This window comes from Erinaceus europaeus, chromosome 7 (assembly GCF_950295315.1).
Source record: "Erinaceus europaeus chromosome 7, mEriEur2.1, whole genome shotgun sequence".
Taxonomy (NCBI): domain Eukaryota; kingdom Metazoa; phylum Chordata; class Mammalia; order Eulipotyphla; family Erinaceidae; genus Erinaceus; species Erinaceus europaeus.
The window spans coordinates 120,951,383-121,095,561 of record NC_080168.1 but is presented as its reverse complement, the minus strand read 5'-3'; the positions used below and the strand labels follow the sequence as shown (position 1 = coordinate 121,095,561).

At 41.5% G+C, this 144,179-nt stretch overlaps 1 protein-coding gene across 2 annotated transcripts; it reads left to right on the top strand.

Annotated features, from left to right (window-relative positions):
* Positions 1 to 29,018: 29,018 nt before the first annotated feature.
* KITLG (KIT ligand) lies at positions 29,019 to 134,044 on the top strand. 2 transcript variants are annotated; one of them, XM_016185219.2, is made up of 10 exons: positions 29,051 to 29,379; positions 76,942 to 77,055; positions 94,262 to 94,324; positions 107,424 to 107,594; positions 110,022 to 110,181; positions 110,871 to 110,954; positions 119,903 to 120,012; positions 120,922 to 120,989; positions 121,966 to 122,042; positions 129,479 to 134,044. In XM_016185219.2, the coding sequence occupies exons 1-9, from the start codon at positions 29,365 to 29,367 to the stop codon at positions 122,003 to 122,005; spliced, it is 825 nt and encodes a 274-aa protein (XP_016040705.2). In that variant the 5' UTR covers positions 29,051 to 29,364; the 3' UTR covers positions 122,006 to 122,042; positions 129,479 to 134,044. The 2 variants fall into 2 exon arrangements, with proteins under 2 accessions (XP_060051489.1, XP_016040705.2); XM_060195506.1 differs by lacking the exon at positions 110,871 to 110,954 and having other exon boundaries at positions 29,019 to 29,379.
* The last annotated feature ends 10,135 nt before the right edge of the window (positions 134,045 to 144,179 follow it).

The following is a 144,179-nucleotide window of genomic DNA, read 5'->3' as shown; positions in this document are numbered from 1 at the left end:
CAAATTCTAGCCTCTTCACATGCAGGGGGGAAGCTTTTCGAGTCCTGATGCAGGGCTGCTGGTGTGTCTCTGTCTCTCTCCCTCTCTACCTTCCCTCTCAATCTCTGGCTGTCTCAATGCAAATAGATAAAGTTATAAAAAAAAATTCTAGCCTCAATCTAGAGTTGGATCAGAAATTCTACTATTTAGTGCACAATAATTTGTGTCTTAACTTATCTTCCAGGGATTCTGAAATTTGGAAAATCCTAGGGGTTGTTTTTAACCAAGACAGTCTTAATGAAATAAAGCACCAACTCAAATACCTTAAAAAAAAAAAAGACATTTCTCTGACAATCAGCGGACCTGGAGCAGTTTTTCATATTTTTGTTAGCCTTTTGAATCTCCTCTGAGGTGAATGTTTTGTTCATATCCTCTACCCATTTTTGGATGGGGTCATTTGCTTTTTTTGGTGCTAAGTTTGCTGAGCTCTTTGTATATTTTGGTGATTAGTCTCTTGTCTGATGTATGGCATGTGAAGATCTTCTCCCATTCTGTGAGGGGTCTCTTTGTTTGTTTGATAGTTTCTTTGGCCGTGCAGAAGCTTTTCAATTTGATGTAGTCCCATTAGTATGTCTTGAACTTTTTAAAACACAGACTGAGTCTTTTTAATATATAGTCTGTGTCTTTGATATGCGGACTCTCTCAAAAGCCTAGACCAAGTAGATCTGAAGCACCCAGTGGCACAGCTATATACAAGATACTGGGTACTATACAGCAAACCCTAACAAAAGGACTTTTCAAAGTTAACCCAATTACCAAATAATGTGATGATAAAAATAACTATCCATTGTCTTCTTGAATCCTAAGACAGCAGGAACCTCACATTTCCACTATAGAGCCTATATTCCCCCAGTCCTGGAACCTTAGGGTAGGGCCCACTTTCCCACATGCCTCTCCCAATCCATATCAAATAATATTGCATCTGCCGATCGCAACCTAATCACACCTCAGCATGCTTCAACTCAGACTGTGTCCAGAGACTTCAGGTGTGGAATGACAACCCTTCAGCTTCATTACTCAGGTGAGACCTTTCCTTTCATAGTATTCTCTAATTCCATCCCAGGTGGTTCACTTTCTAACAAAGTCCCAAAACCTAGATATAGACCAGGTTCCCTGAGATAGAGCATATGTTCACACGTATCCATAACCTAGTGCAAAATATATACCTGAAAGCAGAAGTACACTAGAGTTTGCAGTGAGTGCCCCACCCCCAACACTTCTCTCCACTATTCCAACCTTTGGGTCCATGATTGCTCAACAATTTGTTTGGCTTTGTATGTTAACTCTCTTTTCAGCCACCAGGTCCCAGATGCCAGCACGATGCTGACTAGACTTCCCTGGACTGACAACCCCACCAATATGTCCTGGAGCTCAACTTCCCCAGAGCCCCACCCTACTAGGGAAAGAGAGAGGCAGGCTGGGAGTATGGATCGACCTGTCAACTCCCATGTTCAGTGGGGAAGCAATTACAGAAGCCAGACCTTCCACCTTCTGTAACCCACAAGGACCCTGGGTCCATACTCCCAGAGGAATAAAGAATGGGAAAGCTATCAGGGGACGGGATGGGATATGGAGATTGGGTGGTGGGAATTGTGTGGAGTTGTACCCCTTCATTAATATGGTTTTGCTAATGTCTCCTTTCTTAAATAAATAAAAAAAAGAAATTGTACCCCTCTTATCCTATTGTCTTGTCAATACTTCCTTTTTATTAATAAAAATAAAAAATAAGTTAAAAAAAACCCTCTGATCTTACAACTTACACTTTAGTAGAAAGGCAAAATACAGATAAATTTATAACCAGACATAGTGGATGCCAGTCAAAGGGAAGAAGATAACATCAAAGGTGAAATAAATAGTTTTGGGAACACAGCTAAAAGTTTGAAGGACATAATAACTATGAATGAAAATGTCAAAAAAAAAAAGGATTAAAGTGGCATAATTTTAATGTGTCCTCTGAAGACAGCTTCTTTTTTTTAACTTTTATTTATTTATTTTCCCTTTTGTTGCCTTTGAGATTTTTTATTATTATTGTTGTTGTAGTTATTGTTGTTGTTTTTATTTGTTGTCGTTGTTAGATAGGACAGAGAGAAATGGAGAGAGATGGGGAAGACAGAGAGGGGGAGAAAAAGATAGACACCTGCAGACCTGCTTCACTCTGCAGGTGGGGAGCAGGGGGCTCGAACCAGGATCCTTAAGCCAGTCCTTCTGCTATGTGCCACATGTGCTTAACCTGCTGTGCTACTGCCTGACTCCCTAAAGACATGTTCTTAAAAAATCCAAGGGACTGAGGGTATCAAACCTACCATCCCAACCCTTTCTCAGGATAAACATATAGACTAGGGCTAAATGGTATATGATTGTGTGGTAAACAAACAAACAAACAAACAAAGGCATATAGTTCACTACCATGCGCTGTGTATTCAGAAGAAACAGGACAGGAAGGCTGTCAACCTGGGAATATAGCCATAACTTCATGCTTTTCTTGGGAAACTCTCTGGACATTGTAAGAAAAAGAAAACTTGAAAGTCTAGGGATGGGGCAGTGTGGAGAACTCCGAAGAGGTTCAGGAAGGTTACAGTACAGGCTTGGACTTGGACCCTCAATCAGGTTGAGGTTGGCTTGATAGCACAAAACAAACAAACAAACAAACAAAAACACTACAGTATCTCAGAGTTACAAGTTATGCCGTGAGAAATAATACTGACAGTGGGCTTGGGGAAGAGTTTCTTTTAAATTAATAGTTTAATTGTTTTGGCTTATCTCTTCTTCATTGGGGGAGGGACACACAGGATCCAACCGCAATCTATTTACAATTTTATGATTTCTTAACTGTTTTTTACATAACTAATTATACATGTGCCATTTAAAAAAAAATTGTGCCAACAATGTTCATGATGTAAGATTGATGTGGAACTTTCAAAGACAAGACTTGCAGAATGACTTGCATAATATTTGCTTACACAACTAGTAGAAAATCATCTGAAAGGGCATATTTGAAAACTATTCCCATGAAATACTTTTAGTATATCTATTCTCCAACAAAAGTTGGTTTCCCTCAAATACCATATGTCATTGTTTTACTGATATTCTGGAAGGCTTCTCTGGGATTCATTTGCCATGTAAGGAATTGACAGAAATTATTCACAAGAGTACAGTTACTAAAGCCTTACCCAAAGGCCAGGTTGGCACCTTTAGGGAAGTAATTTTTCAAAGATTTAGTAGTAATGAAACCTACAATCATCATGTCATTTTTTAATCCTTATTATTATGGCTGTAAATGACCCCTGGGAATTAAAAACATTGACTCTGGAAATAAAATCATCAAAACTAATAGATCTACACACCAAAATCTCCAGTCCCAGAATACACTCTGAAGAATCTTCTGATTCCATGCTCATGGTGCCAGCACTACCAGTCCACCGATCCCAGACACCATTTTCTCCTTTTATTTTTTCCCCTTTCTATTTTATTGGATAGGATAGAAAGAAATTGAGAAAGGAGGAGGAGGAGGAGACAGAGAGGAAGAGAGAAAGGCAAACCTACTTCACCACTCGCACCACAGGCAGGAGAGGGCTTGAACCCAGGTCCTTGCACATGATAATGTGTGCACTTAACCAAGTGTGTCAGTGGTTGGCCCCATAATTTGTTTATCTCAATGAGGTCAAATTAGGATTATATAACAACAAATAAAATTCATTTTATTTGAAATTCAATTTAGGTGGAATTCAAAAAGTCCAAAGGCTGCTGGTGGTTAATTTCTTTCAGTCATTAACAACCTGCTCCTGTTATTGATGATAATAAAGAATTAATTAGGGTGAGGGTAGATAACATAGTGGTTATACAAACAGACTCTCATGCCCATAATAACTATTATCTGCAGCAAGGGAATTCTGTCCTGTGCCCTAGGCACCTGGTGAGAAGTTAGCACAATACGACTGATGTTCCCTTTATTCACCCGGTTCAGGAGCTCTCCGATAGACCTATCCAATCATTCATAAGGTGCTTAGATACATTTCCTAAGAGATGCACCCAAACCCATCAACACAGATTTATCTTTTTTGTTGTTGCCTCCAGGGTTATCTTTGGAGCTCAGTGCCAGTACTATGTATCCACTACTCCTGGCAGCCCAAATTGAGAGAGGACAGAGAGAGACAGATAGACACCTGCAGACCTGCTTCACCACTTGTGCCATCTAACCCAGTGCACCGCCACCTGGCCCCCAGAATTAGTTTTCTTCTAAGCACCTTTTAGTTATACTTAGAAAATGCAGTTTCGGGGGCCAGGCGGTAGCGCAGCGGGTTAAGCCCACATGGCGCCAAGCACAAGGGCTGGCTCAAGGATCCTGGTTTGAGCCTCTGGCTCCCCACCTGCAAGGGGGTCACCTCACAGGTGGTGAAGCAGGTCTGCAGGTGTCTATCTTTCTCTCCCACTCTCTGTCTTCCCCTCCTCTCTCCATTTCTCTCTGTCCTATCTAACAACAGTGGCAACAATCACATTAATAATAACAACAACGATAAACAACAAGGGCAACAAAAGGGAAAAAATTGCCTCCAGGAGCAGTGGATTCGAAGTGTAGGCACCAAGCCCCAGTGATAACACTGGAGGCAAAAAAGAAAAGAAAGAAAGAAAGAAAGAAAGAAAGAAAGAAAGAAAGAAAGAAAGAAAGCGAGGGAGGGAGGGAGGAAGGAGGAAGGAAGGAAGGAAGGGAAGGAAGGGAAGGAAGGAAGGAAGGAAGGAAGGAAGGAAGGAAGGAAGGAAGGAAGGAAGGAAGGAAAGAAGGACAGTTTCTACTTTGTGTAATACAGATACTAGCTATTTTGCGAGTTCAGTTGGTCCTGTAAGTTTCCATTTTTGTTGAAAGACAATTCATGGACATACTCTTTCTCTATGATTGCAGAGAAATAAAACAATCTTACATGAGTTTCTGTTCAAATGTCTAAAAAAGTCATGAGATAGCACAGCCCATTGTTACTGTAGTTGTCAGTGAAATATATGATTCAGAAAATGTAGTTTTTTTCTATTAATGTCATCACATCTGTTTGTCCTCATGGTGAGTTTAAAAGATAGAAGTGCCTCTCTATCACAACTAACTGATATATTCTATGCTATTGAAAAGATTTCTTACTCTCATTTTTTTTTTTTACAATTTTCTATTCTATCATCTCTTGGAATGTCACTTCCAAGAGAAGCACTCACTATTATTAATATATAGTAAGGAGTTTAGATTCTGAAACTTCTTGTACCCAACTCAATGTTTAAGTATATTAATCTTTTGGCTTTGGGAGTATTATTTAATCTAATCTGAATCCTGATTTAATCATTTATGATATGATATTAATAGTAAATACCACAGAGGACTGTTGAGGTGAATGAATTAATATGAAGTTTTATGCTCATATGTGGCATAATACACCACAAATATACCCTGAAAAATAATATCAAAATGTGTGGAAACAAATGTTCCCAGCTTGTGAATAGATCATAAACATGTTCTCCATTTAAAGTCAACTGCAATATGCATATAATGGAATACTTGTTAGCAATGTGAAGAAACACATTATTTTGTATATGAAACAACTCAAATAATTTTCCCCCTCTTTTCATTCAATAGGAGAGAGAGAAATTGAGAGAGGAAGGGAGATAGGGAGAGAGAAAGAGAGACACCTGCAGACTTGCTTCACTGCTGTGAAGCTTCCCCCATGCAGGTGAGGTGTAAGGCTCAAACTCAGGACCTTGCGTGTATCCTTCCGCATTATACTCTGTGGACTTAAAACCCAGTGAGCCACCGCCCAGCCTCCACCCCGCAACCCAGCCCCCCTTCAAATGAAACTTAACAACACTATGTTAGCAAAACTCTATACAAAGAATGTATAGGATATGAAACTATTTATATGAAATTGTAGATATGTAGAGAAGAAAAGTGATTTTAAAAACTGACATAAATAGCATTATCAAAGTCCAATGACTAATAAATAATAGAATCGAACAGAGCTCCAGTGGCCCGATTGGTTAGCGCACAGGACTTAGAAAGACTCGAACAAACTCTTAAGTCTGGACCCAAGATTTAAGGGAGGACATTGGCTGCAAACGAACACGGGGAACTCTTAGGAACAAAGAAAAGATTATTTTGTCATAACTGTGGGTAAGGGTTAAAATACTTTACACCCTTTCAAAACTATATGTGTGTGAGGAGGATGAGGCTAAACAATAAAAGAAAATACACACTCCTTTAGTCAGTAATTGTTTCTTTAAAAAAAAATGGCATGCTTGAATTAGGATCCCAAATGTGCATGTACATAGATACACCCATAAATATTAGTAATTACATATGGATTAAATTTATCCTGTATTAATTTGCACAATAAAAAAATACTTCCAAATTTGGTTAACCATAAGAGCATACCAGGATCTTGTTATAAAACAAAACAAAAATCTTTCTCATTTTTAAATCTCCTGAACACTTCTTCACACCTATTGAATCTCCTGAAATATGGCCTTTAGAAGATTATAACAAACATCTTCAATAATTTTATTGTCGGGCGGGCTGGGGAAAGTGTGTAATAGTTAGGAATAATACTATCATGCCTGGGAGTCAGGTGGTAGCGCAGTGGGTTAAGCGCAGGTGGCACAAAGCACAAGGAGCAGCCTAACGATCCAGGTTCGAGCCCCCGGCTCCCCACCTGCAGGGGGGTCGCTTCACAGGCAGTGAAGCAGGTCTGCAGGTGTCTGTCTTTCTGTCCCCTTCTCTGTCTTCCCCTCCTCTCTCCATTTCTCTCTGTCCTATCCAACAGCGACGACATCAATAACTACAACAATAAAAAAACAAGGGCAACAAAAGGGAATACATTAATAAATAAAAAAAGATTAAAAAAAAAGAGAGACTCTCTGAGGTCCCAGGTTCAGTGACCCAGCAGCTCAGCCAGAGCTGAGCAGGGTTCTGGTCTCTTTCTCTCCTCCAATTCTTCCCACTTTCTGTATATCTCTCATTAAAAAATTTTTTTTAAATAATTGTATTATCCAATGATCAAAAAAAAAAAACTTGGTAAAAAAAAACATAACAAAACAAACCCTTACGTTTAAAAGATAAACTTTTTTTAAAAAATGAAAGTATTATAATAGAAAATTAGGCAGCAGCTATTTTTTGGCACAGTGAAAATTCAAGAAAATGCATGAAATTCTAAATCTAGATGAAGCTTCAGCTCTTGCAGTGAGAGATCACTAGAATGCATTAAATTGTATCCTCTTAAAATTCAAGCATTGGAGTCCTCCACTGCTCCACGCCCCCCTACCACCCATAACTAGAATGTAACTGCATTTGAAGAGAAAGCTTTTAAGGAGATAATGAAGTTAAAATGAGGCAATAAAATAAGTCCTAATCCAATCTGACTGTTGTTCTTAAAATAATACGGGATTTAGATACACAAGATAACCAGTGTGCATATGCACACCAAGACAACCCTGTAATAACACAGCACGTTGGAAGCAATCTGCAAGGCAAGGAAAGAGCCTCTGAAAAAAACTTAGCTTAGGGAGTTGGGTGGTAGTGCAGCGGGTTAAGCATAGGTGGCACAAAGCACAAGGACCTGCTTAAGGATCCTGGTTCAAGCCCCCAGCTCCCCACCTGCAGGGGAGTTGCTTCACAAGTGGTGAAGCAGGTCTACGGGTGTCTATCTTTCTCTCCCCCTCTCTGTCTTCCTCTCCTCTCTCCATTTCTCTCTGTCCTATCCAACAACAATAACTACAACAATAAAACAGCAAGGGCAACAAAAAGGAATAAATAAATAATAAAATAAATAAATAATAAAATATGTAAAAAAAAAACTTAGCTTACTAACAAGGTCTAGCCTGGTTAAGAAAACAAATTCCTGTTCTTGAAGTCACTAGTGCTTATGACAGACAAGCTAAGGGCATAATTATCCAGGCTATCATATAAGTATTAGATAACTAATATTTTTCTAAGTATCTTATAAAGAATTGTCTAGAGCCAATGTGTTTCCAGAGGCGGGGCTACAGAGCAGCAGCACCTGTTTTTCTCTCCTCTCCTCTCCTTTGTCAACTAGGAATACCAAAGGAGACCTTCTGGGACCACAACAAGACAGGACTAGAACGACTTCAGGAACCCACCAAATCACTGGTGAGTGCAAACACTTGTGGCTCGTGGACAGAGAGGAGCCTAGGGAGAGATTAGGTGGCTGGTAACAGTCCTGCAGTTTACCAGTCAAGACACCACCTTCAGTCTGTTTCACCAACAAAGGGACTGCTGAAGGGAGGAGAGGACTCCCCTGAGACTCACCAAATTCAACTGTGAGTCTCCATTGCTACTGCCCTCAGAATCTGGAGCAGTGGCAGGGAGGGACAGTAGGGGACAGAGATCTAACCAGGAAACTCAGGAGCAGACCTATACCTCAGTGGCATTGGCATGGTGGTGAGGCTATGAAAGTCTCTTTGTGTCTTTCTCTCTCTTTGTCTCTCTCTTTCTCTCTGTCTTTCTCTCTCTCTGTCTGTCTGTCTTTCTCTTTCTCTCTCTCTCTACCACTCTCTCTCTCCCTGACTCGCTTTCTCCCTCCCTCCTTCCTTCCCTTCCTCTCCTTATCCCTCATCGATTTCTTACTGTCCTATCTAATAAAAAGGATGAAAATATGATCTCCTGAGAGTTGTGGAACCATGCAGGCACAGAACCCTACTAATAAAACTGGTGGTAATAATATTAAGGAAGCTGGGTAGTGGCACACCCAGTTAAGCACTAATAATAATATAAAAATTAAATAATTTACTTTCCCAAAACTTTAGTCTTTCTTAAATGTCTTCATAGTATCTGAGTTTCCATACTAAATGTATGTCCTTTATGTATATGCTGGCCTTATATACTCCGGATCATTTTACTAAATATAGCTCTTAAGCCAGGGATGCAGCTCTCTGGTAGAGTGTGTTTCAAGTTTGTGGGAAGAACTGGGGTTCTAAATAAAGAGCAGGGGATGAGTGGTGGTGCAGCTGACAGAGTGGCCTGTTACAATATGCAAGGACCCAAGTTCAAGCCCCCCACTTCCTTCTGGCAGGGGAAAAGCTTCACAAGTGGTAAAGCGGTGCTGCAAGTGTCATTTTTACTCTCTCCTTTTCTATTTCCCTCTCTCTTTCAGTTTGTCTCTGCCTCTATCAAATAAAATAATAAAGTGCTAAGAAAAAGAAAATACAAAACAAAATCTAATCTTAGGTCAGAGCTTCTGAGGCTGAAGGTAAAAGTCATGAAAGGGTTGTTACACTTCTTTATGATTATGAACTCAGTGCCCTTTCTGCACTAAGATAAAGCTAAGAACACATTATCATTATTTAAGCATAAATTGGTAGGAAGTACAAACACCTTTGTTAAGAAAGAAATAGCTGTCAAGTACAGGAGACCACTGGTGGCATACCCAGTTAAGCACACATAGTACTAAGCTCAAGCACCCACTCAAGGTTCCAGGTTCAAGCCCTCTGGCTCCCCACATGCTGGGGGCAAGAGGAATTCTTCACAACCTGCAGGGGGGCTGCTTCACAATCGGTGAACAGGTCTTCAGGTGTCTATCTTTCTCTCTCCCTCTCTATCTCCCCAAACCCTCTCTTTGTCCTAACCAATAAAATAGAAAGAAAAAAAATGAAAAAATGGCAAGTATGAGTAGTGGAAGATTTAAAGGGAAAAATACCATAGCACTTAAGCTTCTTCCAGCATAGCTGGCCAATGCTGAAACTTGGATTTTTTTTAATTTTTATTTATAAAATGGAAATATTGACAAGACCATAGCATAAGAGGGACACAATTCCCACCACCAGAACTCTGTATCTCATCCCCTCCCCTGATAGCTTTTCTATTTTTTAACCCTCTGGGAGTATGGACCCAGGGTCATTATGGTGTGCAGAAGGTGGAAGGTCTGGCTTCTGTAATATTTCCCTGCTGGACATGGGCATTGACAGGTCGATCCGTACTCCCAGCCTGTCTCTCTTTCCCTAGTGGGGTGGGCTCTGGGAAAGCAGGATTCCAAGACACACTGGTGGGGTCTTCTGCCCAGGGAAGTCAGGCTTGAGTATCATGTTAGCATCTAGAACCAGTGGATGAAAAATTTAAGATAGAAAGCAAAATAAATTGTTGACTAATCATGAACCTAAAGGCTGGAATTTTGCAGATGAAGATTTGTGGTCTCCATTTAGAAAAAGCTAGTAGGTCTATTTTAGGTATATTGTAGTATGCAGATGACCTAAGTTATTGTCTGTGGAGATGGTGTCATAGTTGGAAAAAGGACTAGAAAGCTAGATCAGAGAAGAGAACAGCTCCTAGGGCAGCGGAGAAAGCATAATGTTTATGCAAACAGACTCTCATGCCTGAGGCTTCTAAGCCCCAGGTTCAATCCCCAGCACCACCATAAGCCAGAGCTGAGCAGTGCTTTGGTTAAAAAAAAAAAAAATAGAAGAAAAAGAAAAAAAAAGAGTAGCTCCCAAATATGAGAAATGTATGTAAATGTTGCTAACTGTAAACCCCATTGATTTGATCTGGGCCACCTCATCACTTGGGGCCCTAGTCAGGGAATCTTGATATTGCTGATGGAGATGACCAGTAACAGTAGAGAGAAGGATCTGTTAGAGGTCTACTAGGCCCATCATGTCTGTGTGGGAATCCCAGGACTCCCTGACTAGGGCCCCAGGTGAAGGGGTGGGCCTGAGAGTCTTTTTGCAAAGTCATTATGCTATTTCCCTTGCTGTCACAGCATCTTCTATATGGCAATTAAATATGGGTTATGTGTATGGCAATACAGATACTCTGCATCATGAATCCACTGCTCCAGGAAGCTATTTTCTTCCCTTTTGTTGCCCTCATTTTTATTATTGTTGTGGTGATTGTTATTGTTGTCATTGATGATGTTGTTGTTGGATAGGACAGAGAGAAATGGAAAGAGGAAGGAAGACAGAGAGGGGGAGAGAAAGATACCTGCAGACCTGCTTCACAGCCCGTGAAGCAACTCCCCTGTAGGTGGGGAGCTGGGGGCTTGAACCGGGATCCTTTCGCCAGTCCTTAGGCTTCGCACCATGTGCGCTAAACCCGCAGCGCTACCGCCCAGCCCCCAGTTGCAAAATATTTTTAAAGAGCAGTAGAGGGTTTCCATGATAGTTCACCTGGAGAGTGGGGCTATTTTGTCATGCAAACAATCCAGGTTCTGGCAGGGGTACATAGCATAATGGTTATTCAAAGAGACTCACATTCCTGAGGCTCTAAAGCCCCAGGTTCAATCCCATACATCACCATAAGCCAGAGCTGAGCAGTGCTCTGGTTAAAAACAACAACAACAACAACAAAAAAAAAGAACTCTGCATCTCTGTAGGTCTGAGCTCACATTCTGTGGTCATGGAAGTCTAAAAAAGCTATGACAAAGGAGGAAGATTCCGTGCTATGACATCGCTCTCTTGCCATCACTCATTACTTCTATCTAAACTAAAAAACAAAACAAACGAACCAAAAAAAAAAAAAAAAAAAGAAAAAGAAAACAGCATGGAGTGGTGAAACCCTGCAATCCTGAGAGCACGCCTCCACTAAATAAAGGGGGGGAAAAGGTGTAATAAAAGCAAGGACAAAATAGCTAACATCTAAGTATTTGGGGCCGTCAAGGAAGCTCGTCAGGGTGTGTTGGCTTTGCCATGGGCACCACCCTGGTTTGAGTTTTGCCCCCACCACACCAAAGGACACTATGACATTCTCTTATCTTTCTCTCTGTCTCTTTATCTCTGTTTCTGTCTTCCTATCTGAAAAAAGTCAGCCAGGAGCTGTGAAATCCTAGTCACAACACAAATACATACAAACAAGTTTTTAAATATTTAACTAAGGGGGTAATCTGGACATGCTAGAGTTATAAAACTTGCATGCCTGAACTCCTAGAGGTTCCAGGTTCAATCCCTGGTACCACCCACCCATAAGCCAGAGCTGCGCTCTGCACCCTTTACTCTCTTTCTCTCTCAATAGATAAATAAGGGGGCTGAGTGGTAACACAGCAGGTTAAGCTCACATGGCACAAAGTGCAAGGACCGTCTTAAGAATCCTGGTTCAAGCCCCGGGCTCTCTACCTGCAGGGGAGTCGCTTCACAGGTGGTGAAGCAGGTCTGCAGGTGTCTGTCTTTCTCTCCCCTGCTCTGTTTTCCCCTCCTCTCTCCATTTCTCTCTGTCCTATCCAACAACAATGACATCAATGCAGGTGTCTATCATTCTCTCATCCTCTCTGTCTTCCCCTCCACTCTCCATTTCTCTCTGTCCTATCCAACACAATAACAGCTATAAAAATAACAGTAGCAACCACAACAATGACAACAAAATGGGAAAAATAGCCTCCAGGAGCAGTGGATTCCTAGTGCTGGCACTGAGCCCCAGTGATAACCCTAGAGGCAAAAATAAATAAATAAATAAATAAATAAATAAAATACATTTAAAATATATTTAGCAGCAGGTAAGATGGTATAGTGGTTATGCAAAAGACTTTAATGTCTGAAACTCTAAAGTCCCAGGTTCATTTCCCTGCACCACCATCAGCCAGGGCTGAGCAGAGCTCTAGTAAGCAAGAAAACATGTTTAGCTACCAAAATCAATCATAGGCACCGGCTGTCGGCACACTTAGTTGAGCACATGTTAACACTGTGCAATGACCTGGGGTTCAAGCCCACCCTCCCCATCTGCAGGGGGAAAGCTTTGCAAGTGTGAAGCAGTGCTACAGGTATCTCTGTGTCTCTCTCCCTCTCTAATCACCCCTTCCCTTTCTATTTCTGACTGTCTCTATGCAATCAATAAATAAAGGTAATAAAAACTTTTAAATCACAGCCTAAGTCAGTTATAGTTTTATTCCTGAAAGACCAATGCCATTAGAAAATATATAGCTAGATGAAATTGGGTTGAACTAGTCAGTAACAACAAGTACATTTATATTTCAAAGGCAATTTATTTTGTTAATATTCCAATTTCCTTCAGTGGTCAGTATGTCTTCCTGTACTACATAGGGCTGATGAATTTATTTCGTGACTTTAGAAATTTCTATCTTATTTTAAAAAAAAAAAACAACTGTCAAAACAATAAATAAAGTCAAAGCATTTTTGCCAACTTTCAGCAATCAAAAGTCTGAAATCAGTTCACAGCTCAAAACTGATAGTGGCACGAGTCCTCTCAGTTTAGCAGAAGGGTGTTCTCCCTGTTCCTTTCTAAATGCCACAGAGATTTCATTATCACTCCACATTCATAAAACTGAAACAATGAACCAAGGATACCGACACATCGTGAGCTCACAAAAGGAAAGCCTACTTGCTTGTTTCTCGCTCTTACAGTTTGTCCTAAGAAAGGAATTTCTCATTTTTTTTCTACCTATTTTGACAGAACAGAAAGAAATTGAAAGGGGAGAGGGGAAATAATAGTTAAGAAGACAGACACCTGTAGGCCTGCTTCACCACTTGAGGAGCATCTCACCCTACAGGTGGGGACCCTAGGCTTGGGTCTTTGCACAGGGAGATATATGTGCTTAACTAGGTGAGCCACCTCCCTACGCCCCCAGATGATTTTTCTTCTTAAGTATGCCAGAGCCATGAGACAAAATATGGTACAAAGAGGAGAGAGCGCAGTAGCGGTGAATTCAGGCATCCTGATTCCAACCCCAGGTCTGTTAGTCACATCATCTCTGGTCAATCTTGTTATATTTCTCTGGATTCCCATCTTCTTGCCTAGAAGATACATGGGGTAATGTATATGTGTCCTTCTCCAGTGTGGTTATACATTGAAAACTGGGAAAAGCAAGTATATGCGACATTTCTCTCTTGTATGTTGTCCGCTACAGAATATACCTTTCTCTCCAAAGGCAGGTATGCAACAAACCATTACCACCAATTGGTCTCGTGTAATTTTCATCATGTATTTAAATACTCTAATATTTGCTGCAGACCTGTTGAATATATTTATAGCCTGGTTACTGTGAACTAGGGAACTGAAATGCATTGCTAATCTTTAAAATACCACTGCTTGGTAGTATTTATTATTCTGATGTCACTGAATGAAAGTCAACAATGGCATCAGACCTTTATTTCTGTCTACATAGACAGAAAAAAAATAGAGTCAGGAAACATTCTGCTCCCAATATATAGATGGTAAGAGCATTTGGGTTGCCAAATATCAGTAGGTTAGTGACAGGGGACCAGACGGTGGCATAGCGGGCTGAATACACAAGTCACAATGCATGGGGGCCCAGGTCTAGGCCCCAACTTCCCACCTACATGGGGAGAGCAGATCTGCAGTTGTGTCTCTCTTTCTCTCTCTCTCTCCCTCTCCCCCTCTCAATTTCTTTCTGCCATATCTAAAGAGAGAGGGGGGTAGGGAAGAAGGGAGGGAGGGCAAAAGAGAGAGTAGGTGATATAAACAGGTCTCGGTACTGCTAGTATATGGAAAATGAGAACTCCATTTCAGCCTCTCAGGAATCAGGTTCAGAGAGGTTGAATAATCTGTCCTGAATCTCCGAGGTAGAGAGTGGTAGAGTAGGATTTAAACCCAGCTCTGTTGACTGCAAAGGAATGTTCTTTTCACTTCCACAAAGTATAATAGGAGTTGTGATAGATCAACAAAATGTACCTCCTTCCTTTCAACAAGCAGTTTAAAATATATCCTTTTGTGCTTTACGACTTCCTTGTTCACTTTCTCCTCCTTACTATGCGAGCAAAAACCCCTTTCTGCTCTTGCACTGGATTTAATTGCTCTCAAAAATTCAAGCCTGTTCTATCTTCCTCCCATGGGGGTGGGAGGGATTTATGTAGCGTTACACCTTTTCCTTTGTCAGCTCACTTATATTGCTAGGAGTTCAAGGCTTAGCTTCCTTTAACAATGTTCCATCTTTGATGCCTTCGATTTAGGAGAACAGCTTCAGCATAAGGATGAATTGGCAAAACCTCTATTGAAGTTCAAATAGGAAAACTTTGTACCATGGCAAATAATCAAGATTTCAGCCAACCCGCTTTGTTCACAATGTCCTAGGGTGTAGATGTTCTTGGTGAGCCTTCTCCCTAGGAAGCCTTCCTTCTTCAAATACTTTCTTTAGCTTCACTCTCTGTGCTTTAATACCTTGACTACTTTATTTCTGCTCAGTGCAAACTTTTCAGTGTCTCTTTTTCTAGTTAGCACCATTGGAAACTAGATAAAAGGCAGCTTCTCACTTTGCACTGATAGTTGATCAAGATAAACCAACAAACACAAAGGTTACAGAGATGATATTGTACAAGTATCCTAAGGTTGGGTAACCCCAAACACAGTACCAGGGTTTGGGGGGGGGGGATTAGCACAGATAATCTTTAGCTTCCAATGTTTGCCCTGAAAAGACTTGGTGCTAGCCTCACTATTTTTCTTTGCTTTACATAAAAGAATCTTATTCTGCTTTCAGAGCCCCCCCCTTTTTTTGTCCTGAAATCAGCCATTTGAATCAGAGTCCTTACGGACATTTTTCATGCTGTGAGTCCTGCTTTGAAAGGTGTCTAATTATCCTGTATTCCTGCTTTGTTACCCAGCATGTCCTCAAACATGACACGTTATTTTCTACGTTTTGACCACATAAGAAAACTGCACCATAAATACCACACTATCCGAAGTTGGAAATTCATTTTTAGCCCATAAATACATAACAACAAAGAATCACTAAGGGATGTAATAAAACTTCATGGGTAGAATGGGCTTTCAAAGTCACCTAGGTATAGGTGTATTTAAGATGGGCCACTTTGTAACTCCAAGGCTCCAACCATAGAGTAATCAGTCTTCACTATCCTCTAGGTAACTTGGATTATCTTATTTCTTTTGTCTAAATAAAGGCAACAATTAGCACCAAATTGAACATTACAAAAAAAGTTAGTTATGTTAGTATTGTGTCTGTTCCAGGACTCAAGTGTCAAAGGCCATTTCTACTGCTCCGACTTTCAAGTCCCCTGAATTTTTATATGATATTCATGCCTGTGTCCCTGAAGCAGCTTCAGTCAGTCCGCATACCCTGAAGAACTTTGATTTTACTATGAAATCTTACTTTCACTATGATGATTCTGTCTACTAAGCCACCATTCAAGCTGTTGGCTAGTAAGTCACCATTTGTAATAACTCTGATAAGTTATTTTGTCATATTGTATACTGTCGATATGTATTTATAATATATTTCCAACATCCACCTAAAACAATATTGGAATAATATAGGTATGGATAATGTTAACAGAAGCACTTACAATATTACAGTCTAAAATCTGAATCTGTTAGTTAGAAAACTGTCTACTCAACCATGGACTAAGTTCTTGGATGCTTATAGTACCTGGGATGTATCCCCATCAAAGAAGCCACACAAAATATCATACTGATATCTGGTGGTGGGAATTGTGTGGACTTGTGCCCCTCTTATCCTATGCTTTTGTCAATGTTTCCTTTTTATAAATAAAAAAATTAAAAAATACATATCATACTGAATATTTTAAATCAGATGAAAACTATCAGAGCAATCGTCAATCTGATTTAAGTTTGCATTTTTAAAACATGTGAGAGAAAAATGCACATTTGAAAACTCTACTTAGACAATGATCGCCTTATTTATCATCTACTTTCTCACCTTAAATGTAATTCTCAGAATATGAAACTCTAAGTTCTGGGACTTGCCATGAGATCCTCCAAAGCTTGGAATAAACAGGTTTAAAGAGAAACAGAACACACAAAAAAAGGGGGGCTGCTGGTGGTTGGTTTTGTGGCCAACGATGAGAGTGTCTATAACTCTCTAGCAAGAGCTTCTGTTTCAATCTCTAAATTCCAAAAGCCCTCTAGGTTTCTGAAAAAAATATGTTGAGATTTTTGTCAAAATCCCTATAACCTCTAAAGATGGGGTCACTGCAAAAAGTCAGTTTCTAGCTGAGGGAAAACACAGACAATGAGGTACATTGTTAACAAATGTCTTTTATCCAAATTTGATAAGTGGTCTAGTGACGCTAAAGAGAGACATGAAAAATCTGCTACTTGTCGAAAAGTTGCACATCCACTTCTTCTTCTTCTTCTTCTTCTTCTTCTTCTTCTTCTTCTTCTTCTTCTTCTTCTTCTTCTTCTTCTTCTTCTTCTTCTTCTAGCGTTTGCCTGCACATCCACTAAACAACAACAACAAAAATGTATCCACATTGCTTATTTCAAACTGGAGCCCACACCAGTAACTTCAAATCCACTCTTCACCATCCTGTAGCCGCAAAAGACAAAAATGAAAAAAGTACCAAATACATGACTGCTTTTCTGCATTCCCTGCTCGTAACTTTTTTTTTAATGTTTAATTTATTTGAAAGAGTGGGAGAGAGAGTCAGAGCTTCACTCTGGCCCAGATGATGCTGGGGATCAATCTCAGGACCTCCTCAGAACCTCCTGCCTGAGAGTCCAGTGCTTTATTCACTGCACCACCTCCCTGCTTCTATAATTTTTATAGAAAGAGATAAATAAGGCTATTGCGTTGGATTTTTGTGATAGAGTTTTTCAAAGTAGTTCATTGGTTTATATCTCTACAGTCTTTATTAACTTTGCTATCCAACATTCATACAGAACAAAGTTGCCAACTGGGAAATAAGTCACACTCCAGAAACTTCTCATGTAAGTGATTCATTAACAAACACATACATTTAAAGGGAAAATATAAAAAAGAACATTGCCATAGCTAAGACCACAAATCTCTTTTAAAGTCAGATGGCTGAAGAGGGTAAGATCACTGCCAACAAAGAAGCTAAATTAATTTATCTAAAAAACAGAAAAGTTCAGAGACATGTATGAATTATCCCCAGGAAAATTATGCAAAAAGGGATGATTTTTTAAATGTCATTGAGAAGAGGAATCATATTAAAATACATAGAGATTCTAACATTTCACAATATCTGAATATACATATATATACGCTCCACAGTCTACTATTCTAGTAACATATAATAAAGGTAAGCATAGTATATTCCCAGAATTGCATACCCTTTAGAAAAGTATACCTTCTTTTCTGTCTACAAAAACCCTGAGTAATTTTGAAATCATTTTCTTATTAAAGATAAGTCACTTTTTACTATAAACACGACTAAATATTTACTGTTCTATCTTTATTCCTTTGAAATAGTGCTTCTAAACTAAGCTGGAAAGTATTTCATAACTCATTTCTGGTTATGTATTTTCTAACCTTCATTCCAGTTACCATCATCACCATCACCATCACCACCACCACCCCATACACACACACACACACTTTAACTTTTTTATCGACAAACTGTATAAACTACATTTTATCCAAATTCCCTTACAGTTTTAAAACCTGCATGTCCATGAAAAAAAACAAACTCCATTTCTGTAAGTTCTAAGGATTAAAAAAAGACAGACAAAGGTGTTAATATAAATTAAAATAGGGAGTCAGGTGGTAGCACAGTGGGTTAAGCACACATGGTGCAAAGTGCAAGGACCAGCATAAGGCTCCCGGTTCAAGCCCCCGGCTCCCAACCTGCAGGGGAGTCACTTCACAGGCAGTGAAGCAGGTCTGCAAGTCTCTCTTTCTCTCCCCCTCTCTGTCTTCCCCTCCTCTCTCCATTTCTCTCTGTCCTATCCAACAAGGAACAACATCAACAACAACAATAATAACCACAACAAGGCTACAACAAGGGTGACAAAAGGGGAAAAAATGGCCTCCAGGAACAGTGGATTCATGGTGCAGGCACTGAGCCCCAGCAATAACCCTGGAAGCAAAAACTAATCAATTAATGAAAAATAATTAGACTTCTTTTACTGAAGATAAAATCTGAGAGCTTTAGAAACTGTTCACCAGGTAGGGAGTGTGCCTGGCCATATCTGTGGCCCAGGTTTAAGTGTAAACTTGGCACTACACAGGAGTACCACAGTACCAGAATAAATTCCTGGGCCATGGTCTCTCTCGCTCTCTGTCTGTCTCTTTCTCTTTCTCTCTCTCTCTCTCAGATGTATCTTTTTGTCTTTCTACCTGACTGAGTCAGTATCAGAACTATGAAATCATATATGCATGGGACTCCAGCTCTAGGGGAGAAACTGACACACACAAAAAACACTTGTTAATTAAACCCTTCATGGAAAAAAATATGAAATAAGTGAACTTTAATTAAGCCCTATAGAGATAATCTCTCCCTCTCTCTCTCTCTCTCTCTCTCCTTTTCTCTCTCTCTCTCTCTGGAATGTCCTTCTCAAATGTCTAAAAGGCTCATGTCAGCCTTTTACTCAGCTCACTGTGAACCACACCTCCTCTCTCCTTCACTGAGGGTTCATGTAATACAAATTAATTTTCCCACTAATTGTAAATCTAATTAAGTTTTGTAAAGACCGAGCAACCAGCTTGCTTCAAAGAGGAAGTGTTATTTGAACCAGGATTTGAGTGATGAAAAGGAGATTTCAGGCAGAAAATAGAGGAAAAGCTACTCCCTGCTAAAGGGACAATGTGAGTACAGGAACAAAGGTGGCAAAGAGAAAATGTTGAGAAGGCCAATATGGCGAGTTGGAAGGGAGTGGGTAAGGTAACAAATGAACCCAGGGGAATGATCAACATTGTGGCCCAATCATGAGGCATTCTGAAGTTTTTACTCTAGATACTGACAGCATTCATTTGTAGGCAGTGAGATTTTGCAGGTACTGTTATACTATTGGCAGCGGAAGGTTACACATACTACGTTCAGATGGACTGCATCAGAAAAAGAAAAACAAATCTGCTCAAGTAGTTGAGATTCAAGAGATTCTGAAGTAGGGTGGTGATTGTAGAAATTAGTAATATAGTTTTTCTTTTCTTTCTTTTTTTTTTTTTTTTGCCTTCAGGGTTATTGCTGGGCTCGGTGCCTACACCATGAATCCACTGCTCCTGGAAGCCATTTTTTCCCCCTTTTGTTGCCCTTGTTGTTGTAGCCTTGTTGTGGTTATTATTGTTGTTGCTGATGTCGTTTGTTGTTGGATAGGACAGAGAGAAATGGAAAGAGGAGGGGAAGACAGAGAGGGAGAGAGAAAGATAGATACCTGCAGACCTGCTTCACCGCCTGTGAAGCAACTCCCCTGTAGGTAGGGAGTTGGGGGCTCAAACCAGGATCCTTGTGCAGGTCCTTACGCTTTGTGCCACATGCGCTTAACCTGCTGTGCTACCACCAGGCCCCCAGTAATATAGTTTTAAGGAAAATGATAGTCACCTCTATCTAATTATGTTATAATTATATTCATGGAAAACCAACTTTTGTCAATAAAATGTCATTTGGTGTGTAATTATTTTTTAATTTTTATAATCAATATTTATAGATAGACTATCAATAATGGCTAATATTTACACCATAATCAAAGAAACACTGATTAAAAATTAATTAGCTCGATAATGTCCCCGAGGACTGGAAAAATCCAAATGCTTCAAAGGATGCCGCCTGAGTCTTGTATTTTCCTCATTTTTAAGACTGATAAAAACCACACACCTACTGGATAAGGAATCTTCCCACTTGTGTAACTTGACAGCAGTTTAGGAAAAAGGTTAATCTTTACAATTAACTTTAGCAGATAAGTCCCATAGTAGATTCTGATAAGCCCAACTCAAGTGATGTGCCCACATTGTAACCAGCTAGGTTATACCCGGTTCCCAAACCCACTTCTATAGTGGAGGTGAGAGACAGAGAGACAGAGAGATAGAGAGAGAGAGAAGAGAGGAGAGAAGAGAGAGAAAATACCCAGAGCCATCTACATGGATGTTTCTCCTGAAGAGGCATGAAAAGCAGTGTGAATTCTCCAAAAGAAAGTGTGGTTCTGAGAAGATGCTAAGTAGAAATAAAATCATAATCAAATCCATATGATTAGATCATGCTTTTCTTTTTTTTTTTTTTTTCACTTACCCGCTGAATGATCTCGGTGTCCTCAAATAGAACATTGAGCTCCCCTAATGGTCATTATGAGGAATTAGTGACATAGTATAAGTTAGGGAGGGACCTAATTTAGTTCCTGTCTCATGATTGGTATCAGTAACCTGATTAGACCCGCTTTTAGGAGGTATGTTCACTGTACTTGACATTGGAAATAATGTAATGAGTTGGACAGTCATGGTCGGTAACTAATCAAATAACCAGAGACCAACTAATGTAAAAAAACAAACAAACAAAAAAAAACTACAGTCACTTCCAAAGTGATGCAACAATGAAGGAATCCAAAATTTGGAGTTTTTCACAAGAGAGAAGTTGAGCAAGTCAGAAATTAGGAAAAGGCTACATGAAGAAATGAATTCAGGAAATGCCTGCATTGAGATCTAAAGAATGAGAAGATATTAAGGAGGCAAAGAGAAGGTTCAGTAAAGTGACCTCAGCAGAGGTAGAATCCTGTGTGGGAAAGTTCTGGAGTAGGAGGGAATTGTAAGAAGGACAGCCCTTGTTCTGGAACTCAGAGCTGATCTGGGGAAGACAGAACCAAAAGCCTTTACCAAGATATTAATATTTCTTTATTCCAAGAACACTGGCAAACCATCAGAGAGATTTCAACAGAGTAAGTTACATGGTTAGTATATCCTTTTTTTTTTTTTTTTTTTTTTGGTGTTCAGAGTCTGTACCACTCCATCTTCCCCAAAAGTCATTTTTCTTTCCTTCCTTCCTTCCTTCCTTCCTTCCTTCCTTCCTTCCTTCCTTCCTTCCTTTTTTTTTTTCTTATTTATAAAAAGGAAACACTGACAAAACCCTAGGATAAGAGGGGTACAACTCCACACAATTCCCACCACCAGAACTCCATATCCCATCCCATCCCCTCCCCTCCCCTGATAGCTTTTCTATTTTTTAACCCTCTGGGAGTATGGACCCAGGGTCACTGTGGGATGTAGAAGGTGGAAGGTCTGGCTTCTGTAATTGCTTCACTGCTGAACATGGGCGTTGACAGGTCGATCCATACTCCCAGCCTGCCTCTCTTTCCCTACTGGGTGGGGTTCTGGGGAATCGGAGCTCTAGGACACATTGGTGGGGTTGTCTGTTCAGGGAGTCTGGACAGACTTTCTCTTCTTTTGTTGCCGCCAGGGTTATCTCTTGGGCTCAGTGCAGTGATCACTATGAATCCATTGCTCCTGAGGGCCAAATATTTGTTGGTTGTATTTTATTGGATAGGATAGAGAATAATTGAGAGAGGAGGGTAAGACAGAGAGGGAGAGAGAAAGACAAACACCTGCAGACCTGCTCCACCGCTTGCCAAGTGACCCCCCCCTGCAGGTGGGGAGCTGGAGACTCGAAATGGGATCCTTAGCAGGTCCTCATGCTTTGTTCTCTGTGCGCTTATCCTTATCACAGCCCCTTTTTCTCTTTTTTTCTTTTGGATAAAAGATGAAAGATGAGGGATGGTGGGGTGGGCGGCAGGGAGGAGAGACATGAGCAGCACTGCTGTAGCACCCTTACAATTTTCTCTGCCGGTGGGTGCTGGGGTGCTGCGTCCTTGAGCCTGGGTGTTCAGGACATGGGGACTGGGTGCACCACTCCTTGGACTGGCCAGATTAGTGATTTCTCCTTTTTTTAGGTTGTATTTTTTTTTCCTGTCTCTTGATTCTTAGCCTTCCCTTTATCTACCTTCCCTAGTAGCGAAAACAGACGATGCCTCTCTGGTTTGGTTGGCTGAAATAAATATATTTTTTAATTTTTAATTTTATTTTCTGTTTATAGTGCCACTTTCTTACAAGATTTGGTGAGCATATTTTTAAAGATTATTTATTTATTTATTTATTTATTGAGAGGCCAAAGTCCCACTCTGGTCATATGCAATGCCAGGAATCAAACCTGAGGCCCTGGATTTACAAAGCATATGCATTCTGGCTGCTGAGCTATGTCCCCAGCCACCTCTTTTTAAGAAGGGGACTGGAAGCAGCATGTGTGTCTGAGAGAGAGCAAGGACAAAGTGTTAGATGGACAAAGGGTGTTTCATATGTGCAAAACTTCCAAGATTCACTCACTAACTGAAGCCTCTCTCTTAAAACAAAAACAAAAACAAAAAACAAAAAACACTTCATTTATCAGACATGATGGTTTGTAGGACAATTGTTGGCAAACGCTAGAAGAAGAAGGACAATTGTTGACACATAGCTACAATTTCTTTTCGTCCCATGATAGGTGCCTGCATACCTAAACCTATTTCTTAACACTAAGAACAACAGTTAAAGCCCAAAGCAAAAATGAATAAATGAAATAACTCCCAACAATTAAGTTAATCAAAAACAGCAGGATGGATCAACTAGTGTTTGAATCATACAAGTATAAACTATGAAGACTAAATGCTCAATGGGAAGGCTTTCTTCTGCAGCCTGGAATGGTGATCTGCTTTTTTTTTTTTTTTGGCTCCAGGGTTATTTGCTGGGGCTTGGTGCCTGTACTAGGAATTCATTGCTCCTAGAGGCCATTTTTTTTTCCCCATTTTTGTTGCCCTTGTTGTTATTGTTGCCATTGATGTTGTTGTTGTTGGATAGGACAGAGAGAAATCAAGAGAGGAGGGGAAGACAGAAAGGGGAAGAGAAAGAGACACACCTGCAGACCTGCCTCACCGCTTATGAAGTGACTCCCCTGCAGGTGGGGAGCCAGGGGGCTCGAACCAGGATCCTTACTGGGGTCCTTGCGCTCTGTGCCAGGTGAGCTTAACCCACTGTGCTACTACTCAGCCCCCTACTTTATTTATTTATTTTTAATTGCCACCAGGGTTATATCTGGGATTTGGAGCCTGGACAATAAACACAGCACCAATCCAGGCAGATGTACATTTTTGGGAAATAGAAATAGAGAGAAACTGAGAGGAAAGGGGATGTCAGAGAGGAAGAGAGAAAGAAAGACCTGCAACAGTGCTTCACCACTCCTGAAACTTCCCTCTCTGCAGGTGGGGACTGGGGGCTTGAACCTTGAGTCCTTGCACATGGTAATGTCTGGTGCACTACCTGGCAGTTCCACTATTTCTACAAGGAAAAGAGCTCCCCATCTCCTAGTCACATCACCCCATCTTGTTTCCCTAATTTTCTTCTGCTAAGGGACTAGAAGCTAGCCTGTGTCTTAACTGAAAGACCTATGAGAGAGAGAGAGAGACAGAGAGACAGAGAGACAGAGAGAGATATCTTTCTGATCCCTGCTGAGCTTGTTGACAGTCTTTGTTTTGTCCACTGGCTCTTGGTAAATCCTTCAAAATCTTTTGTTATATTCTCTTGATTTGTTTTCAGGTAGCATTATTATATAGCAGAACAAGGGTACTGGTGCAGGTAGAAAAAAAACACAAGTTTCCTTTAGGACTGAGAAAGTCAGTGGTGATGTTAACTTCACTAGAGGAGTCATTCTGTTGGAGGGAGGTGGAGGAGGAGACAGGGAAAGGAGGGGGAGGAGAAAGGAAGGGAGAGGTGAGAATGCCCTGATGGAGATGGACATATTTAGCACTGCCATGAATTATAGAAAGATGACACGAAGATGTGAAGAGAGATTGGGCTGAATTTCTGCCAATCCCCAGGTTTCTGTTACATCTTTTATATCTGCCCCAACTTATTAGGCTATTTCTTCCTATTGAATTCAAAAATTAGTGTGACTATAAAATTGAGGTTTTTCCAATCTTTAAGAATTTTACTGACTTCACATTTTTCCCCTACATACACCCTTTTAGTATTACTCACTATTGCTTTTTAAAAAAAATTATCTTTATTTATTGGATAGAAACAGCTAGAAATCAAGAGGGAAGGGACTGATGGAGAGGGAGAGAGAGAGAGATACCTGCAACACTGTTTCACCACTTGCAAAGCTTTCCCCCAAAGGTGGGAACTGGAGGCTCAAACCTGGGTCCTTGAGCACTGTAACATGTGTGCTCAACCAGGTGTGCCACCACCCAGCCCCGAAGTATTGCTTTAATGTTATGCAGTGAACTGACTTTAAACTGACCCTTTCAAACATCTAAGAAATAACTTGGTTATCTATTTGATATGATATAAGGACATATACATACAAATTATATGAACATGCACATATACATATATATATAGTAAGCATACTGTTACATTATATATATTATTATATACTTTAAATATACATTTATTTATTTATTTCACTTTTACCAGAGTACTGCTTAGCTCTGGCTTATAGAGATGCGGGGGAGATTGAACCTGAGACTTTGGAGCCTCAGGCATTTTATTTTATGTTTGTTACATCAAAAAAAAAAAACCTTAGTCTGTAAACCACCTAAAATCATGTCAGAATCTTTATACTAATGCATGCCACCTTAGTGTCTACTCACTTAATTTGTGGGCAGGTCACTAAGCCTGTTGTTCATGTAATAAAACCAACCTTCCCTAAACTCATTTCCCTTTGTGTTAGGTCACAATGATACATTTTATGACTGTGGCTCCTTTATAACTAATAGATAGGCAGGGGCTGGGCAGTGGTGCACCTGGCTGAATGTACACATTACAGTCAGTGCAGGAGGACTCAAGTTCAAGCCTCTGGTCCTCACCTTTGGGGGGGAAGTTTCATGAGTGGTGGAAGTAGGTCTTCTCTCTCCCTCTCCCTCTCTCTCTCTCTCTTTCTCCCTTTCATTTCAATTTCTTTCTGTCTCTATCCAAAATAAATAAGTATTTTAAAATAAACAATAAATAATTGTTTATTGGTGACTGCTTAAAAATCTCACAAAGCCAAAATATAAATATTATCCAATTAAACTTGTTCTAACTTATGCTTTTTATAACCTACAAAGGTGTGAATATGCTATGCTCTTGGAATTTTGAAATTTGATTTGGGGTTTAGAATATGCAGTATAGGGGTCTGGATGGTGGTGCACCTGGTTGAGTGCACATGTTGCAATCTCAAGGACCTAGTTCGAGCCCCAGGTGCATACGGACTGGGATTCAAAGCCTTGGTCCCCACCTTTAGGGGAGAAACTGCACATGTGGTGAAGCAGGGCTGCATCTCTGGCTCTGCTCTCTCCCTCTCCCTTTCCCCTCTCCCTCTCCTCCTCTCCTTCTCCTTCCCTCTCATTTTCTCCCTGTTCTATCAAGTTAAAAACTAATGAAAACAAAATAATAAAAGAAAAATATGCAGTATAATACTCCACCATGATACTTGGCAAGGAAAAGTGTCACAAATTCCAGTCAGGGAAGGGATTAGGAAGATAAATAATTGACAATCTACAGTGCATTGTGTTGATTATTTTCAATTCTTTTATGGCCCATCATGACACAGTCTAATCATGAATCAGGAAATGCATGTACCACTAAGTGCTGATCATGATACCATTGGGTTGATCAAGAAGGAATACAGATTTTTCAGGACTGTCTTTTTGGCTTCTGTTTCCAGACTTCTTGTTTTTTTTTTTTTTTTTTCCACTTTCTGCTGAAAGTGATGCTCAGCACACTTTTGACTCAAAGCAAAAGCAATTATATAATAATTTGAATATTTTCTGTGGTCCTTGTTTTCAAATATTTATTTTGGTAACTATGGAGGAGTCTTCTAGCTGGAATATCTGAAGCAACCTGGAACCAAACATAAGGACATAGAAAATCTGCAACTCCATTCCATGTTCTGAGAGAACTTTTTAAAAAAATTATTATTATTTCTTTTTACTGTGATAGGACAGAGATATGTAGGGTGAGACAGGGAGGCAGAAGGAGAAATATCTGCAGCCTGGCTCCCCCAGTTGTGAAATTTCCCCTTGTCCCTCAAGTGAGAGTCTGAACACAGTAACATGTGGTTTACTGGTTGTGCCACTGGACGATGCCCCCCCAGTCACCCCCCCCCCCGCCCCGGAACTTCTTTGTAAGTGTGTTCTTAGGTGGGAAATTTCTCTTGCAAGCTGTTATCATATGAAATCTGTGAATACGTTATTTACATGACAAAGGGGAAGTAAGATTGTAGGTGGAATTAATATGTTAGCAAGTCATCTGACTGGTATGGAGAAGAGATGCTTCCTATGTTATCCAGATGGGCCCAATATAATCACATGGTTGTTAATTGTGGAGGAGAGAGACTGAAAGGAAGGTCAGCAGTTTGATATGAGGACTCTGCTCAGCTTTACTGAGTTTGCAAATGATGGAGAATCAAATTATGTAGGTAGTTCCAGAAGCTGGAAGAAAAGAAAATCAAGGCAACCCCCCCCCCAACTTCTAATAAGGAATGCAGTCATGCTAGCATTACAAGTTATTTAGGATTTCTGACCTACCAACTGTAAAATGACATATTTTCATTGTTTTAAGCCATTCTCTTTGCATTCATTTTGCATTTGTAAGAACAACCATGGAAAACTACCATCCGGATTAAACATCTTACCTACTCTTGCTCTTTTATGATTATCAGCATGACATTTTAATTTCTAATTTTTTTCAAAAGCATATTAAATTAAGGCAAATCTGAGTTTCTACTTTCTTGCAAAAATATTTAGTTTCAAAAATTGCTTATCATTTTCTGAAAGATTGTTGATGTCAATACCTAACTAACATTTTCTTTGCAAAAAAAAACAAACAGCTAAGGGTCTTTAGTTAAAGAGTCTTGGAACAATCAGTAAAGTATTTAAGTATTTTGGGAGTCTGGCAGTAGCAGGTTAAGCGCACGTGGCTTAAAGCACAAGGACCAGCATAAGGATCCTGGTTTGAGCCCCCCGACCCCCCCAATTGCAGGGGAATCACTTCACAGGTGGTGAAGCAGGTCTGCAGGTGTCTATCTTTCTCTCCCCCTCTCTGTCTTCCCCTCCTCTCTCCATTTCTCTCTGTCCTATCTAACAACAACGACATCAACAACAATAATAACTACAACAACAATAAAAACAAGGGCAACAAAAAGGAAATAAATAAATAAATAAATATTTTAAAAGATTTTAAAAATATTTAAGTATTTTTTAAAGGATGTATAGCTAGAGATATGGACTACAAGTCTGTCATTCACTGTCTATCTGTGTCTAGGGGAAATGGAGCTCTCCAATCTTGCTTCATCATCTATAAATTGAGATTGAAAGGACAGGACCAATAGAGTAGTTTTGTGCAAAAGCTTTAATAAGAAATATCTGTGTAAAGCCCTTAGTATGGAGCCTGACATATTATTGAGTGCTTCACATAATAGTGTTAGCTGTTACCGTTGTTGCATTTTCTTTCCAGTTTCAAAACCTAACAAAAACTACAGCTTTAAATCCCTCGCTGTCCTGTGGGAGACCTGTATGCTTCCTAACCACATGCTTGCTCTTTCAATTTTAATTTCTGAAGAAATCGGTGGCAAACCATTCTGAAAACAGCTTCTCCCTTAGGAAGACTTAACCCTGAGTCAACAATTCTTTTAATTATAAAATATTCATTCACTAGAGCAATTGTTAGAGAGAGAGAGAATAAGGAGAAAAGGTTTAACTATAGATCCTAATTAAGCCTTTAAAAAAAAGTCCACTAAGGCGGGGGGCCCTATGACTTTATTGCTAGACACCCAGGGAACTTCTGCCCAGCATTGCCACTGCTTAAAAAAGGGATTATACCCATGTTATCTTACAATCTTGTTAATCATTACTAAATCACTAATAATAAAAAGAAAGAGAAAGGAAGGAAGGAAGGAAGGAAGGAAGGAAGGAAGAAAGAAAGAAAGAAAGAAAGAAAGAAAGAAAGAAAGAAAGAAAGAAAGAAAGAAAGAAGAGAGAGAGAGAGAGAGAGAAAGAAAGAGAGAGAGAGAAAGGGAGCTCCGCCAGCGGCCAGGTATTTGGCGTGTCCCCAGGCGATGCCGGGTGAGCCCCAGCGGAGCGCAGAGGCCGGGCTAGGATCGCTGCGCCCCACGCGGAGCACCAGCCGCCGCCGCAGGTTGATAGAAGCTTCGCCCTTGGCGCCCTCACGCCCGGTGTGGTCTCCACCCCCGGTGCGCACCGGGGATCTGCAAGCCAGGAGTCGCGCTTGGCCAGATCAAAGCAACTTCCTCAGGTTTTCTTGGGTGCTTTGGCCACCTGGCACAACCTCCTCTCCACCACCACCGCCACCCTCCTCGCTGGCTCCCCAGCCCCTTCTTTCTGTCCCCCCCACCCCCTCCACCCCCGGGGCTCCGGAAGGGAAGGAGGCGTGTCCGGAGCCGGCGGGAGGGAGGGAGGTTGCGCTATAAAAGTGCTGGCTGCTCGCCGGCCCGGGCTTCTCTCGCCGCCGCCGCCGCCGCCTCTCTCGCTCGCGCGGGGACCGGGACCGGGTTGCACCGCGGGACGCACCGGCCGTGCGGAGGGCGCAGCGCTCGCTCGGGCTACCCAATGCGGGGACTATCTGCAGCCGCCGCCGGTGCAATATGCTGGAGCTCCAGAACAGCTGAACGGAGTCGCCACACTGCTGCCTGGGCTGGATCACAGCGCTGCTTTTCCTTATGAAGAAGACACAAGTGAGTAGGAGGGCGCGCCCCCCCGGAGCTTCGCTTGCAGGCTTATCCAGAGATCGGCGCTCCCAGGAGCCAGGGCGGTGAGGCGGGGGGTGGGGACAGCCAACGCGTCCCGGCCCCGGGGGAAGCCGGGTGGTGCGGGGCTGTGCGGGCCCAAGTAGCCGCGAAGGGCGCGGGGGAGGCGGGCGTGGCGTGCAGCCCCCGCCTGGGTGAGCTGCTGGGCAGAGGAGGGGGAGGAACCAGAGGGAGCCAGCCGGTGTCAAGTTGGAAGTCGCAGCTCGAAGTTTGCAGTTGTCAGTTCCTGGAACCCTGGTTCTCTGGCTTTTGGCTTAGCGGTGAGTCTAAGTTGGAAAAGCGAGCATGGAAAAGCGTGGCTTAGGATGAGAGACATTTTCCACGTAGATTCTGGGCGAGTGTAAAACGGCTGTCTTCGCTCCACGCTTCTCTTGCACCCAGATTTTTTTTTTTTTTGCCTGGCCTTCAGGTGGGCACGGGTGCGGCGGGAGCCCCGCCAACCCCGAGCTCCTCGGCGGCGGCTGCGGGGCGTAGAACCTGCCCGGCCATCCTGGGAAACTTGGCTCCCAGAGGCGAGGCGTTGGCCCGGTTTGCTTTTAGAGGAGCTTCCCCCAGCGAGTTCTAGAGGGGTGATTTCTTCTACCTCGCGCCTGCCTTCTTCCATTACTGAAAAGTTTTTTTTTTCTTTTTCTTATGGGCCCCTCTAATAATAGTTATTGAGATAACTCCAGTGCCGCTAAATGGTGCATCACACATAACCGCTGAGCGCAAAGAAGCACTGCCAGGGGGGCGCAATTAGTCGGTCGTTTTTTTTCCCTCCCTTTTAAAGCAAATATCTGCCTAGGTGCTTAGAAAGAACTGACGCATTATCTTTTATCTACTATTCTTTTCACCACTAGCGATGTGTGCTTCTCCTCACTTCTCTCAGGCCGTGTGTGTTGTGTGTGTGTGTGTGTGTGTGTGTGTGTGTGTCTGCTGGCATTGTGTAAGTCTACCCTTTCACTCCCCTCACCAGAGGCTCCATCAGACATGGCAGTTCCTGTGTCCGAGGGGTAGAATTGGGGATGGGGAAGCGGGGAACACTACAAAAATCTCAGTTTAGAATGAAGGCGCTTATGTGCTGAACACGTTTGACTAAACTGCCCAGCTTTGATCCGGTAGGCCATCTAAATATCTCCATCGGTCAGTAGGTAGGTCCGGTGAAGGGGTGAAGGAAGTAGGAAGACTCTAGCCCATTTCCTGGTTGTGGAAAAAGGCAGGGGTGGGATGAGGGGAGAGCCATTGCCTGGCAGAAAGAAACTGTGCAATCTTCAAGGCGGCAACCTCAGGGAAGGGAAAGGGGAGGGGAGAGACTCAAGCTCTCACTTGCCAGCAGGTTAGTTTAGAGAAGCTCATGGAAAGCCACACGTGGGGAGTGGGCAGGACAGTGGTGCTGCTGTAGCACAGCGATGTTTGAAGACTCTGGCCTCAGTGGCAAAAGTTTGAGTGCAGTCTCTTAAGCAGCATCATAAGCAGGGCCTGGGGATGAACTCCAGGTTACAGTAGCATCTGCTCACATGAATAGCAGCGGGGAGATCTGGGTGGAGAAGTTCCTGACAAGCGCTTCCATGTGTCTATTCCTATTTAAACAAGGACAGGAAGCGCAGCAGGTCAATGTCCACCACTCCAAAGGGGGTGATGCCACTCTCAAGTCACTGAGAGTCCACAGGCTTGATGATCCTTGCACCTTTGCCTTGCAAACAAGCAAAAAACAAAACAAAAAAACAAACAAAAAAACACACAAATGTGAGCTCCGTAACCTCCTTTCTCACTTTGATTAAAAAGGCTGTGAAAATCGGATTACATGGAATAAATCCATTGAGAACTCGAAAGAGGTCGATCGAGTCTGAAATGCCTCGGCTATGGCATTTAGTGACTCGGTGCTGCTGACCAGGGACATTTGAGACAGCTAAGTATTTTAGAAATGTGACCTGCTCCCACCAAGTTAAAGTGCAGGCCCTTTGGGGGGCACTTACTGATGTTGTAAGTCTGGCAGGCAAAGGAGGGCAGTGCCCTTGCTGAATGAAGGCATTCATCCCCTGGGCTCTAATGACCTTCAAGGTTTCCTTTAAGGATACTTCTAACAATTGCACATTACTGCTGCTGAACCGGGGCGAGGGGAGTCTGGAAATAGCACACAATCCTTGTGCCATAGTCTGCTGGAAAGTGAGGGACAGGGGACTAGATCCTTGTTCACATTGTGAAAATTTGGAATTTAAGTTACCAAGCAGTTTTCTGTGCCACTCTGGATGGAGTAAGTCAGACACTCAGAAGTAATACCAATTGCTGTGCTGAACTGGGGAAGAATACCTATTAGTACTCAAAGTGTAAGCAGTCATTGATAGTTGATCAATATCAGAGTCCTAAGATAAAGCAAATGATTCTGTAGTCTCTCTTGTTACTGGGCAGGGGATAGGAAATAAAGATTTAACAGCAGTGGTGGTAATAAATCGAAGTTGAGTGGGATACTTCTCCAAGAATCTGGCATTTCAGGGAAGCCAAATTAAGTGAAAATTTCATCAACAAGCACTTGGAATTTGACAAATGATTTCTTAACTTATTCAGCACATGTGACGGACTTCAGTTTCTGGAAAATGATTACATGCCCAGGCATGAGGAGAAATTGTAATTCTACATTGAATCACGAGTCCACAGATAGGAATGTATTTTGCTTTTTCTCAGGTTTTGGCTTATAATGTGTGTGTGTTTACAATTCCTTAAGTGAACTGTGATTCTGACTTAGAGCATCTTTGCATTGTGTGGTCATGGCTTTCAGTATAACCCTGTCATAGATGCCGGTACATGTGAATAATAATCGTGTCGTATATTTTGCAACATCACTTAGAAAAGTGTTATTCGTTCAGGGGGTCTGGCTCCATGTTTATCCCTTATGGATTTACATTTTACTTTGCACATAGTTTGTGATGCTTCTTGTAACTATGGTGAGTTTTAGAAAGCAGTAAGGAGACAGGCATCTTGCACAGAACAGAAAAGGCAATAGCAGACACACATCCATTCTCAGAGCAGCAGCAAATAAATGCCCGTTAACTCCTGTGATTCCAGAGAAAACATCCTTTTTTTTTTTTTTTGTCTCTGTAAAGCATGTCATCCAGGTGATGATGCAAGTTGACTGTATCAGGGGTGGGGTGGGGTGGGGTGGGGACATTTATGAAAAGAGCATTTTTACAAATGCTGTCCTTAAAAATCACTCCATTTTGGAATGTGTGCTTTGAGCAAGTCTAACTGATGTCACTTTTAATTGATGCCTGCTGCCAAGCCTTAAAAACATGAGTGCTAAGTCAATTACATTTGACATAAAACAAGGAAAATAACCATATGGAAATCTGGAGGCCTGAGCCAAAGCAATTAAAATGGCTACATTTTATTTCTGTCTGGCTGCTTGATTTGAAGATTGCAAATTGCGAGTCCCATTTGTTCTTTCGTGATAGGAGATTGAAATCTTTCCATCACCACAGCTAACATTGAAACACAATCATCTGCACACCTAGGTAGTTTGCATGTTACAAGTTTCCTGAATGGTCCATTAACTTTCTTTCCTAGCCAGTTTCTTCTGTTGTGCAAAGACCCTAGTTTCTAGCTGCTAAAGACTTTAGATTTGAAGGCATGTTGTCACCACTGGTAAGAAAAAGGCCCTCAGGCCTTCAACTTCCAGGGATTTCCTTTTGAACTTTAGGCCTCAAACTTCCCAGGATTCCCTCTTGATGTCTCAACAGCTGGCAGTTAAATAATTAGAAAGCTTTTTCTCACATGATGCTTAAAGACCAAGCAATCCAACACACAGTGGCTTACTGTAGTTAACAGTCTGATTGGATTATTTCCGAGAAGAAAATTTCCCCGCTTACTAACTTGTTAGGAGCTAGAGAAATACTGCTGGAAAGAAGGGGAAAGGGTGCTTCCCCCAGCCAAGTGAGACCACACCTGCATTAGGCTTCAGTGCTTCCTTTCCCACTGTAGGCCATTTACAAACTGTAATTAACACACACCAAAACAAGCATGTGTGAAAGCAAAGGTTATCTGTGGCAGGGAAGAAGTTAAGGGCTTCAAAATACTCTTTTTTTTTTTTTTTTTGCCTCCAGGATTACCTCTGGGGTGCAGTGCCTACACTATGAATCCACTGCTCCTGGAGGCCCTTTTTTTTTTTTCTTTTAATTGGATAGGACAGATTGAAAATGAGAGAGAAGGTGAAGATAGAGGAAGGGAGAGAAAGATACCTGCAAACCTGCTTTACCACTTGTGAAGTGACCCCCCCCTCCCAGAAGGTGGGAAACTGCAGGCTCCAGCCAGGATCCTTGTGCTGGGTTGTGCTGGTCCTTGCATTTTTTTACTCTGTGTGAGCTTAACCCAGTGCACCACCACCTGCCTCCACCCCCAGTACTCCTTTAAAAGTGAAAATGAAGGAGGGAAATAGAATTGGAAATTGAAAATGGAAGCAGCACCATCTCTGATTCACTTGCTTATTTCCACCCTCTTGCTTTCTAAGTTCCATTGGATTGTTTTAAATTTTATTATTATTATTTTACTTTTTAAAAATATTATTTTATTGTTTACCAGAGCACTGCTCAGCTGTAGTTTATAGTGGTGGGGGTGAGGGTGGGTTGAACCTAGGACTATGGAGCCTCAGGCATGAGAGTATCTGTGAATAACCATTATGCCATCTACCCCTGCCTGGGTTCCCATTGGATTTAGGAGAGCTTTTTTTTTTTTTCCTTCTGTTTTTGTTTGTTTGTTTTTTACTAAAGGGACTTGGTCAGTTTCCTATCCCTGGCTTTCTTGCATTCACTCTTTTAGCCGTGCATTCATTTCTGTAGGTGACTTTATTATTTATTTTTTACCTAGCAATATACAGTGACATTTTTTGGTCTTCATTACGCAAAACTGAGAGATCTTTTTTTTTTTTCCTTAGTTACCTTAGTGCTCCCCTTCTGTGAAGAGTGGGTCAAGACATTTAGATATAAATCTTCCAAGAACTGATCTTTTATCTTTCTTGTCTAGAACATGAATCACAAGGAGCTGCAGGAACTCTGTCTGTGGTGTTAGTCACCTGTGTCATCAGAACAATTTATAAAACAAATGGAGGGAACACCAAGGCACTTTTGGAATATAGGCTGTTTTCAGACTTGTTTTGTATAGACTTTGTCTCATAGAACTAGGCCTCCTGGTTCTTTTCTTTTCTTTTCTAAATCAAATTATGTATCATTGAACTGAAGATTGTTTATGTATTGCTTTGGTTTTTGTTTTGCCATTTCTTTTATTTATTTATTTTCCCTTTTGTTGCCCTTGTCTTTTTATTGTTGTTGTAGTTATTATTGTTGTTGTTGGATAGGACAGAGAGAAATGGAGAGAAGAGGGGAAGACAGAGTGGGGGAGAGAAAGAGACACCTGCAGACCTGCTTCACCGCCTGTGAAGCGACTCCCCTGCATGTGGGGAGCCAGGGGCTCGAACCGGCGTCCTTATGCCACATTCACTTAACCCGCTGCACTACCTTCCGACTCCGTTTTGCTATTTCTTTCTCCCGGCTGCCACACTGGATTATTAGAGGACGGCATTCATTTTTCTAAACTAGGATACTAAGTTTTATGCCTTTGAAAGGTACTTGAATCTCTTCAAACTTTCTTTTTTTTTTTTTTTTCCCAACTGTAACATGAGAAAGTAGGACAAGGTGATTTCTCAGTGCCTCCAGTTCTAAAATCCTGCTTTTCCTATAATACTGGTAACAGAGATTTGTACCAGAGGACATTTAAATTTCTTAGGTTCTGAGATCAATGTAGGCATTGCTGTTGTGTGAGTACAGATTATAGCCAGTGTCTTATATTTCTCCCCAGCCAATGGGGGACAGAGGGAGACATAATGGAGGCTGTTCTACTTAAAGCTAGTTCACCTACTGCTCGGTATTTCAAAAATGGTATTTGCACTTGCCTATTTTAGCAGTACCCACAGTTGAAGAGGATCTTACCTTTCTCTCCTAGTCACACCTTTGAACTCTTGAGTTTAAAATTGCCTTATCGTTAAGGCAATGTCAGACAGCCAGAGAAGATGGCTTATGAAAGATAATAAATACATCTCCGTGTCTATTCTTCTGTTCTGCCCCCGACAATACCATCAATATCTGGGGTGGAGGTGGGGATAAAAATGGAAGAAATCAAGTCAGGTAGCGAGAAGAGCTTAGTTCTGGCTCTAGATACAGGGCAGTGAGTGAGCATCAGTGAGTCACAGTAGCAGCTCTGAGTCTTGCTTAAGGCTTACTCCTGAGAGAAGAGTGGTGAAGAAGGTCCTGCAAAGGTAGAAATAAAAGAGAACTGCAAGGGCCACAGAAAGGTCCCTCACTGAGTAGAGCATCTGCCTTGCTCTTCGTATGGCTGGGGTTCAAGCCCCACCGTGGTATTCTACCACTTAAGAGTGCATGGTTTGTGTGTGGGGAGGGGGGAAGAGTTTAGATACTATGGTGCCTCCCTTCCCTTCCCTCTGCCTTTCTGGAAAAAGGTTGTCTTAGGAGCAGTGACCTCACACATGTGTGATACCTCTCATTCTCCCCCTTCCCTCCCCCACAAAAGGAAAGACAGTTCAGTGAACAATATTCTGTTGCACCCTCTCCTCACCTGCCCTTTTGCAGGCCCAGCTCTGCCTTTTTTTTTTTTTTCTGTCTCTAGGGTTATAGCTGGGGTTCGGTGCCTGCTCTATGAATCCACTGCTCCTGGAGACCATTTTCCCCACTCTGTTGTTCTTGTTGTTACTGTTGCCTTTGCTGTTTTTGTTGGATAGTACAAAGAGAAATCCAGAGAGGAGGGGAAGACAGAGAAAGGGAGAGAAAGATAAGACACCCACAGACCTGCTTCACTGCCTGTGACGTGACCCCCCCAGCCCCCCACCCCCGCAGGTGGGGATCCAGGGGACTCGAACCTGGATCCTTGAGCTGGTCCTTGAGTTTTACGCGACATGCACTTAACCTGGTGTGCCACCACCTGGTCCCCTGTAGAACATCTCGTAACCTCCTTTCCTCAACTTCTAGGTCTCTAGGACTAGCATCCGGGAACTGAGGCCAAGCCCAGTAGAAACAGCTGCTTGTCCTCAAAGGTTAGAAACTGTCCCTGCTCTCCTTGTTGAGGAAAGGATGATTCAAAGATTAGCTGGACCTGTCTTCCAGCCAAAAGACCTCAGAAAGCAGCTAAGACAAGGACTCTAATGCTCTTCCCTTGAGGGCATAGACAAAGGTCACTAACACTGAGTTCAGCATTGAGGCGCTAATCTAGATGAAGAAGGGGGAAAAAACAGCAGTATTTGTCGGTGGGTTATCAGGGGTGCAAGGAACTCAGCACGTGACTTCGTGGGCTCAGCTGTTGCCTTGGGGCTCAGAGTGCTGTGGATCAGAATGTGATCCTAGCGGAGGACAGTTCTGAATGCTTTTTCTATGCTCCCTTGCAGAATTGCTCAAAAAAAAAAAAAATCCATCATTTGCCTTGTAAAGAATGTGTTTGCCCTCTTCAAAGCCAAGCCAAAGTAGAGCAAAAAGAGCAAGCTGAAACCCTTCAAATCTCAGTTTCACACACACACACACACACACACACACACACACACACACACACACAAAGCGCCCCTGCAGCCTCAGGCTGCAGACCTGGGAGGCAGGAGCTAGAGCCTGGAGGGAGGTCTGCACACACTGTGCTGCCCTTTGAGAGAAGAAGTTCACCTTCTGAACAAAATCCCTGTGGGCACCTAGAATTGTCGCTTCTTTTCCACCAGAACACAAAATCTCTGAAGCCAACTGACCTTTCCTTATGGAAGTGCCTTTCCTAGCCCCCAGGACTGAAAGGAAGCTCAGAACTGACCTGCTGCTTCTAATGGCAGGCTTGGAGTAGCTGCCTTAAACACGCACACACACACACAGTTAAATAGCAATGGTCATTTATTTCTGTCCTTTTTTCTTTCTTTTTCTTTTTTTAAGAGCACTCACTGCTCAGCTCTGGCTTGTTGTGGTATAGGGGGATTGAACCTGGGACTTTGGAGCCTCAGGCAGGAAAGAGTCTCTTTGCATAACCATTATGCTATCTTCCTCTCTCCCCCAATAGATAACCTTGTGATACATTTGGCAATACTGATCACTGTGCCAAGTTTCACAGAGCTGAAGAAGCCTCTGGTCTGGAACTTGGGAGGTATTCCTTCAAAATAAGAGTTCTCTTAGTGCAGGGTCTAGAAACTGACTACTCTGTTTGGATCCTGGCTCTGGCTAATGGAATGCTCACTCAGGGATCCCAGGCAGGTTACTGAATCTACTTCAGCTGCAATTGCCATAAGCAACAAAAAGCGCAAGGCAGTGGAACCTAGGGAGTGGATTTGTAAGGATAAAACAAGGATTTAATAAATTGTTTAGAACAGGAAAAGTACTGCAGGCTGCAAAGGAATGGAAGATCCTGACATATGAAGGTAGGACTATCAGGATTTCATCACACAACTCACCGCAAACCCTCCTATTTCCTCAATGCTGGATGCTCAAACACATCAATTTCCTTGGTTCCCAAGAAGAGAGTACCCAAGCGTATGTTATAAAGGTTTCGCTGCTCTCCTGGGATATGTTGTCCTTAAGGAAAGCAGTTAAAACTTGTATTCATTGCAGAATTCTGAATTGGGGGTGGGGTGGGTTGTATGGAAAGGGAGAAGTGTTTCATGTGAAATGGTTCCTCGTGCCATCTCACAGACCCAAGGCTTGCAAAACAAGCCTTTGCAGTCACCATCACTGTTGATAGGTCTGTGAGACCTGTGATTTCATGCGTCTGAGATATAGTCTGCACTTGTGGGATCTCCACTGGTGATGATCCACTAAAATCTCTGTGAAACATTTAAGTCTCTGGTAGTTTAAGAAAGTGGCTCTACTTTGCAGGCCCCTTCTAGAGATCTCTGATGTGTTCTCTTCAGAGGAGGACTGACTCTGACTTGTCATTCTGTTGCTGCTTGGTTAAAGGATACATTATCAGTACAGGGGATGCATGGGGTATTTTCTGCCTCTGAAATAGAGACATGAATGCAAGGATAATAAAGGAGGGAGACAGTGTTGGTCAGTAGTGTGAGGCGAACGTGATAACCACTACACTACGGAAACCCTAAGCCAATAGTGAAAAACGTCATTAGCACAATTTTTCAAAGAATGGATGAAATTCAGTAAAGAAAAGCCCCGAACTCCCCAAACAAGTCTTATATAATCCATCTGTTGTTTCTGTTACAAATTGTGGAACAAATTCTTAGCCCTCAGCTGAGGAAAGTATTTTTAAAACTCTAGCACACTGTTTGTCTACAATGCTAAGTATAATATGCCATGTCTTCATACTACTGAGAAAATAGTGTGCTTTTAATTTTTTTTCTCCTCCCCCCCAGCATTAGAAAACTTGGATGTCTCTTTTTACTTAAACAGTTTGATTGGCTTTGAAATCCAGAACCATCTTGGCCATTCATAGTGTTTGTACTTCTGTACAAATGTCACACATAAATAATTCAGCTCCCAGGAATGACGTTTACTGGAGTAGCTGTCAAATCGCTGACATTTAACTATGCAGCCATTTAAAGAGGTATGCCATCACATGTTAACCAAGTCAGGTCTCTCTGATGCTCCTGCCAAAATGATACTTGGTGAAAATAAGTTTCAAGGTTAATTTATAGGACTTTTCTTGTGGGAAATAGGTCCTTTTTTTTTTTTTTTCCAAATCCCATTTCACAGATGAGGAAATGAAGATAAGAATTTTCTCCTGCCAACTTCAAGTGTTCATTGCCAAGTTGAACACCGAAAGAGATTTAACTGGCAGCTCATTATTGTAGCTTATTCAGTTCCTCAAAGATACACTTTCAGTTTACAGGAACATTGAATCAAAAACATTTGTTATTGAAAACAACTCCCAGTGATTGACTTTGGACTACTTGGGGATTCTAGTTGTCCAACAGAGCGGTTATCATATTAGATGCTCAACAAATTTATCTTAATTATTTGGCATAAAGGAATGAATCTAATTGTTACTGATAAATTTTGCATATGTATATCGTTTTGGTTTCAGGGATCAACCGAAGGGTCTCATACATGTGAAAAGTGCACTCCATCATCCTCGTCCCCCATGCTGACATATTTTATTTATTTATTTATTTTTTTTTATTAAAGAAAGGATTAATTAACAAAACCATAGGGTAGGAGGGGTACAACTCCACAGAATTCCCGCCACCCAATCTCCATAACCCACCCCCTCCCCTGATAGCTTTCCCATTCTCTATCTCTCTGGGAGCATGGACCCAGGGTCATTGAGGGTTGCAGAAGGTAGAAGGTCTGGCTTCTGTAATTGCTTCCTCGCTGAACATGGGCGTTGACTGGTCGGTCCATACTCCCAGTCTGCCTCTCTCTTTCTCTAGTAGGATGGGTCTCTGGGGAAGCTGAGCTCCAGGACACATTGGTGGTGTCTTCAATCCAGGGAAGTCTGGCCGGCATCCTGATGACACCTGGAACCTGGTGACTGAAAAGAGAGTTAACATACAAAGCCAAACAAATTGTTGAGCAATCATGGACCCAAAGCTTGGAAAAGTGGAGAGGAAGTATTAGGGAGGTACTCACTGCAAACTCTAGTATACTTCTGCTTTCTTACTTTGTTGCCATACTCCAAACTCAGTCAATTTCTGCTTTGCGTTTCTACTTCTTCTTCTTCTTTTTTTTTTTACATGCATAACATTCCCCAGATTCCCATTTAGCAATACAACCCCCACTATTTCATTCATCATTTTTCATGGACCTGTATTCTCCCCACCCACCCACCCACCCCAGAGTCTTTTACTTTGGTGTAATACTCCAATTCCATTTCAGGTTCGACTTGTGTTTTCTTTTCTAATCTTGTTTTTCAACTTCGGCCTGAGAGTGAGATCATCCCATATTCATCCTTCTGTTTCTGACTTATTTCACTCAACATGATTTTTTCAAGGTCCATCCAAGATCGGCTGAAAACGGTGAAGTCACCATTTTTTACAGCTGAGTAGTATTCCATTGTGTATATATACCACAACTTGCTCAGCCACTCATCTGTTGTTGGACACCTGGGTTGTTTCCAGGTTTTGGCTATTACAAATTGTGCTGCCAAGAACATATGTGTACACAGATCTTTTTGGATGGATGTGTTGGGTTCCTTAGGATATATCCCCAGGAGGGGAATTGCAGGGTCATAGGGTAGGTCCATTTCTAGCCTTCTGAGAGTTCTCCAGACTGTTCTCCACAGAGGTTGGACCAATTGACATTCCCACCAGCAGTGCAGGAGGGTTCCTTTGACCCCACACCCTCTCCAGCATTTGCTGCTGTTACCTTTTCTGATGTGTGACATTCTCACAGGAGTGAAGTGATATCTCATTGTTGTCTTGATTTGCATTTCTCTGACAATCAGAGACTTGGAGCATTTTTTCATGTGTTTCTCGGCCTTTTGGATCTCATTTTTTAGACACTTTAGAAAAAAGAAAAAGTGGAAGGCACCATTTTAACTCCCTTAAACAGTACTTCTAACATATATCCAAGAGACATGAAAACAGTCATTCAAAGGAACAGATGCCATTTCTATATGTTCGCAGCTACTTTGTTCCCAGTTGCCAAGAAGTAGAAGCAACCTAAGTGCTTATGGACAGACAAATGCATAAAGAAGTTATGGGATCGCACGTGGCACAAAGCGCAAGGACTGGCATAAGAATCCCAGTTCGAGCCTCCGGCTCCCCACCTGCAGGGGAGTCACTTCACAGTTGGTGAAGCAGGTCTGTAGGTGTCTGTCTTTCTCTCCTGATCTGTCTTCCCCTCCTCTCTCCATTTCTCTCCAGGAGGTCTGTCTTTCTCTCCCACTCTCTGTCTTCCCCTCCTCTCTCCATTTCTCTCAGTCCTATCCAACAATGACATCAACAATAACTGCAACAATAAAACAGGGACAACAAAAGGAATAAATAAATATTAAAAAAAGAAGTTATGGGACATACATGGAATGGAATACTCCTCTACAATTGAAAGAAAGAAAGAAAGAAAGAAAGAAAGAAAGAAAGAAAGAAAGAAAGAAAGAAAGAAACTGTGTCCTTCAGGGAAAGTGGATGGAATTGGAGTGCTTATGCTTGGTAAAGTCAGCAAGGAAATGAAAGGCAACTACTAGTTTTACTCATCTGGGAATATAGGGAATTGAAGCACATTAACTTAGCGGGGGGGGGGGAGGGTTAACCAAACTGTCTCCAAAATTTTGTATGATAACTGTGGTTATCCTAGTTTTCAGAGAACTTTAGTGGTGTGGGATTCTACCCCTGTAATATTATACTCTTGTAAAACATTATTAAATCACAGGAAGGAAGAGGAGAGGAGAGGGGGAGGGGGAGGGGGAGGGGGAGGGGAAGGGGAAGGAGGAAGACATGGATGGAGAAGGCCACATTTTAAATTCTCTACTAGGTCTCATATGTTTGGGGCCAGTTGGGAAGAATAGCCTAACTGTTATGCAGGTATCTTAAAAGCTGTTGGCTCTGAGATACCAGGTTCAGTCCCCAGGACCAGCACCCACCAGAGCAGAACACTACTGTGGCCTCCATAAATAAATAAGTATTAAAATATGATATGCATGGTTGATGACTGGATTTTGTTTACCATTCGTAGCATAACTTTTCTGTGACTATGCAACAAGAGAATAGGAAAAAAAAACTTGGATTGAGTGACAGGTCAAATGTGTACCTCCTGTGAATTATTGTCTGAATTTGAAAAAGTTTTTTTCTCGTTGACCTTTCCTTTCCAAGTCGTTAACATGAGTGTCAAACAGATGAGTGGCTGAGTAAGTTTTGGTCTATATACACAATGGAATACTACTCAGTTGTTAAAGATGGTGACTTCATTTTCTTCACATCATCTTGGATGAATCTTGAAGGAATCCTGCTAAGTGAGATAAGCCAGAAAGAAGGATGAATATAGGATGATCCCACTCACAGACAGAAGTGGAAATAGAAGAACAGAAGGGAAGACACAAAGCAGAACTTGGACTTGATTTGGTAAATCAAAGTAAAAGAAAAACTAAACAGAAAGATGCTGGGGTGGGGGGTGGGGAATGTTCAGGTCTTGAAACAAGATGGCGGAGGAGGACCTAAGGGGGGAGGCTTAGAGTGTTATATGGAAAACTGAGAGATGTTACACACATACCAAGTATTGTATTTTACTGCTGACTATAAACCATTAATCCCCCAATAAAGGAGAAAAAAAATTGTCAGAATTACCTTTTAGTATTTATTGAGTTAGACCATTTAATGACACAACTTTGATAATATTAATTTCCTTTTTTGCTAAAGTAGGGAATCAGTGACCATGGTGGTATGTCTACATGCTGTAAGAAATAAATTTGCTTTGTCACGCACATCACCCAGATTCAAGTCTGGATTCCAGCACACTGGTGGAAGCTTCTGTGGCATGATATCTTTCTCTCTCTTCTTCTCCTTCTGGGGTAAAAGAAAAAAATTCGGCCATCCTGGAGTAGTGAAGCCCCGGTGCCAACAAAGATAAAGCAAAAAAAAAAAAAAAAAAAACCCTCCTCTTTCTGCTCCTCCTCCTCTTGTGAAAGCAAACACTAATATAAGATTGACCAACAGACAAATTGCTTAAGAATAGACAGAATATTTTATAGAATAAGAAAATAGTGGGGGCCAGGTGGTGGCACACCTGGTTGAGTGCATATGTTACAGTACATGAAGACCCAGGTTCAAACCCCCAGCCCCCACCTGCAGGAGGAAAGCTTCACAAGTGGTGAAGCAGGGCTGCAGGTGTCTCCCTATCTCTCACCTTCTCTAAAGGGAATCACCCCATTCCCTTTATATTTCTGACTCTGTCCAATAAATAAAGATAATAAAAAATAAAAAAAAAGTAAGACGGGAGTTGGGCGATAGCACAGCGGGTTAAGCGCATGTGGCAGAAAGTGCAAGGAGTGGCGTAAAGATCCTGGTTCAAGTCCCCGGCTCCCTACCTGCAAAGGGAGTCGCTTCAAAGGTGGTGAAGCAGGTCTGCAGGTATCAATCTTTCTCCCCTGCCCCATCTTCCCCTCCTCTCTCGATTTCTCTCTGTCCTATCCAACAACAACGACATCAGTAACTACAACAATAAAACAAGGGCAACAAAAGGGAATAAACAAACATTTAAAAAAAGAATTAAACAATGAAAAGAAAAGGAAATAGTAAGAGTGATACTAAGGAGTTGGAGGAAATGGTTCAGCCGGTAGCATTGAAGACTTGTCTGCCTGAGAATGAGAGTTTAACCTCCAGTACTTTGTATGCCAGAGCATATTCTTGTGCTTTCTGAGTCAGAGAGAGGAGTGACTGGACAGCACTGGGCGTACTGGAGTTTTCCTCAGTGCCACCGCATCTTCCATGTGGTGCTGGAGTTCTATCCTGGGTTGCACCTTACTGGGTGACTTTGAAATAGAGTTCATGTAGTTTATCCACAAATACACTAAACTTTAGAGGTTAACAACAGCTACTTTGGATTTAAATAATAGTAATGCCAGTAGAAAAGCATGGATCTAAAGGCAAGCCTGTTTCATTTTTATTATTTATTTATTTACTTATTTATTTATTTATTTATTTTGCCTCCAGGGTTATTGCTGGGGCTCAGTGCCTGCAACATGAATCCACTGCTCCTGGAGGCCATTTCTACCCCTCCCTTTTGTTGCCCTTGTTGTGGTTGTTGTTGTTGTCAATTGTTGTTGGATAGGACAGAGAGAAATGGAGGGGGGGGGAGACAGAGAGGGGGCGAGAAAGATAGACAACCTGCAGACCTGCTTCACCACCTGGGAAGCGACTCCCCTACAGGTGGGGAGCCAGGTGCTGAACCAGGGTCGTTACACCGGTCCTGGTCCTTGAGCTTTACGCCACGTGTGCTTAACCCACTGTGCTACCGCCAGACCCCCAAGCCTGTTTAATTTTAAACATTGAATTTACTATATCCACTGTGACATCATGCACCCCTATTTGGACCTGTGTACCTGTCCATACTATTCTCTTAAGGCTTGTTATATATATATATATTTTATGTGTTTGGAGATGATAGAAATTAATGTCTTGCCAGAAAGACTGAAAGGAGGCAAGGCTGAGTCTGCCAGCTCCGGAGTATGTTTTCGGGAGACTTCACAAGTCCACCTGAGTCCCCTCACTCGTCTCTCCCTTCTCTCCAGTCGTGATCCTGATCCCACTCCTATCACCTCTGAGGCTTGTAAAGGAGGCCCCCCCCCCCCCAGGAAACTAATTAAAACTGCCATTTTCCTTTAGGAGATGAAGAAGAGTTACTGCTCAATCCTGAAGGAAATGATGTTTTTGTTGGCCAAGGGCAGATGTTAAAATATTTTCAAAGTGGGTTTCAAAATAACTTCTTGCAAAACCAGATACTTCCGAGATTTCTTTGATTTTTTTTCCCCCCCTCTGACCTAAATTGAATGCTGTTTTTGAAGACCATGTTCCCTCACTCCTGTGAGGATGGCATACATCAAAAAGGACAGCAGCAGCAAATGCTGGAGAGGTTGTGGGGACAAAGAAACCCTAATTGTGCTGCTGGTGGGAATGTCCATGGGTCCAACATCTGTGGAGAGCAGTCTGGAGAACTCTCAGAAGACTAGAAATGAACTTTTCTTATAATCCAATTTTCCTCTACTAGGGATGTATCTTAAGGAATCAAAGACACCCATCCAAAAAGATATGTGTATACCTATATTCATAACAGCACAAATTTTAATAGCCAAAACCTGGAAACAACCCAAGTGCCCAACAACAGATGAGTGGCTGAGAAAGTTGTGGTCTCTATACATAATGGAATACTACTCAGCTATTAAGAATAATGAACCCTCCTTCTTTGACCCATCCTGGTTGGAGCTAGAAGGAATTACATTAAGTGAGATAAATCAGAAAGATAAAGACAAGCATGGGATGATCCTCCTCCAACATAAGGTGAGAAAAGAACAGAAAGGGAAATAAGCAGAATCTGACTGAGTTTGGAGTATTGTACCAAGGTGAAAAAACTTTGGGTGGACAGAAAGGTAGATTTTCAGCTTCACAATAGGGGTGTAGGGGTAGGGAGACAAACCTTTGGTGGTGGGAATGGTGTTAATATACACTCCTATTAACTTAGTCTTATAAGTCACTAATCAATAAGAGACGGGAAAATAGATTGGGTATCTCCAACTTTTAGTACATAGACCTCAGTTCTGAGTATATATTCCTTTAATCTAAGCACTTAAGATTTCAAATTAATAAGCTGATCAAATTTTAACACTGGACTTAAATTGTTAATACTTTTCTAATAATGACTTTTTCCCCCCTGAAATGTTAAATCACCTTTAATCTTAGACCAGGGAGACCAGAAACAACTGGTCTTGTCAGTATATATGATAGTTTTTTTTCTAAATAACATTAAATGACATAAATCATGGTTAGGTCTTGTATGGTACAGTAAATCCTATCCATGGGATTTTTCAAAGTCAACCAAATTCCCAAATAACTTGGTCCTAATAATAACTATCTAGTGCCTTCCTAAACTTGAAGACAGCAGGGAGCCTTTCTCATGCTCTAGAAAACCCGTATTTCTCCCCGTCCTGAAGACTATGTTAAGTGGCTGTAGTCATGCTAGCAAGCTGTTTAACAATAATGTCTTGACACTCATGGCTGGCTTTTTAAACTACTGGCCAATTACTTTGTGACCTTTCTTTGTAATGCCTCGTCAGTCCACCCTCACGGATAGTAAAACTTCATTATCTGGTATTAGTATACTTTTCTAGACGAATGACTGACTAATCAGTGGCATTATCCTGCAATTTGCTCATCAGAAATTTAGTGGAAATAAAGGCATTAGTTGGAAACTGAGACTCTCTGAACGCAGGGTAAGGATCCTGGAGTCTGATAAAACTAACAGACTTAGGAAGAGGCTTGTTTTGGCAGCGTAGGCATTGCTATCCTCTCTCAGTTGGCCTAACTTTCAAGCAGGAGAACGACAGTACATTTCCAGATGTGACTATGAAAGTTAAGTGAAATCCCGTGAGTACCCATTTATTGGGGAAACTGATGATCCTTCTTCCTAGCCGACTGAATCCACATGGATCCCAGTCACTTTCAAAGCCAGCAACAAGCAGACATCAGGCTCAACCTGACGCTGTTGACTGGCTACGGAAGAAGGGCAAACGCTAGAAGAAGAAGTGAAATGGGGCCGAGTGGTTGTGTACCCGGTTAAGTGCAAATGTTACAATGCACAGGGACCTGGGTTCGAGTCCCTAGTCCCCACCTGTAGGGGGTAAGCTTTGCAAGTGGTGAAGCAGGGCTGCAGATGTCTCTCTGTCTCTCTCCCTATCACCCCCTTCCTTCTCTCTCAATTTCTGGCTGTCTCTATCCAATAATAATTTTTTAAAAAATTAAGTGAAATAACCCACAAGAAGCCTATAGCCCAGTGCCTGCCCCACCGGGAGTACCAGTAGCATTAGTCCTTAACACGTGACTTTCATTGAGACATCCCCCACTGCCAAAGTGAAGGGGGAAAATGGAGTGATTTATCCCAGTCACTCACATTGTGAATTCGCTTGAGTCCGGAGTCAATTGATCTCTTTCCTTCTCTTTTAATACAAACTGCCAAAGAGGCTGGGTGTATATAATGATCATCACAAGAATGGTTTATCTAGAGGAAAGTCACTCCTTCCTGTCATGTTCCCAAGGTTCCAGAGCTAATCCTCTTCCACTCTGTACTGGGCCTGCCTCTGCCAGCCAGGGCTAGTGAATTCTACTTTCCTCCACCAGGGAGAAGTCGTTTTTAGCTTTAGTAGTTATACAGTCATTTGCCAAGGCAGAATGGAAACTTGGCCATTATTTCTACTGTTGTTATGTGTCATTGTCAACATTATTATTATTATTATTATTATTACTCCAAAGGCACTTAGGTTTTAGAAACTTGGGCTCTTGCCTCTAATTTGCCAAATGATCTTAGGCAAATTATGTAATTCTACCCAACCTTTCCTTGCCCTGAACTTCCTAGTCTGCTGAGTGGAAGAAGAAATACTTTGCAGCTTTTCTCTTTCCATCCCTTCTCCTTTCCCAGTCCCTGCCTTTCCTTACTTTCTGTTCAAGCTAGAAGTAATGTTGTGTACCTGCTTTGTGATCGTCACTCAGAACTGTCTTAGAACAACTACTTTGGGGCTCCATGTGTGTTTTCCTACTATACCATTAAGCAGTAACTTGTGTCTGTGCAAAGCATGGGATTCACTAAGTTCTTATTGACACCCAGAGTTGCAAGGACCATAGGAGGAGACAGAATGAGAGGGAAATTCCAGCTCTGCTAGTCACCAATACTTCCATTTTTTTCTTGACCCCATGTCCCCAGATAAAATAATAGGGTAGTAACATTCATAGTACAAATAAGAATGCAAGAGTTAGAGATAATACATAGAAATTGACCAGGAGCTAGCTTGGGTAGAGCACAGCCTTGGCATATACGAGAGTCTGGGTTGGAACCCTGTCACCACACGTTGGCTTTGCGGACAACACTAAGACTGCAGACAGAGGAGCACTGCTCTGGTGTCTATCCCTCCTTGCTCTGCCTATTTCTCTCCCTGTCTATTTCTATCTGAAAATTTAAAAATAATAATTGGTCCAGGAGCTGGATGCAGCCCAAAACAAACAAACAACAAAAAGACTTTACCACACACAGCTGATGTACTGGATTGCTGTTCTGTAATGAGTGGAATCTTTAATCCTTTGGGACTGTATTTTACCAGCAGTGAGATGGGTGTCAGCCTCAAATTCTCTGTCTCTATTTGCTCCAGTTGTGTGACAGCTTTAATGATGTGAAAACCCATTTCCATTTGAAAAGCAGAGTGGACTGATGGGCAGTTATGGCAAATGGGATCGTGTAACCATGGGCTAGATTAGTGAAGGCCCTGGGTAGAACAGTCCACATTCCTATTTGTACCTAAGGCTGCTGGCTACCTAATACCTTGATCCCCCCCCATACACAAGTTACTACAAGAACCCAGAGGTAATAGAGCTGTACCCTACGGGCCAGGTTCTCTATACAGAGGCCTGGTGTCCTGTTGTTGTGAAAAATGCATACTTGAGAAATCCACGGAAGCTTTCTGTTTGTTCATGTCTTTCCACATGGGCCTCGGAATGTTTTCTGTGTGCCATGTACTAATGGATTTGGAGACTCCTACATCTAGTACCTTAGATGAATGAGTCACTTGATATTTCCAATATTCTTGTTTTCTCATAAAACTCAGATTATCACATTGTCTTTAAGTCCTCAGGTGGTTGTAAGGATTATGTGAGTCAGTCCTTAAGAGGCACTTTTCTCAAGTCAGACACCTAAAAAAAAAAAAAAAAAAAAAAAAAAAAAAACACCTGGGTAAATGCTACTTCATTTTTTTCATCTTTTCATTTTTTTCTCTTCTTATTTTTCTTCTTCTTCCTCCTCCTCCTTCTTCTTCTTTGCATGTGCTGCACATCTCAATACATTTGGAGACCCAACAATTTGAACATGTTTTCATTCTGAATTCAGGTTTTATTTTCTTATGGGTGATTATTCTCAGAGTAAAAAGAACTGATTGTTCAGGTTAATCTTTGAGTAAGTCTTGTATGGATGGAGACAGGTGCACGTTACTGTTAGGTCAGTTTATCACTTCAGATAGATTAGGGTTCCGTTCTTTGACAGAATATTAAACTGTTATGTTTGTTTTGATGGAGTGCTGACTTCTTCAAAGACTTGCAAAAAACAGAAAGCATTTCCTGGTTTTGGATGCTATAATCTAAAGGCTATTTTAGAGTTTTCTTTACTTACTCTATGACTGTCACTACTTCAACAATGAAGTCACTTGTTTAAAGGGTGTGCGGTAACAAGTGTGCTCATTTCAGTGTAAATCTTAAAAAAAAAACAACAAAAAAACCTTGGGGGACTGGGTGGTGGTGCACCTGGTTGAGCACACTTGTCACAATACACAAGGACCTGGGCTCAAGCCCCCAGTCTTTACTTGCAGGGGGAAAGCTTTGTGAGTGGTAAAGCAGTGCTGCAGACATCTCTGTCTCTCTCCCTTCTTATCTTTGTTCCCTCTCAATTTCTGACTATTTCTACCCAATAAATAAATTAAGATTGTAAAGAAAAGAATTATTAAAAAAAAAAACCCAACCAACCAAACCTATTCAGTCAAGAAATATATAGATCTTTCTCTAGACAGAGAAGCAAGAGAGAGTAAGAGACACCACAGCAGCAAAGCTCCCTTCAGTGTGGTGGGGTAATGCTAGAACCTGGCTCTCACATGTGGCAAAGCAGTGAATTATCTCCATGACCTGTTTTGCTGGTTCAAGAAATACATTTTTTTTCAGTATTGATAAAGACACCCCCCCCCCAAAAAAAAAAAAAAAGTGGAGGTCAATTCTTAAGGCCCAGAGTGGAATGATAAAGCAAAATGAGCATGAATTACTGTGAATTTATTAGGATGACAAAAGGGGAATCATTTTGCATCTGAATTTAAAAATATGTTCATTTGAGACAGAGAGAGAGAGAGAGAGAGAGAGAGAGAACAGGGAAGTCAGAACAGGCCCTAGCTGAACACACAGGAGAGCTGGGTGCTGAATCCAGCAATGTGCTGTGCTGACCTGATAGAGTCTCTTCCAAGGTGTTTCTTCGCGCAAGAAAAGCGAGGGTAGGTGCTGTCATGTTAAAGATTCTCTTAAGTGCACACAATCCAGAATTGGAAGTCTGGCCATGGAACCACCAGGTTAGAATCCTCCACTTCAGGCTAAAGTCCAAGCCCTCAGCAGTCTATGCAGGGTTTCTTTTTCTGTAACTTGGCTGTGGTTTATCTCTCCCACTCCCTGGGTAGTAAATTGCAATCCAGTGATCACCTGACCCCATAGAATCGCACAGTGGCTCAGACTCTCCACTGCACTTGCTCTTGAAGGCCCAGGGAAGCCTTCTTCCTCCTCCCCTGGTCTCATTCAGGTAGAGACTTCTCTTAGGAGCCTTTCTTGATATATTTGTCCTCCTTCCCTGCCCTCACCCCCATGTGTTTTGGTGATCATAACCATGGGGTTCTATAGCATTAAGAGTGGTATTCTGGGGCTGGGCGGTGGTGTACTTGGCTAAGCACACATGGCATGAAGCCCAAGGGCTCTCAAAAGGATCCCAGGTCAAGCCCTCAGCTCCCCACCTGCAAGGGGGGTTGCTTCACAAGCAGTGAAGCAGGTCTGCAGGTGTCTTATCTTTATCTCCCCCTCTCTGTCTTTCCCTCCTCTCTCCATTTCTCTCTGTCCTATCCAACAACAAAATGGAAAAAAAAAATGCCGCCAGGAGAGGAGCAGTAGATTCATAGTGCATGCACTGAGCCTCAGCAGTAACCCTGGAGGCAACAAAAAAATTTGAAAAAAATGGTATTCTGGGGCCGTGGTGGCATACCTTGTTGATCATACAGGGTACAGTGCACAAGGACCTGGGTTCATGCCCCTGCTCCCTACCTGCAGGGAGAAAGCTTCAGGAGTGGTGAAGCAATGCTGCAGGTGTCTCTCTGTCTCTTTCTCTCTCTCCATCTCCCCCTCCCCTCTCAATTTCTGGCTGTCTCTATCCAATAAATAAAGAGAATTTTAAAATAAAGTTTTTTTTTTTTTTGAAAAAGAATGGTATTCTGAAAATGTACCTGTCTGTATGTGTATGTCCCTGGACCTGCACACACATGTCATTTCACCTCTCCTGGGCCAACATTTTCACTCTCTTTAGTTCCAAGGAGGGAGAGACGCCAGAGCACACCTTATTGAAGGTGGTTTGTCAGATACCTTAGCATGTCCTGTGTAGTGCTGGGGCTCAAAATAGGGCCACATTCATGGTCAGGCACACACAGGACCTTGTAATCCATCTTCCTGCATCTGAAAAGCTCACATTGAAATGATCATTTTCTTGACCTGGATTCATTGTCTTCATGTCGGTTCCTCCCAGTTAAGGACACAACACCAGATTGTCTTAAAGAACATGGTAGAGAATTTTTTTGGAAATCAAGGTATGAATGAATGAATCATCCCAGATACATCTTTCAGGGCAGACACGCACACGCCAGCGCCCTCATTTATGCCTGCTGGCCTCAGTTGGCACATGGGCTGGCACCAGAGAAAGTGACATGGGAGAAAGCACTTTACAGTGGTGTATTCGGCTGGCAAGATCCTTCAACTGGGAAAGTCCCTGCTTTGCCATGAGCCCCAGCCTTCAGGGCACTGAAGGAGCTTTGGTGTTGTGGTCTCTCTCTGCCTCAGATTCTGTCCTGTTTTGCCACCAAGGGTATCTCTGGGACTCAGTGTCTGCACATCACTCTACCCGTTCTGGTGGCCGATGCTTCCCCATTTCTCTTTTATGATAAAGACAGAAATAGGGGGAGTCAGGTGGTAGTGCAGCGGGTTAAGTGCAAGTGGTGCAAAGCGCAAGGACCGGCGTAAGCATCCTAGTGCATATATCTCTCCATCCAGGAGGACTTAGGCTGGAGCCCCAGCTCTGAATGCAAAGGTACATGGAGCAGACCAGGGGGAAAACTCCACAGATGGTGAAATGAGACTGTGGTAGCTCTCCTCTCTAGCTAAAGATGGTGAAATGAGACTGTGGTAGCTGTCCTATCTAGCTAAAATAAAAATAACAGGAGGAAAAAGTTGACTAAGGAGCAGTAGAATCACATTTGATATGAGGCCCTGGCAACACACAGGCACACAAACTTTTCAGATAATAAGGCTGAGGACATTGTTCACTAGTAGTTGCCCAGACTTTCCTGCTCTCATCCCAAAGTTCCCTGATTCAGTCCCCCCAAACCACTGCATTACAGAACAAAGCAGTGTTTGCCATCTCCTGAAAATAAATTGTTATGAAAAGAAAGAATTTTAATGAAAGCAACAAAAAAGTATTTTTTATGTTTATTTATTTTTCCTTTTGTTGCCCTTGTTGCTTTTTTATTGTTGTAGTTATTATTGTTGTTGTTATTGATGTTGTCATTGTTAGATAGGACAAAGAGAAATGGAGAGAGGAGGGGAAGACAGAGAGGGGGAGAGAAAGACAGACACCTGCAGACCTGCTTCACAGCCTGTGAGATGACTCCCCTGCAGGTGGGGAGCCCGGGGCTCAAACCTGGATCCTTAGGGTCCTTACACCTGTCCTTGTGCTTTGTACCACGTGTGCTTAACCTGCTGCGCTACTGCCTGACTCCCCCCAAAAAGTACTTTTTATGGGTGAGTGCAGATGTGACTTGTTGTTGACATACAGCTTGGTGTCTTGCTGACTAGTCATGTGACAGCTGGGTGCTAATGCTATGCCTTGTTACTCTGAGGTCAGAGTAACTGGTATTTGGTCAAGTCAGGGATGGGCCTGGTTGATTTGAAGAAAATCAGTCTTCTGAGGTTTTCTTTCTTTCTTTCTTTCTTTCTTTCTTTCTTTCTTTCTTTCTTTCTTTCTTTTTTTTTGGCTAGTTTTAGAGATGATAGCTAAAATCAGCCAATGTGGGCGCCAGGCAGTAGCACACTGGGTTACCGCACATAGTACAAAGCACAAGGACCAGTGCAAGGATCTCAATTCAGGCCCTGGGCTCCTTACTTGAAAGGGGGGGGGGGGGGGTCACTTCACAAGAGATGAAGCAGGTCTGCAGGTGTCCATCTTTCTCTCCCCCTCTCTGTCTTCCCCTCCTCTCTCAATTTCTCTCTGTCCTATCCAACAACAAAAGTGGGGAAAAAAAGATAGCCATCAGGAGCAGGGGATTTGTAGTGCAGGCATCAAGCCCCAGCAATAACCCTGGAGGCAAAAAGAAAAAAAAATCGGCCAGTGCTTTGGAAAAAGAGATAAGATTAGCATTGAAAAACTTAGCCATGTCATTGCTTCTGAATGTATCGGCTCCCAAGCAAAATTAGATCTCTTGAGTATTTCCAAAGCAAAGTCACTCCAAATATTATTTTTTTAAATAAATGGTTACTTTAAAATTTTTTGATGGGAAAAATTTTTCTTTGATGGATTAAACTTCCTTTAGGAAAGAGTTAATAGTCCAGGTTTTTTGTTTTGTTTGTTTTCTAGTTTTTTAAAAATTAGTATTTATTTTGGATAGAGACAGAATTTGAGAAGGAATGGGAGATAAAGAGGGAGAGAGAAAGATATTTGCAGCACTGCTTCACTGCTCCCTGCATGTGTGGGACATGGGCTTGAACCCCGGTCTTTGCCTACTGTTGTAATATGTGTGCTCACCCAGGTGCACTTTATTTGAATGTGCCCCTGCCAAGTCAATAAAGATAAGTGGCTTCACATCTGCACAGCTAACTCTTCAGTAAAGGAAGACTGAGGATTCATAGGCAGGTCAGGACTTTGATTTGCTTTTTATTTTAATGTTTTATTTATTTTAAAGAGATAAAGTTGTTGGTAGTAGGGCAAAACCAGAGTAGTACTCAGCTCAGGCTTATGCTAGTGCTGGGGATTGAATCTGGGGCCTCAGAGCCTTAGGTATGAAAATCTTTTGCATAACCGCTATATTATCTATATTATTATCTATATTATCTCTCCGCCCCAGTACTTTGACTTATCATTGCGCTTCTGCTCATTTCCATGCATGTTCAGTTAAAGGTGTTCATTGAACATTTACTACAAGCAAGACACTGTAATACAGAGGGACGAGAATATAAGTAAAAGTTCCATTGTCCCTGCTCTGTATGGAGTTTACAGTCTATCTCTGGCTTCTATTCCATTTTTCCATTTTCAACAGAGCCTGAAAAGCATTTGAAGGTACGAAGAAGATGACTCAAATTTCAAACCCAGAAGCATGTAACTAGTGTCACTGTTTGGATAATCAAAAGAGAATGTCACAACATTATTCACACTTGATTGTCATAATTCAGCCTTGGCAGTGACTGGGTCCAGGAAGAAAATTGTTAACAATGGGTTATGCCCGACTCATGAGCAGAACCCTTCTGCCTGTCCTCCTTCTAGTCGTCTGAAAACTCCTTTTGAGTAGCTTCTCTGTGCTTAACCCTTCTCCTCCTTCTGCCCTTCACACCTAAGTGCAAAACAGGTGGGCGATTTTTGCAATTCCACTGTGTGAATATGGGCCCGTTCTGCTGAAGGTTGAAATAAGACATTCCCCAGAATTTATCTGGGGCCTGCTTCATATCACGGAGCTTATTCTCTAGCCACGTAATTAATATAGGTGTTGCCATCTGCACTATATACAAGAGCACCTGCATCTAGGAGCACTTTTGTGGGTGCCTTCGCAGCCCTTGGCAACACAGTCTTCTTACCCACAGAAGCGCAGGAACATGTTCTGCGGATATGAAACAAGTAGTTCAAGGGGCTGGAGATAAGAATGATGATGACAAAATGCACTCCTTCTCCAAATGCCACTTACATTCCTGGAGGAGTCGGGCAATGTTCTAATAACAAGCCAGGTCATCAAGCTATTTACTTAGAATGGAGATTACTTCAAAGGAATTGAATCTGTGATAGGAGAATTGTCAGAACTGCTCAAGATAGGTAACCTGGAAGGGTTCCCTGAGATGGTGAGGCCTAACCTGAACCCTAAGCGATAAGAGTATTGCAGAGTCTAAGAGGGAGGAAAAAATTTGCAGCCACCAAGTACAAAGGGCATAAGGCAGGTGCACACTTTGGGTGTTTCAGAAAAAATGAATGGAGGTTGGTCTGCTTAGGCCTGAGTGGGAAGAGGGCATGAGTAGACAAGGATAGGCAAGTCTGTCATTGGGCTGCTGAACAAATCGTGACATAGTTTTCTGTTTTTCTATGCAAAAATGTGTCATGACTTCCTCCAACAACCCATTACTTAAGGTGTCCTCGGTCTCCATCAGGAGTTTCGATTTTATTGTAAATGAAATGGAAGGACATTCAGAGATCTTAGGCAGGCAGTGATGTCTCCTGTCCCCGTGTGCTTTGGTGAACAGGAAGCTTGAAAGTCAAGAAAGCTCTCTAGCGTAGTCTTGCTGGCAGGAGCTGTGGAGCCTGGCACAAGAGGAAATGAAGAGAAATTTCAAGATATGCTTTGTGGGGGCCTGGGTGTGGCACACCTGGTTGAGCACCCATGTTACAATGTGCAAGGACCTGGGTTCATGCCCACATTCCCCACTTGCAGGGGGAAAGCTTCACAAGTGGGGAAGCAGTGCTGCAGGTGTCTCTCTTTCTTTCTCTCTGTCTCCCCTTTCCTCTCAATTTCTGCTCGTCTCTATCCAGTAAATAAAGATAATAAAAACAATAATAAAAGATGTGTTTTGCTGGCAGAAATAGACTTGACACACTAAACAGGGAAACAGGGAACTAGGTAGAACCAAGGATGGTGTACAGAATTTTGGCTGCAACAACTGTCTTTCCAGACAGAACCAGGATTTGGACCCTCATCTCATTTGATGATGAGTTCATCTCTTCGGAGCATTATCTTGATAAATAGTGAACTCTCAGGTGAAGTGTTCTGTTACCAGTGGGGCATGTTGTGGGCATATCAAGGGCTTTGCTATGCTTCAGGTGGTAGAATGACAGTAGTCCTTCTCCTGGAGTATTCACCAAAAGAGTAATTAGTCTTTAAACTTGTAAAAGCAATCCATATTGCAACTGCCTCTCCCCTCCCCTCCCCCGCACACACTCACATGCACAAAATTTGACTCCTCTGGGCGACTTTTTCATTCTGTCAGACAGACAGAGACACCACATCATGGGAGCTTTCTCTAGTGTTTTTAGTATTTCCCCTGTGGGATGCCAGGGCTTGAACTTGGCCTGCATGTAGCCTGGCATATGCCCTACGGAGTTTCCTCCCTCTCTAGCCCACAATATAAATTTGAAAATGGGAGTCAGGCGGTAGCAAAGCAGGTTAAGCGCAAGTGGCGCTAAGTGCAAGGACCAGCCTAAGGATCCCGGTTCTAGCCCCCGGCTCCCCACCTGCAGGGGAGTCACTTCACAGGCGGTGAAGCAGGTCTGCAGGTGTCTTTCTTTCTCTCCCCCTCTCTGTCTTCCCCTCCTCTCTCCATTTCTCTCTGTCCTATCCAACAACGACAACAATAACTATAACAATAAAAAAGCAACAAAAGGGAATAAATAAATAAATAAAATAATAAAATAAATAAAATAAAAAATAAAATTGAAGATACTTGTGGAAAATTCCCAAGGAACGTTTAGACTAGCGTGTCTGCGAGTTCAGTGCTTCGTAACTTGGGCTCTTCTCTCCTAGTAGTGCTGAGAGATAGTTGTTGGGGGAGTTTGTTCTAGGTGTGGTGGGAGAAGCATCATGAATATCAGCGAAGGTGTGCCCTTTGGCACCCCCCTACCAACACGCTCATGATGTAGGTTATATTATTGGAATCGAGTGGTAGATGAGGAAACTAAAACCCAGAAAGATGAAACCATTTTTCAAAGACCACAGGCTTGGAAATGTCAGTGTGAGGATGAGTAGTTGGACTGTCTGACTGCAGAAATGAAACCTCCTAGCTCCCCCACCTCCACGTTTGACACCAGTTGTCTCTCTGGGCCCAAGTAAACATGCTTTGTTTTTTTGAAGCCATCTTGGATTTACCACAGAAGCTAAAGTTGACTTTTGAAACTCAGTTACTTGGGTTAATATTCATCCAGTGTCCAAACACTTCGGCCCCACTTTTGCACCAGGTAGAGGTGAGCCTGTCTGCTTGCGGGAGAACTGGTCCCCATCCAAACACGGGGAGGAGGGGGGGAATTACACAATCTTCCATATATATATATATATATATATATATATATATATATATATATATATATATACATATATATATATATATTATCGCCTTTCTGTGATCTTTAATCTATGGAAGAGACAGAACATAAATGGGATTGTGACATTCCTATTCATATTGCCTTTAGCCTTGAATCCAACATTTAAAGGATTAGTAGTAATGATAAAATAATACCTTTGGCATTGAAAGGTGTGTCACAGTCTTCTCTGTGCCAGTTCTCTGTCAGGTGGGTACTTTACATAACATCTCCTTACTTAACCTTCCTGGACGTGTAAGGATATCACTATTGTCTCAGGAAAGTTCGAATTTGTTGGCGGTTAATGCTTGTCAATGACAGAACCAGGATTTGGAGTCTCCTTGTACTTTGCTGGTGTTCTTCTTCTTTCTCTCCTGATCCCGATCTTCTCAAACAATCAACTCAGGAGTGAAAGGAAGTGTATTGTTGCTGGTGGAACATGTCCTGGGCATGTCAAAGGCTTCACTGTGCTTCAGGTGGTAGGGTTACATAAACTGTCTCCTGATGTGCCAATCAAAGCTTGCCCTTCCCTTTTTTACATTTATTTATTTATTTTTTAATGCTTCTTGAGAAAAGCTAGATGTTGGGCAAACACCTTACTGGCCCGGATGGTGATATGGAGAAGAGACTCTGCCATTTGTAGCAGTACCAGTTTCCTCTACTGGCTGTAGTGATTCCCAGACTAGAGGAGGGCTTCACTGGATTCTAGGAGTGTATTGGCAGCTCAGCCTGCCCTTCCATTTAATTAATTGATTAATTAATCTCCAGGGTTATTACTGAGGCTCAGTGCCCTGTACTACAAATCCACTGCTCCTAGCAGCCATTATTGCTGTATAGGATAGAGAGAAATTGAGAGAGGAATAGAAGAGAGAGAGAGAGGGTGAGAGAAAAATAGACACCTGCAGACCTGCTTCACCACTTCAAGCCTCCCCCCCCCCCCAGCAGGGATCTTTGTGCTGGTCTGGTCACTGCACTTTACACTATGATAGGGGGATCTAAACTCTATATTGAACTGACAGCTACCTCCCACCAGTTTTCTAGACAAGTTCAGTTTGTTAGATAACATCATCCTCATGGATTACAATTCATCACCCACCAACAAGAGAAGCATCTTTTCTGTGCTATTTAGGAGGTGGGGTGGGGGATTCTTTCCCTTTGTTTCCATAGAATTGCTAAAGTCCTATGTCCATTAATAGTGAGTGACTTGCTTATGGCCATTGTTTCTAATGGAGTAATCTATAAATGTTTTATTGGTTGGTTGGTTGGTTGGTTGGTTGGTTGGTTGGTTGGTTGGTTGGTTTTACCAGAGCACTGCTTAGCTCTGACTGATGATAGTGGTGTAGGGGATTGAACCTGGGACTTTGGAGCTTCAGGCATGACAGTCTCTTTGCATAACCATTGTGCTCACGAACCTCTACCCTCTGCCCACATTAGCCTTAAGATTTTCAAGCTGCCCCCTTTCTTCTGCCTAGACTACCTGGTCCTTTTCAAGGCCAGTGGTTGCAGTTTAGTCTAGACATTCTTTCAAACTCATTTGCCTCTTTGTCCCCCTGACTTGTGGTTTCATCACTGCATGAGAACTGTCCCCATCCAGGTCAGTGCCATAAAATACTTGAAAACCACAAGACTGACAACTTTAGTGCTTGTTGTATGGGTCCTACTCTGCGTTTTGTATTTTTTTTCCCATTGACTTTGATAACCCTACAATCGACAGAGTTGCCTCTAATAGACTTGGAGTTTCATTCTCAAATCTCTTGTGCTAATAATTCTTTCTACTCAGATTATGATATTCTCCAGGGATTTGGGCAGTAGCTTCCCAACTTCAGCTGCCCTTTCTCTTGCTTTACCCCAACTAAGTGAATAGCACCATTTTCCCCCCTAGATACCCCAACTGGGACCTAAAATCCAGTAGTGATTTCCGTCTTCATCATTCAGTGCTTTCTGTCACTTCCTGTGAGAGAATTCATGTTCTCACGAACTGTTTTGCTTCTCCCTCTCTTCCTCTCGCTATTGCCACTGCCCTTGCTGAAGACCTCACCATATTGACTCTGGAAACCTGCAGTGAACCAACTCTTCACTGGCTTCATCTTCTCCTCACCTTCCTTCCACCCCCCCCACCCCACCAGTCTGTCCTTCATTCTGAATCCTGATCAACTTTTGAACCTTTCAAAAGATATATTTATGCTTTTCCACTGATAATCCTCCGGGAGTTCCCCAGTGCCTTTGCAGTCATGTCCAAATCAATCAGCAGATTCGGCAAGGTCTCTGTAACCTCATCTATTGTTGGCTGTTTCCCTGAAGCTCCTATCTAACGGATTCATGACTGTGAATTTCTGTGAAAGCGCCTTCCTCTTCCTGTGAGCACCTGTGCTTGCCCCTGCTGGGGTCATCTCAGCTCCTTTTGACTTTTCTTTGGCCTGCTCAGCTTTGAGAATAGCTGTCCTCTCTCCCCCAGACATTAGCCTTCCTCCAAACCCCTGGCCCATCCGTCATCAAAGTCAAGTTTAGCTGTTCCTTTTGGGCTTGTCTCCATTGCCTTGCTGTGTTCTCTAATAGCCTGCATTTCCCAAGCTCATTGGCCACATCTCTTTGTATTTATCATGTACTTACCAGGCACTCCATGTGTGTTTGCTGAAAGAATAAATAGCTTCCCTTAGAAGCCCCAAAGCACTAAATATTGTTCATATCAGACGGAATAATTTACCACCTTTGATTTGAGGGTTTCTCCTCTCCCTCTAGCTATGTAATTTCTTTTTTAAGTCACAGGGAAGTGTAACTCAATTTACCTGTACTACCTGTTACCCAGCCTTAGTAATAACTTGACAGTGTGGTTTCAATTAGAAACCTGGTTCAGTTAAAGGGATCTATGGTCTTGTCTATGGCATAAACATAAAAAAAAAAAAAAAAGCAGTACTTCACTAAGTGAAGTAAATCAAATCAGTTTTACTATCTGACTGGCCAAACATTTTTCTCTTCCTGTTGTGTAGTTTTTTCTGAAACCTGGTTCAGAAATTTATTGGCAGAGTGTTCCTAAACAAGTTACTTCAGTACATCAAATCATGTTTTTACTCACCTGTAAATCTGGGCAGTATTAACAGTCTGAAGGTTGGGAAGATTACATGGAATTGTATCTTCAGAGTACAGATCATGTGTGTACCCCTTAGCAGGTGTCAATATATGTAAGTCATTTCACCTTTAGCTTAACATTTACAAAATGGGAGTAAGAACGATTCTTGAATGATTTTGCCCTACAGCTTAAATAACTTGAAGTCCTTGAATTTTCCTTTTAGATTAAAGCTATTGATCTGCCTTTTATAGTAAGTGGTCTTCTTCTGGACTGGTCTATCTGGGTTGAAGGAGCTTATCTATCCATATTTTCATACAATTTATTTATTTATTTTTTATTATTGGATAGAGACAGAGAAATTGAGAGGGGTGGGGGAGTTAGAGAGACATCTGCAGCTCTACTTCAACACTTGTGAAATTTTCTTTCTGCAGGTAGGGGCCAGGGGCTTGAACCTGGGTCTTTGTGCATTGTAGTGTGTGCGCTTAACCAGGCGCACCACTGCCTGGCCCTGTCTGTCTTTAGTTTGAAAGACATTTGACTTTTATACAAAAGGTTCTACATGCAGGCCCACTGGAATACTTTTCATCAGGTGTCACTGTACTGACTTTGACGCAGATTGGCTTGGGTTCTCCTTAAATATCTTGCAGATGTCTCCTTTACTAGTTGCAGTGAAGCTTAAAGGACATATTGGTCTAAGTGTTGATTTTTTTGCCTCTTTGAGATTACTGGATAATCATACCGAAGAATTTGAGTCTGTATGCTGAGTAGGCCTTCTCTTTATCATGTGTACATTTGTAAGCAATGAAATTTGATATCAGAAGCTATAGGGAATTAAATGGGCATCTTCTAAATCAGAATCTGTTGTTTAGGATACATATGCTTTTTTTTTTTTCCTGAAGGATGTGGTTCATAGGATCTTAGAAACCCCAAATTCAGGACTAATTACTATACCTGGATCTTGGTAACTTGCTTTCCTGGCTCTGAGTAGCTGGCGCCAGTTGGGCGTCTTCCAAGGCACGTTTGGGCTACAAGGGAACTGCTTGCTTTGCAGGTTGGCATTGGAGATTAAAGAGGAGATGACTGCTGAGTTTGGCACCAGCTGCTGTTTTGTTCAGGGCGGTCCTAATACCACTTTGCCAGTCTGTGCAGAAAGAAAAGCGAGGCCCCACAGAAACCACATACCACCATTCCAACTCTGAGAAGTCTGTGCTGTGCGCCTGGGCAATGCACAGTTTTCAGTTGCTTCTCACGTTTAGAGAGAGAAAAGTTGAGTTTCTTTTGCCAGTTTATATGGTTCCTAGTGTCTGAAACGCTCTATGGCTATCCACCCCAACCCCATGATCTTGGGTGCCATGCATGTTAATTCCCACAAGCAGAAAGGGTAAGCTGCTTCACTTTTATATTATACCTCATGCTACTCATATCAGGTAAATACGTTGCTTTAGGGTAAGGCTTCTTAGTGTGAGGAAGGCTTATGTTTAAGGAGGACTGATGAGGAGGGTGAGGTCTACTGAGATTGGTTCTTCAGGAAAATTGAAATTTAAGTGAGACCTTTGCTTTCAGAACCTTATCTTCCTATAACTTTAAAGTTTTTTTAAATTATTATCATCTTTGTTCATTTATGAGACAGAGACCTTCAGAATTCTAGAGGAAAGGGGGAGGTAGAGAGGAAGAGAGACACCTGCAGTGCTGCTTCACTACTCACAAAGCTTTCCCCCTGTAGGTGGGGACCTGGGGCTCAAACCTGGGTCCTTGTGTACTGTAACGTGTGCTCAACCAGGTGCGCCATCACTTGGCCCCTTCCTATAACATTGTATCCCCTCCTTCATGGACCTTTTTCAGGACTATCTGCCCACAATTCAGACTCCTTCTCAGAAAAAGACAAGTATCTGTCACTTAACAATCAAGCATGAATTTTAGTCATTACTCCCACTAGAACTGTTTTCTGTTCCTCAGTTTAGGTCTAAGTGTGCATACAGAGTACCTGTTTGTTTTTAGCATGAAAATAACTTGTTGGGAACTGTTAGCAATGAAAGGATTTTTGGAATTATATGAGGGGTTTGTGTCTGTGTATGTGTGTGTGTGTGTGTGTGTGTGTGCATTCTTGACACATGTCTCTAAATAAAAAGATCTAGAACTCCTGACAGAAAAGATTAGTTTCATGTGTCTGTGCACACAAAGGTTATGGGGAAAGGAGAGGTTACCACATAGTGAGCATGTCCTAGAGAGAGTTATATGACTCTAAAACAAAGTAGCCAAAGGAAAAAATATGTCCTTTGCAACAGCAGAGAATGTTGGAGGGGGCTCGATTGGAGATTGGAAAAGATACATTTTTAGAGCCGAAGTCATAAACACAGGGACATTTTGCTTCAGCGTTCTGTCTCCCCATTTTGCTTCAGCATTCTGTCTCCCCATCCACTCCTCCACATTCAAGTACCCATATACCCTGGTCAGAGTTTCCAGAAGTTAGAGAAAGAGGAAGAGAGAAAACTGAGACAGATATCAATGTGGGTAAATTGATGCACTTCATTTAATAAGAAGTCAACTAACTGTCTCTTAGGTTGAGTGACCTTTCTCACATTTGAGAACTAACAGGTACATGGAAAAGGGTATCTGAATCTCAAACCAGGTTCAAAATCTCTGCGTACTAAAGGTTATCCACTCTGTTCATGCAAGACGGACTCTTCTATTCTATTCTCTGACTCTTTTATTCCAAAGGTTTTGAAGTCCCTTTCCCCTGGTTTCTTAGAGATCTGAAACCCATCAACTACACAAAGAACACACAACACTTGGAGTTTGAAAAAATTCTCACTCGACCCTCTCCACCATTCCATGAAGTGCGGTAGAGAGGGAGAGGAGAGGCAAGAAATATTCTCATTTTATAGACTGATAAACAGATGTTGGGGGTGGGGCTAGCCGGCTTGAGGGTGCAGAAGTTTCTCTCCATGTTCCTTCTACTACCATCACATCACAGGATTTCAAGAGCATGTTTACTTGTTGTGTCTTTCCTTCTTGTCCTTGGGAACCTTGGTTCAAGCAAAATATCACCCACAAGCATGAACAAACTAACTGAGCTGCTTTACTTCAAGCAGAGGTTAGCAGTCCAGGACCTTGATGGAGTCCTTCATTTAGCCTCAGGTAGCAGATTGACTGGCCCAGTAGTACTGCTTACTCAATAATCTATTCAGAATGTAAGTTTCTTGAGCCCTGATTTAGTTTTCTTTCATTTTAAAAAATATTTTATTTATTAATGAGAAAGCTAGGAGGAGAGAAAGAAAGAAGCAGACATCACTCTGGTACATGTGCTACTAGGACCCCCTACATGAGAGTCCAATGCTTTATCCACTGTGCCACCTCCCAGACCACCCTTATTTAGTTTTCTATTTAATGCCATAATATCTTATCAAGAGGATGGTGATTCAAAATAGCAATACATTTATTAGATGGTAGCTTGGGCGATTCAGGTATAGCAAATAGGGCTTGTTAACCTATTGCATAAAAGTCTATGGACCTGTATTCCTTTCTGAAGACACTCAGAGAGGAATTGAGTCTTTGTCTTGCCCTGCTTCTGGAAGCGTCTTGCTTTCCTTGGCTCCTAGCCCCTTTGCTCCATCTGCCACTCCAGCAGTGGCAGGTCAGGCCAGGTCCCTGTCATGCCACAGATTTCTGACCTTTCCTCTTTCATTGCAGCTCTCTGACCAGAGTTAGGAAAGGATATGCTTTGTAAAGACTCAAATAATTACAGTGGGCCCAGAAAAATCAGGATAATCACTCCAACTCCATCTCAAAATCTTTAACCCATACTGGCAGGGTTTTTTTTTTTTTTTTTTTTTTTTTTTTTTTTTTACCATATAAGGCAGCTAGGCCATAGATTCCAAGAGATAAGATGTAAGCATCTTGGGGCTTTGTTCTGGTCAACATAAGTATCCACCATAGAGTATATATTGTGTTTGCCTCTGAGATTACCCAGGCATATTAAAATTGTGTGTGTGTGTGCGCGCGCGCGTGTGCATGTGCATGTGCGTGGAGAAAGAGAGAGAGAACTCAAGTACCTGGCAGACAGGGACAAACAGGCAAACAGAAACAAGCAGACAAAAAAAAAAAAACTTTCAAAACCATTCAAATGAGGGGGGGGCAAGTGGTGGCACACCGGGTTAAGCACACTTAGTACAAGGTGTAAGGTCCTGTGTAAGGATCCCGGTTCAAACCTCTGGCTCCCTGCCTGATGAGGGAAAACTTTGAGAGTGGTGAAGCAGATCTGTGGGTGTCTCTCTGTCTCTCTCCCTCTCTATCTCCCCACCCTCTCAATTTCTATCCTATCAAAATTATTTTTTTTTGAAAAATGGCCACAGGAGCAGTGGAGTTGTAGTGCAGACACTGAGCCCTACTAATAACCCTGGAGGCAAAACAAAACAAAAAAGCTATTCAAATAAGTACAGCATTTGGGAGCTGTGAAGAGAAGGCAGTCACATCTGTAAAACAGAGATGTTTAACTGAGGTATTGATTCACAAGTAGCCTTTGCCTCTATTTCAGACCATACTGTTGTCTAGTATCACTTCAAAATCCAGGTTACATTCTATATTATCTAGCAACTTCATATCTTGATAGATGTATACAGGGCAAAATGATGACCACAGTTAAGCTGATGAATATACCTGTCATCTTATATAAGTGTGTGTGTGTTTGTGTATGTATATGTGTGTGTGTATGTATGTATGTGTGTGTTGGGAGGTGGTTAAGAACAGGTCAGATTGACTCTCCTATCAAATCTCAAGCATCCAGTACAGCATGATTAACTGCAGTCATTATGGAAGTACATTAGGTGTTCCAAACAGATTCATCATAGCTGGACGTCTGTAGTCTTTGTTTAACATCTCCCCTCCAATAGCCCCTCCCAACCACCAACACCGTAGTGTCTGAGCATTTGGTAACCACCATTCAATCCTTCTATGTTACTACAAGGTCGCCCTTTTTTATTCCTTTTTAATAGTCCACATAGGCGTGAGATCATCTGAGATTTGTCTTTCGGTATCTGGCTTGTTTCACGTTGTCGTCCCTTGAGTGAACCTGAATCGGCAAAGCTGAGTAAAGTTTAATATTCCTGTCCACTGTTTAAGAAATCAAGGGAGTATGTGTACTTGAGCTTAGGAGGTCTTCTGTGTAGAATAATTAACGCTGAACAATGACTTTCCCATATAAAGAAGTGAGTTCTGCCTCCAGTCCTCTCCTGGGAATCTCCTGATGAAGAGGGTAGCTTTTGCCCTTGCTGTGTGGACTTCTCAATGCTAGTCTACTTCTCTTGGCCTGTAGCTTAATTATGTCAAATCCTTGCATTTGAGAGAGGCAAATTTCCTCACCAAGAGCACTGCATATGCAAAAATCCAGTTATTATGTAACTCTCCGGGATCACTTTTAAATAAAGTGCTTTGGGAGTCGGGTGGTAGCGCAGCAGGTTAAGTGCAAGTGGCACCAAGTGCAAGGACCCGCATAAGGAGCTCAGTTCAAGCCCCTGGCTCCCCACCTGCAGGGGAGCCGCTTCACAAGCGGTGAAGCAGGTCTGCAGGTGTCTGTCTTTCTCTCCCCCTCTCTGTCGTCCCCTCCCCTCTCCATTTCTCTCTGTCCTACCCAACAATGACATCAATAACAACAATAACTACAGCAATAAAAAAGTATAAAGTAGGGAGTCGGGCTGTAGAGCAGCGGGTTAAGTGCAGGTGGCGCAAAGCACAAGGATCGGCATAAGGATCCCGGTTCGAACCCCGGCTCCCCACCTGCAGGGGAGTCGCTTCACAGGCGGTGAAGCAGGTCTGCAGGTGTCTATCTTTCTCTCCTCCTCTCTGTCTTCCCCTCCTCTCTCCATTTCTCTCTGTCCTATACAACCACGACAACAACAATAATAACTACAACAATAAAACAACAAGGGCAACAAAAGGGAATAAATAAATAAATTAATATTTTTTAAAAAGTATAAAGTACTTCAAGAAATGTTGTTTGTTCAGAACTTGTGTGCCTGTATTATGATTAAACTTCAGCCCTGACTAGATAAATTCCTATGAAATCCTCTCTTTACAGATGTTCCTGTTTAACTACTGCTCAGGTAAAACTATTATGCCACGGTTGGAGAGTCTGCATTAGTTTATTTGAAGCGACTGTGAGAGAGCTTATATTCAACAATATGGTAATCTTAACAATCTAGTATATTCAGCTGTGGCATGGAGTCTGAGGCGAACCTGCCTCTGTGTTTGCTGTTTGACAGATTGCCACTGACAGTCTTGAGAGCCTGCTGTTGCAGTTCTCACTAGTGATCCAATAGCTTTCTGGGAGTCTTCTGAGAAGGGTGGGCTTGCTGGCAGGGTAGGGCAGAATTTAGGATGGAAAAAATTTGAGTTTATTTCAACTCCCGACTTTACCACATAGGAGCCATTGAATCTCCCTGCACTTTCATTTCTTCATCTTAAACATTTTATAAAAAATAATGATATTTCAATTTTTTAAAATATTTGTTTATTCCCTCTTGTCACCCTTGTTGTTTTATTGTAGTTATTACTGTTGTTATTGATGTCGTCATTGCTGGATAGGATTGAGAGAAATGGAGAGAGGAGGAGAAGACAAGAGGGGGAGAGAAAGATAGACAGCTGCAGACGTACTTCACCGCTTGTGAAGTGACTCCCCTGCAGGTGGGGAGCTGGGGGCTCGAACTGGGATCCTTATGCTGGTCCTTGCACTTTGCACCATGTGCGCTTAACCTACTGCACTACCGCCCGACTCCCAGTATTCCAATTTTTAATTTTATTTTTATTTCTATTTTTCTGAGAGATTCAACAGTCTTAAAAATATATAAGATAATAGGACTACAGATTCATACCTATATATGGAAGTAAGTTACCACACCCTGTCTTCAAGTTCCCTGATATACCCCAGCACAGATAATATGATCAGATGAAGAAGTTGTGTTACACACACACACACACACACACACACACACACACACATTCAGTGAACACTGCTCTGGAATTAAAAAAAAAAAAAGAAACAAGGTTGTATCATTTGGAACAAAAATAGAAGGAACTAAGAGTGATTATCTGAAATAAAGATGGGGTAAAGGGCAACTGACTGCCAGATGCTTTTACTCATAATGGAATACAGATAACTCAGACAAATGAACCCTACATAAAATTTAGATATATGACTTAAACTTGGTGTGTGGTAAGATATACAACGTTTGGGGCATAGTTAGTGTTTAATACATATTGGCTGTCTTTCACTATTTTGTTCAGAAAACACCAGCCCCTGCAATTCCCCTTATCCAGATGGCCCTGTCTTGTTGTACTTCCGAACAAGACAACACTCTAATTTTTTAAATTTTTATTGGGGTGCTTCATGGTTTACAGTATAGTTGTTGACACATGCGTAAAATTTCTCGTGTCTCCATGAGAAGTGTTTGCAAAAGACTTCCCACCCCCAGCCCAGGTCCTGTTCTACTATTTATGCACCTGGACCCCAATACCCCCCAGCTCTAGACCCCTCCCTTCTTTGATTCCTCAGAGTCCTTTGCTTTGACGTAGTCCACCAAACCCAGTCTCCAGATTGTGTTCATATTTCTGTGCTTGTTTCTCAAGATTCTGAGTAGCTGAGTAGTATTCCTTTGTGTCTATTAGACCATGACTCATAGCCATTCATCTGTTGTTAGCCACCGAGATGGCTTCCCAATTTGGGCCATGACAGATTATGCTGCTGTGAACATAGGTAGACATAGCTGTCTTTGGGGAGGTGAGTTCTTTGCAACCAGCCTATCCTTAGGATCTAGGTTTCATGCTGCATCTTTTTAGAGTAATTGCTGGAGCACTTCCCTCTGCCTGACTTGCATCACTCAGCATATACCCCTCATACTGAGTCATTGACGTAAGCACATGAACATCTGGGCATTTCCAGAATCTGAGAAATAACTTCCCCACCCCCAACCCTCCAAGCTTCTTGACAACTACCACCCCACTCTATTTGATTTATTTATTTGTTTGTTTTGCCTCCAGGGTTATCTCTGGGGCTTGGTGCAGGCACTACGAATCCACTGCTCCTAGCAGTCATTTTTTTAGAGAGGTGGGGGAGTTAGAGGGAGAGAAAGATACCTGCAGACCTGTTTCACCACTTGTGAAGCTTCCCCCCACAACCCTTGCAAGTGGGAGAGCAGGGGCTCGAACCCAGATCCTTGTTCAGGTCCTTGTGCATAGTACTATGTACTCTTAATTGTGTGCTCCACCGCTGGGCCCCTTGATTTGCTCTCCTGTGAAGGAAAACTCTTTAAAACAGCTATTGACACTCCCTGCTTCTAATTATGTTGCTCCTGTGTGCTCTCAAACCCTCTCCAAACTAGCTTTTCCCGGTAACTACTTCAATTTAAAAAAATAATAATGTTCTTGTTGAAGCACCAGCAGCCTCTGTGTTGCCAAACCCAATGGTCATATCTCACTCTCTCCTAACCACACTTGTTACCAGCATTTGGAATACTGTGATCTCCTCCTTAAGGGACTTTTTTTTTTTTTAACTTAGCTTCTTTTTTTAAAAGTATATTGTTATTATTTTTATTTACTTATTTATTGACTAAAGACAGCCAGAAATTAAAAGGAAGGGGGAGACAGAGAGGGAGAGAGACAGAGAGACACTTGCAGAACTGCTTCACCACTTATGAAGCTTTCACCTTGAAGGTGGGGACTGGGGGCTTGAACCCAGGTCCTTGCACATTGTAACATATGGCTCAACTGTTGTATGCTTTACATTGGGTTCTAGTTTTCCCCCACCGAGAGAATTAGATCAGTCCTGTTAATTTCGCGGGCCCGCTTGGCCCCGCCCCTAGAAAAACCCACCAGAGTTCCAGGGTTGAAGAGTTGCAGAGTTAGAGGGTTCCTGAGTTGCAGAGTAAGAGAGAGTGCTTGTGCCGCCGCAAAGAGACAGCAGAGTTCTGTTTGGTGATTAGTTGGTCTTAGTTTATGAATTGTTGTTCCTGAATAAAGAAATACAGCTTCCCTGCCCAGCCGTTGTCTCCGTGTCTCTGTTACCCGCCCATGAAGCTAGCCCGGCCGGCAAGAGCCGCTGAATTTTAACAACACTCAACCAACTGTGCCACCACCCGGCCCCACTTCTTATTTCTGTCTCGGGTTCCTTCATGAGTTTGAGATCTTTTGCCCGACTTCTTAAGGCTAAAGCACCATGGAACTTGGGCTTCTTCTTCTCCTCCTCCTTCTCCCCCCTCCTTCCCCTCCTCCTCCTTCTTCTTCTTCTCCTTTTTTTTCTACTCACTTGTACTAATTCACTTTGTATTATCCAAAGTCCCATTTTCATATCACAGGCTACCATCATACCTACAGTTCATCTTCCCTCCTAAGTCCCATATTTAAATATCCAGACTTAGTCTCATCACTAGGAAATATCTAAAAGTGTTTCAGCCTTGGCATGCCTAGAGCTTAACTCCTGACCAATGGTCCCAACTTCCTCTCCCCTCAGCTATCCCCTAGTGGCTAGCAAGCGTTATTCCAGTCCCCTTAGACCAAAATCTTTGGAGTGTCTTTACTCTTTCTTGTGAATCACACTTGATCTGTGGGAAAATCCTCTTGACTAAGCTTTTGGAAGCCATCTAGATTCAGATGTACTGCTCTGTCTCTTTCTGACCGGGGTCATAATAATACTTCTCAACTGAATTCTTTTTCATTTTTTTATCTCTATTGATTTGATAGAGACATCCAGAAATCAAGAGGGAAGGAGGTGAGAGACAGAGAGAGACAGAGAAATACCTTCAGCCCTGCTTCACTACTTGTGAAGCTTTCCCTCCCTGCAGGTGGGGACCAGGGGCTTGAACCTATGTCCTTGCACATTGTCACATGTGCGCTCAACCAGGTGTGCCACCACCTGCCCCCCCCAACTGAATTCTGTCTAAAGTCCATCTTCTTTACAGTAAGCAAAATAATCTTTTTATTAGGAGCAGCGTTCATGCCCTCATAGCACAATGGAAAGGCACAGGGATTTCCCGTGTACCTCTTGCCCTCACACATTACACAGCCTCTTTCATGATCAACATCACTCCAACCATATTAGTACATTTATTCATGGTAATGAATCTGTATTGATATATTTTGATCGCCCAAAACCCAGTGATTAATATCAGGTTTCAGTGTGTATCCTGGGAGTGTAGACAGCTGTGTATACTATGTATCCACCATGAGTATAACCCAAGAGGGTCAGAAAGAGAGAGAGAGAGAGATCTCTGTCTTCCTGAAGAGGGGGGAATGTTTACTTGAGAAAGCACTAGCTCCTTAAAAGAAAAACAATACCTCAAGCTCCTCTGTGGCTGGCATCTGGCATCTGGGTGGCCTCCGTATCTTAGCTATTATGAATAGTGCTTCTAAATAAATCATCTCCTTTGCCACCTTGCAATAATGGAAGGAGTCCTGGTAGTGAGATTAGCCAGAAGAAGAAGTTACCAGATGACCTCACTTACAGGTGGAACTTAAGAAATGAGGAGAGAGAAAGAGAAAACACAGGCTGAAACTTGGACTAGGTGTGGCCTTCAGCAGCAAGACCAAGGACCAGAGGCTGGGGCTGGGGGCTGAGTGGCACTGGGGGCTCAGTACACAACAATAGCCTAGGTGGGTAGTGGGGATGATTTATAGACACTCACTGTGGAAAGATAAGATAAGAAAGATAAGAATGGGTACCCATGTGCCAACTGTCCTGTAAATCATTATTTCCCTTAGTAAAATGATAATAAAAAATAGTAAATGTTGACATGTGTTCCCACATGCATAGACAGACCCAGGTTCAAGTCCCCAGGTCCCTAGTTGTGGCGGTAGCGGTGGGGGTGCAGGTTATGGTTGGAAGCTTCCCAAGCATTGCAGCAGGTCGATCTCTCTCTCTCTCTCTCTCTCTCTCTCTCTCCCTTTCTAGCTGCCCTCTTGCCTCTCATTTTTCTCTGCCCTCTATAAAAAGAGGAAAACAATTAAAAAAGAAATTCCACATTCTCATGATCTGTTCTCCCCAGTCTCTCTCTAAAGTCACCATCTTCTCTCTCCCCTAGTTAACTGTGACTACTCTTTAAATAGAGTCTCAAGGACGGGGAAGTGGTGCACCCAGTTAGACATACATATCACCGTACGTGAGGGCCCAGATTTGAGCCTCCTCACCCCACCTGCAGGTGGGAACACTTCACACGTAGTAAAGCAGGTCTGCAGTATCTCTTTGTCTCTCTCTCTCTATATCCTCCTTCTCCTCTCAGTTTCTCTCTGTTCTATCCCATAAAATTAAAAAAAAAAAAAAAAAAGGCCACCAGGAGCAGTGTGGGCACAGAGCCCTAGCAATAACCCTGGAGGTAAAAGAAAAAAAAGTCTCAAATGGACCTGAGGCTCTTTGCCGCAGCTTTCTGCTGTCAGCGGTACCCTGAGCACAGACTTCTGCTTGGGCCACTCCCTTGGTTCCATCTAATCTTTGTGGACACAGTGCTTCCTCAGTGAGGCAGCCCCAGACATCCCTTTGTAGTTCAGCTGCATGACCACATCCTGCAGTCAGTGGGACGCACGGAAGAGGTAATACCTCGGTCTGTGATCTTTCTCAAGACTCAGACGTCTGGGCGATTTGATGTGTGTGCCCCTGTCCCCCTCAACCTCCCTCCAAAAAAGCTCAAGCAGCTTCTTGCGTGACTTCTGTACTTTATCCAAGAGAGTCCTGTGAAAGTCGCAGAAGAGAAGAGGGCACCGCAGGTATCATGTGCCTATTGTTAAGCGGGCTAAACTAGTGGCAGGTAGAAGATAAATGGAAGCTTATCCAGGCTCTGAAGGGACTGCTCAGTGGCTGTCCAGGAAGAAAGTCAACAAGTGGCTCTGACTACCTGCTCACAAGTGTGCAGTGACCTGAGGGCCTTAGGGATTGGCTGGACACTGTAATACCTTCTGCTGCTGGTGCCGTGCACAGTCTCTGGATACCTGGTCCGCGTCCTTTCTTACAACTCAAATGTAACTTGGTGCTGGGTGACCTTGGTGCTTCTTGTGTGTGAAGATACACCTGGATCTCGGATCACTGCTCTGAGCAGATTCCTCTCTCCTTTGCCACCATTGAACTTTCCTTTTTCTGTGTTACATAACACCTTTGGACAGATTATATAATCTAATTACTTTTTTATTGGTGGGGACCTGCCTTCTCTCTAGAACACAAACTTACAAAGATAAGGAGAATTGCCTTTTTTTTTCTTTCTTTCTTTTAAAGGACTATATCACTATCATCTAGAACACCTGGATCACCCTAGCTGCTCAGTAATTACTTATTGGATGATTCATTATTTTTTTTGAGTGTTTCTTTTCATTGCCAGATACAAGACATGCTATAAAGAAGCAACAGATTCTCCTCCTTTTTAAAAAAATTTTCTCTTTTGTTGCCCTTGTTTTTTATTGCTGTTGTAGTTATTGTTGTTGTTGTTATTGATGTCGTTCTTTTTTGGATAGGACAGAGGGAAATGGAGAGAGGAGGGGAAGACAGAGAAGGGGAGAGAAATACAGACACCTGCAGACCTGCTTCACCATCTGTGAAGTGACTGTCCTGCAGGTGGGGAGCCGCCGGGGGCTCCATCCAGGATCCTTAGGCCGGTCCTTGCTCTTTGCGCCATGTGCACTTAACCCGCTGTGCCACCACCAGACTCCCAAAATTCTCCTCCTTTTAATTTCATCGCACCTAGAAAATGAAAACAGTGGCCAGAGAGACTACCCATTTACAGAGATTTGGAGGGAGTAAAGAATTTTTTGGAGGAATGTCTGTAGGAGAGACTCCATCTTCGAAATGACAATATAAACACTTGGTGTTAAACACTCTATGTACATACACGAAGGAGAGAAAACATAGTAGAAGAGATTTTATAGATTGGGAATTGTTCAAGAGGAACCCCTCCACACACCCACGCACACACGCAAAATGTCAATCATGAACACCATTTACAATTTTAGTGTAAGGCTGATGTCATGAAGATTTTGACCTCACAGTGCTCAAAGTAGCCTTAAGCAAAAGTTAAGCAAGATTGCTGTGAAAAACAGGTGACAAGTGGTCGGGCAGTGATGCATCCTGTAGCACGCGCAGTTACTATCCATGAGGACCTGGGTTCAAGTCCCTGGTCCCCACCTGTAGGAGGAATGCTTCATAAGAGGTGAAGTAGTGTTGCAAGTGTCTCTTTTTCTCCTTGTCCTCTTCTCCCTTCCCTCTCAATTTCTGTCTCTATTAAAGGAAGGAAGGAAGGAAGAAAAAAAGGAAGGAAGGAAGGAAGGAAGGAAGGAAGGAAGGAAGGAAGGGAGACTACTGGATATTTGTCTTTCTCTCTTTGCAAAGGAAGATAACCTTATTGTTTTTAACAACTGGGTAGTATTCCACTGTGTATATATACCACAATTTTTTAGCCACTCATCTGATGTTGGACATCTGGATTGCTTCTAGGTTCTGGTAATTACAAACTGTGTTGATATGAACATACACAGATCTCTTCTGATAGGTGTTTCTGTCTCTTTGGGTAAATCCCCAGGAGAAGAATTGCTGGGTCTGGGTCCTAGGGTAGGTCCATTCCTGTTGTTCAAATAAATCTCCAGATTGCTTTTCACAATGGAATCTCAACCATTTTTAAAAAATTTATTTATAAAAAGGAAACACTGACAAAACCCTAGGATAAGAGGGGTATAACACCACACAATTCCCACCACCAGAACTCCATATCCCCTTCCCTTCCCTGATAGCTTTCCTATTCTTTAACCCTCTGGGAGTATGGACCCAGAGTGATTATGGGATGTGGAAGGTCTCTGGCTTCTGTAATTGCTTCCCCGATGAACATGGGCATTGACAGGTTGATCCATACTCCCAGTCTGCCTCTCTCTTTCCCTAGTGGGGCAGGGTTCTAGGGAATCTGAGCTCCAGGACACATGGGTGGGGTTGTCTGTCCAGGGAAGTCTGATTGACATCATGGTAGCATCTGGAACCTGTTGGCTGAAAAAAGAGTTAACATATTAAGCCAAACAAATTGTTGACTAAATTTTAAGATACCTTCCCATCCCCACACTTTTGTTTAAGCTGTTTGTTTCTCCTGGAATGCTCCTGGCTTCCTTGTTGACTCTGGCAAACTCCTCCCTGTCCTCCAGAATCCAGCCAGAGCCCCTCTCCCACTGGCTTTGGTGTTTCTTTTGGCCATAGGTTCTCTCCCTGTAGCTTACTTGATTGTTTTCTACTCTGTGTTCCCAAAGACTTTTATTTTTTATTTTTATTTATAAAAAGGAACCACTGACAAAAGCCATAGGATAAGAGGGGTACAACTCCACACAGTTCCCACCAGAACTCCATATCCCATCCCCTCCCTTGATAGTTTTCCTATTCTTTATCCCTCTGGGAGTATGGACTCAGGATCATCATGGGGTGCAGAAGGTGGAAGGTCTGACTTCTGTAATTGCTTCCCTGATGAACATGGGCATTGACAGATCCATCCATACCCCCAGCCTGTCTCTCTCTCTTACCCTAGTGGGTGGGGGGCGTTCTGAGGATGCGGGGCTCCAGGACACACTGGTGGCATCATCTGTCCAGGGAAGTCTGGTTGGCATCATGCTAGCATCTGGAACCTAGTGGCTGAAAACAGAGTTAACATATAAAGCCAGACAAATTGTTGACTAATCATGAACCTAAAGGCTGCAGTAGTCCAGATGAAGATTTAGGAGTCTCCATTTTGTAGATAGCTAGTAGGCCTATTTTAGTTGTATTCCAAAGGGCCCATAACTATACTAGTTTTTTTTTTCCCTGAGCCTGACATCTGATATGCAGGTGGACCCAAATTATTGTCTGGGGAGATGATGTCATGGCTGGAGAAAGAACGGACATCGATCGTATCAGTCTTACTGAGCTGCCTCTATGTTTGAAAGGTAGCTTCATCATTTGTTTCCCTAGTAATGGATGCCATCTGTCTCATAGTAAGTGCTCAGTAAATTAGTATTGGATTTGAAGCATTAAATTCTTGTTACTTCATTACTGATTTATCCAGCAAAGGTTTAATTATTTTTTAATATGAAAGGCTGTTATGTGTTGTAAATGAAAAAAAGAGAGATACTCAACTTCTTAAAAACATAAACTACAATGATAATATAATAATAATAATATAATAATAACAACAAGAAAGTCATGCATCAAAGTAGCCATAAGGCCAGTGAAATAGCTCCCTTCGATAATTGCTGCTTTGTCATGTGAGTTCAGCCCCCACAACACTGGAAGGATCTTTGGTGCTATGTCTCTTTTCTCTTTCTCCATTTCTACCTGAAAAATCAATCAATCAATCAATCAATGTAGCTATGCTACACAGTTTAAAGTGTTATTTTCTCTGAAAAGGTGTGACTGTGTGTGTGACATCTAATACTCAGTTAAAATCCAGCTTTCTTGTCCTTTTTCCAGCCATGACATCATCTCCCCAGACAATAACTTGGATCCACCTGCACATCAGATGTCAGGCTCAGAAAAAAAAAAAAAAAACCCACTAATATAGTCATGGGCCCTTTGGAATATAACTAAAATAGGCCTACTAGCTATCTACAAAATGGAGACCCCCAAATCTTCATCTGAACTATTCTAGCCTTTAGGTTCATGATTAATCAACAATTTGTTTGGCTTTATATGTTAACTCTGTTTTCAGCCACCAGGTTCCAGATGCTTCTGTGATGTCAACCTGACTTCCCTAGACAGATAACCCCACCAATGTGTCCTGGAGCTCTGATTCCCCAGAGCCCCACCCTACTAGGGAAAGAGAGAGACAGGCTGGGAGTATAGATTGACCAGTCAATGTCCATGTTCAGCGGGGAAGCAATTACAGAAGCCAGACCTTCCACCTTCTGTATCCCATAATGATTCTGGGTCCATGCTCCCAGAGGGATAAAGAATAGGAAAGCTATCAGGGGAGGGGTGGGGATATGGAGTTCTGGTAGTGGGAACTGTGTGGATTTGTACCCCTCTTATCCTATGGTTTTTGTTTCTTTTTATAAATAAAAGTTACATATATAAATGTCTCACTATTAGTTAGGAAATCTTTTTTCTCCTTATTAAATGACTAAAAATGTGATTCAAAACAGTAAGTCTTCTGATGCATTGTAAATAAGCTAAATTCTGTCCTAGATCTAAGACTCTCTCTCCCTCTTTTGTAACTTGGTCTTATACCGTTGAGATCGTTGGATCAGGGTTCTGCTGCTACTTGTCAGACTGCCCACATTGAACGTAGAGAAAGTTTCTTCTGGTGCCTCAAGGTCTGAATTTTACACATTCCTAGTTTTCAGAAAACACCCTAAGTGTTAAGTCCTTTACATGTGCCTACAAGTTCATCTCTAATTGCCATTAGATAATTGACTAGAGAGAGAGAGAAAAAAAAAAACCACCAAATTCACCAAATGTTCACAATAAGGAACAATCTAAAGTACATTATAAATGAAGATTAAAACCAAAAATGTCTCATCACCATCGTTTGAGTGCTTAGGATTTGGTTGTTTTTAATCCAGTGGCATGAAAATAAAAGTATCAAGGTTCAAGGTTTTGTTTTTTTTTTCTCTCCACCTTGTGACAGGAGACTTGACTAGTCTGAGGGCTGGCTTGAGTGATTACAGGTTTTTCGACTGCTGAGCACCACTGTTTCTGTTTTCATTTAGACTTGGATTATCACTTGCATTTATCTTCAACTGCTCCTGTTTAATCTTCTCGTCAAGACCAAAGGGATCTGCGAGAACCGTGTGACCGATGAGGTGAAACACGTTGGGAGACTGGTAAGTGAAGAAGTCTTTCTGTCTTGTGCTGTTTCTTTCTTGTTCCCAAGGGAGTAGGGCAAGGACAGAGCCATCACTAAGCTCTTCGAAAAGGATTTCTACAGAACAAGTAGGGAGCCGAGGAAGGTCGTGTGGAATCTGCAAATGACCCTGGTTGGAAACTCACTGACCATTGCTGTGCTATTTTTCTTTTTGTAGCTAGAGACAAAGAGGGAGGGAGGAATGGAGAGAGAGAGAGAGAGAGAACAACATTACAGCAGGGAAGTTTCCTCCAATGGATGGGGGCCAAGCTAGAGCCCAAGTCATGAGTCATATACATGGCAAAGCAGTACTCTTGAGATAGTGAGCTATTTTGTTGGTCCCGTGACTTTGTTTTTTTTTTGCTATTTTTTAATTTTTTTTTTTAAGGACACTGAAGGCTTTCTTTCTGTGATGGCACTTTTTCCCTCTGTTACCTCTTCAGCGGGTTCCTTGGCATGTCTAATTTCCCCTGAATAGGCCTTTCTACTCTTTTCTAACAAGTTTAACAATGGGAGAGGATCTCTCCCCCCTTTTCAGGACCCCATCCCATATGTGGGTGTTGGAAGCCTCAGTTCAGCCATAGTTGGAAGGGTGATTTGTTGCCCAAAGGCTGAACAGACTCATGGCCTGAGCTAATCTTGTTTCAACTTTAACTTTTAGCCATTAAAATTTTTTTTTAAAATATTTACTTATTTATTCCCTTTTGTTGCCCTTGTTGTTTTATTGTTGTACTATTATTGTCATCGTTGTTGGATAGGACAGAGAGAAATGGAGAGAGGAGGGGAAGACAGAAAGGGAGACAGAAAGATAGACACCTGCAGACCTGCCTCACTGCCTGTGAAGTGACTTCCCTGCAGGTGGGGAGCTGGGGGCTCAAACCAGGATTCTCACTCAGGTCCTTGCGCTTTGTGACACCTGCGCTTAACCCTCTACGCTACCACCGGACTCCCTTTTTAGCCATTTTTGACAGTCACTTCTTGGTTACTGCCAGCCTACATGACATGTTTCTTTTCCAGTGCAGACCATGAAGGGGAGGGGGGTGTAAAGTAACATCTGGAAGGCGTGCTCACTGACTCCCAGCATCTCGGGAGACTTGACAGGCCCCGTAGAGCTACAGCCTGGGAAACAAGGATGAGCATGAATTGAGGAACATATCTGCAAGTTCCTGGCTCAAATCAGTCAGCTGGCGCTCACTGTTTGAATGTTAACCAGAGAACAGTGCTGATGCAAGGAGAGGGAAGACATGAGGGTCACCCATGGTGAAAAGTGTATTTGTTGAGGTCATAGAGTTGAGTAGAAGTAGAGCTTTTCTATATGGTGTCAGTATTCATTTCCTGGCTTATTTGGCCTTCATAGCCAAGTTTCAGAATGAAAGTGTTCTATTATGGTTAGCGTTTTCCTAGCTTAGCTGCAGTGTGGAATTAGGAACACAAACACACGTATACACACTCACTCACACTTGGACACTTAGTGTAATTGTACCCTAAGTGTAAGAACATGTTTTCAGTGAGGAACTGGTGGCCAGAGCCACACAATGTCTGCTACTCTGTGGCTCACTGAGCATGGCTTAGGGGGTTGAAAGAGAAATATATATATACATTTTAAAAAAAAAATATTTTCTTGTTAGTTTATGACCCTGGAAATCATACTAAAAGACAACATGCTTGCATTCTAAATTATCTATCAGTAGAATAGATTCATTTGATCTAGGAAGATGTGTGCCACTCTGGTGAATTTGGTAATCATCTCTAGTACTTCCTAACATTACAATTGTTGGGCTAGGGAGGTAGCGTAGTGGAGATGCATCAAAGTGTGTGCCTGAGGCTTCAGAGGTCCCATGTTCAATCCTCAGTACCACCATAATTCAGAGCTAAGCAAAGCATTGGCCTTTCTCCCATGAAATCCAGTAATTCTTAAAAGTTATTGAATTACTAGGGTGGGGGGAGATAGTATAGTGGTGATGCAAAGAGACTCATACCTGAGGCTTCAAGGTCCAAGGTTCAGTCCTCTGCACCACCATAAGCCAGAGTTAAACAGTGATGTGTGTGTGTGTGTGTGTGTGTGTGTGTGAGAGAGAGAGAGAGAGAGAGAGAGAGAGAGAGATGGGGGGGGGAATTACAGGTATCTAACCCCACTCCAAGAAATAGACTCAGTAGATCTGAGAAGGGGCTCAAATATCTATGTGTTTAAGACATTCCTGACAAAGATGTAAAAACTACTGCTGTAGGAAGTTTACTCAAAGTCTAGAGACTTTAAAAATATCTTGACTTAAACTTAATCTCAGTTTTTATTAGTAAAAGCTGTTATCTATGTCAATCTATGTCATATGGGTTTACAATGTTGTCAGATGAATACGAGTCTCCAAATTTTGCTTAAAGTAGCAGATAGCTGGGAAGTTTCAGACCTAACAGGGAAGCAGGTAGAATACAGAGTTGAGAAGGCGCAGGAGAGAGCTGACACTTCCGTGGCGGAAATTTAAAATATGTGTCCAGTCATGGCTGAAAAGCTATGTTCTTTCAGGCCTCAGGTCAACTATGGGCAAGAGAAACACGGTATTTAAGAAAAATGACTTGCAAGCAGTGTTTGCTTAGTGTTTGAGAAGTGCTACTTACTGAACTTTATTTCCTATGAAATGTCAAATCAATGTGCCAGTGGCATAAGTAGGTCTTAGAAGGGCCTTCCAGTATCTTCCATTCCTGCCTTTAATCTGGTACTTATTATTTTTTTTCTTTGCCTCCAGGGTTATTGCTGGGGCTCAGTGCCTGCATTAGGAATCCACTGCTCCTGGAGGCCATTTTCCCCATTTTGTTGCCCTTGTTGTCACTGTTATTGTTGCCATTGCTGCTGTTGTTTTTGGATAGGACAGAGAGAAATCAAGAGGAGGGAAGACAGAGGAAGGGAGAGAAAGACACCTGCAGACCTGCTTCACTGCTTACGAAGTGACCCCCTGCAGGTGGGGAGCTGGGGGCTCAAACCCAGATCTCTAGGCCAGTTCTTGCTCTTTGAGCCATGTGTGTTTAACCCGCTGCACTACAGCCTGGCCCCCAATAGGCTACTTATTTTGATGGTTACCCATCAAAATAGATGCAAAGGAAATGACAAAAAGCATTCATGAAGTGAGAAAGTAGTTCCTGGAAAGGGGGTACTTACTAATATTGGCAGTAAAATAGAATTCTTGAGCCCAAGGGCAAGTGTGAAATCATTAAGCTGAAGTTTTATTCCTATCTTTTTTTTTCTCTCTCTCTTCCAAAAACTGACTTAAGGGGGAAATATTTTAAAAGCTGACCCAATGAAGTCTAGTGTGTTTTCTTAATATGGCTGGGGGGGGGTGCAATTAAGATAATAAAAACTAGGACTCAAATGATCACTTCTCATTGAAGAGAGCCTATGTGACTCTCAGTCAATGCATACCACATGCCACTAGCATCACAGTAACACAACAATACATGAATGCCATGTTAAAGATTCCATGGTATAACAGAGTACCTAACTTCTGCTGATATATTGGTGAGGAGAGTAGATTTTTAGCTTAAATTCTGATTTTTTTTTCTTTCTACCAGGATTATTACTGGGGCCTGGGGCCTGCACTATAAATCCACTGCTCCTGGTGGCCATTTTTTCTGTTGTTGTTGTCATTGTTGATGCTGTTGTTATTGCTGTTGGACAGGCCAAAGAGAAGTCAAGAGAGGAGAGGAAGACAGAGAAAGGGAGAGAAAGATAGACACCTGAAGACCTGCTTCACTGCAGGTGGGGAGCCGGAGGCTCGAACCAGGATCCTTATGCAGATCCTTGTGCTTTGCACCATGTATATGTAACCTGGTGTGCCACCATCCAGCCCCCCTTTGATCACTTTCCTAAATGTTATTCTTACTTTCTGATTTTGTGTTATAGATTAAAGACAGAATATCTATGTATATAACACTTTCACTGTACTTTTATCACATAATCTCTATTTGCCTCAATATCCTAGAGAACTGACTAGTCATAGTTTCCTAAGGCTTCAGTAAGCAAGTAGACTGGTGTGGGAAACATAATAAGTGCTTCCTAAATGTTTGCTGTTAATTATGCTAGCAGTGGTATTTGTCGGGATATTTGAGCTAGAAGTGGATTCTGAAACAATATTTAAAAAAAAAACCTATTTTATGAAGGACTAGGTGGTAGCTAACCCAATAAAACACATACATAATCATGCTTAAGGACCTGGGTTAAAGCCCCTGGGCCCCACCTGCATTGGGGGAGACTGTCTGAGCAGTGAAGTAGTGTTGTAGGTATGCAGATTATTTCTCTTTTTCTAAAATTCTGTTTTTAATTATTTTTATTATCCTTATTAGATAGAGACAGCCAGAGATAGGGAGAGTGAAAGAGAGACACCTGCAGCATTGTGTCAGCACTTGCAAAGCCTTCCCCCCTTGCAGGCCGGGACCGAGGCCTCTAACCTGCTTTCTTTTGTGCATCGTATCATGTGCTCGACCAGATGTGCCACTACCCGGCTCCTGTGCAGGTATCCCTCTGTCTCTCTCTCTCTCTCTCCACCTGAAAAATGCCCACTGGGAACAGTGGAGTTATGCAGGTACTAAGCCTCAATGATGACCCCAGTAACAAAAATCAACAACAAACCTATTTTATGAATAAGGAAACCCAAGACCTAGCCTTGGGGAAAAAAAAAAAAAGCTAAACTCCTCACCCCTTTACTAGTGTCCTAGAACGGCTGTTCTGCCCTTCTTTATGTAGTGGATACCCAAAGAAGACTTGGCTTGAGAAAAGACTGAGGCTTTTCAAATCAGTGTTTGAAAGCCACTGCTTTCTCAGTGTATCACTTAAAAACGGTTCAGTTACAGCTTCTTCCAATATTTATTAGCAGTTCCACGGTTGGAAGTCCCTGCAGAAGTACTGCCCACTGGCTGGTGGAGGAAACTGAATGGCTTCCATCCGTATCCCACGTGATAGTCATTTACACAGAAGCGCCATGATGGCTTAGCCTATACGCCTCACAGTTGGGAGCTTTCACCTTTGAAGTGAAGTTAAGCATTGCAATCCTCAACCTAAAATTCCTGTCACTATTTAGACTGGTGAGTGATGATGGCTCTAGGCACTGTTTTGCTCTAATGAAAGGTGTAGCAAAGTACCTTTAAAAAAAAAAAAGATTGATTGGGGGTGCTGGGTGGTGGTGCACCAGGTTATAGTATGAAGCGCAAGGATCCCAGTTCTTGCCCCCACCTCCTCACCTGCAGGGGGCTCATTTCACAAGCAGTGAAACAGGTCTGCAGGTGTCTTTCTCTCTGTCCTGTCCAAAAATAAAATTAAATAAACATATTGATTGATTTCATGTGAGAATGTGTTTTATATCAGAGAGAAGGCAGAGGGTCACTCCAGCACATGGGGTGCTGGAGACCAAAGGCTGAATTGAAAGATCCCACAGATATTGAGCCCAACTAGTTGAGCTAGGCCTCTAGCCAGAAGTGTGTAAGGTTTAAGTCTGGAATCCATGCATGGGTTGTTGGCATGTCAGCTCTGTTTTTGCCTAGCTCTGTGACCTTGAGCAAATAATTCCCTGGTTTTAAAATGAGGAACTAGGGCATGATCAATAGTTCTTCATCTGGGATTAAAAAAAAAAGAAGAAAAAGTTTCAAACCCTGGCAAATGGAACCCCAGATTGTGCCTATGTGTGTCTGATGTCCATTTCTGAGAAAAGAGGAGATAGTTCATCTGCTTCCTAGAAAAAAAGCCTATGTCCCAGCCCCTTCTGGCCCCAAGGCCAGAGCTGTTAAATAACTTTGGAAGGAGACCCTTTTCAGCTCTGATTTTGCTTTGCTTCTTAAGTTCAAGTGACACCTCTTGAAATCAAGCAGCCGGGCCTTAACTGATGGAAGTTATGGGAGGAGAAGACTCTTCTCTGTAGACACACAATTGGTACATTTTACTCCAGGGAAAGGACATCCATTGACTCTCCATTTTTACCCCGTGCTCACAGTGACCCTGCTACAGTCACTCCTTTGCCATCTCTGCCAGCTTGGCCTTTGCAGGCGATGGCAACATGCACTGTGCTCACAAACCTTCAGCTTGTTTCCTGCAGGGCCTGGCGGGGGGTGATTCTCATGTCACAGGAAGCACGTGATTTCTGACTTTCCTATTATTTAAAATCAGTTCTCAGACATTTTGTATTGCCCCCTCCAATCCCCATGGTTTCCATTTGAGATCCTTCTGGCATATTTACTCAGCAAGATGGTTCATCTATTTGCAGAACATTTTGCTTTGTTTCTGAAAAAAATGTTGCAAGACTTGTTTTAAATGGCAAACTCAGAGCTACCTAAAGAAAGGGTCAAGTATCTGGGAAAAGGATGAGTCAGAATTTCCATTTTAATATCTAGAGGTCAGTATCCAGAACCCAAATAACAAAATCTTTCAGTGAAGTTCCCTCTTTTGGTCTCCCTATCTTATCCTTGCTTTGTAGTGTTTGTATGTGTCTGTGTGTGTGTGGGGGGGGCTTACATAAATTTGCCTTTGTTACTTCAAACAAAACATTTTTAAGATTTTTTTTGTATTTATTTATTCCCTTTTGTTACCCTTGTTTTCTTTGTTGTTGTAGGGTTTTTTTTTAATTTCTTTATTGGGAAATTAATGTTTTACATTCGACAGTAAATACAATAGTTTGTACATGCATAACATTTCTCAGTTTTCCATATAACAATACATCTCTGTTGTTATTGTTGTTGTTGGATAGGACAGAGAGAAATGGAGAGAGGAGGAGGGAAGACAAAGAGAGGGAGAGAAGATAGACACCTGCAGACCTGCTTCACCTCCTGTGTAGTGACTCCCCTGCAGGTGGGGAGCTGGGGATGTTGGTATGCTTTAAAAAACCCCTTCTGTTTCATTTGGTTTAATCCCCCCTGCATTCTATTTACATAACACTGTATTCTATTTACATAACCTCTGTTAATAAGCACCACCTTCCCTCCAGGGCATTGGTGGTTTAGTGGTAGAATTCTCACCTGCTCCGCCCCCTCTCCTTGTCATACCCTGATTTTCACCAGTCACTTTTCTCTCCACCCGCATCCTGTTCCCACCCTACTGGGCTAGTATATTTATAAGGACAAGATTGTTTGTAGTTTTAGTTTAGCCTAGCTTGGCATAGATTGTGCTGCATCCTGCATGAATAAAGAGATACTGCAAACAACCCAGCCATGAGTCCCGGGTCCTCTGTTACCTGCCCATGAAGCCAGCCCGGCAAAAACAACATAGCCTGTCGAAAACAACATATGGTGCTCATCGTGGGACCTAACCCGCCCATCCACCAGATAAGTAAACTTGGCTACCCATCCGCCATGGGTTGCCTTTCTACTTATGAAGAGGTTTGCCAAAGCCTCTACTGTTTCATCATGAGACAGTTTCTCTGTCACTGGAACATTTTGCTCTGGGCCACATTTCGGTTCCCTGACCGGGAACTTTGGTTTCTTATGACCGGGATCATAGAGCTTGGGAGATGCACAGAGATTTCTCCTTGGACTTTCTGGATTCCCTCTCCCATGTTTCCTGAGGAAAAGGACTACATTTTGCTCCCGGCCACAATTTGGTTCTTTATGACCATGATCGTAGACCTTGGGATATGCATGGGGATTTCTCCTGGGACTTTCTGGACTTCTTCTCGAATGTTTCCCATGGAGAAGGACTACTTTAATTTGAGGAGCATTCTCGAGTACCCTGGCAATCCCCAAGAATGGAGACACGTGGTTAGTTCTACTCTCCTGATTGGATTCTTTCTTCAATGGGAAGACACTTTTAAAAATGGGTGCCTGAAGCAATCCAGCAGGAACAGTCAGAAGCACCCTAAATGGAATTTCAAGGAGCTTTTTGGACTAGGATGCCCTCCGGGGACTCATGATACTACATGCTGTCAAGTCTTCACATGAAAAAGCATCTACTCAAATGGAATTCCTGGAAATCCATTTGGACTCCTGTTCTCTGACATTGCCCACAAGATGGAATGACTACAACACACCCCCAAAACCAATGATGTGACCTGGCACGACCTGAAGAAACAGATTCACAGACTCCAAAGCTCACTCTCTACAGAAAAGCAGAATTCTGGTGGCCGACATTCCCCATCGAGACAGACATGCAGCGTTTCATCCCTTGGCATTTTCTTCTGTGGTCAGCTACTTTGGACTGACACCTCCATCAGATTTACTGGTACATGCTGCTGTGTTTCTCAAAGACTAACTTCAGCCAATTGCCTTGAGACTTTATAGACCATGTCCCCTCGCCTGCAGGCTCTGTCTCCAGAGACAGAAAACTCCCCCTCCTTATTAGGTTATGCCCACAGAGGCATAAAGTGCCCCAAGAGGCAAGAGATACCCACAGAGGTAGGAAACGCCCTTTGAGGCAAGAGATGCCCCCAGAGGCATGAAGCGCTCCCAGAGGCAAGAAATGCCCTTTCGCCTGCTAGGCCTTGCCCTTTGAGGCAAGAAACGTTTCCCTTGGCATCACACTTGTTATTGCTGCTCACCTATTTTGTTTTCCATGTCTTATGCCAGTTCTTTTGAAAACGCCTGTATGATATAGGTTTCTGTTCACCCCACAATCCTGATACTATGGCCATTAGTTAAAAAGAAAGGGGGAATTGTTGGTATGCTTTAAAAACCCCTTCTGTTTCATTTGGTTTAATCCCCCCTGCATTCTATTTACATAACACTGTATTCTATTTACATAACCTCTGTTAACAAGCACCACCTTCCCTCCAGGGCATTGGTGGTTCAGTGGTAGAATTCTCACCTGCTCCGCCCCCTCTCCTTGTCATACCCTGATTTTCACCAGTCACTTTTCTCTCCACCTTCTCTGCGTCGCATCCTATTCCCACCCTACTGGGCTAGTATATTTATAAGGACAAGATTGTTTGTAGTTTTAGTTTAGCCTAGCTTGGTATAGATTGTGCTGCGTCCTGCATGAATAAAGAGATACTGCGCACAACCCAGCCATGAGTCCCGGGTCCTCTGTTACCCACCCGTGAAGCCAGCCCGGCGAAAACAACATAGCCCATCGAAAACAACAGGGGGCTTGAACCAGGATCCTTAGGCCAGTCCTTGCACTTGGCGCCACCTGTGCTTAACCAGCTACGCTACTGCCAAACAAAACTTTTTACCTCTAGATATGTTTTGAAAATGTATTCGTTTTCCTCAAAATTCCTGAGGCATATTGTGTGTCCAGGCCCTTCCTTAGAAAGGAGGACATTATTACATCTTTTCAAGGACAGTATACAAATTAACAAAATAGAATTAAAACTCAGAAATTTATCATTTTCAGGAATATATAGTAGTACTTTTTTTTTAATTACTAGAGCATTACTCAGCCCTGAGTTATGGTGATTGAAGCTGGGCCCTTGAAGCCTCCTGTCGTCATGGTACTGTCTTCCCAGCTGGTCATATTTAATATATAAAATGCTTGAAATATAACATCATACTGTATGGGGCATAGTATCTTAATGTAAGATGAATTTTGACTTTGGTGGTATTAGTATATAATACTTGGAGTATAACACTTGGAGTATAACATTTTGCAGAGGATATAATAATGTCTTAATGTAACATGTAATGTCAGCTGCAGTTGTCACTGGAATCAATTTAAGATACATCATTGTGGGTCTCAGCAGATGGCTTAATGGTAGATGGCCAGAATTAGATGCCTAAGGCCTTGGGTTCTGTCTCCAGCACCACATACACCAGAGAGATGCACTCTCTGTCTCTCATAAGTAAATCTCTAATAATCATACATTATCAACTACTTCATTGTCTAGCAAGTATTCACTTTCTGAGGGGAAAGCGATCATGCTATAGAATACTTCATTTGATAACATTTAAGTGGAATCTGTCATGAAACATGTCTCTGAAATAGATGAAGAAAATCTATTAATTTCTTCCACTTGAAAAGGAGACAAGGTTCATCTTAGGTCTTTTTCACTGGCAAAAGATGACCCAGAAAAAAAAATATATTGTGAAGCTATCATCTTAATTATTTAAATCTAATTGTGTGTGTGTGTGTGTATTATATAACTTGTCATATATCATAGACCTTTGAAGATTAAAAGTGAATGAACTGCTTAGTTATTTAGTCAGAATTAACCGGAGATCATTTCTGAGGAGAAATCTCAGAAGGCTCTCTCTTGTATTACTTCTGAAAACTGAGCAGCCAGCATGAATTCAGCCATTGTATGTATATAACTATGTCATTTAAATACAGAGGTGGTGTTTTTCCCCCTCCATAGCGGTGATTCTTTAACTTGCTGGGGTCTGATGAGACTCTGGAAACCATGGACTCTTTTTCCCATTTTTCCCACAGGTGTTTATATGTATGTAACTTTTTTTTTTAATTATTGGCACCAAGGTTATCTCTCAGGCTTGGTACATGCAGGATGAATCCACTACATCCAGTGGACATATTTTTTCCTTTTTATATATTTTTAAATTTGATTGGGGAGGGGGAGATAGAGAGGAAGAGAGAGACCTGAGGCACTGTTTCACCGCTCATGAAGCTTCCTCCCTGCAAGTGGGACTGGGGCCTGGAACCTGGGCCAGGTAACCTGTTTGCTCCGCCAGGTGTACCACCATCCAGCCCCATGTGCAAATTTTATGCACAGTGAGGTGGCAGTCTTTGTTACTACAGACTCTTAATTTTCACTCAGAACACTGGATAATCAGACAACTAATCTCACCAAGGTTAACTAAGCCACCATGGATTTCTTGGCATTCAAAGGCTTTTGTTTTCTTTTAATTTTTTTTATTGTTGCTGTAGTTATTGTTGTTATTGATGTCGTCATTGTTAGGTAGGACAGAGAGAAATGGAAAGAGGAGGGGAAGACAGAGAGGGGAGAGAAAGATAGACAGACACCTACAGACCTGCCTCACCGCTTGTGAAGTGACCCCCCCCCCCCGCAGGTGAGGAGCTGGGGGCTCGAAACGGGATCCTTACACTGGTCCTTGCGCTTTGCACCACCTGCGCTTAACTCGCTGCGCTACCGCCCGACTCCCAGCATTTAATGGCTTTAATGGCACTTGAGCCAGAAGAACCAAAGGTTTTATTTACTACATATGAGATTTTCACATGAGGCAAAGTGAGAGAGAGAGAGAGAGAGAGAGAGAGAGATGGAGAGGAGATCACCATTCTGTAGATTTCATGCCAAGATGAACTAGACACCTCAGGCTTTAAAAGTCTGCTACTCAACCAATTGTTATTTTTGTTTTTGTTTTGTTTCCCCAGCCATGACTGAAAGATGTGAGATCAGTGCTGTAGAAAGTGAAATTGTTTCCTCTGAACTCCAAAATCCTGCAAGGCCTGATTTGTAGCTGCTGCCTGTTTGGCATGCAAAGACTTCTTGGCAGGATACCTCACATTTCTGAATGTTGTCTCCTAAATACATTTTTCTATTCAGAGTCACTGAGTGAGGCCAGTCCTTAAGATACCTAAAGGGACATGTCATTTCTTTCCCTTCTGGCCTCTAGGGTTTGTGGTGAGCTCTATAATGAAATCCTGATGGCCCTACCTTCATATGTCAGGTTCTTTTTTTTTTTTTTCCTCTTGCAGCCTGCAATATTTTTTCTGTTCTAAACAGTTTCATTAAATCTTCGTTTTGTTGCTTGTGGCAATTGCAACCTGGAATATATTAAGTAACCTGTCTGGGATCCCTGAGTTAGCATTCACCAGGGCCGGGATCCAAATGGAGTAGTCAGATTCTACACCCTGCACGAGGAGAACTCCTGCTTTGAAATTCCTAACTTGAACACCTCTCAAGTTCTAGACCAGAGGCTTCTTCAGCTCTGTGAATCTTTGCACAGTGATCAGTATAGAAAAATGTATCAGAAGGTTATCTACTGGGAGTGGGGGGTAATAGCATGTAAAAAACCTCTCATGTCTGAGGCTTCAAAAATCCCAGGTTCAATCCCCTGGTATTAGAAGCCAGAGCTGAGCAGTGAGTGCTCTGATTAAAAAAAAAAAAAAAAAAAGACAAGGTTATCTATGCTTCCTAAAATCTATTCAACATGCTACAAATGCTTTGAAAGCAATAATCCATGAAGCAGTCATCAAAGTCTACAATTTGGCTTGTTAAGCTCTCTTCCAAATGTCATTGTAAAGGAACCAGTGCAAGCTAAGGAAGAAATAAAGGTGAGACTGCTCTGTTGATAACTGTTTGAGACCCACAAAACAGAGCCAGGACCTGGTGCCTGTGACCTTGAGATGCCCTGTTCACATCTCAGAGCCTTTGTGTCTTCACCTGTGAAAGAACACTTCCATAGCAGGGGGGAGTGGGGTGTGTAGATAAAAACTTCTTAGAAACAAAAATAGCAGACTTTTCAATTCCATTAAAAAGCAAGTATGGGGCTGGAGAGGCTGCATCATTTTCATGCAAAAGACTTTCATGCCTGAGCTTCTAAAGTCCCAGGTTCAGTCCCCAGTACTCCCCTGTACTGTCCTCAGTACAGGGCTGAGCAATAGAAATTTCTTATCTCTCTGATAAAAATAAATGCATGGGGGAAGGGAGGCAGGTGGTGGTGTACCAGGTTAAGCGTACATAGTGAGAAGTACAAGGATCAGCACAAGGATCCCAGTCCGAGCCCCTGGCTCTCCACCTACAGGGGTGTCACTTCACAAGCCATGAAGAAGGTCTGCAGGTGTCTATCTTTCTCCCCTCCTCTCAATTTCTTTCTGTCCTGTCCAACAATAACTACAGCAACAAGAACAGGAAAAAGATGGCCGCCAGGAGCAGTGGATTTGGAGCCCCAGTGATAACTAACCCTGGAGGCAAAAAAAAAATTATTAAAAAAAAGAAAAATAAATGCATAAATAAAATATTTTAAATAATGGGAAATTAAAGAAATCGTGTCAGTAAGTTAGTTTAATATAGAAATTTCCGTATTCGATACCCACCAAGCAATAAGGCACAAAGATCTCATTTTGTTGGTCTGAGAACTCCTTTGAGATATCTTTGAATGAGTTTTGGTCTTATTTTTCATAAATGAGATATTATGGACATGTAACATTTAATTTCCTGTGTTCAACATAGTGATTTGGTGTTTGAATATCTTGGGAGATTACCACCACAACCAATCTGTGGAACATTTTAAGTCTAATAATTGGACATATAAATATGTAAATACATCTGTACATAGAAAGTATTTTAAGTCTGTTAGGGATGGGATAGATAGCATAATGGTTATACAAAGAGACTCTCCTGCCTGAAGCTCCAAATTCCCAGGTTCAATCCCATGCACTACTATAAACCAGAGCAGAGCAGTGTTCTGGTTCAAAAATAAAAAAGAGTCAGGCATTAGCATAGTGGTTAAGCACAGGTGGTGCAAAGCACAAGGACCAGCTTAAGGTTTCCGGTTCAAGGCCCCCAGCTCCTCACCTGCAGGGGAGTCGCTTCACAGGCAGTGAAGCAGGTCTGCAGGTGTCTGTCTTTATCTCCCCCTTTCTGTCTTCCCCTCTTCTCTCCATTTCTCTCTGTCCTATCCAACAAGAAAGACATCAATAGCAACAATAATAATAAGTACAACAATAAAAAAAACAAGGGCAATACAAAGGGAACTTAATAAATATTAAAAAGAGGAAAAAATTCCTTTAAAAAAGTCTTATTGACTATGAACCGATGTTTGTGCACAAATTACTAATAGAATAGAACTGGCTTATTCAGATTTTTCACCTTTTGTTATACTCAGAACCTCTTTTCTGAGTAATAGTTAAGTTGATCTTACTTTTGTCTTATATAGTACAAATCATGCTTAAGGAAGAGCTAGACTGAACACAAAACACCTGCTGCGTCTTGCCATGTTCTGCATCTGGAGTGCCATTGATTTACATGGCTGGTTCATGATAAGATAGGAACTTGCTCCTCTGTCTCAGGTGCCAGGTTTTAGACCTGCTGAAATATCCTTTGTGTGGCCAACAAAATAGTACTCTACTTTACCATGTCCCTGACCCTCCCCACCAAATTAGAAAAAAAGAAAAAAAGCTTTTGTGTTATAGTTTTTCTGAGAAACCCCACAGTAGTGAAACCTCCAGAAGTGACAAGAAAAAAAAAAGTATGGGGGTGGGCTGGGTGGTGGCACACCAGGTTAAGCTCACATGGTAAAGATCCCGGTTCGAGCCCCCAGCTCCCCACCTGTAGGAGGGGTCGCTTCACAAGCGGTGAAGCGGGTCTGCAGGTGTCTCTCTCCCTTCTCAATTTCTCTCTGTTCTAGCCAAAAAATTGAAAAAATGTCGACAGGAGCAGTGGATTCATAGTGCAGGCACCGAGCCTCAGATATAACCCTGGAGTGTCGGGTTGCGTCTTGGGGGAGAGATAAGAGACCAGGAATGCGGACGCCGCAGAATTGGGTGTGAGCACAGTGGTTCAGGTCATGTGGAGCTAGCAAAATGGCCGCCTCCCACTATGCCCACCAGTCCTTCTCCTGGTCAGGTCATGAGAGAAAAGAGCAAAAGAGAGGGGAAGAGAGAAAGAGAAAGAGAGAGAGCACAAACAGGAGTGACTTTTATAGAATTCTGGAAGTGGCAAGTCGGGATGGGATTGGCTAGGAAAGGGGGTGGATAGAGGCAAAAGGCTTGCCGGGAAGGTGGAAGCATCCTTAGCAACTGCCGCAATGGTTTTAACTGAATTAGCAGTACCCTGAGGGGATAACATGTTGGGGACCTGTAAAAAATACATGCATAGAAATATAGTGGTTTGGGAGTCAGGCTGTAGTGCAGCAGGTTAAGCACAGGTGGCGCTAAGCTTAAGGACCAGCGTCAGGATCCTGGTTCGAGCCCTCAGCTCCCCACCTGCAGGGGAGTCCCTTCACAGGTGGTGAAGCAGGTCTGCAGGTGTCTTTCTCTCCCCTCTCTGTCTTCCCCTCCTCTCTCCATTTCTCTCTGTCCTATCCAACAACAATGACAACAATAATAACTATAACAATAAAACAACAAGGGCAACAAAAGGGAATAAATAAAATAAATATAAAAAAAAAGAAATATAGTGGTTTGTGGGCCCTGCCAATGTTCAACCACATCTGCACAATTTCCGAACACTGGAGGCAAAATAAGTAAACAAACAAATAGTAAAATATGTAAGTTGAACTAAAATATTTTGGCTATAAAAATTTTGAAAATAAAAATTTTTTAAAAGTGAACAGTGTCTTTTCACCAGGACTTAAATGTCAAATGGCCAAGACCACTTTGCTTTTTAAACATGGGCATAAAAATCCAAAGGACCAAAATGAAAAGTGTGGTGGCAAGTTTAAGTGAATGGACAAAAGTTAACTCTCAAGTGGAAAAATTCAACATTCTGTGATGACCCACATGTTTTCACAATGCAATGAGTATGGAAGCTCACCTGCTTAAGTGTGTATGTACATCTCACCATGTGAGACCTGGGTTCAAGCCCCCCGTCCTCACCTGCAAGGGGAAGCCTTATTAGTAGTGGAGCAGTGTTACAGGTGTCTCCCCTACTCTTTCCCTCATTTCCCCCCCCCCCAATTTTTCACTAGCACTGGTGGATTCATGCATGAAGGCATTAAACCCTCCTGGTAACCCTGGTAACAGCACAACAACAACAAAATATAGTGAGGGTTTTTTTTGTTTGTTTGTTTTTGTTTTTTTTTAATCAAGATTGACACGAGATGTGACAATAGTGAGCCTCAGAAGTAGGAAACCCCAAGGACCAGTTTCCAGAGAGTTGACAAAAGTATATTGGGGCTAAAAGGCATGGGAGACTCTATTATCAGAGACAGAAAAATTCTTGTTCAACAGACTTAATCACGTGACTTGACCTCATAGAATCTCAAGTGCTCCATCAGTTAGAGAATACCATAGAGACCTGAGGATTTGATGCAGTCTTGCTACTCAAATGATGTTATGCTCAAAGCTGAGATGGTTATATCGTTGGCTGAACTATTGAAGAATGGCAGTGAGCACCATGGAATCAGTTACTTAATACTCTGACTCCTTAAGCTCTTGCATGGCTCCCCTCCTGTTGACCATATTGCTTCCAGATTCTAGAATCTTTTGACAAGGCTCAGAAGAAGCCTATGGGTTTGTGTTATGGAAGACTCATCAGAAATGAGAAGTAAGGTTTGAAGGAGGGGGGGAAATAAGGGCAAAAGTATGGCAACCTATTGAAGATGTAGTAAAGTGAAACTACATGTTGGATTGAAATGGTTGCTGACTGTATTGCTCATCTAGCAATTTATCAGTCTACAAGGATGGAAGGCCCTAAGGGATACTGTATATAAGTTGGAAAGAAGATAAACAAATCTACAATTCTGTCACTTGCCAGGAGATAGGTCTTGAATGTCAGCAGCTGGTATAGCTAGCTCTCCATAAAGAATAGGCAGAGTGTTTGGCACATTCACTGAGTTCATTCCTTGAATGACTGTTTGATATAGGTACTTTCATCTTACAGATGAGGGAAACCAACGTCCGGAGTTGAGACTTGTTCCAAATTCCCTGCTTCCAAATCAGGTGCTTATTCAACTTATGGCACAATGACTGATGGAAAATGTATTAAGTGTTTCAAAGTAGCTAGGGAAACATTTCAAGCATCTTCAATGTTTAGACCTAGGTGAGCAGATTAAATTATGTTGCAGAACTGAATCTAACTGGAGCATTTACATCTCATAAGTAGTGTTCTTTCCAAGTTTTCACAGATCTTTTTTTTTTCCCTCTCAAATTTAAGCATGTTTCTTATCACCTAAATGGCTTATTTAGTGAGGCTCCCCAGGTCTGATTTGACTCAAGGGTTTACATTTCTAATGGAGACTTGCTGGTGAATCTGAAACATTATTTGGAGAACTACTGGTAAGAAAAATATACTGTCTTCCTAATTCTAGGGAGGGAAAAATTGGAACACAGTTCTGGAATGGGATTCCAAGACCACCGATGGAAATGGAAGTTCAAATTGTGTTTCCAAAACTGAAGTTACCCATAAGCACCCATAACTGAATTTTATTCAAAAGATATGCCCTCATTGCTCACTTTATTTTGCCTTTAATTACAAAGGAAATAAAGAAGTAAGGAATTACTATACATATGTAAACATTGAAACTTGGTGGCATCTTAAAAACGCAACAAGTTTGTATGTGTTTTTTTCTGACAAATTACTAAAGGCAAATTAATTGATATGTCTGGATTTTTCTCACAGATTTTTATTTTTTTTTTATCTCTGTAGGTGGCAAATCTTCCAAAAGACTATCAGATAAACCTCAACTATGTCCCCGGGATGGAGGTTTTGGTATGTAAGCTGTACCTTTCTGAGTTTTATTTCAGTAGCTGATAAGAGGAGATGGGTAACAGGATAATTATCTGACTTCTATGAAGTTGCTAACACTTGGAATTTGACTTGCATAAAGTTTTTCCCTCAGACCAACTGCTAAACTCATTATTTGTGAACATTTCAGCACATATGTCTTAGATAAGTACTTCTCAGGGAATTGTCATCATTAATACCATAATCACATATTTTTCCTTTGTTAAATATATTTTTATTATGTCTATTTATTGGATCTAGAAAGCCAGAAATCTAGAGGGTTGGGGAGACAGAGAAGGAGAGAAACACCTGCAGCACTGCTTCACCACTTGTGAAGCTCTCTCCCTGCAGGTGGGTACCAGAACCTGGGTCCTTGTGTATTGTAATGCGTGCACTCAACCAGGTGCACCACCAGCCGGCCCCCATTTCTTTTCCCTTTATTGTCTTCCTCTCCTGATCGGAAGAGTATGTCTATTCTTTCCATAGCTGAACAGGTCATCTATAAGCTCTTTCCTATTTAATCTAAGCACAAGACATGTTTTATTTATGAATTATTGGCAGCATGATAGATTATTTGGATGTTAAAGTAAAAATGAATAGCTCTAGGTGATCTTAAACTTTGGTTGCACACTATGCACATGCACAAAAGATACCATCATCTTCTGTGCTTTATGTTAATTCCATTGTTGTTCTTATGCCATTTTGCAACTCATTGAAAATTGGCGGCATCTGACTTAGTGTTGCTACATAGTGATCCTCTTAGCTACATATTGTCCTGTGTTCCTTGAGTTTATTTAAAACCACTTGACTCAATGATCTGCTCTGTACGTCCCCAACTTCCCATAATTTGCCAGATACTCACTACCATCTAACTTGTGCAGATCATTTTAGACTGAGTAATTCGGTGGGTTGAGTCTGTTAATCATGCCACTAAGTACTTGTGCTTAAAGGCTTTCAAAAATTACAAAGGTTATCCTTTCCAGGGAATGTCAGAAGCATATTTCTTTTTCATTACTTGAGCACTTTTTGTGTGAACTACTCAAAGTTCCTGGGAACTCTTAGAACATGTATCTTCATGCTGGACCAAGCATCTCTAATCCGTGTTCAGTGTCTGTCCTGTTGAGGTAGGGGGAGAAAAATAGGAGTGTAAAATTATTGCATCCTGAGAGCAAATGAGTCTGATCTTCACTCAGGAAGCATTGAAGAAAACCTATGAAGCTAGCAATGTACTACTTTTTAAAGAAATAAATGCACATTGATTCACCTTGTGTTCAAAACTCTTTACCAGTAACTTGAATAGTTGCTGGCATTTGAATACTTAGCTGTGCACCGCCTTGTATGGCCAATATACTGTGAGAAAGGCAGAGTAGGGCTTGTGACCCCCTACTTTTCAAATGGCACACTTCAGTTTACAACTCAGAAGCATTCTGCTCTAGGTCATACAACTAGAACATAATAGAGTCTACAAAAGAAATCCCAGGGTCATCTGATGCTTGAATTTTAGGCCACTGATCTAAATCACTATAGTAAGGAGTGGAAAATATTCTAAGGGAAGAGTTTAAGTAGTAAAAGACCTACCTTGTAGGAAAAGCCCTTTAGACCTGAAATTGCCAAATTTACACAAAGAAATTATACTACTCTTTGAGAAACAAGTGTTGAATCAAAGAGACAACAGAACAGATTAATCCATGCTGTTAAAATCATAAAGTGTACTAAGCCATAGAATTCTGTATCGGCTGGTGATAGTAAGAGTCAGACTCTCCAGTAAGAGTATAACTTGTGAAAAGTAAGCCAATTTAGTGCCAAGGAGTTGTGCTTGTTTCTTTAATTAAGAAAAGTCTGCTTAAGACAAAAAAACAAAAACAAAAACAAAACAAGAAAAAAAAAAAAAAAAACTTTGGCACACAGTCCTGGCAAAATTGGAAGAAACTTTTCTTGGCTACCACAGTTAGCAACAGAAACAGCCCCATGCATAGGGGCTTTGGGAAAAAAATAGGAATCTTGCCCTTTGTATTACCTTCATTTTGAAATGTTAGCTTTTGCCAAGACCAGAGAAGTTTCCCAGTGGGAGAGGCCACTGATTATTTGTCAGTGGCCAGAGTCTCAGCTGCCTTATCTTTTGTCTTCAAACAATAGAGGGTGGAGTGGGATGCAGGGTGGGTACCAGAAAGAATGTCTGGGCCAAAGTAATAAAACTGTAACTTAGGCACTGGGCAGAAGAAAGCTCTGAAATAGACTGCACGTTTTATTCTTTCTCTATTTTTCTTTTCTCTCACCATTTCTCTCTGCTTGGTTTTTAAATACTCCCTGAAAATGAACTATCTTTTTCTAAGGACTTTTTAAAAATCGACCTTGCTGGTTTCTCTCACGCAAATAGCAGGGTACAATCAGCCAGTTAGTATTTAAATCCAAAGATAATTACTAATTCTATTTTGAATGATGTAAAACTCTATTATTTGGGGGCCCTTGGGATATCCTTGAACCCTTAGACTTTCCTGGTTCTATTTACTAGTAATGTCACTGGAAAAAGAGCAAACATGAGTTGGTGATCTGGGTTATCCATCTTCAGTATCTGTGCTCATATGAGATGATCCAGACTACGTGTGTTATGTCAGCAAAAGTTCCTTACCAGTTTTTTTTTTTTTATTATTTTTTTATTTTTTTAAATTTATTTTATTTATTCCCTTTTGTTGCCCTTGTTGTTTCATTGTTGTAGTTATTATTGTTGTTGTCGTTGTTGGATAGGACAGAGAGAAATGGAGAGAGGGAGGGGAAGACAGAGTGGAGGAGAGAAAGATAGACACCTGCAGACCTGCTTTACCGCCTGTGAAGCAACTCCCCTGCAGGTGGGGAGCCTGGGTTCGAACCAGGATCCTTATGCCGGTCCTTGTGCTTTGCGCCACCTGCGCTTAACCCGCTGCGCTACAGCCCGACTCCCGACTTACCAGTTTTTAATTAAAGCAAATCGTATAGCATTCAACGGAAATTATTTACAACTTGCAGAAAAATTTGTAAGATCATTCAAAGAATAACCATCTATCCTTTAATCCAAATGCAACTATTTAAAAAAATATTTTGTGTGTTATAGTATTTTTAAAAATTTTTTAAAAATATTTATTTACTCTCTTTTGTTGCCCTTGGTTTTTATTGTTGTAGTTATTATTGTTGTTGTTATTGATGTTGTCATTGTTGGACAGGACAGAGAGAAATGGAGAGAGGAGGGGAAGGCAGAGAGGAGGAGAGAAAGATAGACACCTGCAGACCTGCTTCACAGCTTGTGAAGTGACTCCCCTGCAGGTGGGGAGCCAGGGGTTCGAACAGGGATCCTGATGCTAGGCCTTGCACTTTGTGCCACCTGCGCTTAACCCGCTGTACTACCTCCTGAGTCCCGTGTTTTAGTATTTTACCAAGCCTGTTGACTGTGTTATACAAATCACTGGTGTTTGACCCTAAATACTTGAGTGTGTGTTCTAAGTAAAGTATTTTCTCTAGTATAACCACAGTGTGGTTGCTGGCCTCAATAATTTTTTTTCAAACGCTAAAGTACTTCTGTGTACTGGCTGTATTTCAAACTTACCCTGATTGACTTTTCATTTCCTTTCCTCTAGTTCAGGATTCACTCAGGGTCATGGTTTCCACTTTGATATTATGTGCAGTAGACAGAGCAGTGACTCCTTAAAGACATCTTCTGCAGGGAATAGGTTACCTCACAAAGCAAAATGGGGCTCTATTATATATATATATGACTAGTTTGGGAGGTTATGTGTTATGTATTTCTCAAAGTGGTGGTGTGAGAAATAAGATATGAAGAGCCCAAGATACACCACATGTGTGAGAGCTGAGTAGTGCTCTGGAATATCTCTGTCTCTTCTATCTCTCATAAAAACAAATAGATTTTTTTTGATATCTCATCATTGTCTTTATTTGCCTTTAAACAAATACTTTTTTGTGTGTAGGGGGCTCAGTGCCTGCACTACGAATCCAAAATGCAGGGCCATTTTTTCCCCTTTTGTTGCTCTTGTTTATCATTGTTGTATAGGACAGAGAGAAACTGAAAGGGATGGGGGAGAAAGATAGACACCTGCAGACCTGCTTCACCGCTTGGGAAATGACCCCCTTGCACGTGGGGAGCCGGGGACTCAAACCGGGACCTCACACCTCTCACTCTTTGTCATGTGTGCCCCAGGTTCAAGCCTGGTCCCCCACCACATGGAAAGAGATGAGAGCCCAGAAGCTTCCTTCAAACGTTCTGTTTCTATTAAAAAATAAAAAGCCAACAATAAATCTTTAAGAAAAACAAGAAAGAGAAATCAGTAAAATAGATTCTAAATGTATTTAATACTTTCTACATGATAATTTTCCACTTAAAGAATAAGTGTACAGTGTGAATGGAGTCCGTAAAATATAAATTTAAGTTAACTGGCCCCTTTCATGTACTCAAATTACAAGGTCCATTTTACTTCCTATTTATTATTAGGGTTTTTAAAATTTATATTAAAAAGGAGACATTAACAAAACCATAGGATAGGAGGGGTACAACTCCACACAATTCCCACCACCAGATCTCTATATCCCATCCTCTCCCCTGATAGCTTTCCTATTTGTTATCCCTCTGGGAGTATGGACCCAAGATCATTGTGGGTTGCAGAAGGTGGAAGGTCTGGCTTCTGTAATTGCTTCCCCACTGAACATGGGAGTTGACTGGTTGATCCATACTCCCAGCCTGCCTCTTTCTTTCCCTAGTAGGGTGGGTCTCTGGGGAAGCGGAGCTCCAGGACACATTGGTGGGGTCATCTGTTCAGGGAAGTCTGGTGGGCATCCTGCTGGCATCTGGAACCTGGTGGCTGAAAAGAGAGTTAACATACAAAGCCAAACAAATTGTTGAACAATTATGGACCTAAAGGCTGGAATAGTGCAGGTGAAGTGTTGGGGGGTACTCACTGCAGACTATTATGTACTTTTGCTTTCAGGTATATATTTTGCCCTAGTGTGTGGATACATGTGAACATATGCTCTATCTCAGGGGACCTGGTCTATATCTAGGTTTTGGGACTTCGTTAGGAAGTGAACCACCTGAAATGGAATTAGAGAATACTATGAAAGGAAAGGTCTCATCCAAGTAATGAAGCTGAAGGGTTGTCATTCCGCACCTGAAGTCTCTGGACACAGTCTGAAGTGAAGCATGCTGAGGTGGCACTCATTGCGTTGATCAGGTTGTGATCGGTAGATGCAATATTATTTGATATGAATTGAGAGAAGCGTGCAGGAAGGTGAGCCCCACCCTAAGGTTCCAGGACTGGAGGAAATATAGGCTCTATAGTGGAAATGTGAGGTTCCCGATGTCTTAGGGTAAAAGAAGACAATGGATAGTTATTGTTATCATCACATTATTTGGCAATTGGGTTAACTTTGAAAAGTCCCTTTGTTAGGATTTGCTGTACAGTACCCAACATCTTATATGTAGCTGTGCCACCGGTTGCTTCTGTTCTCCCTGGTCTAGGCTTTTGAGAGAGTCAACATATCGAAGACTCAGCCCATATATTAAAAAGACTCAGTCTGTGTTTTAAAAAGTTGGAGACATACAATCAATTTTCCCCCTCATATTAATTAAATAGTGATTTATATGACTACAATTTAATAGGAGTGTACATAGACACCATTCCCACCACCAGAAGACTGTGACCCCTCCCACCCATATGCCTCATAAGGAATGCTCAGTTGTCTGATCATTAGAATAAATGGTAAAAATGAACAGGTGATACTATATTGCATTCTATTTTTTTTTTAATATTTAGTTTTAAATCCCCATCACCAAATGTCTGTGTCTCTACCTCACCCCCACAGATAGCTCTGAGAGTCTTGCTATATTGCTTTCTCTTTAGTTCAGCATATTCTTATTATTTCATCTTGTCACTGCACCATTTTCACATTCTTCAGATTCATTCTAGAGTTCCCAGGTGTAGGCCACTCCAATTCAGACGCTCACTTTTTGTAGAATCTGCCATTGGAACTGTAGATTAACCCATCTCTACTTCTCATGTCTTTCAATCACTGTGTCATTATTGAGTTGTAGCCTTAAAGAAGTTCAAGGGAAGTGATGCTGGCAGTGCCTTTTTTTTTTTTTGGACTAGCCATATTTCGAATGGCCAGTAGCCACAAGTGGGTAGGGGCCGCCCAACAACTAGCACAGAAGCTCTAAGTAGATTATCTAATGTGTGTTAACAGCAATAGAACCCAGCACTCTTGATTCTCTAGTACATTACTGCTGGCCTTACCTCTCTGCAAGCTGATCATTTTGTGTCTGGTGCAGGGGTCACTTAGAGGTTTGCCCTGGGAAATAGCACACATTCAAATCACAGACAAACAGAAAGCCCAATTTCTAGAGTGAACTTGAAAAACCAAACCTCTTAGGGAGGAGACTAAAATCCATCATGAGAAAACCCCACTTACCCAAAAAGGAGTTAAGATTTTGAAGACTCTAGGCTGCTGATGTGAACATGCCGTGTTCTGTAAAGTACTTGTTCTAGGAATGTTTTTGGTGTGCCTGTCTGGAATATTTGAGTATGATGAAATACTATCTTTCAAGTCTTAAGAGTTAGATCTCAGAAAGAAAGTCCACTCATAGCAGCTGGCATGCAATATTTGGTTGTGACTTGACAAACTTGCTTCCATTCATATGATCTGGATTCTTTGGAACAAGATATATAGAGGCCTCTCTATTCCTAATGGGCCTCTCACTTGAGCATGAGAACTGCTGTGCGTGAAGCAGACGTCAAACCATTGTGGGTCTTGGTGAATCTAGCAGAAATAAAAGACTTCCCAGGCTGTATGTGTTTTGTCTCTTGTTACTAGTCAAAGAACTAGCTGAGTGTTTGGGAAGTCTTGGTTGCCAACATTTCTGTTTAAAGTCTGTTGTAAAACCTTAGTCAAACCACGGCTATAGGGCTTGGTTTGCCCATTAGGCGAGACTAGACCAGATGGTCTCCTTAGTTTTGCTTCCATATCTAAACTGTTATGATTAATGGTGCAGCTCTAGAATCAGTTAATTGATTGCTCAGCACCAGAGGAAAGAAAGGAATGCTTTGTACCTTGGGCATTCATACCTCTCACTCTGCCAAGACTGTGATCTGACACATTAAAGAGTACAGAACATGGGAGTCTGGCGGTAGTGCAGCAGGTTAAGCTTAAGCACATGGTGCAAAGTGCAAGGACCGGCTTAAGGATCTTGGGTTCGATCCCCTGGCTCCCCACCTACAGGGGAGTTGTTTCACAGGCGGTGAAGCAGGTCTGCAGGTGTCTTTCTCTCTCCCTCTCCTATCTAACAACAATGGCATCAATAATTATAATAATAAAAAACAACAAGGGCAACAAAAAGGGAATAAATAAATATTAAAAAATAAAGAGTACAAAACAAAAACAATCAAACTGCAAAAGAGCTGGTAATTAGACTAATTGCACTAGAAGGCAGGAGTAAATAGCTCTTGTAAATATTCCTCAGCAACTTCTTGGTTTGTAAGCCCAGGGCTTTTCTTGCTCAGAATCCCTAATGGATATTTTACCTCAACTCCTTTGTAGAGACCTCACTCACAGGTGGTCGCTACCTTAGGCCAACCAGGGAGCATGCAGGCATCTCTGTAGGAACAGTTACCACATAGAAAGTAATGTCAAATGCACACAAGAAGAAATGGGGAGGTCACAGGACGCATGGTTCAAGTTTGGTTTCTAATTCCACAAAGCTTAGAATGACAGTTCTGACTCTCTGCATCTAAAGCAGATGTGAAATGATGTGTCAAGTTCTTTTAAGAAACCACTACAGTTTTTTTTTTTTTTTGAATGATGTGTAGTGGGTGGAAAGGAGAAATCAGGCTGGAATTAAATTGCCAGGATGTCTTACAAATACTCATATTTTAATGTGGTGGCACAGAATGAACTCAGAACTTCATGCTGGCATGAGACAACTGAGTGGCATTCAAGGCCCCGTTGATTTTTATTTAGAGAGAAGGAGAAGGACACCTTCAGTCCTGCTCCCCCACCCATGATGTTCTCATGTGATGCCAACGTTCAAGGTCTCAGACATGGTAAGACATGTGCTTTTCCACATAAATGATCTCCCAGCACCTAACCATTTTTTTCTTAAATTATTTGATAGGACAGAGAGAAATTGAGAGGAGGGAGACGGACACCTGCATTACTGTTTCACTGCTTGGGAAACTTCCCCTCTGTAGGTGAAGACTGGAGGCTTGAACCTGGGTCCTTGCACATTCTAAGATGCACCACTTCCTGATACTTCCCCTTAATTTATTTTAGTAGTGATTTATAAGATTCTAAGATAATAATGGGGTATAATTCCACAACACTTTCAAGTCTTTGGTTGTAGAAGCATGCTAGTGGGTCCAGGGTCGACAATTTCAGTAGCATTATAGAATCACACACACTACAAATGGGCAGGAATAAAAATGCATACCTTGTTCAAAAGCCCTAGCTACTACATTTAACACCAAGCATACAAGAAAGAAGAAATCGGAAGTATGCAACTGAGGAAAGTCTAGTAAGTTTTTTCCTTTTTTTTTTTTTTTTGCCTTTAGGGTTGTCGCTGGGGCTTGGTGCCTGCCTGCACTCTGAATCCACTGCTCCTGGAGGCCATTTTTCTCATTTTATTGCCCTTGTTGTTGTTAGATAGGACTGAGATAAATTAAGAGAGGAGAGGAAGTCAGAGGGGAAAGAAAAAGATATCTGTAGACCTGCTTCACCACTTGTGATGCAGCCCCCCCTCCCCTGCAGGTGGGGAGCCGGGGGCTCGAACCAGGATCCTTATGCTTAACACCATGTGCGTTTAACCCACTGCACTATCGCCCAGCCCCCAAGTTTTGCTCTTTTAAAGGAGTGGGGGGGGGGAGGGAGAGTTGTGAACAAACCTTAAATTATGTTTATTTCAGGAACCCAAAAGGTAATTTTTATATTTCCTCTTTGATGTCTAGGGAGGTTCTATCCACTTTCTTAATATTTTAATTTTCTTCTGAGGACATAAGACATTTATATCTTCATTCTAATGAATGTTGCAAGTTAATATTTACATAGAAGTCTTTAAAATGCTCTTTGAAAGATAAGCAGCAATCATACTTATTAAGAAAGGGAAATTAAAAGTTGTGAAATGAAAGTAATCATCCTTTTCCTGCTCATGATCGTGCAAGAGTTATGAGACAGCTATCCTCTCACAAATGAAACATTCAGTTCATCGTGTTTTATTCTTTGCAAATCATTGACTAGCCATAATTAAAAAGAAAATACAGAACTGCAACGTGTTCTGGTCCAAACTGGTCTCCTTGCTTACAGGCAGACAGCTTAAAACTGACTGGTAGTTAATATTGTTTACCTCAATTTTAACTTCAGGAACTCCAAGATTCTTACAAAGGTGAATACTACTGCCTCAGTCACTTAACAAGGGTAAGGAAAAGCGCAGTTGTAGCACACCAGAAATGCATGCCTGAGGCCCCAGAGGTCCCAGGTTCAATCCCCAGCACCACCTAGCTGAGCAGTGCTAAGGTTTCTAGAAAATAAATCTTTAAGAAAAAGAAATTTGAATTGATTATACTTGCTTTTACTCAAGCCAATTATGGAAGAAACATATAATGAATGAAATATAATTACAAGGCATATAAATGTATTTTGAGGGCCAAGCAGTAGCCTATTTGAGTGCACATGTTATAATACTCTAGGACCTAAGTTCAAACTCCCAGTTCCCACCTCTAGAGGAAGCAGTACTGCAGTTGTCACTCCATTCTGTCTCCTTCTTTTATCCCTTGGTTTCTCTCTGCCCCTATTGAATGCATAAATCAAAAATGTTGTATTTTCTCTTTTGAGCAGTGGAGTTCAGATATTCTTATTAGTAAGTTGCTCACAATTTTACTTTAAGAAGACAAATGTTGGGCTAAGAGGGGATGGTAGAGTTTCCTTAATTTTATTTAAAAAAAAAATCACAGGTTTAAGATTGATCGTTTTGCTGGAAAACGTTTCTGGAGGCAGATGTGGCACACCTGGTCGAGTGCACATGTAACAATGTGTAAGGCTCCAGGTCTAAGCATCTAGTCCTCACCTGCAGGGATGAAGCAGTGCAGGAGGTTGTCTCTCCCCAATAAAGATAACTAAAATTTATTTTTAATTTGATTTCTTGGTCTGTGAAAACAGGGGGTTGGTGTAGGGTGTGGGTGGCCATGAGGGGGGTAGATACAGGATGTAAACAAGGAATTCAGTTGAAGTGAGGAGATAAGCATCAGTGGTAAGCAACCCAGAGCTTCCCTGGCTTAAAAATAAGAAGCCTATAAACAAAAGCATTTTCTGCTCTTGCCACACACACAAAACTGATTTTGATCCCTGAGTGTCAGAAGGTGGGCAAGAGTACTCCTGAAATGGGGCAAAACAGTCTGAAGAGACGGGCATGTGGAATCTGCTTGCCACAGAAAACATGGCAGTCAGAAGGGCATGGACTAAATGGTGAAGGCGATGGTGCCACATGAATACTGTTGAAGTTGTATTTACAGTGTGGGCTGTATCCCAGAGCCTAGGAAATCTGCCCCTTGCTGATAGAGCTGCCTATCTAAAGGGAATTAGCACTGCCTAAATGGAGGGAAACGTTGGAGGCTGTTCAACCCCAAAGGAAAGACTGACAGCTTGGAAAGAGACTTGTTAATGATGCAAATATGTACTTGCATGTGCTTGAGATAAGCATTGGTGGAACAAAGCATCTATTCTGAACATACTTTGGAAACACATAGTCTTTGAGAACTGGGTCGATGGGCTGAATGAAATGGCCTAATTGAATTAATTCCCAGTTGGGATTTTGTTTATTCTTCTTATCTGATGCCAGAACCAACAAACCTAAATGTTTTTGAATGACATCAAATGCTTTCAGGAATTGGGGTTTACCTATCTATAGATAAGACGGTTTCCTTTTTGCTAGATGCTATTAATTAGAACAGCTCTGCTATAAAATGCCATTTTGTATAATGTAGAATAAATAAGTAAAATACTTGACCTGCCTCCGGAGGTTTTCTGCTGGTCAGTAGAGACATAGAATTTAGTGTTTTGATTGACTAAGGGTGGCATCACTGTTCCCTATGAAGACAGTATTTATTACAATAGGAGTGGCACTGAGTTGTTTAGGATATAAAGCTTTCAAGTTTTTAACTCTTGCGCTGGTGGAATTGCTCACTTGGATAGTGTGCTGCCTTGCCTTTTGCCATGATCCACGTTTGAGCTCAGCCCATACAGAAGGAAGGTATAGTGTTTCCTCTCTCAATCTCTCTCTCTGTTTGTGTATACTTTTCCTAATAATCATCTTATTTCCCATACTACTGTATTTTAGCAGAAGTAAAATGATTAAGTGCCTATACTTACTGTGAAAAATATACATGATGTATGGATTTAATACCAATGATTATAATTTAGGTAACAATCCCACTCTTTCATGCTGTCTTTACTAACAATCCAAGCTGACATTGACAGCAGGAATCTGTCAACTATACCCCATCAGAACAGCTCCATTCTGGTGTCCTATTGAATTCAGAGCTAATACCCTGTTTTGAAATTTATACAGTTATACCCAGCCATCTGGGATGAATTATTATTATTTTTTTAAGTGAGCCTGCCGTCAATTTGATCATGGGAAGTGTAGACTTTGAAGTCCAGCTAAGGCAACCGCTTTAGTACAGCACTCCATTTTCCTTATCAAAATACATCATACTCAGTTTCAGTTGATTTTAAATGTCATACTAAGACATGACGAAAATTTCTCTTGTATAAGCATATCCTTGACTTTTTTCTTTTCTTTTCTTTTCTTTTCTTTTCTTTTCTTTTCTTTTCTTTTTTTTAACCTCTTGGCCAACAAAGCATTGATTATTTACCATCTAGCCCTGAAAAAACCCAAGATCCTAGATATTGTGTTTTTTCATACTCATCGTCAGTTTATTGGATGGGGTGGTTAGTGGTTTCCAGCAGCTACTGAAACCCTCCTGAAACGTATATTCACATCATGTGCACTATCTGATCACAACTATCTTGTTCCATGATTCTTATAAGACAAGATGAAGGTCAAACTATGTAGCTGGTTTGCCATCTCTCAGTTGATCTCATCTAGGACTCAAGACTCAAGCTTTTAACTAGCACACAAAGAAGCTGACAGGCTTTAAGGGCCAAGCTCTGTGCTGAATTTAATGTTCTATCATATTTTAACTATAAATGCATTTGCCTACCCCCTACCAAATTATGTAGCTAGCTGCCCCTACTACTGAGGTTAAAAAGCACTTTCTGCCTAGGCTGTTATTTTTAATCTCCATGACTTATTGTAATATGTAGAAACTTTGAAAGCTATCAAGTAAGCTATCAAGTATTTTAAGAAAATAAAACAAAAAACTGTTTTCAATCCATCACTTCACAGTTTAGTTGGTAAGACTTAGAAATTCTTCTGAGGTCTAAGACGTGTGATTTTTAGTACTTTCTCTTTATGTCTTTTTTTTTTTTTTTACAAAAATTTTATTAGAGATGCAATAATGATTACCAATATTGTAAGATAACAAAGGTACAATTTCATACATTTCCCACCACTAGAGTTCTGTGTCCCATCCCTTCCACTGAAAGCTACCCTATTGGCCACCCCTCTGGGAGTGCTCCTTTTAAAAAACACAGTGAGAGCATGATAAATATTCTTTACTAAAAGTCAATTCCAGGGTTAGCTCATTTGAATAGTGTGCTGCCTTGACATGTGTGTAATTCAGGTTTCAGCCAGGCCGTCACTGCACTGCAGGAAGCATTGGTACTGGGATCTTTCATTCTCTTCAAAATAAATGAAAAATTCCAGTAATACCCGAGCCTTGCCAAGGGTAAGGATGGCTCCATCTTAACCATCAGCATTTTCTTCTGATTTGCATGCATGTATACATTTAAAACTGGGTGCTAGAGCTGAACCCAACAATCCATTAGCATTGAGCTGTTCTGGTGCAGTGACATCCTCTGTCCAGTGCACTACTGACTTTCAGGGTCTTCTCTGTGTCCACTGTACTTAAATCAGTGCTTGGTCTGTTTCTTGCAGCCCAGTCATTGTTGGATAAATGAGATGGTGGTACATTTGTCAGTCAGCCTGACTACTCTTCTGGACAAATTTTCAAATATTTCTGAAGGGTTAAGCAACTATTCCATCATCAACAAACTTGTGAAAATAGTGGATGACCTTGTGGAGTGTATGGAAAAGCCGTCATTTAAGGTAAACTTGTATTGTTAGAAACTGCTTTCTCTTACTGTTCGCTAATGCCTGTGCAGCTTAGGGGTTGGCTGGATATGAGCTTAATTAAACGTTTAATGAAAATGTTTACTTTAAAAGTGCATTTAGGGAGTCATTGGTGGCATAGCGGGTTAAGCGCAGGTGGCACAAAGTGCAAGGACCGACCTAAGGATCCCGGTTCTAGCCCCCGGCTCCCCACCTGCGGGGGAGTCGCTTCACAGGCGGTGAAGCAGGTCTGCAGGTGTCTATCTTTCTCTCCTCCTCTCTGTTTTCCCCTTCTCTCCCAATTTCTCTCTGTTCTATCCAACAATGACAACAAGAATAACTATAACAATAAAAAACAAGGTCAACAAAAGGGGATAAATAAATAAATATATATATATATATATATATTTTTTTTAAGTGCATTTAAAGGAATGGAAAGATAACTCCCTGGGTAGAACACCTGAATTCCACACAGTCCAGGTTCGAATCCTAACATCTTGTCCAAATTCCAGCTACTATTCCTTTTTTTAAATAAACTTTTTATTAGTGACTTAATACTATCCACAAAATTATAAAATCAAAGAGATATAATTTTTCACTATTTCCACCATCAAGAGTTCTGTATCCCTCTCCTTTTCACCAGAAGCTACAGTAGTTCACCCAAGGTGACAGATAAAGGTTGACTATTATTTCTGTAATTATCTGTCTATATTTATATTTGTCCATTTCTTTCTTTTTTTTTAAAGAGTTTACTAATGAGAAAGATAGGAGGAGGCGAGAAAGAACCAGACATCACTCTGCTGGTACATGGTACACTCTGCTGCCCTAGGGATTGAACTCGCAACCTCATGCTTGAGAATCCAATGCTTTATACACTGCCCCACCCCCTGGACCACCCCATTTTTTCCATAGTCCCATCTTCTCTTCCTTTCTAAGGCACACCGACACCTATTATTACTTCTGAATGTCCTTTCTTTTTTTCCCCTCATCTCTCTCTGGATCCTGATGGAGTTGGAGTTCAGAACCCTCTGTTAATCTTCCCGTAACGTTTCTCCTCCTCCTTTGGGAGTATGGACCAAAATCCTTTATGGGGTGTTGACAGTGGGAGTGCTGGCTTCTGTAATTACTTCTCAGCTGGACATGGGCATTGGCTGATCAATCCATGAACCCTATCCTCCTCCCGACCCCCATTCACACACACCAGCTACTACTCTTTTAAGATCCAACATCCTTCCCTTGTGTGTTCTCCACAGTCAGAAATCTTATGCCAGTAACCTTGATACTAAAGTTTTGTTGCTTGACTCCACAATTTCAGAATCTCTCTTAAAATCCACGGCATGTAAAAGTTAGCATCTCTTATTATCACATTAGTACTTATAATATACTGACGGCATTGATAGGACATATCGGCAGCAAGGTATGAAAAAGAAATGCTGTTGAGGTTGGAAAGATGATCCGTAATGGTGAGGTTTGGGAGAGCATTCCAGGTGCTAAAGAATGACCCCTGCACTTTGACTGGAGCCCAAGAGATTCATTTGAAGTAGGATTTCTTGCCTGTTTTGGAAATTGAGTTCATATACATATAAACTCAATACACCTAGATACTCCCAGTTTGTTAACTCTTACTGTTACCTGCCTTTTTTCTTTATCAAGAATCACTCATTTATGAATTTTTATAAGCCTTGACTTATGTTGAGGATCTCATAGAAATTAATCATATTCCCTTTTTTTATCCACCTTGAGTCACACAACTACCTTTAATTTTTGACAGTATATAATCTGTTGACTATCATTAAGCTACTATATTGATTGATATGATTTATAAGCACTGCTATCTATCTGTTTATCTATTTATTACCAGAGCACTGCTCAGCTGTGACTGAGGGTGGTGCGGGGGATTGAATCTGGAACTTTGGAGCCTCAGGCATGAGAGTCTCTTTGCATAACCATTATGCTCTCTACTGCTGCCCTACAGAAGCACTGCTGCTAAAAAGAGCTTTGTCAAGGTTTTTTCCCTCGGAGTGGAATTATGCCACAAATGAACACATACCCATCTTAACTAGACACTAATGTGTGTCAACATATCATTTCACCAGTGTATGAGTCCCCTCTGCTCTGTGTTCATGATAATATTAGTATCGCAGGACTTTAAAGTTTGGAGAGCTATTTGAATCCTATGATATTCTTTGTAATGAGGAGTGAGTATCTCTAAAGACCATCTGTAAGTTGTTGGAAGAATCACATCATTGTTTTACCCAGAGGTGAGCCCCAGACTTCACTGCATAGTCCAACAACTTGCTCTATGTGATAAGACAGTTGTCTTCAAAGTAATAATTTTACTTGAATTTTTGAAGGACATACTAATACAACAAAACCCATAGACTATCTGGGGAGAAACAAAAAGCACCTTTCTTTCTCTTTTAGAATATAAAAACACCACCTAGAAGGATACAGGCAAGGAATTTTACTCCTGCAGAATTCTTTGGGATTTTTAATAAATCCATCAATGCCTTTATGGACTTGGAGATGGTGGCATTTAAAGCTAGTGACTGCGTGTTCTCTTCAGCATCAAGTCCTGAAAAAGGTAAGACACATCAGCTGTTATAAGATCAATGTAAAAAGCAAGCTTGAATCTTAGATGTAGGTAAGGAAACTACCTTTCACTCAAACCTATGTGGCTGGAGAGAATTGTATGTATCAAAAGGAAAGCAAGCGTCAGTGACATGCAAGAAATTAGGGTTGTAGATTTGTTGGCTTGCAGGCCAACACAGCTGTCATCTTCAAATTAAAAGAACTTTGTGAAGAAATGAGAAATTTTTTTCTGATCTGATATTTTCTAGTAGTGCACTATTTCTTTCAGTTCTTACTGTTCTCTTCACAGATCTTTCCCTAAGGGTCTAACTCTGAGTCATGAATTCTGACCATCACCATGTACACTATATTTACAGCCTTTATTCTGCCACCAGATTCTTATAGTACAAAAAAAAAAAAAAATTGAATGTCTTTAAAATAATAGATTCATTACTGATAATCTGTATTTTTCTTTTGCTAGCATGTTGTGTAGACAATCCATTTTTGTTCTCTAACGTTACTATAGTGAATTTCTACCAAAAAAAAAAAAAAATAGGGTCCAATCTGAAAGAGACAGTGTCTGAATAACTTAGATGTGGGAAGCAGGCATGAAAAGTACTGATTTTGCACTTGGCCTTTTGGGGACGCTGTAATTTCTGTCAATCACCATGCAACACTGACACATTATTACTTTCTATTTAGATTCCAGAGTCAGTGTCACAAAACCATTTATGTTACCCCCTGTTGCAGCCAGCTCCCTTAGGAATGACAGCAGTAGCAGTAATAGTAAGTACTCATATCTGCTTTGATGCATGCATGGCTCCAGTCAGCCTCTCTGGAAGTACTGCATGGGCCTTGAGGGAAATCTCTCCTCTGATTACTATCAATATTGTTCTGTTCCTGTTCTTCTGGTTACCGCCTAACTGAGAACGGCAGGATTTGGGTTCCCTCCATCTAGAGATACTGTTTAGAGAAGTAAGCCAATACATCTTTTGTTAAAAATCATTTTCAATAAGGCATGAAAATCACATTTATACAATGATTTAAAGACAATCCATGGTGACTGAAAAACAGAGTGCATGTGAAATTTCCTGTGGACAAATGCTGGTGGCATAGAACTCCAAGGATTTTTTCTTTCCATTTCATATGTATTTGTCTTTGCTGTTGAATTTTGATATGTTTGTGATCTGAAGTTAAAAGTACATGTTGGAGAATGTGATTCTTCTCCTGAAATTTCTCTCCTCTTTGGCCCAGAGCCCTGTTGCCTGGATGCTGCTGTCTTTGCAGAGTTTACAATAAAGATCAGAGAGTTTACTAAGTGCTCTGGCCTTTTAGTCTCATGTAAGATGTAGGATGAAAATGTTTGTGATGTGATCTTAGTTAAAAAAAAAAAAGTCATCCCTTAAACATTAGTCATGGGACACTATTATATGACACAAGACCTAGATGAAAAAAAAAAAAAAAACTTAAAAATCTTCAATAACACTTACATAATTTAGAATTTAAAAAATTAATTTTTAAAACAATTAATTTATTTGGTGAATTTTATTATGGCATCCTGAACTTAAATGGAACTGTTTCATAGCCTCAATCCTTCCAAAGTGGATCTTTATAGATTTCAAAAATATTAATATGTTTGAATATGAGCTACTACCCAGACTTTACTGAGGGTATTCTTAATGCTATACTATCAGATCAAAGATGTTTTGAAATGTGTATTAATCCATTATGTTTTTTTCTAATAATGTAATTTTATTAATATTCAAACAAGTAACTTCTGAAGCATGACATTTCTGTTTATATTTCATCATTTTCTCATCTTTATTACCTTTTTCTACTTTGGGTTTCATTAGCTGGAGTTGTTCTAGATGTTTCATGTAGAAAAATTTGATGACTGATTTTTTAAGTCAGAATTTTCTAATAAAAACAAAAGTTCACATTTCTTTGTAAGCAGTTTTAGCTGCTTTAGAATCATATTTCCACTAATTCTCAGGGCTGGGTACATTCAGTAGGATTTACATGTTAACCATCCAAGAGGATCTGGTTTTGAACCCCAGGCTCAAACATGGAAATAAAAAATAACCATTTATTTGGTGTCCTGCAGGCCCCAAACCCTACCCATAACCCTGGTGCCCTCAAATGGAATTTTCTTGTGATTTCTACTTCAACTTGTAATATTAAAAAGCAGTGTGTTTGATGTCTAAAATATATGGCTTTCCTAGATGTCACAGGATAATACTCTGTAAGCACTGAGCCAAAAGTAGTTGATTCTCATATTTTCTGTATAAGTTTTTTGCCATGTAATAAGAGCCTTTAGAAATCTTTGCTTTGTGGTCCAGAAAGTGGCACAGTGGATAAAGCATTGGACTCTCAAGCATGAGGTCCTGACTTCAGTCCCCAGTAGCACATGTACCAGAGTGATATCTGGTTCTTTCTCTCCTCCTTTCTCATTAATAAATACATTTTAAAAAAAAAAAAAGCTTTGCTTTAGGTTGGATGTGGGGAAGCAGAAGGGTAAAGCTGTCTCTCCTTTTGCATCTGGATTTTGCTTCTTACATTTTGAAGCTCTTAATAATGTCTTATATTCATGACTGTCTCCCCCGATTAACTGATCTTTAGAGCTTATCAAGCTGTTGGCTGTGGTCTTTGTCTTCAAATGTTACTTGTGGGACATTAGCAGATCCTGTCTATGCTGTCATGGTAGTATTTTTTCTTCTCCCTCTTTTTTTTCCCAACCGAATGCCTTTCTTTGTAAAGTGTATCTCAGGTACCTAGCATATAGTTTGTCCATACTAGTGTATAGAATTTCTCTTTAACATTTAGCCTGTGTTACATACATTTTTGTTTTATATATTTGGCTGGACTTGAGTCTATTTGCTTGACATACTCATTGATCTGTTTTTCCTTAAAGAGAAATCTGGATTACTTCTTTTAGTATTCCATTTTTTTAAAAAAATTTTTTAAATGATCTTTATTTGTCTATTAGAGACAGACAGACACCTGCAGCCCTGCTTCACCACTCATGAAGCTTCCCCCTGCAGGTGGGGGCCAGAGACTCAAACCTGGGTCCTTGTGCACTGTAACATGTGCTGTGCTCAACCAGGACCTAGTCACCTAGTATTCCATTTTTAATTACTCTGACTTTTTTTTTTTTAAACCAGACTTTGCTCAACTCTGGGTTCTGGAGGTGCTGGGGATGGAGCCTGTGGCCTTGGAGTCTCAGGCAAGGATTCATTTGCATAATCACTACTGTTATCTCCCTGACCCAATTACTGACTTTTTAATAGCACTTTTCATTGTGTGGTTGTTGCCAAAATTAGAATTCACTTCTTAAATTGTAACATTCTACTTAGATTTACTATTATAGTGTTTCAGAAAAAGTAGAACCTTGGATGAAAACAGTTGAATTTGTGCTTGGAGCTAAATATCTATATAAATTACAAACTCCACAATGGAGTCTTAAAATCATTGCTTTTAAGTTTTTTTTGTTTGTTTGTTTGTTTTTTTACCAGAGCAATGCTCAGCTCTGGCTTATGGCATAGTGGGGGTTTGAACCTGGGACTTGAGAGCCTCAGGCATGAAAGTCTCTTTGCATAACCATTATGTTATACCCCCACCCTAAATCATTGCTTTTAAGTTTTCACATAACTTTTTTTTTTTTCCATTCACCAGACCACTGCTCAGCTCTGGTTTATGGTAATGCTGAGGGTAAACCTGGGAGCCTCTGGCATAGGGGGTTTTGAATAATCACCATGTGTCTCCCTAAACCTCACATGCCTATTTGAAAAATGATTATCTCAGGGCCAGGTGGTAACACACCTGGTTAAGTACTTATATTACAGTGCTCGAGGAGAGGATCCAGGTACAAGTCCCTGGTCCCCACCTAGCAGGGAAAATCTTCAGGAGAGGTGAAACAGGGCTACAGGTGTCTTTCTATTCCCATTCCCTCCTATCTTAATTTCTATCTCTATCCAATAATAAGTAAAAATATTTTAAAAAGGAAAAATGATGTCTCATTTATTTACTGACACATATGAATTATTCTATTTTATTGCTTATAAGTCCAAGTGTCTATCTAGTGTTCGTTGAATTCAGGCTAAAGAACCCTCGTTAGTTTTGATCTTGCAACAGAACCTTTTTGCTGCGGCTGACACAATGTCTCCGCCTTCAGTCTCACAGCTACTTCTACTAGGTATGGGATTCTGAGCTAACAAAATCTTTTCTTTCAGATCTATAAAGTTGTTACTCCATTGCTTTCTTGGCTCTGTTGTTTCTGACAAAAAGTAGCCAGTGTTGGGGGTCTGGATTGTTTTCCTGTCTTCTTTAAAAGCATCCCTTTGGGGCAGGGGAGATAGCATAATTGTTATGAAAAAGACTTCGATGCTTGAAGCTCTAAGGTGTCTGATTCATTCCCCCTGGTTGGCCTTAAGCCAGAGCTGAGTAGTGCTCTGGTGTCTTACATTAAAATAATGAAAAATATTTATAAAAAAAAAAAAAAACATGTGTAGCACCTTAAGATGTGCCGCAAGCTGCTTTACTTTGTGTTGTCAAACATTTTTGTGTCCCAGGTTTTTTTCCAAATTTGGGAGAAGTATAAAAATTCCTAAGAATGTAAGTTTTAGGCAAGTTCTGAATTCATAGCAAGATAGAAGGGGAACTACAATTTCTCAGTTTTATGCCTGCATGATTAAGCCACTGCTCCCCTCTCAGCAGCCGTCACTCCCCCAACCCTCTTTATTTTTATTTCATATGACAGAGATAGTGAGAGGAGAGAGACACCTGTAGTACTTGCTTCACTACTCATGAAGCTTCCCCCCTGCCAAATGGGGAGTCAGGGCTCAAACCTAGAGCCTAGGTCCTAGAGAGCATCATGCTATATGTACCACAGCCCAGCCCCTCCCTCCTCCCACCATATTTTCTTTCTGCCCCATTATCAACACTCCCATGGAAGAGAATCATCAGTTACAGCAGATGAACCTCCCTGACACCTTGTCATTCATGACATATGATTACACAGAGTTCATAGCAGATCTAGGGTTCTCTCTCAGAAATGAAGAGATGCCCAGATCCACACAGAATATGCAACACTTCAGTTTGTACTTTGTGATTTAGAATTTTCCACTGATTCTTTCTACTGGAAACCAAGCTGGTTTCCGCCCAGGAAGATCTACCTGCGAACAAGCCCTGGCCCTCTCAACTTACATTGATAATGGATTCCAGAAGAATTGAAAGACGGGTGCTGTCTTTGTTGATCTCACAGCAGCCTATGACACGGTCTGGCACCATGGTCTCCTAGTCAAGATCTCAAGATGCCTGCCTCCATGGGTGGCCAACACTATATTGTTTCTTCTCCAAAACAGAAGATTCCGGGTGCATCTGGGTGACAAGTCTAGCAGATGGAGACTTGTCTCAAGTGGCCTCCTCCAGGGCTCTGTTCTGGCTCCTACGCTATGCTATTTAATATTTACATCAGTGACCTCCCAGAAACTTCTTCAAGGAAGTTCATCTACGCCAATGACATCTGCTGTGCAACTCAGGCATCCAAGTTCGACATCCTCGAGGAAACACGAAAGACATGTCTCTGATATCTGATTACTGTAAAAAATGGCGACTAATCCCTAGCACTGCAAAAACGGTATCATCTGTTTTCCATCTACACCATGCCTCGGCCTCGCGTGAGCTTAATGTGCAGCTTGGCGATACAAGAATCCGGCATGAAGCCCAGTCAGTCTATCTTGGCATTACTCTCGATCGCACTCTGTCATTTCATAAACATCTCATAAAAACTGCAGCAAAGGTGGGCGCGAGGAATAACATCACTGCAAGACTGGCCAGCTCCTCATGGGGCGCGAGCGCTTCCACACTACGATCATCCTCTCTGGCATTATGCTATTCCACTGCAGAATACTGTGCCCCAGTATGGTTCCGTAGCCCCCATGTCCACTTGGTCGATTCCAAATTATATTCCTCCATGAGGATAATTTCTGGAACCATCCGTTCTACCCCGGTTCCATGGCTGCCAGTTCTTAGCAACATCGCCCCGCCAGATATTCGTCGGGATGCGGCATCATCTAAGTTCATTTCCCACGTCTACGCTCGACCGGACCTGCCAATATACGCGGATATCTTCGCCCACCCTGTCCAACGCTTGACGTCTCATCACCCAATCTGGTCCCCTACGCCTACACTGAACTTCTCTGTTCCAGTCTCTTGGAAACAGAGCTGGCAGTCAGCTGAGGTAAAGAACAAACACCTCATCACAGACCCCTGCAAGCGTCAACCCGGCTTTGACCTAACACGTTATGATCGGGCCCTCCTCAATCGCTATGGAACAGGCCATGGCCGGTGCGCTGCTATGTTCCATCGCTGGGGAGCCAGAGATGACCTGAACTGCCCCTGCAGCTCCAGACAGACTATGACCCACATAGTCAACGACTGCCACCTCTCCAGATTCAAAGGAGGTCTCTTTACATCAGGCTCAACCTGATGCTGTTGACTGGCTAAGGAAGAAGGGCAAACGCTAGAAGAAGAAGACTGGATACATCTCTTTCCTGAGATATGTGTGTGTGTGTGTGTGTGTGTGTGTGTGTGTGTGTGTGTGTACATGCGTGTGCTTTGCATATTCTAACAAGTGTTCTGGGTTTTTTTTTTTTGGTCTGTGGCTACTCTAAATAGTCCATACCCCTAGCTATCAATGTCAAGGTGATAGGGAGGTCACTTGAAGTTTGGTTTCTAAGTTGTGTATTATTCCCCTCTCTGACTGTGGGCCTCATTTCCCTCCTGATACATTGCCTGGGTGCTGTATGGTTGAGTATTTGGTTTTGTACTAGACACAGGGGAGCTTTGTCCTCATGGTCAATGCCGATCAGCTTTCCCTCCCCTGGGGCTTTGTTTTAAACCCCTACTGGAGTAGGAATAGAAGTCTCATTTTGAAGGCACAGGGTTTCTGAGATCTCTCTTAAGTACCTCGGAAGGCTTTACTGTCTTGTTAGTCAGAGTTCCATTCTCTGAATGGCAGCCATAGTCTGCTAGACTCCTTCCTCCTGGAGGTTGCTGACTGCTGGGATTTCTACATTCTCTTCCTATATCCTAAGGTATAGCTTATTCAAGCAGTGACTTTAAAAGATGGGTCCAGAGGTTTCTGATATATATATGTATATTTCAGTGTCCATGTCTTTGACCATTGAGACTACTGAGCCCTGACAAAGTTCTGTGTTCTACACAGCAGTCAGAAGGTGCCCCCCCAGCCCCAAACCAGAAAGTATCATGCCCCTGTAAAGGGGCAAAAAGAGACCATTGTAAGCTGCCCCACCCCTTGGATTTAAGGATGGGAATAGATGAAGTAAATCAGTAAGCGAGAAGATAAGCAGAATATTTGTCATCGCTAAGGCTTCATGAACCTGTGGATCAACTTTTCTAGAGAAAGAGAAAATGAAGACAGAAGAGTGAGGACCGGGCTTGAACCTAAATCACAGGCACCCTGCAAAATGACTAACGACGTGTGCACCTCCACTGAACATGGGTAGAGTCTGTGCGGACCCTCAGAAAGTTCACCCAGATAGTAGCTGGCGGAGGCCTAAAAGGGCTTCTAGTGCAGGGGTTCTGGAGACGGAGAAAGGAAGGAAAGGTGTGTCAAGGCCCGGTTATTCTCACCAGCTGGGAAGAAAGGAAGCAGGTTGTTAAAGGAGGCAGGGATAGGATTCCAAAATTAGCCATGCTGGCCAGAGGCCCTGGGCATATTTCAAAGATGTGAATGCCCTCTCCTGACAGAGGGAGACTGACTGGCCAAGATCCAAGGGGAGCCCCTAGATGGCTGGTCCACTCCCAGGAAGGGGCCAGTCATGGTGCCCTCATGAAAAGAATTACTTGATCAGTGATTCAAATTTCTTGAAGGATGTACTGCAGAGACCGTCTGTGAGGGCAGACCAGGAGACAGAAAAAGACAAGGCTTTGCCCCTGTGCTGCCCTTAAGTCCCATCCTTCTCCCGCCTGGGATCAGTTTCTCACTGATTCACTGAGATAACCTGTAACTGCCTTCTCCAAACTCCCTTAGAAGGAACAAGGTGTTTCCTTTTTTTTTTTTTTTTTAATTTTTTTACTGAGGGATTAATGGTTTACAGTCAACAATAAAATACAGTAGTTTGTACATGCGTGACATTTCCACATGACAATACAACCCCCACTAGGTCCTCTTCTGCTAGGACCTGAACCCCCCTGTACCCCAGAGTCTTTTACTTTGGTACAATACACCAGATCCAGTCCAAGTTCTGCTTAGTTTTCCCTTCTGGTCTTGTTTTTCAACTTCTGTCTATGAATGAGATCATCCCATATTCATCTTTTTGTTTCTGACTTATCTCACTTGACATGATATCTTTGAGCTTTATCCAAAACGGGGTAAAGAAGGTGAATTCGCCATGAATCTGAAACTTTGGAGCCTCAGTAATAAGAGTCTCTCTGCACAAAACATTATGCCATCTACCCCTGTTCACATTTCTCAGTTTTCCACATAACAGTTCAACCCCCTCTGGGTCCTCCTCTGTCATCATGTTCCAGGATCTGAACTCTCCCCCTGTCCCCACCCCAGAGTCTTTTACTTTGGTGCAATACACCAGACCTGTCAAATGCCTACTGAAAGGGTTATAGCAGTATGTTAACAGCAACACAGTAATAGTAGGGGATTTCAACACCCCTTGGATGTTAGACCAGAAACTATCAAATACTTAGAGGAGAATATCAGCAGAACTTTTTTCATCTGAATTTTAAAGACATCTCCAATGAAACAAATCCAATTACAAAAAAAAAAAAAAGGAGAACAAGGTTTCCTACCTCAGCTATTTGAGATTTCAGTCCTACTTCCTAAATTCACATTCCCACCCCTTCCAAACTGGGAATAGATCATGTGGCATCAAACAGCTAAGCTGTTCCATGCAGAGAAGTAGGAAAACATCTCCAAATGCTACACTCGCTGGTGCGCACAGAGACGGGGATTAGAGACACACCTCTTCATTCATGAAGCAGGATGGAGGGAAGTACCCCAAGCTAATCCCACACCTTCTAAGTTTCTTCTCTAGATGAAGTGTGGAGAGGCGCTGCTGCTTTCAACCTTTGCTTAGTGCATTTAGGATTTCCAAACATAAAAATCCTGAAGAGGAGTCAGAACTTTAGTTTACGTCACAACCTGGCACCTTAAATAGATATATATTTGAAACTATGATGAGGAAACCCCATGACTTTAAGCATCAGGTTACCTAGACATCAAAGGACTTCCTATTTGCAGTAGACCAAACCAACTTAATGCATACAGACCTAGATGTGGGTGGCCAAGAGGCTTTGTTCAAGTGTCATGGTTGATATCAAGAGAGAGAAAGTAAGAAGATATTGAAAGGGGGGCAGAAAATGCGGATGTATGTGCTGCTAAATCAGTCTCCTCCCAGAAATATGCCAAGTCTGTGTCACTCTGTGTCAACATTCACCAAGCCAAATTTCCTACCTGTGGGGGTCTCTCTCTCTCTGTCTCTCCCTCTCCCTCTCCTTCTCCCTCTCCCTCCCTCTCCTCTCACCTCATTTATCTTTTGGAAACAGCATGGGTTTCAAGTCACCATTCCCAAACAATGTCCAGCAGAAATATCAGCACTTTTAAATCTTTGAAACAGAAATAGGCCAAGGACACCACAGAAGAGCAACACTTTTGGCCTGGATACGTTCTTCTTACCACTGCCCTCCTTACATTACAGAGCAAAGCTCAGACTCCTTTGAAGACTCCCACCTGCAGTGGGCAGCCATGGCATTGACAGCATTCTTCTCTCTCGTGATTGGGATTGCTTTTGGAGCCTTATACTGGAAGGTGAGTATTGCTATTCCTTTTTCTTCATCAAGTACTTTATGAATGTTCTACATACTTAACTGTTGTTACCATATTCCTATAAATCACTGATAAACTACTTTTTTTCTGGAGAAGGCTCTTAACAAAAAACAAAAAAAAATAAGAGGGCAGGTTAAAGTCTATATTAATTTAGTCTCAGTAAAATTAAAATTTGGGGTTTTTCTTTCATACCTCACTCTTTGAAGACAAATCCTCTTAGCTGGATATTTATTTATTTTTAACCATTACACTGCTCAGCTTTGGCTTATGGTGGTGTGGGGGACTGAATCTTGGACTTTGGAACATCAGGCATGAGAGTCTCTTTGCATAACCATTATGCTATCTCCCCCTACCCAAGAGCAGATATTTAAGAAATGCATACAGCCTTTCTCTCTCTCTGCCTGCTTCAGGACCTGGGTTTGTTCCCCTGAATCACATTAAAACTAAAGAAGTTGAAATAGCTTTTAAGAGTGTGAACTAAATTCAAAGAGGCAGAGGCTAGATTGAAAAATCATGAAGTGCCATTTGTATTATCTGCGGATTTCAGATTCTTCTTCTTTTGTTCTCTTCTCAAAACCTGTCTAATTTTTTAACATGGTAAGTCATTAGAACTCAGATCTTTAAAATGCCTTCTGAATTTGACTACATTTTAAACTTTCAGCTTCCTTATTACTATTTCAGTTCTGACATCCAACAAAGACTGAGTTGAGAATGTTCTGCAGTTTTCAGGGTTTTTTTTTTTTTTTTGGTCACGAAAATGCTGTGACTGCTATGTGCTGAAAAAAATGGTATTAAAGTTATTGGCATAAAAATGAGTGAAGACCCAGCCCATCCTAAACATCAGACCTCTCATGAATACATTTCTCACATATTCCCTTGTTCTTTCTCCAGAAGAAACAGCCAAATCATACAAGAGCAGTTGAAACTATACAGATTAATGAAGAGGATAATGAGATAAGGTATTTTTATTTATTTATTTATTTTGGTCTGAGGTGTTTTGCTAAATATTTGGGCTCAGCATGGCTATTCCTCCTCCTGGACATATGTTTCTAACATCCTTAGGAATTTGTTCACTTATCATGGTCATTCCCAACCAGCATCTTCCAAGTCTTGACCTACGTTTAACATCTCTCTCTCTCTCTCTCTCTCTCTCCTATTCCACATCTCTATTCTCTTACAGACTGCTGTCACATAATTTCCCCCCATCCCCACCATGACCCTTCTTAAGGTATCAAGAGTGACTACCACTGCTTTCTTTATATGCTGCAGAATCCTGCTCAGATAAGACTCAAAGCTTTGTTATTTATCTTTTCCACACTCCCATCAAGACACGCTCTCTTCCCTTCTGAGAGCCTCTCACCAAGCAGAACTTTTTTTTTTAAAGCCATTCCTTTCCTTTATTAGCTAAGTTCTTGCCACAAACCCCAGCATTTCATTAGCCCTTTCTAAACTTCATCTTGGCCTCCTGTATCCTTGCACCCTGGTTCATAATGTCACTTACTAATGAAGGTCCTTTCAGTGCTTTTTCTCTTACACACTTAGCATATTTGTGACTTCACTCTGGCCTTCAGGATCCTAGCCTGGTCTGTTGATTCAGCACCTCCCCACACCCCCAAAGTTGAATAGACAACTCATTTAAGTTGCCTTTTCAGCTTCTGTAGCTAACCTGATCATCTTTCCATAGATTGCTGTGACACTGATTTACATTCAGTTACAGTTTTCATTTGGCATGTTGCTTTCTGATTATGCCTATATGTCTGAGCATTTTGAAAGGTTTTAGTATGTCTATATGCAGAGAGACTGTTCAGAGGCAGCCTTCCCAAAGGCAATATTTAATTTACAGAAAAATCGCCTGTTTCAATGTCCCAGATTGTGGTGTGTTTCAGAATCTTGTTCAAAAGCAAATAAGCATTCTCTCTCTCTTTTTTTTTCTAGTATGTTGCAAGAAAAAGAGAGAGAGTTTCAAGAGGTGTAATTGTGGCTTTTATCAACACTGTTACTTTCATACACTGGTAAGTTTTTAGAACTCAAGCTGAAAGATTTAACATTTATTAAGTCTTCCATCAAGCTGATGGCAGTCTGTTAACTGAAGCTGTTATATAACTGAATCGTGCATATCTAATTCATTCTGTGTTCTCAAGGTTTGAAAGACAAGCAGAATTAGTCCTGATTATATTGACTTTATCTTACAGGGGAAATATTAAAAGCTAACAATGGAGTGTTTATTTTTTAGACTAGACAATGTATTAGAAAATGATAAACACATCTTAGGGGAAAGCTTCATGAGCAGTGAAGCAGGGCTGCAGGCGTTTGTTTGTCTATCTCCCCTTCCCCTCTCTATTTCTCTCTGTCTCTACCCAATAAATAAATAAAAATATAAAAAAGAAAAGGAGAAAAGTATGCATGGACTAAAATAACAGGATGAATAAATCAAACAGACATAACCAAAAAAAAAAAAAAAAGAAGGTATCCTGTTTATTAGACACTGAAATGAGCAAAGCCCTGTCACTATAAAGAGAAAAAGCCCAGGAGTCGGGCGGTAGCACAGTGGGTTAAGTGCATGTGGTGCAAGTGCAAGGACAGGCATAAGGATCCCAGTTCGAGCCCCTGACTCCCCGAGTCGCTTCACAGGTGGTGAAGCAGGTCTGCAGGTGTCTGTCTTTCTCTCCTCCCTGTCTTCCCTTCCTCTCTGTCCTATCCAACAACAACGACATCAATAATAACCACAACAATAAAAAGGACAACAAAAATAGATAAATAAACAAATAAATAAATATAAAAAAGAGAAAAAGCCCAAGTATTTCATAATTCATAAAGTGAAACTGTCAAGGTCAGTGTCTACAATTACTATGTACTGTTACTACCTATGAATGGTAGTAACAGTGCTTCATGATATCTCAGAGCCCAGACTACACTAAACAGAAACTATTGTCAAATAAGTTCCTATTGGAGCAGTACAGGTTCATGAAAGAGGCTGTAGTCTAAGAAAATGTGGTTGGAGGTACTGAGGTCCCTATCTCTTTTCCTAGTGCTGTCTCAGCTCCCAAAATGAGGACAATATTGGGCCATCCAACTGAAAGACACTAATTTAGTCTAATGTCAAACCACAGCCTCTTCTCTCTCCATTTCTACCCATGGACATTTGTTAGGGTAGTGGAGGAATATTGCTTCTCTCCTAAGCTTTTCCATTCTTTCCTGCATTCCATAGAGCAGGCTGCACAGAAAGATGATCAACTGGACTAGCTGCTTCCCACAAATGTGCTCTGCCATGAGTATGGAAAGAAGTCTCTCCTTCCAGCTGCATTTCTGCCCCAGATTCAAAGATTTATCTCTCAAGTGAACCTTCCCAGGAAAACTGGGTCACAGAGCCCTTTGCCTCCTTTAAGAACTCACGTTGAGTTCCAAAGTACCATTTTTTTCAGTACTCCAAAATAACATGACATCTTTCTACTCCTTTATATCCTGGCTTCATTTTTGCCATTAACCTCATGTCCTTGGGAACAGCATCTTCCTTTCCTGTCAAACGATATCAGTGGATAGACCCTTCAACCCTACCCTTTTTATTTTCTCAGTGTTTCCCAAGCTGAAATCCTATTTTTTTCCCCCTAGAAACATACTTTTCTTCCTTTTCATTTCAACACAAGCCTCCCTGCTTCAGTTTCTTCAAGTTAGACATTCACAAACCACACACACTAAGTGGTTAGTTGGTTCTTCAAAATTCAGGTCCTTCGACAGTGGGATTTTGATGACTGGGACCCTGATTTGTTCACAGGTTATATGATTTCTAATTGTAATTTATTTTCCTGTGACAGTTGACGATGAGTTATGATGGAAAACACCAGCTCACTTTAAAAAAAATATTTATTTATTTATTTATTAGAAACATAGGAGGAGAGAGAAAGAACCAGACATCTCTCTGGTCCATGTGCTTGAGAGTCCAATGCTTTATCCACTGGGCCACCTACCAGACCACCCAGCTCATTTCTGACAGAGGGAAAACAATGGAAGTGCTCAGGGAACCATAGTCAAGCAAGATTCAAGGTCAGGAGTTGGTCTGGTTCTCACTGTATCTCCTGACAAGTACTTCTTGTATTGCCTGCCCATTGCAATGGAAGCTTACTGATTGGATGAGTGACCATGTCCTCAATGAAATTTTACCAAGTGGCAGGAAAGGAAGATAGTTCTTTTGAAGAAACCCTGCCCACCCCCTCAATGAGGAATCACTTTTACAAATCTGCTCTATAACATTATATCTATACTTGACAGTGCTATCTTGTCTACTTATAAATGTGTTGAGAGTAAATATTCCTACCACAAGGCAATTAAAACTGTTTAGGCTTTTTCAAAAATAAAGTAGAATATATTTTTTATTTTGTCTATATACTGAATTTGCTTATTTGGGTCAAATGGAAAGTATGAGGGAATGCAGGGAGTGACTGGTTTGTTCTTAAATGTGAAACATTCATGTAGAAAATGAACATTGTTCAGTTAGGTTAAAGAAGCCTTTGACTTCTTTAACTTTGATACCTTGACTAGAAGGTATCAAATGGATGACAGAATGAAGAAGTGACATTCTCTCTCATAGAGACCTTACTCATCATTTCCACAGAGTTCTCTCAAGGCTCAGTGAAGAGAAATGAAAGTAATCTCTGAGTCTCCAGTTATACTTCCTTTGATTTTTTTATAGGACATCCCAGTTATCTCTCTATACAACAAATACTGGAACACTAGGGTAGGTTAATATTTAGAAGAATTAGCTGTTCCTGATAATAACTAATTTTAAAATGGAGAGACATGGGCTAATGTTTTGAATACAGAATGAAGTCAAAATGAAAAAGATACTTCTGGGAGTTGGGCGGCAGTGAACGTGGTGCAAAACTCAAGGACAAGCATAAGGATCTCGGTTCGAGCCTCTGGCTCCCCACCTGCAGGGGAGTTGCTTCAGAAGTGGTGAGGCAGGTCTGCAGGTGTCTGTCTTTCTCTCCCCTTCTCTGTCTTCCCCTTCTCTCTCCATTTCTCTCTGTCCTATCCAACAACGACAACAACAATAATAATGACAACAATAAAACAACAAGGGCAACAAAAGGGAATAAATAAATATTAAAAAAAAAGAAAAAGATACTTCTAAGAGAAAATATACTGAAGCTATATTTGAGCTATGTTTGTTGTTGAATATTAAAACACCTATACAAGCAGTTAAAAAAAAAACCCACTGAAGTCAATTAGCTAAGACCAAGTAGTCGAATGTGGCATCACACAAAAAGGGAAATCATCATAGGAAAAGTGAGCTCTCAATCTCCTCCCACAAGTGGAATTCCAGCAAACTATTTGGAACTAGTTATGTTCCCAAATGGCTTTACAGCCAACAGAAAGAAAGAAAACATCTGCGTAATAACCTGTTTAAAGGAACATAGAAGTTTATAAAATTTTAAACAGTAAAAGGAGCTTACAGGGAGAATTCTGTAAGAGATCAAAGGCTAGTCTGGTGCATAGGATTATACAGGATGTGTGCTCAACACAGCTCTTAGATGTCATTCATGCCCCTGGGATATGAAAGAGAAAAGTCACCAATGGTAGGAGGAGGACTTCTCTGTGTAGGTAATGGAGGTAGCGTTAGTACAGAGTTAGGGCTTTGATGACTGGTAAAAGTTTGGAAACATAATGGAAGGGAGGATCCAGATACACTGTGCAACAGTCAGTATAGGGGGGCGGGGGGTGGTGCACCTGGTTGAGTGCACATGCTACAATGTGTAAGGACCACAGGTTCAAACCCCCAGGCCCCACCTACTGGGGAAAGCTTTGTGAGTTGTGAAGCAGGGCTGCAGGTGTCTCTTCTCTCTCCCTCTCTGATTTCTGGCTGTCTCTATCCAATAAATAAATAAAAGATAATTAAAAAAAATTTAAAAGTCAGTATACACAGTTGATAGAGTCCAGATTCCAAATAAAGGATTTATATCACCCTAATACCAGACTCTGTTGGAAGGTTTAAGGAAGCTATGAGTGATACAAAGAAAACAGAGGTTTAGGAAAGTAATCAGATGTTGGCATTGGCAGACTGATGGGCGTGGTGCACTGGAGTCAGGGAGTCTACTTTGGCTGCCAATTTCCAGGCAGATGAGAGAGAATGACAGTTTGAAAAAGGCTCAGGGATGTAGAAATAGAAAAAAGTACGCACCAAGTTTGGGAAACACTGCAGTGAAAGGAATCAGTAATTCCCAACTATTGATGGGATCACAGATAGGGCTCAACAGTAATCTGGAAGTACTGAGACTAATCTGATGGCAGTGTCCTTCAACACAGAAAGAGAGCAGATATTGACCAGTTAGAACTAGAAAACAGATTCTAGGTGTGGAAGTCATCTCCAAAGAATTTTAATTGAGGTCTTAGGAGAAGAACTTCTTAGTCACAGAGAGGACCCAGTCAGACTGACAGTAAATAACAGACATTTATAAATAGTCAGCTGTGTTTATTGACTTAGCCCTGCAAAATAAGGCCTAGTCATTCTTATTCTATAATCAGGCTGGTGGAGAGATTCCTAAGAGACAATGCATATGTTTCTGGTGAATCTAAGCTCAGAAAATAAATAAATAAATAAATAAATAGAATGTTTGGTCATTTGGCACCTAAGACCAAATGGCAAGATCTGTGAGTATATAAGATATTTCCTAGGAATGGATTTCTGCTGACACAGGGTGATACAGAGAATTAGAAGGGATTAGATTTAGATTCAATCTTTGCTTCTACAACTGATTTGCTCTAGGTCCCTGGATGAATCGGTTGTTTTTTGTTTTAATCCCTGCTTCTGCATATATAGTGAGGGATGTTATCCTGTTTCATACAGTTGTCACAGTTCAGTTATTACAAGAAAATACAGTTATGTTCTTTGGGAAAACACTTGTCAGCCGTCGAGTTTATTTTCTTCGTTAAATGACTCGGGAACAGAGGCAGAAATAGAATTCCAATTTTCCTTCCTCCTCTGCCTTTAGGTTTAGACTGATTTCAGTGCAGGGTAGACATGGCTTTAAATAAAACACTCTTGGACTTTTTTTTGATTCCATTTTGCTTCTTTAACAAAGTTTCGTTTTAAAATATTAGCTGTGGGAGTCGGGCTGTATTGCAGCAGGTTAAGCGCAGGTGGTGCAAAGAGCAAGGACCAGTGTAAGGATCCCGGTTCAAGCCACCAGCTCCCCACTTGCAAGAGAGTCGCTTCACAAGCAGTGAAGTAGGTCTGCAGGTGTCTGTCTTTCTCTCCCCCCCTCTGTCTTCCCCTCCTCTCTCCATTTCTCTCTGTCCTATCCAACAACAACGACATCAATGATGACTACAACAATAAAACAGTAAGGGCAACAAAAGGGAATAAATAAATAATAAAAAATATCTAAAAAAAAGAAAAAATATATTAGTGTGTATTAGTCCCTTAAATGGTCTCTTAATTTTTTCTCCCAGCACTTAATTCTGATATTCTCTAGTTTCTAGACTTCTCTTCTTGGTAAACTGGCATGGAGTGCATTAGACTGTAAAGCATACAGCATTTCTGTTCCTTTATACTATGGAGTTTGATACTTAATGTATAAAAACCTTGAGCCGGGAGTCAGGCGGTGGTGCAGAGGGTTAAGCACAATTGGTGCAAAGCACAAGGACCGGCAGAAGGATCCCGGTTTGAGACCCCGGCTCCCCACCTGCAGGGGAGTCGCTTCACAAGCAGTGAAGCAGGTCTGCAGATGTCTCTCTTTCTCTCCCCCTCTCTGTCTTCCCCTCCTCTCTCCATTTCTCTTTGTCCTATTCAGTAATGACATCAATAACCACAACAATGTTAAACAGCAAGGGCAACAAAAGGGAAAATAAATAAAAATAAATATAAAAACCTTGAGTCATTCCAAAGCAGTGACTATAGGGTTGACAGATAAAGAGGAGTGCGTAGGGATGAAAAAATTATTAAGCATACATTTATTTACTTAGGGGCTGTCACTGAAGACTGCAAGAAGATGCCATCTCTAGGGCTGTTGGAAAAGTCTGATGCATTTTTTGCATAGAAAAGTTATGGTGGTCCCGGGGGGTGGCACAGTAGATAAAGTGGTGGACTCTGAAGCATGAGGTTCTGAGTCCAGTCCCCAGCAGCACATATACCAAAGTGATGTCTGGTTCTTTCTCTCTCTCTTCCTATCTCATCAATAAGTAAAATAACAAAAAAGGGGAAAATACATCATGACTTCTCTGACAACTTAATATTTATGAAAGCAGAGATAATTGCACAGACTTGAATGTTGAAAAATCTGAAAGCAGAGAGTTGGTAGTTTCACACAAGAACTGAAGAACTAAAACAAAGTCTAGTGCTCATGATTCAACAAGTACATTAAGTTGTGCCAACGCCAAATGAAATAGCTCAGGCTGGGTCAGGATATGGTGCCAAGATACCTCTCTCTCTCTCTCTCATATGTCTTGGCTGACCCAAGATACCCCTCTCTCTCTTTGATATGTCTTGGCTGACAAATGTAGAATGAGATCTTTCTCATGTTTTATTTTCCCTCAGTTGGAAGGTGTGATTGCTAAACCATCTAGGGCTGGTCCTGTTTGAGATTTTGGGAGAGTCACCAACCAGCTTCTCTCACCTCCCCTCCTCCTCCTCGTCCTCCTCGTTCTCCTCCTTTCATCCTCCCTCCTCGTTCTCCTCCTTTTGTCCTCGTCCTCCTCCTCCTCCTCTTCTTCCTCCTTCTTCTCTCTCTCTCTCTCTCTCTCTCTCTCTCTCTCTCTCTCTCTCACACACACACACACACACACACATTTATATATTAGTGAGAAAGATAGGAGGAGGAGAGAGAGAGAGAGAAAGACCCAGACATCACTCTGGTATATGTGATGCTGGGGATTGAACTCAGGACCTCATGCTTGAGAGCTTAACACTTTACCCACTACACCGCTTCCCGGACCATATATCCTCTACTCTCTATCAACACTGCCTCTCTTTCCCTTCAAATCTTTTTTCCTCACCACCAGCCTTATTACCTTTCCTACTCGTGAGAGATATTCAAGGGGACACGATTTGTTCAAATCACAGACAGATCACAAAGGGATAATCTGGTATGCTTAGGCATAATGCCCTGGGGTTAGTCCCTGTCTGTTTTACATCAAGCACACACCGTCCTGAGTATTGGTGTACAGCAGCGAAAAAGGTAGACAGACCTCTGTGTCCTCATGGAACCTACATTTTCACAGGCCGTGACAGTCAAGAAATAATATGTACATTCATAATCAGGTCATGCTAAGGGTCACCAGGAAAACCAGAGAACTTGACAGATGACTGTATCTAGGAAAGCATTTCTGGGGTTCTTTTAGGCTCAGTGAGGCATACAGTGCCGAGTCTTAAGTCATCGATCACTATGAATCAGCCATTGAGGGACTGAAAAGACTGATGCAGACATGCCATAATCTCTTTTTCTTTCCTCTCCAGGCAGTAACAGTTCATGTTTGCTTCATAAATGAAGCCGCTTTAAGCAAATTTCATATTCTGTCTGGAGTGACAGACCGCATCTTTTTTTTTTCTCTTGTTCTTGCTACCCATGACTGTATATGGATGATTCATAAAGTGGAACGAAGTGTTTTACTGTGAAATCTGGCGCTGAATTTAATCATCTAGAAAGAAGATGTTGCATGGAGCAGGACTCTATTTTAAGGACCTCTGGGTATGGGGGGGGGGGACAGACTTGTGGTCTCATTTTGGATCTTGCCACGGAAGTTGGAAAGAAAGCATGTGTCCCAGACCGCACACACCATTTTGCATGCCTCCAGGAAGGCCTTGTTGCTGCAAAAACAAACAAACAAACAAAAAACCACATAGCTTTATTTTTCAGTTACAACCTGCAGTTTCGAGTTCTTTTGGTCTCTGCCAGTGGATTACATAGTGGAAAGTGGTGGTGGGGGGGGGAAGGGGGCCAACCATTGTTCCCAAAGGGACAAATCAAAAAACAAATCAAAAAACAAGAAGCTCAATGGTATCACAGGCCACTGTCCCATAAAGGCAGTGGGGACCAAGGGTTTGAATAGACGACCTGTCAGCCTTGTAGCTACTAATGAAAGATATGGGTCTAACCTTGGTCTCTTCCTGACACTGACCATGTGTGCCCACATCCCATTAGAAAAAATGGACACGGTTGACCGGACCTATCCAGGTGACAGGGACTGAAACAGAACAGTGATGCCTTTGCAAAGGGAAGACTCTCAAAACGACCATCGCAGGAGGACGCTAAGAACACTGACCAGCAGAATAGTCAGTGGTCAAGGAAGACTTTTGAACCCTTAGTAAAGCTGGCTTTTTTTCCCTTGACCACTGCAGGGGATACAAATCCTGCTTGCGAAATATATTATGAAATGTCTATATTGTAAACCTATTAGATTTATGTAAAAGGGACTTAGAAGAAATTGTGGAATGTACAAAGGTCCCATTCTCAATTTCTGCCATGGGAGAAAGTACAAAAAATAAATTAATGTTATTTAGTATCTAAGGTTAGAAAATCACGCCCAGTTGCTAAAAGGGGTGTTGAAAACTAGGTTTACTTGCCTTTTACCAGAATACAAGGAATCAGGAAACTTTAGTTATTTACAATATAATCACCATTATCTGTTTAAAGGATCCATTTATTTAAAATCGGGCACTCTATAGGCATTAAGGTTTATGAATTTAAAATAAAAGCAAGCTTTATGTAGTTCTGCATGTCAATTTGCTGTTTAAGACGTGTGACAGGGTTTGTCATATTAAGGCAGAATTCCCAACATGGACACTGCACTTTTCAAATACGACTTGTAAGATGTCATGTGAATTTCCCCCTTGCCCATTGTTTTCAAAGTCAAAGAAACATCTGATTAAAGGCAAAGAATGATTTCTGACAATTTACATGTTGATGAAGGATCTTTCAATACATCATGGACATATATACATGAAGTGGTTTGAAAGCTACCCACCCACTCTGTCTTAAATCCTTGTCAGAACACCACTGCCCTGCACTGCACCCATCACTCAGATAACCATTTTTAATGTAGTGGTTTGAAAAAGGACAAGAAAAATCTTCTAGCTTCCCTTTGATTTCAGAAGTCACAGAAATTTCTGGTAGAGTTCGATTTGAGCTAATACAAATACACTTCCAGTAGGTCTTTTTTTTTTTTGGTGTTTTGTACCAAAGAATCCAGATTTCTACAACCCCTTCTGTAAAGTACTATGGTTTCTCAAAGATGAGTCAGTTCTCTAAAATATATAACTGAGATGCTCTGGGAAACTGTTTACTTATTCAGGCCCTTAGATCCCCCATGGTACAATCAATTAGTAGTAAGGCCAGATAAATCAGTTTAATTGCTAAAAGGACCTGTCTCAGTGTGTGATGTTGACTGTCGTGAGGGAAGTAGACATAGATTACTGAGTTAGGTGTGAAGAACTTGTGTAGAGTGAGAAGATTTGACCCAGTGGTCTTGATTTTTTTTTTTCCCCTAGACCGGTGAAAAATGCTATTTAACGTTTACGAGTACAGGAAGTGTGTTTTTGTACTCACAGCTAGTGGTTGACTTGGTAGCACTCAAGGACATGGTCCTAAATTAATCCAGTTAAATGAATCCAGCAAGTTGTAAAATCTGGTATACCAGGCAAGGGGAGATGTATCCTGCCTGATAAATGTATTGGTTCACTGGAGACTTCCTTGGATTACCAATGTTTGCAACACTAAAGCTCACTAGAATGCATGAATAATAGAAAAATGCTAAACATTTTTTAGATGCTACGGCTTGGGCATTAACTGTCATATTTGCTTTGGTTCAAATATATATATATATATATATACACATATATATCTGCTTTCTTTTGTCTGATAGGTGTTCGGAATAGTGTTCATAAGTCCTAGAAGACTGCTTAGAGTAAACCATGGAATCACCTTCTAAACTGGTGCCATGTATCTGCTGATTTCATTTCATTTGGTTTTCAAGTTTCCTTTTCAAGTAGTCTCAGAAATATTGAGATTCTAACTGATACCTAAAACTTGGTACCTTTTGAGTAGGACCCAGATCTATAAAGAAGCTGAACTGGCTCTGTTGAGGAATTGCCTTCCTGGGGTTACCCAAGTGTTCCTGGAATTAGCATTCCAGCCCAGTGTTCTCACAACACTGCCATTTTCTAATGAGTGTGAGACAAACTGATGTTTTTAAAGTAACATAATAGAGTCATAATTTAACCTCTTAAAAAGGAATTAAGTATGTGGGAAGTGAAAATACATGGAAAAAATGATGGCAATGAAATGTTTGGCTTTGGGCAAGAATTTAGCACATTTCATTGATCACTAAAGTATCATGGAAAAAAAAAAACAAACTTTGGTGCATATTTTGATATTCTAATTGAAGTTAACAGAAAAGCCTGTTCAGAATTCACAAAGTTCTCTGTAGCTAGGGTTTGTTTTCAGAATATAACTCCATCATAGGCCTTTTAGTCATTCCAGATCCAGATATTTTCAAAAATGTCAATTAAAGAAACAGGGTGAATGAACACTGGCAGGAATTGTCAGGAGGCTTCTGCCACTAGCTGGTCCTGGCAAATCAGTTTACCTATTTGGATCTCAGTTTTTCAATTTATCTACACAGTGAACTCAGGTGACCTTGCATGGGAAATCTGTTGACATTTGAGATAAAAATAGACTGAAATTAATCCATACAAAATACCCAACTCTTCTTTCTGTGAAGAAGCAATTTGAACATGAAAATTCATTCCTGTTCTTGTTTGTACTATAAATAGAATTCCATTAGTGAAAGTGAAATTCAGTCTCATGTAGGGTGAGTTGAATAAGCATTTACAGAAGAGATGGCATATCCTTTGCTTAAGGAAATATTTTGGGTCATCTCCCAAGAATGAAAACCATGAGTACATGTTAGTCAAGAGACTGTAAAATATGTAACATTTGGAAATGTACCAAATTAAGCATTTAAACATTCTAATTTTATTAAAAGAGCAGAAAGGTAAAATGCTCAGGATGACGAATGTCAAGAAATAATTTAGAATCCATTTGGAAAAGAAGTGAATCGATACATTGCATTTTTAAATGGAAAAATGGGAGCACTTTCAATCAAGCCAGATTGTTAATGAAACAATATTATTTCAAAATTTGCAATAAAACACTCATTCAGATTGGAGATTTCACTACATGTCTGGTGTTTAATAACACATTTTATGGTGTCGCTGCCTTCCCTTAGCAAGTTTAGAAGAAATGCTTTTGTGTATAAAGATAAAATGGGACTCTTATTCCCAAACAAGCTATTGTTCTAGAAATTGAAAAGGGATGGTCCTGATCCTAAGATATTTTTCTGAGCACAGTAAATTTATAACTGCCATCTCCAACTACAACTTGATATTAAAAAAAAAAAAAGTTTAAAAAATATTCTTTTCAGTTCCATAATTTCTGAGCTGTAAGACTCACTAAATAAAAACTTTCCATCATAAGGTCTTATTCTCGTACGTGCTAAGATTAGTGTGTGATTATAGTGTCCCTTGTCACTACTTTTTTTTTTTTGCCTTCAGGGTTATTGCTGGGGCTCAGTTCCTGCACTACAAAGCCACTACTCCTGGAGGCTCTTTTTCCCATTTTGTTGCCCTTGTTGTGCTTGTTGTTGTAGTTGTTACTGTTGTCTTAGCCGTTGTTGTTAGATAGGATAGAGAGAAATGGAGAGAGGAGGGGAAGACAGAGAGGAGGAGAGAAAGAGAGACACCTGCAGACCTGCTTCACTGCTTGCAAAGCTACTTCCCTACAGGTGGGGAGCCGGGAGCTCGAACCAGGATCCTTGCGCCATGTGCGCTTAACCCGCTGTGCTACCGATTGTCACTACTTTTTAAATAGATGGACTTGAAAAGTATTCAGATGTTAAGATGGATGCACAGATGATGTTGCTTAGATTGGAGTTTGCATATTGTAATGTAAATGTATGTCAACACTATTCTAAATAGTCTTATGATGACTGAAGTTTAATTAAATAAAAAGGTTGTAAAATGTGATGAGTATGTGTATATACTGTATGTGGACTTTTTAAATTAGGTATATATCCTGACCCCTTTTTTATACAGGTTTGAATTTGAAATTACATTATATATACATATACTTTATTGTTCTAAATAAAGAATTTTATGCACTCATAAATCTACCCATTCATTTGCTCTTTCATGCATATGTTGTAACGAACCACATTCTATGGAAACGTTTGCCATTTGTGTATATTTTGCTGAAAAATTCACATGAGAGCCCAAGGAATCATCTAATGCAAATATTTATTGGTTGCTTCAATACATAAAGTAATTAAGGAAGATAAAGTTGAATAAGTACATAGGTTTTTATCTTACTTGGGGTTGGGGGGTGGGAAACACCATATTGTTTATAAAGCCAACCTGGACTAGCTAACAAGTGTAAAACTGAGATGCAGCCAGTCTCCATAGGCAAGCAGGAAGGAGCTATAAATACAAGCCAGGAAGGTCCGGAGAGGTGTTAGTGTTTAGGCTGAGGCAAATTTTGGTAAAGGTGAATTATGCCTAAGCTGAGTAGTCATTTTCCTAAGCAAGAAGTTCCAAATGTTCTTAACTTATTCCATCAAATTGAGCAACAGCTGACCCTTGAATATGGCTTTGAACTGCATGGGTCTACTGATAATCTAATTTTCTTAAAAAACAAATAGCATTGTATTGTGTCTATTAAGTGTAGCTCATTATGGTATATTTTCTTCACATTGTCTAGCATACCTTTTTGTAAGAGCATAGTATATAGTGTAGATAATGTTGAAAATATTTACTCCTTGGTGACGTTAACAAGAATTCCGTCATCATAAAATGACCATTCCACCCGGAGTCATAGGCAGATTTCATGGGATACCTATCAGGGTCCCACCAAATTTCTTCAAGGGAATAGAACAAAAGCTATAAAAGTTCATCTGGGACCAGAAAATACCTAGAATTGTCAAAGCCATCTTAAGACCCAAGAGTTAGACTGGAGGCATCACCATGTCTGACTTAAACTATACCACAGTTCTGCTAGAACCACAACTGCCTGACACTGGAACAAAAATAGACATACAGATCAGTGGAGTCAAATTGAGAGCCCAGAAATAAGTTCCCATACCTATAGGCAAATAATCTGCCAAGGGAGCCCAGAAGATTAAATGGAGAAAGGAGAGTTCTATTCATTCAACAAATAATGTTGGGAAAATTGGATTAAAAATATTCAGACGAATGAAATAGGACCACAACATATTATTATGCATAAAAACCAACTCCAAATGGATCAAAGTCATAGACATTAGACCAGAGACTACAAAATACAATATTGGCAAAAGACTTCATGATTATGCTTTAGAAATGTCCTCAAAGAACCCGGTCCAACAGCAAGGAAAACAGAAACCAATAGGACATAAAACTGGAAAGTTTCTGCACAGAAAAGGAAACTATCGCCAGAGCAGAAATAGGCCCTACGGAATGGAAGATCTTTACATGCCCTATATCAGACGGAGAACTAATAACCAAAATAGACAAAGTACTCACTTCTTCTTCTAGCGTTTGCCCTTCTTCCGTAGCCAGTCAACAGCGTCAGGTTGAGCCTGATGTCAAGTTTCGAGACCTCCTTTGAATCTGGAGAGGTGGCAGTCGTTGACTATGTGGGTCATAGTCTGTCTGGAGCCACAGGGGCAGTTCGGGTCGTCTCTGGCTCCCCAGCGATGGAACATAGCGGCGCATCGGCCATGGCCTGTTCCATAGCGATTGAGGAGGGCCCAGTCATAACGTGCTAGGTCAAAGCCGGGTTGACGCTCGCAGGGGTCTGTGATGAGCTGTTTGTTCTTGACCTCAGCTGACTGCCAACTCTGTTTCCAAGAGTCTGGAACAGAGAAGTTCAGTGTAGGCATAGGGGACCAGATTGGGTGACGAGACGTCAAGCGTTGGACAGGGTGGGCGAAGATATCCGCGTATATTGGCAGGTCCGGTCGAGCGTAGACGTGGGAAATGAACTTAGATGATGCCGCATCCCGATGTCGAACTTTGATGCCGGGAACAGCTGCTGGCTATGATAACATCACCCCAGAACTCATTCTTAACTTGGGCCCCACGGCAAAGAAGTGGCTCACTTCATTCCTGTCCCACATCTTGGAAACTCAATCCATGCCCAAAATTTGGCGTCGTGCAAAGATAATAGCGGTTTTGAAACCAAAGAAAGACCCAACACTGGAGGCCAGCTATAGACCAATTTCTCTCCTCTCCGTGTGTTACAAACTCCTTGAGAGGTTGCTTCTGTCACGTATTTCTCCTCTTACAGAGAAATTCCTATCACCCGCCCAAGCTGGTTTCCGCCCAGGAAGATCTACCTGCGAACAAGCCCTGGCCCTCTCAACTTACATTGAAAATGGATTCCAGAAGAATTTAAAGACGGGTGCTGTCTTTGTTGATCTCACAGCAGCCTATGACACAGTATGGCACCGTGGTCTCCTGGTCAAGATCTCAAGCTGCCTGCCTCCATGGGTGGCCAACACTACATCGTTTCTTCTCCAAAACAGAAGATTCCGGGTGCATCTGGGTGACAAGTCTAGCAGATGGAGACTTGTCTCAAGTGGCCTCCCCCAGGGCTCTGTTCTGGCTCCTACACTATTTAATATTTACATCAATGACTTCCCAGAAACTTCTTCAAGGAAGTTCATCTATGCCAATGACATCTGCTGTGCACCTCAGGCATCAAGTACTCACTAACATGAGGAAACAACATGAGGGGTGCAACCTTGACTGCTTCTACAACCACATCTCCCAAATATAATTCCAACAGTAATGTGTGGAATCAAAACAAAACTTGACCCACCTACTGCCTATATGTAGGATTCATGCAAGTTATTTTCTAAGACATTTTATTAAGGAGAGTTTGAAATGGGTACAACCTTACTCAGCGGAATGCTTTTGCTTTCTCTCAATCCTTTGCCCTCATTTTACTAACTAGAAGACTAGAACCGTCAATAGGTATGTATCTCCAAACTTTCAATATAACAACACACTTGCCACCCATAAGAAGAAAAAAAATAACAATTTCTTCAAACAGTCAATAAATATTCACATTTTAATGTTCCTCCAAATGCCAGTATATTTTCCAACACTGCTGTATTACAGGGCGTGAAACGAAGGTCAAAGTTTCCTTTAGCATTAAAGTCAATTTCCCTCCTTCCCCCCAAGGGAAATTCTGCTATTCCTTGTTAATCTCTATAATTTTGCATTTGAAAATATACACCTGTAGCTCAGGAGGTGGTACAGTGGATAAAGCATTGGACTCTCAATCATGAGGTCCTGAGTTCAATTCCTGGCAGCACATGTGCCAGAGTGATGTCTGGTTCTTTCTCTCTCTCCTTCTATCTTTCTCATTAATAAATAAATAAAAATTTTAATATATATATATATATACATGTAACCATATTCTCTAACCCTTTTCTATTTTTTAATTATTTGCTGAATAGAGGCAGAATGGGAGGGAGAGAAAAAAAGGGAGGGAGAGGGAGAGAGAGAGAGACCCGCAGTCCTGCTTCACCACTTAGGAAGCTTTCCCCCTGCAAGTGGGGACCAGGGGCTCAAACCCAGGTCTTAGCACATTGTAACACATGTCCTCTGCCATGTGTGTCATCACCAGTCCCCAACCCTTTTCTATTTATTGGAATAATATGAAGCACTGAATCAACCCATATAAATCTTTACTCATTGTAACCTAACAAGGGGTAGACTTAGACTGTAACATGTATCCTCTGGAATTCCAATCCATATTTAGCAAAATCCAATGAACTATTCCTTAAAAATATTCTTTTATTTTCGAGAGAGAGAGAGGGAGACAGAAGACATGCAGAGAGCAGAGCTCTGCTCCACTCTAGTTTATGTTAGTGCTAGGAATTGAACCTGAAACCTCTGAGGCTCAGACCTGAAAGTCACTAAGTCAGTTTCCAACCCCACCCAGTGAACTTTTCATTCATCAACTTCCTCAAAGTTAAAATGAGGCTTTTCTCTGAGGAAAGCCCTCCTTAGCCCTCCCTATTAAGTGAGTACCTTGTCCACAACTACCAGTGGATCTAATGTGGGTCGTCTGTTCCTTATAGCTGCGTATGAACCATCCCCATAAGCCTTCTCATCTGAATTTCCGTTACCACATTATACACTACTGTCACTCACTGTGGCTTTCATGCAGTAACTCCCCAGGCTCTTATCCTGCACTTCTTTGTGGTTTAACATTGGTTTACAAAATTAAAAGGTTTTCAGGGACATAATTTCACAGGTGAGTGTGTGTGTGTACACAACTCACCACCAGCCTTCCTGTGTTCACCCTCCTCTGATAACCACCATAGTTCACAAAGTCTAGGAGGCAGTTTGGTTTATATGACACTTATACATAAAACTATATGCTTTATCTATTTACTTAGTCCACTTAGCATAGCTCATAATCACTCCTGTATTTTTAAAAAATTATCTTTCTTTATTTGTTGGATAGAGACAGTCAGAAATCCCATTCTCTCAGACAATATTCTTATCTAACCTGAGGCTAGCTACCAAACTCAAGCGAAACTACCATAATTGTGTGCCCCCAGGAATATGCCTAAAATGGACTTCCTAGCTTTCTTCTACCCTAAAATCCCTGATCTCATCTGTTCTAATCCTACTTTTTGCTTCCTGTTCATTAACCATTTTGTTTCAACTTAGGTCACGCCACCTTCCAGACACCAAGTTACAGATGTTACCATGACTCCATCCTGACTTTTCTGGGCAGAGGATCTCACCAATGTGTCCTGGACCTTCACATCTCCAGAGCTCTAGTCCACTAGGGAAAAATAGAAACAGGCTGGGGATATGGATTGACCTGTCAATGCCCATACTCAGTAGAGAAGCAGCTACAGAAACCAGAACTCCTACCTTCTGCTCCCCATAAAGGACCTTGATCCATACTCCCAGTGGGGGAGCAGTGATAGGATGAAGATAAGAGGCCTCTGCACTCCAGCTCCATCAGCACCCAAGAGAGAAGGAAAAGGAGAGGGACATACAGAGATAATGTCATGAGTGGCTTGGGTAAGAGGATTGAATCAGAAAAAGAAGGGGCAACTATGTATAAGTGTGGACAGACAGTTGTAGAAAAGATGGTTGGCCCATGTCTACAATCTTAGGGGAACTGCGGTGGCTTGCAGTGGGGAGAGTGAAGATTCAGAACTCTGGTGGTGAAAATGGTGTGGATTCAAAGCCCTGTCAACATGTAATTCTATAGTATATAAATAGATAATTGAAAAAGGCAGAAATCGAGAGGGGAGAGGGAGAGAGACAGAGAGACACCTGTAACACTGTTTCACCACTTGCAAAGCCTTCCCCCTGCAGGTGGGTGTTGGGGTCTGCTTGGCCCTGATCTAGGCCCAGCAGACATTCCGTAAGCCTGGCTGGTTTCGCTGACGGTCACTAACTTCCTCAGAGTAACAGCATTTCCTGTAGGCCGTGCCTGAATTCACCTCTGCCCTCCAGCCACCTCTGACGTCATCTCACCCTACCTTTCCATTCCTGCCTCTACCCCCTGCCTATAAAAAAACGGTCTTTTCCTCAATAAAGCGAGTCACTGCCTTGACAGTACTCCCGACTTGGTGTGCTTTCTTTTCTCAAGTCGTCGACACTCTCCCTCCCGCTCAGCCCCAGAAGGGGGGTCCGGCTGGTCCAGATCTCCCTCCTTGCGACTACCTGTTGGGGAGAACCCCCGACAGGTGGGGACCACGGGCTCGAACTTGGGTCCTTGCACATTGTAACATGGGCCAACTCCAGCCCCAACTCCTGTCTTAACTAGGGGAATTTGCTTTGACACATTAACAGTCCTTTCAACACACTATCCTTTCAGACTCTTAAAATCAAGCTTCCAAACCTCAGCACCTTCTAGCTGCAGGTAACAGTCACCCTTGTAGACTTTTCCATTGCTATTAAATACAGCCCATTTGCATCCCAATCTCTGGAATCCCTTCTAAGACCACCATTTTCTACCTTTCTATTTTATTCCCTCACATCCCCAGTGCAGTTCTTTGGCCCAATGTATTTATCAGTGTGTGGGTTCCTGCCGTTTTCCACTGTCAACCTTGAACGCCCTCTCATTTCTCCTCACAGATTAAAACACACACTCCAACATTATATTGGGTTTTTGGAAAGTCTTGACAACTTTTTTTTTTTGCATAGAAAAATCACTCATAACTTTTCCCACAACCCAAGAAATCATTCTTTTCTAAACACATTCTCCCTTGGTCCTTCTTCCTTCACAGCTTCTTTATGAATTTCAAGAAAGGGCCTAACAATGTATTCACATTTTCATAAGATTTCCCGCCATTTCCTTTCTTTTCTTTCTTTTTTTTTTTTTTCAGATAGAGGGTGAAAGGCAGAGAGGGAAAGATATAAAGAAGAGATACCAAAGTACTGCTTCTAAAGCTTCCCCTTTGTATAGTGGTCCCATGTGATGGCAGGGGGCTTGAACCCAGGTCCCCGACACATGGCCACCTTGTGTCTCCTTCCTTTCATTGTTACGGTATTCATAGACGTTTCTGTTCATAGATAACTTCCAACCACTGCCCCCAACTCCTGCGTCAGTTCCCTAGAAAATCAAGAGCCAGAGGAGTGTGGTTAGAGGCTATGCCATGACATGAATGTGCTCTATGGGGCAGGCAAGAAATACATGAGGGAAGGATGTGCCAGGCAGTGGCGCACCTGGTTAAGTGCACACATTACAGTGCACAAGGACTTGGGTTCAAGCCTCTGGTTCCCATCTGCAGGGGGAAAGGTTCACGAGTGGTGAAGCAGGGCTGCAGCCAGTGTTCCTGTCTTTCTCCCTCTCTACCCCCCCTTCCCTCTCAATTTCTCTCTTTCCAATAATAAACAGATAAATTAAAATATCTTTACAAAAAGATTATATATATGGGAGTTGGGGGTAGCACAGCAGGTTAAGCACAGGTGGCGCAAAGCACAAGGACCGGCAGAAGGATCCTGGTTTGAGCCCCTGGCTCCCCACCTGCAGGGGAGTCGCTTCACAGGCGGTGAAGCAGGTCTGCAGGTGTCTGTCTTTCTCTCCACCCCCCATCCCCCGTCTTCCCGTCCTCTCTCCATTTCTCTCTGTCCTATCCAAAAACGACGACATCAATAACTGCAATAATAAAAAAGGGCAACAATAAAAGGGAATAAATAAATAAATATTTTTTAAAAAAGATTATATGGAGCCACCAAGTCTGTGGCCAAGTCTCAACCATCCCTCACTGCATGCAGAACTTCCTAAGTGAAGGACTGAAGCTGCCTGACCCTGTAGCACTGATTGTGTAGTGAAGAGTTTACACGTATAATTGAACAAATGATGCACTTTGCTCTTTCTCTCAGTGGTAAGGAAACCATGGAATTTAACAAAACGCTGTTGATGTGTGTAAAAGTCAGTATGTGACTACATGTTTTCCATACTCGGCACACTCAGTATTGACACAGAAATGTTTCGTGATCTAAAATGCCCACTGTGCTTTTTGCATTCAGTTTTCCTCCATTATCACTGAGCCACTGGAAATCACTGGGTTGTTGTTACTATTATTATTGCTTTTGCATTTTTTCTTAAAGTTATTTTTTAAATATTTATTTCCTTTTGTTGCCCTTGTTGTTTTATTGTTGTAGTTATTATTATTGTTGTTGTTATTGATGTCAGTGCTGTTGGATAGGACAGAGAGAAATGGAAAGAGGAGGAGAAGACAGAGAGGGAGAAAGACACCTGCAGACCTGCTTCACAGCTTGTGAAGCGACTCCTTTGCTGGTAGGGGGCTGGGTGCTCGAACCGGGATCCTTACGCTGGTCCTTGCACTTCCTGTCACATGCGATTAACCCGCTGCACTATCACCGGCTGACTCTTGCTTTTGCAGTTTTTACCTTTCCCAGACTGTTTGTTATCTGAAATCCTTCCATATGCGACCTTTCCACCAGCTCATTTCAAACACCTTAAGGTTCACTTCTGTCTTCTATGGTTTGATCATTTCTTTTACCCTTGGATACTATTCCATCGAATAGAGTTATCAGAGTTGGTTTATGCATTTAGCTACTGTGATCAATCATCTTCTTTCTTTCCGGATTGTGATTAGTGTTAACAAAGCTGCAATCAGGTTTCTTTGGTGGTAAGATGTAGTTTTCAAAAACCAAGGGATGTGTGATGACCAGGTTCTACAGGAGGCTATACTGAAATCTGCAAGGCACTCCAAAGCTGTCTTCTCTGGCAGCAAGGTCATTTTGCATTCCCAAGAGCTAGGGGTAAGAAGTCCTGCTGCTCCAAATTGTTGCCAGCCATTGTCATTGTCAGGTTTCTGGATGGCCGCCATTCTTCTAGATGGTGAGTAGGATATCATTATTGTTTTCATTTGCAGCAGTCTAATGGCAACTGATGTTGAGTGTCTTTTCATATGCATATTTGCCATCTGTATATATTCCTCGATGAAGTGCTGTTCAAATCTGCCTTTTTGTTTGTTTGTTTAATTGGGTTGTGCCTTTACTGTTGAAGTTTAAGAGTTCATTGTATGTTTGCAACGCGCATCCGCTCTTATATATTTTCCATGTATTTCCTACCAGTCGGTACCTTGTCCTTTTATTCTTTTAACAGTGTTTTTTATAGAGCAGCTGCAAGCATTTTTTTAAATACAATGTAAGAGCACACAGTATGGACCTCACTCAGTTTCTCTGAATCTCACCAGAGCAAAAGCAGTCTCCATAGTACCTGCTGGAGTGGTTTATTAATTGAATATTTTACAGCTATTAATTTGTTGATAGAGAATTTAAACACCTTCAAACTTGGGCTTTCTAAACTGTTTCTGTGCATCCAGATTGTCTCTCCTATATAAAGCTGTTGGGACAGAATGTGACTGGAAAAGTCTTATGTTTTACTTTTTTTTTTTTATAATTTGAGGGGGGTGTTAAGAAAGACTACTAATTGATATTCTTAGATTCAATATAAAATGTCAAAAGGCAGAAGAAAGTATAATAAAAATTCAGACACATTGTTTAACTCCAGTTTGGAAAACTGTGTTGGAAGTTCATAAAAACTGCAAAATTTTTAATTGCAGATTCAGACATATGTCATAGTGACAAAGAATCCTTTTCTGTTGTCTTTGTACTTGTGTATTAAAAAAAAAAAAAACAGAGACTAGGGAACAAGTAGATAGGAGATGAAATAAATAAAGATTATTGAAGAAATTTCAATTACTCTGACACTAAGAGGCAAACTATAATAACATATCACATCAAAATCTGCAATGACGAGAAGATAAGATTCTCAATCAGTATGAATGAGCCCTTGCATCTATAGTCAGATTAATGAAGGGAAAAAAAAGGGATGGTAGGACAAAATGAGAAAAATCACCTCAACATTTTTATTCATTCAACACAAAAGTGCTGTATTTATGGAAAAAGAAAATTCAAGGCATATTCCCGTAAGAAGGTGTATAAGTGAGAAACAGGGTGATCAGCTTGATTAGTATGTATGTTTCACAATAAAAGAGAAAGAAATTACAGCTCCTGTATGAAAGAGAAAATGAACTGGGTTGTTCTCCAGTGAGACCATTCTATAAAATTCACATTTATACCCTACCAACAGAAGCCATCAAGATTAAGAACACTTTTAGACATGAGCAGTAGTAACAAAGCTGTTGATCCATTAAGTTAGCTGTGGGAAGACAGCTATTTGTATTGTTATCAAATAGCATGCATGGCTTTCATATGAAAAGAGGTCTAAAAAGTATGTCACCAGGGGCTGGGCCTGGAGGTGGTACACCGGGTTAAATGCACATAGTGCTAAGCTCAAGGACCTGCATAAGGATCCTAGTTTGAGGTCCGCCCTCCGCTCCCCACCTGCAGGAGGGTTTGCCTCAGGAGAGGTGAAGCAGGTCTGCAGGTGTCTATCTTTCTCTCCCCCTGTCTTCTCCTCCTCTCTTGATTTCTCTCAGTCCTATCCAACAACAACAAAATGGGGAAAAAAATGGCCTCCAGGAGCAGTGTATTCGTAGTGTAGGCACTGAGCCCCAGCAATAACCCTGTAGGCAAAAAAAAAAAAAAAATGTGGAGTTACAGTGGTGTATACGGTTATTGGTAGAAGATCAGTTGCTTTTGCTGC

Excerpts from the sequence above, each read along its gene's own strand:
- KITLG (XM_016185219.2), top strand. Across the intron at positions 110,955-119,902 it reads TGACAGCAGTAGCAGTAATA|AGCAAAGCTCAGACTCCTTT; the intron begins GTAAGTACTCAT and ends CTTACATTACAG. Across the intron at positions 120,013-120,921 it reads TTGGAGCCTTATACTGGAAG|AAGAAACAGCCAAATCATAC; the intron begins GTGAGTATTGCT and ends TTCTTTCTCCAG.